This window comes from Microplitis demolitor, chromosome 5 (genome assembly GCF_026212275.2).
Source record: "Microplitis demolitor isolate Queensland-Clemson2020A chromosome 5, iyMicDemo2.1a, whole genome shotgun sequence".
Classification (NCBI taxonomy): Eukaryota; Metazoa; Arthropoda; class Insecta; order Hymenoptera; family Braconidae; genus Microplitis; species Microplitis demolitor.
In genome coordinates, this window is record NC_068549.1 from 16,221,793 (window position 1) to 16,365,971 (window position 144,179).

The 144,179-nt window shown below is 29.7% G+C and overlaps 9 protein-coding genes and 5 long non-coding RNA genes across 33 annotated transcripts in view; 7 read left to right on the forward strand and 7 right to left on the reverse strand.

Annotated features, from left to right (window-relative positions):
- The first annotated feature begins 10,613 nt into the window (after positions 1 to 10,613).
- Positions 10,614 to 18,618, forward strand: LOC106693942 (uncharacterized). The gene is made up of 3 exons (XR_008403751.1): positions 10,614 to 10,842; positions 16,911 to 16,993; positions 18,479 to 18,618. It is a non-coding gene; the product is annotated as an uncharacterized LOC106693942 (long non-coding RNA).
- Positions 18,619 to 26,838: 8,220 nt separating this feature from the next.
- Positions 26,839 to 30,339, forward strand: LOC128667831 (uncharacterized). Its single transcript, XM_053739535.1, has one exon. The coding sequence runs from the start codon at positions 26,839 to 26,841 to the stop codon at positions 30,337 to 30,339; it is 3,501 nt and encodes a 1,166-aa protein (XP_053595510.1).
- A 5,620-nt stretch (positions 30,340 to 35,959) lies between these two features.
- On the reverse strand, positions 35,960 to 46,655 carry LOC103578565 (choline transporter-like 1). 6 transcript variants are annotated; one of them, XR_001345363.2, is made up of 12 exons: positions 46,281 to 46,548; positions 44,662 to 44,807; positions 44,177 to 44,565; positions 42,023 to 42,112; positions 41,601 to 41,927; positions 41,396 to 41,524; positions 41,179 to 41,323; positions 40,961 to 41,101; positions 40,721 to 40,880; positions 40,004 to 40,158; positions 39,390 to 39,494; positions 38,271 to 38,360 (listed from the first exon to the last, which is right to left on the reverse strand). XR_001345363.2 is itself a non-coding variant. In XM_014444128.2 (11 exons), exons 1-10 carry the CDS (start codon positions 46,392 to 46,394, stop codon positions 40,018 to 40,020), a joined length of 1,782 nt encoding a protein of 593 aa, XP_014299614.1. In that variant the 5' UTR covers positions 46,395 to 46,548; the 3' UTR covers positions 38,272 to 38,360; positions 40,004 to 40,017. The 6 variants fall into 6 exon arrangements, 5 of the variants coding, with proteins under 5 accessions (XP_014299613.1, XP_008557918.1, XP_014299612.1 ...); XM_014444128.2 differs by lacking the exon at positions 39,390 to 39,494 and having other exon boundaries at positions 38,272 to 38,360; XM_014444127.2 differs by lacking the exons at positions 39,390 to 39,494; positions 40,004 to 40,158; positions 46,281 to 46,548 and adding an exon at positions 46,557 to 46,655 and having other exon boundaries at positions 35,960 to 38,360.
- A 7,304-nt stretch (positions 46,656 to 53,959) lies between these two features.
- LOC128667794 (uncharacterized) lies at positions 53,960 to 69,694 on the forward strand. 3 transcript variants are annotated; one of them, XR_008403749.1, is made up of 3 exons: positions 53,960 to 53,985; positions 67,770 to 67,976; positions 69,220 to 69,694. XR_008403749.1 is itself a non-coding variant. In XM_053739363.1 (3 exons), exons 1-3 carry the CDS (start codon positions 67,563 to 67,565, stop codon positions 69,371 to 69,373), a joined length of 450 nt encoding a protein of 149 aa, XP_053595338.1. In that variant the 5' UTR covers positions 67,484 to 67,562; the 3' UTR covers positions 69,374 to 69,694. The 3 variants fall into 3 exon arrangements, 1 of the variants encoding a protein (XP_053595338.1); XR_008403748.1 differs by lacking the exon at positions 53,960 to 53,985 and adding an exon at positions 65,539 to 66,379; XM_053739363.1 differs by lacking the exon at positions 53,960 to 53,985 and adding an exon at positions 67,484 to 67,651.
- Positions 55,602 to 57,295, reverse strand: LOC128667795 (uncharacterized). Its single transcript, XR_008403750.1, has 2 exons — positions 56,387 to 57,295; positions 55,602 to 55,989 (listed from the first exon to the last, which is right to left on the reverse strand). It is a non-coding gene; the product is annotated as an uncharacterized LOC128667795 (long non-coding RNA).
- A 758-nt stretch (positions 69,695 to 70,452) lies between the features above and the next one.
- On the forward strand, positions 70,453 to 71,603 carry LOC128667786 (uncharacterized). Its single transcript, XR_008403746.1, has 4 exons — positions 70,453 to 70,725; positions 70,948 to 71,063; positions 71,217 to 71,378; positions 71,448 to 71,603. It is a non-coding gene; the product is annotated as an uncharacterized LOC128667786 (long non-coding RNA).
- A 767-nt stretch (positions 71,604 to 72,370) lies between these two features.
- On the forward strand, positions 72,371 to 77,817 carry LOC103576314 (E3 ubiquitin-protein ligase Hakai). Of its 2 annotated transcripts, XM_053739099.1 has the most exons (5): positions 72,371 to 73,810; positions 73,875 to 73,982; positions 74,076 to 74,405; positions 74,477 to 74,665; positions 77,074 to 77,817. In XM_053739099.1, the coding sequence occupies exons 2-5, from the start codon at positions 73,881 to 73,883 to the stop codon at positions 77,731 to 77,733; spliced, it is 1,281 nt and encodes a 426-aa protein (XP_053595074.1). In that variant the 5' UTR covers positions 72,371 to 73,810; positions 73,875 to 73,880; the 3' UTR covers positions 77,734 to 77,817. The 2 variants fall into 2 exon arrangements, with proteins under 2 accessions (XP_053595074.1, XP_053595073.1); XM_053739098.1 differs by having other exon boundaries at positions 72,371 to 73,982.
- A 195-nt stretch (positions 77,818 to 78,012) lies between these two features.
- Positions 78,013 to 81,490, reverse strand: LOC103576311 (uncharacterized). 3 transcript variants are annotated; one of them, XR_001345361.2, is made up of 3 exons: positions 80,686 to 81,490; positions 79,504 to 79,670; positions 78,013 to 78,549 (listed from the first exon to the last, which is right to left on the reverse strand). It is a non-coding gene; the product is annotated as an uncharacterized LOC103576311 (long non-coding RNA). The 3 variants fall into 3 exon arrangements; XR_549367.3 differs by having other exon boundaries at positions 81,087 to 81,488; XR_549366.3 differs by having other exon boundaries at positions 81,241 to 81,482.
- Positions 81,491 to 81,629: 139 nt separating this feature from the next.
- LOC103576312 (uncharacterized) lies at positions 81,630 to 85,365 on the forward strand. Its single transcript, XM_008556466.3, has 5 exons — positions 81,630 to 81,820; positions 82,441 to 82,538; positions 82,625 to 82,829; positions 82,904 to 83,383; positions 84,761 to 85,365. Exons 1-5 carry the CDS (start codon positions 81,733 to 81,735, stop codon positions 84,883 to 84,885), a joined length of 996 nt encoding a protein of 331 aa, XP_008554688.1. The 5' UTR covers positions 81,630 to 81,732; the 3' UTR covers positions 84,886 to 85,365.
- A 3,474-nt stretch (positions 85,366 to 88,839) lies between these two features.
- LOC128667760 (uncharacterized) lies at positions 88,840 to 90,718 on the reverse strand. 6 transcript variants are annotated; one of them, XR_008403702.1, is made up of 5 exons: positions 90,378 to 90,718; positions 89,936 to 90,037; positions 89,598 to 89,713; positions 89,283 to 89,444; positions 88,840 to 89,212 (listed from the first exon to the last, which is right to left on the reverse strand). It is a non-coding gene; the product is annotated as an uncharacterized LOC128667760 (long non-coding RNA). The 6 variants fall into 6 exon arrangements; XR_008403703.1 differs by lacking the exon at positions 90,378 to 90,718 and adding an exon at positions 90,215 to 90,230; XR_008403701.1 differs by having other exon boundaries at positions 88,841 to 89,212; positions 89,936 to 90,015; positions 90,257 to 90,718.
- Positions 90,719 to 93,760: 3,042 nt separating this feature from the next.
- On the reverse strand, positions 93,761 to 100,214 carry LOC128667756 (uncharacterized). Its single transcript, XM_053739080.1, has 3 exons — positions 100,026 to 100,214; positions 95,524 to 95,730; positions 93,761 to 94,266 (listed from the first exon to the last, which is right to left on the reverse strand). Exons 1-3 carry the CDS (start codon positions 100,130 to 100,132, stop codon positions 94,113 to 94,115), a joined length of 468 nt encoding a protein of 155 aa, XP_053595055.1. The 5' UTR covers positions 100,133 to 100,214; the 3' UTR covers positions 93,761 to 94,112.
- A 17,083-nt stretch (positions 100,215 to 117,297) lies between these two features.
- LOC103575938 (E3 ubiquitin-protein ligase RNF34) lies at positions 117,298 to 120,043 on the reverse strand. 3 transcript variants are annotated; one of them, XM_008555942.3, is made up of 6 exons: positions 119,563 to 120,043; positions 119,274 to 119,466; positions 119,099 to 119,195; positions 118,685 to 119,036; positions 118,441 to 118,621; positions 117,298 to 117,788 (listed from the first exon to the last, which is right to left on the reverse strand). In XM_008555942.3, the coding sequence occupies exons 1-6, from the start codon at positions 119,674 to 119,676 to the stop codon at positions 117,607 to 117,609; spliced, it is 1,119 nt and encodes a 372-aa protein (XP_008554164.1). In that variant the 5' UTR covers positions 119,677 to 120,043; the 3' UTR covers positions 117,298 to 117,606. The 3 variants fall into 3 exon arrangements, with proteins under 3 accessions (XP_008554164.1, XP_053595352.1, XP_053595353.1); XM_053739377.1 differs by having other exon boundaries at positions 118,685 to 119,033; positions 119,563 to 120,042; XM_053739378.1 differs by having other exon boundaries at positions 117,299 to 117,788; positions 119,544 to 120,040.
- A 1,529-nt stretch (positions 120,044 to 121,572) lies between these two features.
- Positions 121,573 to 123,734, forward strand: LOC103575939 (uncharacterized). Its single transcript, XM_008555944.3, is given in 4 exon segments — positions 121,573 to 122,126; positions 122,210 to 122,443; positions 122,446 to 122,713; positions 123,099 to 123,734. Coding segments are annotated over 4 exon segments (1,368 nt in total). The 5' UTR covers positions 121,573 to 121,848; the 3' UTR covers positions 123,687 to 123,734.
- Positions 123,735 to 126,716: 2,982 nt separating this feature from the next.
- LOC103575940 (leupaxin) overlaps positions 126,717 to 144,179 on the reverse strand; it is a 62,978-nt gene continuing 45,515 nt past the window's right edge. For 2 of the 3 annotated variants that reach the window (XM_014443559.2, XM_014443558.2), the window contains exons 3-9: positions 133,319 to 133,481; positions 132,967 to 133,099; positions 132,677 to 132,878; positions 131,700 to 132,197; positions 131,404 to 131,634; positions 130,147 to 130,267; positions 126,717 to 127,019 (exon numbers count right to left, since the gene is read on the reverse strand). In XM_014443559.2, the coding sequence (XP_014299045.1) occupies positions 126,874 to 127,019; positions 130,147 to 130,267; positions 131,404 to 131,634; positions 131,700 to 132,197; positions 132,677 to 132,878; positions 132,967 to 133,099; positions 133,319 to 133,481 (1,494 nt within the window). In that variant the 3' untranslated portion in view covers positions 126,717 to 126,873. Of the gene's footprint in view, positions 127,020 to 130,146; positions 130,268 to 130,801; positions 131,287 to 131,403; positions 131,635 to 131,699; positions 132,198 to 132,676; positions 132,879 to 132,966; positions 133,100 to 133,318; positions 133,482 to 144,179 lie in introns of those variants that run through there. The other variant, XM_014443560.2, reaches the window with a different exon arrangement.

The following is a 144,179-nucleotide window of genomic DNA, read 5'->3' on the forward strand; positions in this document are numbered from 1 at the left end:
AATTATTTAAAAGTAGACTATATGCGTATATAAAAAAAAAGATTTTACGAATAGGACAAATTCATAAAATTTTCTTGTTAAATTATTAATATGTTCTTTTTCAAAAAAAAACTTTAAGATATAATGTTTGTAAGAAGTTTATGCTAAGGAGAAAAGAAATTCCAAAACCTCAAACTATTATTTGAATGTGATTTCTTTTCGGTCTTCTTGATGTAATTATTACTATGATTTTAATTTTTTTTTAACTGTTTAAAATATATTATTTTATCGTAGCTTATAAAAATTCCTTTATTTCTTTCTTCTTCTTTCTATTATTTAGTTAGTTTTTTTTTTTTTTTTTTTTTTTGAGTTTTTAGTATTGTTTTCTGAATTTGTTTATTAATGTTAATAAGTATTATTATATTATTACAATGATGTATCTATATTATATCTAAATATTTGTATATATTTATTTCTTAGTATTACTTACGACTTTTCTGCCTTCATGTGCTAATTCTGTGTATTTGCATATAATTTTTTTGTTTTCCTGCATTTTGCATATTTTCTTGTTTATTTTTTTTTTTTTTTTGCTTAAAATTCTATATACATTTGCATTAAAATTATCTATTAAATAATATATAAAGAAAAACTTAATCTACGAATTCTTAATTTTATATTAAAATTCTATTTGAGTCTATATATTGTTAAGAAAAAATTATTTTTTTTTGTCTTTTTTTTTTTATTTTTTTTTTATTTTTAATTTTTTTGATGAAAGTTTATAGACTGAAAGCTTATTTTTTTTCTTAGCATTATTACTCAATTTCAATTCATAGCAGATAATATTGGTACTATCATTCTTATTAAAATTTCTGTATAGAAAGTAAATTCATTCATTAATTATAAAAGTTATTAACATGATGTTTTTTTTTTTTTTTATATATATATATATTGTGTGAGAAGGCAAAAAAAAAAGAAAAGAGTAGAACAGGAAAGAAAGAAATATGAGAGGTACAGATTTCAATGTATCTACAAAAAGATGCATGTGTCTGGGAGGAAAAAAAAACTATTTATTTATAAGCAATTTTGGCTCTATCACAATGAATGATTTTTCTCTTTCCCGGTTTACATTCGATTTCTATATCATTTTTATCAGGAAATATTTCTGTAACTTTATACGGACCTAAATAATTATCATCAAATTTACCATCTCTCTGATTCTTTACTAAGAATATATTTTGGCCTATTTTGAAATTTACTGGATTAATTTTTTTATCATACCGTACTTTGGATCTTTGCTTTGAATTTTCTAAATTTTGTCTTGCTTCTTTCCGTGATTCTAATAATCTAGTTGCAAGTTCTTTAACAAAATCTGCGTATGTAGGAATCTCGTCTAGATAGGAAAATTCTGATGGTAATCGTGCTTCTTTACCAAAAACTAATTTATACGGCGTGAATTTCGTACCTTCATGTACACTTGTGTTGTAAGCAAAAGTGGCATGAGGCAACCATTTATCCCAATCATCGTGACTTGTAAAATGTTTAATATAATCAGTTAAAACTTGATGGCTTCTCTCGAGAGAACCATTTGATTGCGGATGAAAAGCTGTTGTCTTAATTTGTTTCATTTTAAAAATTTTGGCTACGCAACCCATTACTTTACCTATAAAAGCTTGACCTTGGTCTGTTAAAATTACTTTCGGGCAACCGTGTTTTAATATAAAATTCTCGACTAATGCTATCGCGATATCTTTAGCCGTCATGGACACTAAAGGTATTGCAAAACAATATTTTGAAAGGTCATCTTGCATCGTTAAAATATATGAATATCCGTTAGCTGAAGTTTTATTCGGTACTACTATATCTAATGCTAATTTATCCCATACTTCTGCGGATGTGTCTGTAATGACCATCGGCTGTTTTGTTTTTATTCTAACTAATTTCTTTTTCTGGCAACTAATACATTTCCTAACGAAATCTTCAACGTGCTTTTTGATATTGTCCCAAAAATATTTTTGTCTAATTCTATTATAAGTTTTAGTTACTCCTTTATGTCCTGCTATTGAAGTTTCGTGATTTTCGGCTATTATTTTTTCTCTTTCCTCTACTGGAGGTATTATTACTTCATCTTTGCAAATAATTATTTTTAAATCGCTACCTTTGAAAATTTTAGCAATAATATTTTTAATTTTCGTCCAAACTGTTTTTGATAAATTGCTTCTACCTTGAGAAATACTAACTGATTTTATTTTTGATTTTTCCATATATAACTTTAAATTTTTGAAAGCTTTACAATAATCTTTTTCAGTTGGTGTATCTCGACTATCACTTTGAGTTACCAACGCGAGTACTTTCTTTTTAGATGTTCCCATTTTGATTACTTGACCTGTTTTATAATTAGTTAAAGGGCTCAATTTTAAATATCCTGACACTAAAAACTGTTTCCCGATTTCGCTTGGTACGGTACCATCAGCGTTAATGAAACATAAATAACAATTTTTCTGCATTTCTAAGTTATCTCTTGTTTCGTGTACGTTCTCGTTACTGTAGTCGTTTGAAGTATTTGAAATTATAGATATATTACCGTCAGAGTCTATTTCCTCGTTAGATAAATTGTCGTTTGCTATTATGATCGCATTGTCGTTTGATTTGTTTTGATTTCTGTCCGAATTTAATTGTGTCGAATTTTGTCGTATGTCTATTTCATTATCAGATGAGTTTATCTGTTCGATTTGGTCAAAATTTTGGTCATTAAATGAATTTATTTGTTCTATCTGTTCGAAATTTTCGTCGTCAGCTGAATTTATCTGTTGATCGAAGTTCAGGTCGTTGAATGAATTTATTCGTTCAGGCGATTTTGAATTTCGATCAGCAGGTGAATTTAGTGTAGGGTTTTGTGATTCTCTACGTGATGTAGTTTGTTGTGAATTTTCTGGGCTTGTATTTTCGTTTATTATTGACAATCTATCATTAGTTCGTTTATTATTTAAATTTTGTTGACGTTTAATTGCTTTTAGAGTAACCATTATGTCTGGTAATTTGGGTTGTGAATTTTTATTATTTGGCTTTTTTGTTTTATTTTTAAAATTTTTCGCAAGATGTTGTATTTTATTCGGAATCTGTTTTTGTGTATGTGTATGTTCGTCGTAGTCTGTACAGCGTGAACATGTTTTGAGTTTACGTTTTCTAGTCGATCTACGTAGTTCTGGTGTAATTTTATTAGTATGTGTTTGTTCTGCATCAGTACCGTGAGGTCTGTTCTTGTCTGCGTCTGTTAAATTTGGGTTTATTTTTGTAGTGTTTGTTTTTGTCTTTTCTGTATTTTTATTGGCTATTTTTTCCTGTGTTATTGTGTTAGTTTTTATGGTTTTTGTTTCGTTGGGTGATTCTACTGTCATGGGTTCAATTACAAAAGAATTTTCTCCTATGTCGTTAGTTGACATGTTTATGTTGTTTTCTGGTTCATTATGAATTACCGCAGAGACGTCCATAATTTTTGGATAATCGCCTCCTTCGTCAGAAGACCAAGGAATTGCACCTCCCATGTCTTTTTTATTTACGGATTTGGGTGTGATAGGAGTTCTTGGAGTGATAGGGATTGTTTCGATAGGTGATTCAGTACTAATGTCGTTTGAATTTTCTGAATATATTTTTGAATAAGTCATTTCTGTCTCGTCAGTGTTTGATTCGTCATCAGAAGTTTCTGGAATAATTATTTTTTCAATTTTCTTACTTTGTTTATTTATTTTTCTACGTGAACGTATTGTAGGAGAGGGTGTAAACTCTGCCATTTTAGTTGTCCTTTTGATTTGAGAAGGATTAAATTTATTTTTATTAATTTTTACATTTTTCTTATCTGTCTGTATTTTTGGATTTGAGTGTGTAGATGTAGCTTGTGTTTGTACGTTGGGTGGTAATGACAATGGAGTTTTCGTGGTTTTACCACTTTCAACTTGCGGATTTGGGGATTGAGGTTTTGGTGTTAAATTACGTGAATTTTTATGTTTTGGAGAGTTTATAGAATTATTAGAAATATAAGACAAACCGAAATCTGTCATATCAGATTCGTCACTTAAATACGAAGGGTTGTCTTTAATGAGTTTTTTTCTCAGAGTTACAGCATCATACATGTCTCCTGATGACGACGATCCGTCAGAATAATCAGGAAGAGTTATTGATTTATCTGGTTCTGGATTTGACAAGACTTTGCATTTAGAATTTTTATTTAATTTTGCATTCTCTTTAGAATTACGTATGCGATTTGAATTTTCGTTAGAATTTAATTTATTTTTATTATTTTCATTTTGATTTTTAGAATTGAAGTTTTTATTGATTGAATTTGAATTTAGTTCTTGAGGATTATTTGTTTCCAAGTTTGTGAATATTTTATCATTTTTATTTTTACTTAAATCATCTTCGCTTAGTGATTCAGTGCTCGAAAATTTTTTATATGGATTATATCGTCTGACGTCAGATCTTTTCATTTTAAAATTTTTATTTTTACCGATATATCTGTTTTTATTATTTTTAACTAATCGCCGGTCGCTAGGGTAGCTAATCCTATTGCCGTCGCTAGCAGATTTGACGACTGGGTCCATAGTATTGTTACTGACTGGCCCAACCGCTTGAGTTTTTGGCTCAAGAATTTGACGTTTTTCGACCGAATCTTCTAGACCGACCGCTTGAGTATTTTGCTCAAGATTTTGAATTTTTAAATTTATTTTTCTAACTCCGTCGACTGAGTTAGTCGCAATTTTATTTTTATCGCGAATTATTTTCTTACTTGGAGTAATTTCCTCTGAACTTGAATTATTATTTTTGTTAAAATTTGTAGGTAATTTATTTTTATCGTTATTCGAGCTAATTGACTCTGAATTAGTTTTGTATTTAGGTTTCTTTTTAAAGACTTTACCATCGTCTGAAGGATCTGAAGTCCTCAACCTAGCGATTCCGGGTTTTCCAGGCCGCCATTTAATTTTAATTGGATAAACTTCGCGGTTTTCAATTATTGGGTTACGCGATAAAGCGTCCGCGTTTGTGTTTATTTTTCCCGCCTTATATAACACGGTATATTCGAACTCTTTAAGCCGTTCTCTCCATCTCATTACACGCGATGTTGGGTCATTCATATTATTTACCCACACCAGCGGTCTGTGATCGGTGACAAGAGTAAACTCTCTGCCATAGAGATGCGGTCTAAATGTTTTCATACCAAATAAGGCTGCGACCATTTCTTTTTCGGTGGTCGAATAATTTTTTTCGTGTTTATTGAGCACACGAGAAGCTGCTGCAACAATTGTGTCTTCGCCAATTTTGCCTTGTGAGAGAATTGCTCCAACTGCATAGCCCGAAGCATCGGTCGTTAAAATAAATGGTTTCGAAAAATCTGGATACTGCAATATCGGAGCTGTACATAGTTTATCGCGCAAGGTTTCAAAAGCTATCTGATGTTCAGACGCCCATGAAAATCTTGCGTTTTTGCTTGTAAGATCGGATAGGCACTTAGAGATTTTTGCGAAATCCTTGATAAATCGCCGATAGTAACCAGCAAGTCCAAGAAATTCTCTCACTTGTGTTGTGTTTTCAGGTGTTTTGAAACATTTGATCGCTTTAATTTTATCGGGATCAGGCTTGACACCGTCGGCAGATATAAGATGGCCTAAATAAATTACTTCTTTTTTTAGGAATTCACATTTATCGGCTTGTAGAGTTAAATTCGCACTTCGCAAACGTTCGGCTAATTTTTCGAATTTAGTGTTATGTTCTTCTAGAGAACGTGCGTAAATGACTATATCGTCTAAGTAAACAAAGAGATCTGCTCCTTGTAACCCGCGTAAAACTAAATCCATTAACCTTTGGAACGTTGCTGGAGCATTTTTAAGTCCAAATGGCATTCTATTAAATTGATAATGACCATGAGGAGTTGTAAATGCTGTTTTGTGCTTATCTTTAGGATCTACTTTTAATTGATGAAAACCCGATTTTAAATCAAATACTGAAAAATAAATCGCGCCACCTAATTGATCAAGAATATCATTTATCAACGGTAGTGGATATGCATCTTTAACAGTCTTATCATTTAATTTACGATAATCTATAACTAAACGCCATCTTTTATTGCCTTTAGAATCAGCCTTTTTGGGTACGATCCATAAAGGGGAATTATATGGTGAGGTCGAAGGTTCAATAATATCCATTAACATTAGTTCTGTTATCTGTTTTTCTATTTCGTCTTTCTGTGCTGGAGGGTGTCTGTATTGTCGAGTATTTACGGGAACGTCATCGGTAGTGGGTATAGTATGAGTCGCAGTGTCTGTAGCGCGCAGTGGTTCTCCTGGAATGTGGAATAGGTCAGCGTATTTCTCTACTAGAGAAACTATTGCTTTACGCTCTTCCTCATTCAGATGTTTTAAACGCAAGAGTTTTAACACTTTGTTGACACGATTTTCCCCGGCCGTGGTACTTTTATCGTAATTGTCTGTGTCGTCATGCGTCAAAGTAGTATCCTCGTCTTCGCTTGTCCCGAATGGGTACAGAGGAATTACGGGTACTTTTACTTTTACATCTTTGTCAAGAGTATTTATTGCGTACAAATAAGCAATTCTGTTATTATTACTCACTAAAGCTTCGCCCGCGTAAATACCGTTTTCAAATTCGATACGAGGTGTATAACCCTCTTTAAGTTTACTATCTACTCGAACAAACATTGCCGTTTTCGTTCGAGCTTTTAAAACGAAATATTCTCCTTCTGTTAATGATATTCGTAGATTATTTAAATGTTGAAATGTTACCGTATTGTCTACTAAATTTATTATTCCGCCGTGTTCTCGTAAAAATTCCATGCCAAGTATGCCCGTATAATCTAAAGGAAATTCGTCCGGTATTATATGAAAATAAGTGTCCTTATTAAAAATTTGTATTTTTATTCTACCCAAAGTGATAGCCTCGGAGACACCGTTTAATTTGTAACAATATGATTCGTCGATTAATTTTTTATATTTTACTTCCCCGTATTTTATTAAATTTAAATTACATCCGGTGTCTACTAAAATTTTCCCATAGCTAGATATTATATCTTTGGATCTGAACATAATTGACGTAGGTTTATAATCAATTGACATGGCACCCACGGAATAAGTTTCTGTCGGTATTCTTAGTTTTTGTTTAAATTTTGGCGCTGAATTGCTACGTTTCCCATCGGAGCGCCGACTCGAGGGAACGCTTGGTCGTTTCCCGTACCTGTACTCGGTTTTGCATTTAAACCGTCGCGTTTTCCTTCATTATAAATTTTCTTACGACAATTGTTTACTGAATGACCGTTCATTTTACAGTAATCACATTGAAGAATATTTTTGTTCATACTTTGATTAGATTCAATATTCTTTCTTTGAATTAAAATTCTACATTCCTCAATATTATGATTGTTTCTTTTGCAAAAATTACAAAACTTATTTGGGTTGTTTCGATTTTGATTGTTAGCCTGTTCCGATTTTTCACGACTGTTTCTGTTATAATTTTTATTAAATTGCTGATAAGGATTCAAATTTCGAATGTGGTGATTATTTGGGTTAATTGTGTTGTGTGGGTTTGGGTCTTGGATTGCGAAACAATTTTTATTTGAATTATTATCGAATGGCTTGAAAAGTTTATTTATATTTTTCATTTGCTGTAATTTTTGTTCCGCTTTAATTGCTGCGGTAGCGGCTGTAGCAAGATCCGCAAATTCGTCATTGTGTAAAAATAAAGCAAGTCTTGGTTCTAAACCCGAAATAAATGCTTGTACCGCAGTTTCTTTAGCCAAAACTATTTTTTCATCTTTACTATTACCGCCTGTATCCGCGATTTCTGAGCAAGTGTCCTGTAAATGTTTATTCACTCTATGGTAAAAGTCCATTACGCGTTCACTCGATTTTTGCTCCAAGTCATTGAATTCTTTTAACCAAACTGAAACTTGTTTGCTTAATCTAAAATTTAAATTTAAAAATGCAATAAATTCGTCTATTGTTTTTACGTTTGACCCGCTTACTCTAATTAAAGGTTCGCCTTTACATTTGGATTTTAATATTCTAACGAGCGCGTCCTCGTTTATTTCTCTTAGATATTCTTTCGCGTCTTTGCATGCCTGTATGAATGATTCTACTGGATAACTTATACCGTCAAAGTCTGGTATAGTTTTGAAAAATTCTTTGTAATCGAATTTGTTATTTGCACTTAAATTATTCGTTAAATTAAGATTGGGAGGTAATTGGTGTGAAGTACCCACGGGTGGATTTCTTTCAAAATGTGTTTTTAATTGTTGAGCAATAGCTGCTTGACAATTTTCTTCAAATTTATTTTTCATTTCAAGTTTTTCTGCTAGTAATTGTTCGATTTGAGCTTTTAACGCTAGTACTTCATTTTGGGTTTCCGTAAGGGAAACTTCCATTTGTTCAAGACTCATTATTGTTTATATAGATAACAATATAATTGACTTACTACTTAGTTGTTTACAGGTTTGAATTTCAGATGAATCGGTAATTGTAGTTGATATGGAGATCTTCGTTGCCGTCGGAAGGTTGATGGAAACACGTTGAGCAGAATGTGCGATAACTGTAGATTTCTCAGCTGTAGTTGATGTTGAGCTGCGTCCGTCGGGTGTCGTGAATGATATTGGTAGTTTTATTTTATTTTAAATTTTAATTCTTCATTATCTTCACTCACTTGAATTTTATTATGAATTTTATTGTTAATTCACAAAATTTTATTTTTTTTCTTGATGTATATGATTTTTATAAATTTATATACTTTTTTTTTGTTTATTAATTTATTTGAGAGCAGAAAAAAAAAATTTAATTTCAGATCTTGAATAATAAAAATTCAATTTTCAATTTAAATGTTCGACGAGAAAAAAAAATTTTGTTATTTTATCTTAATTATTTTTGAATTTTTTTTAATTTCAATTATTTAGATTTTTATTATCATTTATTTCACTCACTTCAATTCTCACTTAACTTTTCACTTCTGTTTCACAATTTTACTTCTTTTTTTTTTTTTTTTATTTAGGAAAAAAAAAAATTTCCGATGTCGACAAAAAAAAAATTTGTAATATATTTTTTTTTGTGTTGCTCAATTTCACTTTGAGAACTTGATGTTAATTTTTGTAAAAAAAAAATTTTCGGATTTTTGAGATTTTACCAGTGTATTCGGGGGCTGTTCGAATCCGTCGCTGCCACCAATTTTAATTATATAATAAGTTGTTACGTCCTGGTTGATGTTTTGGCGCTGGCGTGGTTGAGCGGTCGATTTGAATTGGACGTAATGAGAACTTACATATAATTATAAATAATTATTTAGTAGGGGTTGAACAGCCACCATTCGGTGGTTGAAATAAACTGGTTATTATTTTATATCTCAATCCGATTTATTCAATTGTAAAAGAATAATTTCAATAATGTGGAAATATACAATTGAATCAATTTATAAATTGTTAAAGTTCGTCTAACAATAACTTCGAAAGGGTGAGAAAGAAGTTGAGTATTTAATATTGAGCCTGACTGCTCTCTATGATTCTATATTTCAGACTGAATTCTCTTGATCGAGAAAAACTAGAGTAAGTCTCTTATCAATACGAGGCGCTTGGGCATCAGGCCCGCGCATCGTTCGATATAGAGGGGTGGATCGTGATAAGCAATATTCTCGAATGATCCATTCTTCGTTCTCACGCTTTCTCCGTTTTTATTATTAACAAATGAGTCACTTATCTATGAACAAAAGTTATCTTAGAACAGAATAGATGTTTGTGCAGCTGCACGTCTCGAGGATTTACTCGAGGCGTCAGCGTTTATTTATACATAACAAATATTAAGAGAAAAATAACTTTATCAATATGTTTCAAATATTCTAAATAATTATATTATTTTATGTTCTATTATTTTATATTATTATGTTATGTTATATTAATATATTATATTATATCCTATAATATAGAGTGACTTATTAATTATGCAACTTGCTAAATTATCAATATACATCTTAATTAATTAGTTAGGTCTCAGATCGGTCTCTTAATAATTAGTATTTAAAAATAGTCAGAGACATCTGACGAGCAGGCTGGGACGTAACAAACAGATGGCAGCACACGCTGCTCACACGTCTCTACACTCATTAATTTTATGATTATTTTGTTTATGTATAAGATTTTACTTTTATTATTGTATTGATTGTACTTTATTAATTTATTAGGTGAAAACTGCACTGAAATCAGCAAAAATTACTGATTAAGTTAAGCTTACAAGTATAATTTATGAGGCTGGGAGATAATTATTCATTTTATTTATATACTTGTATTTATTGTGGCTGGTCGGCGCATGCGCGGCGACGCAACAGTTGTCAGCCACAAATTTATTATATTATAAATGACATTTATAATTATTAGGCACATATTATTAATTGGTTTAGCAATTTAAATTACTGTTAATTAGTATTATAGGAAGTAATTGGGCATTTGACGTCGGGAATTGGCAAGGTTACACAATTGACATCGGGTACGTTATCGTTGGTAGTATTCGGAAGTAATATGCGACAGAGGTATTACTCCGATGGGTTAAACTGAGATGGAGAGATAAAATATGGCCGGTCGAGGTGCCGGCATGAAACTCACGTGCTGCCATGGTCAGACGTGGATAAACATTTGTACGGGCAAGGTGTGCTGCTGCGTAATAAATTTTGTTTAAGTGATATTGTATTGATATATATATAACCATTGCTACTTAAATCGAGTTTGAATTAATTAATATCGAAGAGCGATATTTAATCTATTGAAACCCATTGGATATTGGGAAAAACTGACGATGGAGCCTGTTCGCCGTCTATACTACAACGACGACTGTAAGTACCTTTGGTAAACTCATTGGCGTGTAACTTTGCTTTCCCGCGTTGGTGGCCATTTGCAAGCGTGCGGATAACACGTAGATGGAAATTAGTTATCGGTAGATTGGTACAAGTATATAACGAACTGAGTAATAATCGAGCCCAGTGGATGATTAAATTGTACTCGCAAATATTTATTAATATCTGAACAGCGAATATTTAGTTGAAGGTAAAATATTTTGCTATTATTATTATTTTATGTCACGTGGTGACAATCATATGCGACTGGGCCTCGATATTCTGATATATGTATATATGTATACATTACACAGCGCTGAGTATTAATATTTTGAGTTATGAATTTTTAGTATTTTGGTTATTATTTATGAATGATTATTGATAAAATTTATGAAATATTACTAATCTGAGTTAAGAACTATTAGTAATTTGCGTATCCATTACTAATAATTTGAGTTATAAATTATTAGTATCTGAGTATTATTTATAAATTATCATTGATTTGATTTGAATTATTAATCATTATTCAGCGGAATACTGCTTAAAAAATAATTATTATTTAGCGTATTGATCATTCCTAAATTGAATTATTAATTATTATTTATTTGAATATTGTTTAAGAAGTATTATTAATTTGCGTATTAATTATTATTAATTTGAGGTATTAATTATTAGTTAACTTGATCTTGATTGTGAATTATTATTAATTTTGCGTATTGAGCATTATCAAGTTGAGTTATTAATTATTATTAATTTGAATCATCAGTATAGTTGTTTTTGAGTTGATTCATTAAATAATTATTTTATTATTTGCGTTCGAAACAAAATTATTTTGGAAATACCGTAAATTCACCATTGGAATTTACTGGGAAATTGTTACCAGAAAGTATTTAATTATTTTTGTTATGTTCATGTGCGAGTGAATTATTAACTATTCACAGATATATATATTTTGTTTTGTTCAACGCATTGAGTGCTTACGCAGTATTGTTATTATCTGAAGTATAATTTATATGCGCATACTATTATTATTGTTTTCTTTTGTAAGTGATTTATTATTATTTTTTTTTGAACATTATTTATCTGAGTATGCGTTATATATTGACTGATTATTTTAATTAATTAATGGATAATTAAAGCGAATGGTCATCAACCCGGTATTTATTTAATTTTATTATTTTAATGACTGCTATCTTTCTTGCTATCCTAATTCCTAAAATCTGAAATCGCTATCCTGTTATTTATTTTATTTTTCATTTTCACTTTCTCCGTTGTGTTATTTTCGAGTTAATTTTGTTCGTGGGGCACACGAACTGGCGCCCAACTAGGTTTTCTAACCCAGCCTGAGCCGAGCAGCCAGTCCAGGGAGATTCAGGATATCTCCAGGTGGGACATTTGGTTCTGGGTTTATTTTATTTTTCAGTTTTCGACCAACGGAGAGACATAACGGCTATTGAGCGCCAACCACACTCCGACGTGGGACGCGTGAAATAGTAGAGAACGTTATATAGTTATTAATTAATGGAAAATATAAGTGAAAGTCTAATTTATCATGCTCTTCAGCGTACGTCTCTACATTCAACGTGAGTGCATATATATTGTATTTACTTGTGAAAATTTTATGTCTGCAAATTTTTGGTTGTGTATGTGAAGATTTCCTGTGCGTGCATATTTATATATGTTGAATTTTGCAGCAAATTTTCCATTCATTTGTACAAATTAGATTATTTTTAGTTTTGATATCTACTGTAAAAATTAGATATCTCAAAAAACGATTTTTTTTTTTTGTTATAATTTTTATAGCCTTATATAATTTATTCTTTGTATAATTTTATTTTTTTTCCTTAATAGGTTCATTTTTGAGTAAATAAAACGAATATTGATTTTTATGGATATTTATTTATTACTCAAGTATCACAATTCACAGTATTGTGAAATCAAAATATATTTTAATTTGACTTGAACATCGATAAGTATCATGAGACCACATAGATAAGTTTAGAATCATAAGTTTAGACGGAAGCACTGTAATAAATAAAAAAAATTGTTGTCAGTTGATCCTGCGAGTCAGCCCCAAAACTTCCCGCTGCTTTCAAGCTTCTTGAGTTCGAAATCATTGTTGAGAATACATTTTTGAGCTCTTCGAGCTCGAAAATACTTTTGTATGCCTTTGATTTCGAAAAATAACGTTTATCATTTTTTCTACAACGATATCTCTCGAACAAATTCACCGATTGAGACGGTTGAGGTGGCAATCGACGCGTTTTATTAAGTTCTAGAGCTAATCAAATTTTTAAATTGATTTATCAAGACGTTTTTGAGAAATTTCAAAATAAACTAAAAAAAAAACGATTTTTTTTTAATTCTTTCGTTAACGGTTTCTCTTGAACGAATGAACCGATTTCGATGGTTGAGGTGGCATTCGACGCGGCTTACAAAGTTTTAGAGCGGAATAGATTTTGAAGTCAATTCATCGAGCAAATTAAAAGTTATTCAAAAAAAACATTTTTGAAAAAATTTTATTTTTGAAATATCTCGAAACGTACCCTACCGATTGAACTCAAATTTTCAGTGCTTATAATATTTAACAAGCCGCGTCGAATGACACCCTGACGATTAAAATCAGTTTATCCGTTCAAAAGTTAAAGAATATTTACATACGTACATACATACATACACTCGGACATCATCTTGAATCTAGTCAGAATAGTTTCCTAGAACCTCAAAATGTCGACATCTGTTGGAATTCCAATTTTCGCGAATCGGGGCGAAAACAATAACTTCCCAAAATTTTATACGCTGCATACACGCCTGGGTGCGAATAGTCTCGTCCTAAAATAAATTGAAATAGTTAATAATGAGAGGCTAAATAAGGATTGTTAGCAAAAACCTGGTAACCATGTTTATTGCATATTAATGTCAATTTAAAGATTCATCTTGACCAAAATGCGGTTAAAATTGGGCAGCAAATTGCTAGCAAGAGTTGAAGATCAAAATTTTCAGTTAACTTTCTGTTAATTTACACCGTGTGTTATGCTCATGTGTAGTTAGAAAACTGAACAAAGTTGACGTTTATTTGCTATCAATTTCAAGGAATAGTCAGCTCGACAGCTCAAACTTGAATTCGTTTACTTCCAATTTACGACAGACATTTTACGGTAAAATAATAGCAAATTTTTGTTTGAGCACCTTGATTATTTGGATAATAATAATCTTAAGGTGTGATTAATGTAGGTTATGGTATCACTATAAATGATGTTTTTATAAAATTATATCTGATAAAGATAGTTCATGACAAATACAATCTTGTATACTCAAAAATGCTTATTCGGTAATTAAAACAATTTTTGAGTGTACAGAAGTATCTGTGTACACAGTACAGATTATTTTAAACTTCTATTCAAATGTCATTATAGACATAAAATCATTTTGAAATAATTAAAAAATGTAATAGTTGCTGTACTAATTTGTCAATGCTTATGTAAAAATAATTATGTCAATTTTTAATCCGTTTATTAATATAGCAATTACCATAATTATCATCGGATTTTCAATTTTGATTTGGTTTATCGATTATGTTGTTATCGGTTTTTGTGATTCTATAGAAAAATATTTTCGATTCGTTACTTGTATTTTAATAAAAAGATTACATTGGAACCTTATTATTAGAAATTTAACTCTTTAATCAATATATTATATTCCTATAGATTTATCAAAATGTTTTGTTGTATTGTATTTTATTTTGTCGAACTATTCATTAATTTCTCAAGGTAAAAGTTTAATATGTAGTTCTCCTGGCGAAAAAATGAATAGAATTATTTATCTTCAGAACTTTACATATATTAATGAGTTATAGTTACAAACAGACATAAGGATCAACATTAGAAATAATTCCATGTTTTGTGGGGTTGAAGGATTAAACAATTCTAACCAGTGAATATTTAATATTATTGTGTCAATCGTTCCTTTTATCGATTTTCTTGATTAACTATTTTTTAATTCGAGACTTAATATTTACATAACCTAAAAGTAAGTATTTCCATGTCAACTAAGAATATTAAATTCTTTTCGAACATGAAAAAATATTCTATCTAATATTCATAAAACCATGAATTTTTTAGGGCCAGTTTTTCAAACCACATTTATTTTTATCCGGGCTTAAATTAAGTTCTAAATACATTAATAATATATAGATATACCAGCGATGGTGTGCCGTCAACATCCCATCAATTTTATACCACACCAAGTAATCTTTACAAATTGATCCTACCGGCATCTGATCCCATCGACAGTTCATTTTAGTTGATAAATCTTTTGATTATTATTGTGAAAATAATAGAATATTCTCATTATTATTAGTTTAAGATATAAAAACAACTATAAGAATATATTATCTTGGATCGGTAGAATCAATTGTTAGGGATTAGCTGTCATGAAACCACCGGCAATATTAATTTAAACCCGGATAAAAATAAACTTGTACCGAAAAACTGCCCCTTTATTTATAACGATAGTAGGAGTTATAGTTCTTATATTTGTGTAAATCTATATATATATATATATATATATATATATATATATATATATATATATGATTGTAATTGTTCATATGACTTTATTGATACGTAAAAATGATTATGATTATCATGAACTAGAAAATTGTTTCCTCTTATTAAAAGAAACGATTTAAAGCGATTAGAACAAGAAAATTTTAATACTTTTTAATGCTTTTGAATACTTTTAATACTTTTGAATCATCCTTCTTCTGGGCATTCAACATTGCAAATCGTTTCGAACCATTTCTTTTAATCAGGGTCTTTAAGCCATGTTTTGTAGTACAACTGTATCAGAATATATTTTTAACTTCCCGCTAAGAAAATCAGTAATTATCAAAAATTTTGGGAAGTTATTGTTTTCACCCCGATTCGCGAAAAATGGAATTCCAACAGATGTCGACATTTTGAAGTTCTAGGAAACTATTCTGACTAGATTCAAGATGATGTCCGAGTGTATGTATGTATGTACGTACGTACGTATGTAAATATTCTTTAACTTTTGAACGGATAAACTGATTTTAATCGTCAGGGTGTCATTCGACGCGGCTTGTTAAATATTATAAGCACTGAAAATTTGAGTTCAATCGGTAGGGTACGTTTCGAGATATTTCAAAAATAAAATTTTTTCAAAAATGTTTTTTTTGAATAACTTTTAATTTGCTCGATGAATTGACTTCAAAATCTATTCCGCTCTAAAACTTTGTAAGCCGCGTCGAATGCCACCTCAACCATCAAAATCGGTTCATTCGTTCAAGAGAAACCGTTAACGAAAGAATTAAAAAAAAATCGTTTTTTTTTTAGTTTATTTTGAAATTTCTCAAAAACGTCTTGATAAATCAATTTAAAAATTTGATTAGCTCTAGAACTTAATAAAACGCGTCGATTGCCACCTCAACCGTCTCAATCGGTGAATTCGTTCGAGAAATATCGTTGTAGAAAAAATGGTAAACGTTATTTTTCGAAATCAAAGGCTTTTTATTGCCGATATCTCTTGAACAAATCAATTGATTATAGTGTTTAAAGAGGCAGCTGGGGCAGTTTTCCAACTTCTTACACTTAAAAAATTTGCGACTTAATCAGTGAAACGATTTCGATTGTATTAAAAGAAAAAACACACGCACACACTTCATTAAAATTTTTCCGACAATAGTTTCTTTTGAAAAAACGACCCGATTTCAATCGTTGCGGCCACCTTGACGCGGCTTATAGAGTTTCAGTGTTGATTAGATTTTTGGATCAATCTATAGAATAAATTAAAAATTATCGAAAAAAAAAAAAAAAGAAATATTACAAAAATTTTATTTTTAAGATCACTCGAACCGTACTGTACCGTTCAAGCTGCGTTCTTAAAAATAGATTGTTGGAATTAATGTCATATTAGAAAATAATAACATATTTACATACGAAAAAAAATTAATATGAACTAAAAATGAAAATATACTCTACTCTATCATATGTAAATTTTATAATTTGTGTATCTTAGAAATTAAACTAAAAATGTTTTTTATACAGGTATACGTTATAAGAATTTCTACACGCTGCAGTGAATTGGAATCTTCATGATTCAATATTTTTAATACTAAATGATAATCAACGTGAGTCAAAAACTATGTTTTTGTTAATTTACTTAAAGTAGTTCACTTGTAAAATGACTTTTCTTCGGAATGCGATGAAATTAAAACGTGAGATTAACAAAAAATGTCTAATATTTAATGAAAAAAAAAAAACGAAATTTTGTCAATGATTGTAAGACCAGATATTAACAATCAAAAAGTGCATAATTAACATGCCGGAGATCTACCAAGTATAAGAAAAACATGTAGTTTCCTGAATATCTTGGAAACGGTTCTTACCATTTTTTTTAAAAATTTATCCACTGTTAAATGAAAAAATTAGAAATTTTTTGAAAAAAACTCTGAATTTCTTGACCGATTTGTTTAAAAAATATTGATTTTTAAAATATAAATAATTTTAAAATACTTGACATGTGGTGGGGTACAGCAATCACAACTCGGCAACGTTGCAGACGTCATACTTAACCCGCGGAAATTCAAATGTCACTTAGTTAGGTTAATTTTTGGGCATAAAAGGATTGAAGGTCAAAAAATTTTTCGAACAAAGAAAAAAATTATTTTTTGATATTAACTTATATTAATGATAACTCGGCTGTCTAATTCCAAAACACAGTAAGTGACAAATTTTTCAAAATCGATTTTTTAGTATTTTTAGTTCCAATGGAGTTTTGTGAACATGATTCTATACATATTTCAAAAATTTTATTTTTGTCAGTTACTGTGTTTTGAAATTGGTCAGCCGAGCTTTTCTAATAGTTTTAGAATTTTAAAAAATGATGATATTGAAAGTAGCACACATCGAACAATTTTTGTCATTTTAACTGCGATTTTCTTGCAAGTTTAAAAAAAAATTATGAAAATATGCACAAAAATTAATTCTATCCAAATTTTGTAATTGTCAATAATAACAAACTACATATATATTAAACTCACACGATATAAAGATTGCTACCTATACGTTTAATCTATAGACTATTCAATATAAATATTTGCAGCGTTGCTACATTTATTATACTCATCAGTGTGATTGTATTAGTGTGCATCTGTATATTTAAAACTGAAATGTATTGGATACAGTCTCTCACAAAAATAAAATATTCTGGCATTGAGTATCTCTAATTTATTGTAGTTGCGATTATGTTATATACTTTTGACTACGAATGTCGCGAGTGAACTACCTTAACATTATATAAATGAAAGTTGGTACACGGAAAGAAAATTATGGAAACAGTTCCCATTATTTTCTGAATTTTTTTCCTTACCATCATAGGAATTACGACCATAAATTATAGGAGCAGTTCCTATAATTATAGAATCCATTCCCATTAATTATAGGAATGGTTTCCACAATAGTATGAGAACGATTCCTATATCATTATGGGAATCGTTCCCATACTATTATGGGAATGATTCCCATAATTTTCTTTCCGTGTAGACAGTTTTAAAATTATAAATATTTGAACCTTTTCAGATTTTTAATAGAAATTATTTTTTTTTTTTTTGCAGGTGAACAGCTACCAAATATTGGCAATATTGAACATCTAAACCTCATTTTGCAGGATCCTTAAGAATCTGTCAATTATGTGTTGTTTTGTATTCCATTTGATATTTATTTTTATTTAATAATAAATTTTAACAACCATTAATTCCTTGCAGTTTTATTTTTAGTTATTAAATTGGCTGTTAAAACAACTTACCTGTAAATTTCAAAATTTAATGTATAGAAATTTTATGTTTTTTAAACAAATTTTTTCAATTAAAGACATGAATATATACTTCAATTCATAATCATAAACTTATAATAATTTTAGAACTATTAAAACATCCGTACATTTAGTATTTTTATTGCATAAACGTTGTTTATAAATTATTTTTTATATAATATTTGAATTATATCTGATTATCTTAATTAAAAACTGAGATTATTTTAGAATCTTCACTCAGCGCCATATGATAATTACCAACCTACATACTTCTATATTACCGAGGCCTGCTTTCTTATTGGCTGAGCCATTGAGTAAAGTCGCCCTGATAGCCAAGTTGGCGAGAAACTGACGAGAAACTTGCAGCCGCAACTGGAACCAAGTTGATCGCCAACAGTTGGTACCTCCAATAGTTGATGGACATTTTCTGAGAAAGTTGGTGGCAAAAGTTGTAAATCCAAAAAGTTGACGATCACTTTCTGAGAAAGTTGGTGGCAAAAGTTGCTTGCAAAAGTTGGTGATCATAAGTTGACGGTAAGTTTACTTTCAATTTCCTCAGAAACTTGCATTCCAGTTGCGGCTCCATACTGCCGCCAACTTTCTGAGAAAGTTGGCGGTAACTTGTAGCCAAAAGTTGCAAAAGCTGAAGTTGTCGATAACTTATCGTCAAGTTGGTCGGAAACTAATGAATGACCAACTTTTTCTCGATCAACTCATGTTATCAGGGTCGTTCTTGAATAAAAAGAGAATTGAGTATACAGTTTTAAAACAAAACTGGTGGTTCAAGAACTGCTTTTGAGTACAGATGGCTCTCGAGTAAAGAAATCCTGAGTAAAGTTGTCACACTGCTCAAATAACGAACAAACGATTTGTTTATATCAAAATTAAAAAAAATCAATTTTCGGTGCCAAGTTCATGGAGGTCTACAACTTTCGATGCTACTAAGTATGTTGGCAACATACAATCGCTGACTCGAAATTATTGTAAACTTAAATAAGGCTAGACAAAAATTCAACTGGCATTATAAGCAAACTGCTCTCAATTAATTTGACTCATTTTATAAAAAGTATAAAATACTAATGCATTAAATTATCGTTGTTTTAATAGATTAGTGACTATTTTTCATGATAGCAACAAATACACATGTAATATTTTATGTCCGACTTAATCACTGTATGCAAATACATAACATCAGTTCGATGTACAACTGTTCATAATTTGACATCTTTCTACATTACTAAGTCACCATCTTGTACTGCTACTATCAGCCGTCTGTATTTAAAGGAAACAACATTAAATGCAACTGACTAAATACACATATGTCTCAAACATCCACTAGAAATCAATGCAATCGGTTATTAACATCATTTGACTCTTAACTATACCGGGAATAATATTCAATTCAAATACTTTTCGACTCGAAAGAACTTGTTGTTAGGGCAAAAAGATGGCAACCCCAGACAGTGCTCTACAAGTGTTGCAGTGAAAAATTTACGGCTAACTTAACGGAAAAGTTTCTGGTAAGCTTGGCTGGGTGATAGGGTGTCATCTTTTTGTCCTAACAACCAGTTCTTTCGAGTCGAAAAGTATTTCGATTGAATATTATTTCCGGTATAGTTAAGAGTCAAATGATGTTAATAATGACTGTATTTATTTCTAGTGGATGTTTGAGACATATGTGTATTTAGTCAGTTGCATTTAATGTTGTTTCCTTTAAATACAGACGGCTGATAGTAGCAGTACAAGATGGTGACTTAGTAATGTAGAAAGATGTCAAATTATGAACAGTTGTACATCGAACTGATGTTATGTATTTGCATACAGTGATTAAGTCGGACATAAAATGTTACATGTGTATTTGTTGCTATCATGAAAAATAGTCACTAATCTATTAAAAAAACGATAATTTAATGCATTAGCATTTTATACTTTTTTTAAAATGAGTCAAATAAATTGCGAGCAGTTTGCTTATAATGCCAGTTGAATTTTTGTCTAGCCTTATTTAAGTTTACAACAATTTCGAGTCAGCGATTGTATGTTTCCAACATACTTGGTAGCATCGAAAGTTGTAGCAAGTGGAGGTTTATGCTCGTGCGATTTAGTGGTAGCAGTATATTATACCAAATTAACTTTATACTAGAGTATACAGCGGTACCAACTTTTTTAATTTTTATATCTCTGAAGGTAAGGTAGATCTCGAAAGGTAACTCTAACATTATACGCGGGTAGGGATCGGAATAAGAAAATTTAAATTCATATAAAATTTCTATTAAAACATTTATTAACAAAAATAAAGACATTAAAATTTACGACTATCATTAAAGATTGTTATTTTGATAACTGTATTTTATAATTTCTTAAAAATAGATAATTTAATTAACATATTTTTTAATAATTTAAAATATTTTATTGTCATAATATAATTTTTACTTTATTTGAAAAATTTAATTATTTACACATAAGTTACATAACAAAAAATCTGGGCGTCGGTTGACCCTGCGGGCCGGCCCCAAAACTTTATTTTCGTGCGCTTATCTTGTTGTATAATATAAGCGCTGTTGCCACATCACACTACTGTTTTGATACGTCTTTAAAATTTTTAAAAAGTTTTGAGCTTTGATAAATTATATTTCAAAAACGGCGTGGTCAATCATTTTCATTTTTTTTATGTGGTTGATAACTTCAGTTTTGATAATATATAAAATTTTAAGAAAGTTCTTACATTTGGTTTCGATTTTAGTAAAAAAAATCACCCGTAAATTACAATATTTTGAAATCGTTTTTCATAAAATTGGGGTGGTCAATGTTACTCAGATTAGTCTCATATGATTTGTAGTCAATCATAGAACAATCAGGTGAAGTTTCATAAAAATCCTACATTAAATTAATCCACTTAAAGTAGGCCTGATCATGCCTGTTCTTGTCTGATCCAGCCTGATATATGGGATTAAATTCAAAATCTTAGTTATAATTAAATTTAAGTAACTTAGTTATAATTATATATAGCTAACGTAGTTATAATTATATGTAACTGATATATAATTTCATATAAATATAAATCAATAGTTAACAAATTAGATAAAAAATTCTGCTGACCAAGAATCTATCACATATAAGATTTTTATTACTTGAATTTCATACGAAACTTACTTTTCGAGTCAATCTCTTAGGTCAACGGGTAGCGGGTTAAACTTTCGACCGCAAGGTCTACGGTTCAAATCCTGCACACGCCCGAATTTATTTTTTCCTTATTTTTACAAGAATCTATATACATATAAGCGAAATACCACTGACTCATCACCAGATCTCCGAAACTATTTGACCGATTCATTTAAAATTTGGCATAGGTACTCCTTTTTCACTGTAGATGAGAGATAAGAAGGGATTTTGCGCAATTCCTAGCCAAAATGGATTTTTCGATAACCATCACGTATGCTACCCCCTCCCCCCAACGTTGCCATGGTAACCGTTGCCATGGTTACCGTTGCCATGGTTACCGTTGCCATAGTTACCGTTGCCATGGTTACTGTTACTATGGTTATCAAGGTGGTTACCATGGTAACCGTTGTTATAATAACTGTCAAAATGAATAAATTGTAATAACAAATTCAGTTGTCAATTAAATTCAGAGGAATCATTAGTATAAAAGTAGAAAGATATTAAATACTAATATTCTATAAATCATCTACAGTGTTATTTTATATAATGTTAGGCAAATATATTTTGATTTCAAATTTTCTACTAGGTCGATTCAGTCTAAACTATTGGCTAGTTAATCATTTTTCTTCTGAAAGTTATAGGTCAAAATTAACCCATAATTGTAAGATTCTAAAATGGTTTAAAAAAGTAATATTATAAAAAAAAAAAATATAAAAACGGTTGGCCTTAAAGGTCATCCCTGCAACTTCCCGTTAATTTTATATTTAAGCGCTCAAAACTGTACTTACTCCGAGCTCAAAAATCTGGTAAAAGTTTAATATAACATTATTTCTTAAATTCTAAAACCAAAATACTTTTGAATGAGTTAACCGATTTTTACGCGATTGGTGGCATTCGACGCAGTTTTTCAGGCCTCATAAAGAGTCTTTGAGTTTTAATCGATCGAAGTATGAATTTCGATATAATTCAGAAAAAACATTTTTTTCTGTTTTTTTTTTCGACAACGATAACTCATAAAAGAATGAATCGATTGTGACCGGGCTAGCGGCGATCGACGTGGTTTCTTGATGTTGAGAGCTGATTAGTTTTTGGAATTGATCAGTAGTCGTTTAAAAGTAATTCTATAAAAACCACATTTAAAAAATTTTTTTTTTTGTAGTATTTTTGAGATTTCTCAAAATATACCGGTTCGAATCGGTATAAATTGTATTTAAAATCTAAGTTTGGTCGAGCCCTTTCGGATGGCACCAACCGAAATCAAATCGGTCGAGCCGTTCAAAAGTTATAAGAGGTTTACATACGGCCACACACACACACACACACACACACACACACACACACACACACACATACATACATACATACATACATACATACATACATACATACATACATACATAAAGATATACGGACATCACTGCGAAAACATTCGGGGAGACTTCCTAGGACCTCAAAACGTCAACATCCGTTTAAAACTCGATTTTCTAAAAAAGGAGTAAAATTAATAACTTCCCGATTTTTCAGCGGGATGTTAAAAATGTTGTGTGAAGTACGCGATTAACATTGAATTGAAGACTTGAACATAAAACGATAATAAAACTATTAGAGATCGGAAAGAGTATATCAAATAATAATAATTATTCAATTTTATTTATTTCAAACACACTTTCTATAAGTTAATGAATCTTAGATTATTAATAATCATAAAATGGTATTTGACGCAATTTATTGTAAATAATTCATTTGTGATTACTAATAATTATTAGTAATCGAAAATGAATTATAACTATAATGATATTGAAGTTGGCTTTAGATAAATGAATTATATCATGATATGCTTGAGAGAATAAATGAATAAATGTCAAAAATAAATCGCTGTCACGATATTTACAAAGAAAAATTTTAATAATTAAAAAAATTTTGGTATTTATACGTATTCGACGCTAATTTAAATAATTAAGATATCCATTCTTTATTATGGTTACTTCAATTGAGTATATGTCAATTATATTTTATTTATTGTTTTTAATTCAAGTAAGTCTTCATGAAAATTTTTTTATCATTTTTTCTAAAGTTTCCAGTTGGTAAGTGTTTATTTAAATTTATCAAAAAATTTTTTATTACTTTACTAATTCTGATTTTATCAATTTCCATGAAAATTTAAATTTTACATTTAATGCGATAATAGTTTTTAATTACGAACTTCTGTTAATTCTCAGTTCAGTAAATTTAATTTTTTTTAAAGTATATTTTGAAATAAACATAGTATTTTATTATCGATAAATATTTAAAGTATAATTGAAAAAATTATTTAATATATATTCATCATAATGGATGTAGAATATATTTTGATAGATGGAATACTTACTCCTTTTAATGTTATAAAAATTAATGGTGATGGAGCATGTTTATTTTCTTCTTTATCTTTACTGGTTTACGGTAATGTATTAATGGCTAATAAAATGAGAAATATTATTGTTTCTCATGTCATTAACAACTGGGATAGATTTAAATCTTATACTGTTATGTCATCTGGCGAGAATTATGATTCAGTAGGTTTATACTTTACCGAAATGTCTAAACGAAACACATATGGATCTATTTGTGAAATTATGGCAGCCGCAGAGATATTTCCATATCGGTTTGAAGTGTATCAAGGTGATTGCATTATAGCGTCCGTTGGTGAAGCAATTCGAGGTGTAAAAAGGTTACGTTTTACGGGGCATGATAATAATGGTCACTACGATGTTTATCTTTCGGTGCTTGCATCAAAAATTACAGGTAATAACTATATAAGTGGGGGTAGTGTAAAACAAAATGGAGAAAATGTGTCATTTTCGGTGCCTAAAAATCAAGAAAATGTGTCAATGAGTTTTTTATCGTATAAATTAATTCCTAACGTTGCTTCATCGTGTTTAAATTTAAATAGTGATAATTATGATAAACAAAGTGATGAAAATGTATTATTTTTAGTGCCTCAAACTCAAGAAAATATATTAGCGGAAGTTTTACTACCTCAATTAATTCCTAACGTTGAATTACAAAGTTCAAGTGAATCAGTTATTAATGATGTGAATCCCCTTCAATCAAATGGGAGAAAAAAAAGGAGGAAAAGAGTCAACTATACAATTAGAAAGAGACAATTGCGACAAGCCACTTTAAATTACACTCATCGTAATCCTGATGTACATAGAAAGGCGACAAAAAAATACGCTTCTAATAACCCTCATGTTAGTCGTGCAGCTACAACTAAGTACAACGAGAAACGATTACAAATTAAATTAATGTCTTGGACTTTAAAAGCTTTATCTCGCCTTAGTTATGAACCGAGTATTGACTATCAAAATGATAAAATTGTAAATCTTGGGCATCGATTACCCTGTTTTTGGTGTCGTGCTTTGAAATGGAAGGATGAGGCTGAAGGAATGTGCTGTAGTGGTGGTAAAGTTCAGCTCCCTACTCTTCAACGCTACCCAGAGCCTTTACATAGTCTTTTAACTCATCAGCACCCAATCTCAGAACATTTTCTTTCTTCTCTTCGAAAGTATAATGGGTGCTTTCAAATGACGTCTTTTGGATCAAAAGAGGTAAAGGAGGGTAGTTTTATGCCAACATTTAAAGTGCAGGGACAAGTCTACCATAGGATAGGAAGCCTTATGGTAGAAAATAATCAACAACCATCATTTCTCCAAATATACTTTGTTGGTGATGATAATCGTGAAAGAGAAATTCGTTGTGGGATCTGTCCTGGTATTAAGCCAGAGTTAATTCACCAACTTCAAAATTTGCTTCATGAACACCATCAATACATTCCCTCGCGGTTTTGGAAATACCGAAATTGTACGGTATAAATATCGCATAAATATGGTATTACTCGAGTTATTTTGGTCAGTTTTTTTGCCGTATTATTGCCAAAAATTTACGAAATAAATTCAGAATATTTACGGTAATAAATCAGAAAAAATACGGTATTTTCACAGCATTAAAACCGTAATTATACAGCATATTTATAGTATATTTTCGGCATTTCTGCAGCATCTAACCGTTCTACCCAGAAAAAAATTGATATATAATCGTATAAAATTTTATGTAGTTATATCTAATTTTATATAATTATATATAACCTTATAAAATTATATGCAATAACTGTCATGAAAAAAAAAAAAATAAATAAAAACACCAGTTAACTCGTGGACTCGATCCCGAGACCTATTTGTTCAAAGTCTGATCTGGTAGCCATTATGCCAAATCACTTACTTGATATATGTTACTAATTGTATTCACATGGATACAAACAAACTTAAGAAAATTGAAAACATCAATTTTCACAGATAGTTATTTTCACTTACATGTTTTTGTTTGAGTAAGAATTGTGTGAACCAATAAAATAAAATAAAAAATATTACATTTTGCACATTTTCGATGATTTTAAATGCAGAAGCGAACAAAAAATAAAACCATATTTTTTACAATTTTCTATTTCATCAGCGTAAATCTGGCAAAATTGCAGGATACTGACAGTATTATTATCACAAAAACAACGATTTCATTATTGTAACATTATCGTATAATAGTTTTTATACAGCATTTTATTGGTAAAAGTTCGGCATTTTTACAGTTTTTTTATAGCATTTTTTTGGTAAAAGTTCGGTATTGTTATAGTTTTTTCGTAGCATTTTTTCAGTAAAAGTTCAGCATTTTTATAGTAATATTACTGTAGTAATCTGGTAACTCTACAGCATAAGTACAGAAAGTATATGGCATAACTACAGGAAAAAAACTGGCCAAAATAACCATATTAATACCAAATTATTACGGTAAATTTACGGCATGTGCATGAATGCCGAAAATATACGGCATTTTTACGGCATTCTCAAAACCGCGAGGGTTAAAGATTTTAAGGTTGCTATTGAATCAGTTCCTAAGAATCAGAAAGAGTTTCAGGTTATAATTAATGCTGATAAAAAGCCTCCGGGTGAACATCGAGGTCGTTTCAATGCTCAAATGGCTAAAGAAGTAGCAGTTATCATCGTTGGACAAAATTTTGAAAAGAGAGATATCATCCTGAACAGCAGAGACGATAAGTTAAAGCGAATCAGTGAAATCCATCGCGCGTATGATACTTTACAATATCCTCTGATGTTCTGTCGTGGAGAAGATGGCTATTACATTAATATTCCTAAGCGTGATGAAAAAACTAAGCGTCCTCTAAATAAGACCGTGTCAGCTTCTGAGTTTTACAGTTATAGAATAATGGCGCGTAATGGAGAAGAAAATCATTTACTTTTATTTCGCACTCTATTAAATCAATTTTTGGTTGATATGTATGCGAAAATTGAAACCGAACGACTTAATTGGATTCGTAACTTTCAAACAAACTTACAAAGTGAAGAATACGTTCACCTTAAAGACGCTTTAACGAAAACCGACGGTCAGATAACAGAAATAGGTAAAATGGTTGTGCTGCCATCATCTTTTACTGGTGGGCCACGATACATGCATGAACGAACTCAAGATGCTATGACTTATGTACGTCATTTCGGACGTCCAGACTTATTTATTACGTTCACTTGCAATCCAAAATGGAAAGAAATTGAAGAGCTTTTAGTTCAAGGCCAAAAATCTCACGATAGACATGACTTAATAGTAAGAATTTTTCACGTGAAAATTAAGCATATGATGAATCTTCTGACAAAAGGTTGCATTTTTGGCAAAACGAAGTGTCATATGTATACTGTGGAATGGCAGAAACGTGGACTTCCTCACATTCATATCCTTCTGTGGTTAGAAGAAAAGCTGAGACCAGAATCTATTGATAAAGTAATTAGTGCTGAACTGCCTAATCAAGATCAAGATCAAGAACTATATGAAATAATAAAAACAAATATGATTCACGGTCCATGTGGTTCTTTTAATAGAAATTCTCCCTCTATGGTGGATGGTTCATGCACGAAAAAATATCCAAAACATTTTATAAAGGAAACCCAAACAGGAGAAGATGGATATCCTAAATATCGTCGGCGATCTCCTGAAGATGGTGGAGTAACAACAATAATAAATGGAATTAATATAGACAATCGATGGGTGGTACCGTATAACCCTGTCCTGTGTCGTACATTCAAAGCTCATATAAATGTTGAAGTTTGCAACTCAGTGAAATCAATTAAATATATTTGTAAGTATATAAATAAGGGATCTGATCAAGCAGTATTCACTGTTGGAGATCTTGATGAAGTGACAAAGTATGAAGCAGGACGATACATTAGCACTTCTGAGGCAGTTTGGCGAATAGTGAGTTTTCCTATCCACGAGAGATTCCCTCCAGTTATGCATCTTGCTGTACATTTAGAAAATGGTCAACGAGTTTTTTTTAATGAAAATAATATACTCAATCAGATCAACAATTCCAAAACAACACTTATGGCTTTTTTTGAACTCTGTAAAGTGGACAATTTTGCGAAAAAATTATTATATTGTGAAGTTCCAGCTTATTATGTCTGGAGAAAACACCAGTTTCACAGAAGAAAACAAGGAAAAATTGTGCCAGGTTATTTAGGTATAAAAAAAGATCATGTTTTAGGCAGAGTGTATACTGTCCATCCTACCAATACTGAATGTTATTACCTCCGTCTTCTTTTGCATGAAGTTCGCGGTCCAGAGTCATTTACGGCTTTAAGAACTATAAAAGATGTAATCTATCCTCCATTTCAAGAAGCTTGCAGAGTAATGGGATTGCTCGAAGACGATGCTCATTGGGATCAAACTTTAGCAGAAGTCTCAATTTCTGATTCATCTTACAAAATACGTGAATTGTTTGCTGTTATGTTAGTTTTTTGCCAAGTTGGAGATCCAATTAAATTATGGGATAAATATCGAGATAATTTCACGGACGATATTAAAAGACGAATGAGTAGGAATCGCGAAAACTCTGAGTTAGATGTTGATATTATTTACAATCAATGTTTGATTAATCTTGAAGATATGGTCATTGCTATGTCAGGTAAGACTCTTTTACAATTTGGTCTCACTTCACCATCTCGAAAACAAGAATCTGGTATTATTAATCAACAATATTTAAATGAATTAGCTTATGACACTGATAAGTTAACCGAAGAAGTGATAAAAAGTGTTCCGATACTGAATAAAGAACAGAAAGAAGCATATGAATCTATATTGAATAGTGTCGTTTCTGATTCTGGACGATTGTTCTTCCTTGATGCTCCTGGTGGAACGGGAAAAACATTCTTGATTAATTTGTTGCTTGCGAAAATTAGAAGTGAAAAAAGTATTGCTATTGCTGTTGCTTCTTCAGGAATTGCGGCTACTTTAATTGACGGAGGCAAAACAGCTCACTCGACATTTAAATTACCTCTTGAAATGAATCATTCTGATAATATTCTATGCAATATTTCTAAGCAGAGTTATATGGCTCACGTTATCAGAGAAGCAAAACTGATAGTATGGGATGAATGCACTATGGCTCACAAAAATGCTATTGAAGCTCTCAACAGAACTCTTAAGGATATAAGAAATAGTGACCGAATAATGGGTGGAATAACTGTTGTTTTAGCTGGTGACTTCAGACAAACTTTACCTGTTGTACCACGAGGTACACGTGCAGATGAAGTCAAAGCCTGTCTCAAATCCTCAGTTTTATGGCCTCATGTTAACGTACTGTCTTTGAAAATTAATATGCGCGTTCATCTACAACATGATTTGAGAGCAGAAGAATTTTCAAAGTTACTCATTGATATAGGGAATGGACAAATTTCAGAAGTTGACGGACGAATAAGTATTCCGGATAACCTAGGTGATATTGTTGATGATTTAACTACATTAACTGATAAAATATACCCAGATATCAATAAAATTGGAGTTAATTGCTCTTCATGGCTAAAAGAAAGAGCTATTCTGACTCCAACGAATGATTCAGCGAATAGCATTAACAACTATCTTATAGAAAAGCTATCAACTAATCAAATGAAGTATAAATCTATTGATACAGTCGTAGAAGTTGATGATGCTGTCCATTATCCTGTCGAGTTCTTACATACACTCAATCCACCCGAAATACCATCTCATATTCTCAATCTTAAAATTGGAGCACCAATAATGTTACTGCGCAATTTGAATCCTCCAAAACTATGTAACGGTACCAGACTACAAGTGAAAAATTTACATAAAAATATTATTGAAGCTACAATTTTAACAGGTAAACATGAAGGAGAAGTCGTATTTATTCCAAGAATTCCTTTGGTTCCATCTGACTACCATTTCAACTTCAAACGTCTACAATTTCCTGTAAGGGTTTGCTATGCTATGACTATCAATAAAGCGCAGGGGCAGAGTTTAAAATTAGCTGGTGTAGATTTGAGAAATGATTGTTTTTCTCATGGTCAGTTTTACGTGGCATGCTCAAGAGTCAGTTCACCGGACAACTTGATTATTCTTCAGCCAGAAAAAAAGACGAAAAACATTGTTTACAAGGAAGTTTTAAGTTTGTAACTGTATAAAACTGTTAATTTTATTCATTGATAAGTATTGAGTGATTGTTATATTTTTGTTCATTATGAGAAATAAATTTTTGTAAAAAGTTAAAACTTAATTTTTTTTTTGTTGTGTATGCCTCCTGGGGATCCCGCAACGTTAAATAACGGGGACGCATTCCAATACACAGTACCTCATGGGTGATGCGGAAATCTGTGAATGACAAATGCATTGACTGGTACTATTTTTCCTGACTAAAAATTTTAAAAATTCACTTCATTTATCGATAAGAAAATATACATTTTGTATTTAATATAAGAAATAAAGATTAAAATTAATAGTGTGCCCAGCGAAGCGGGCGGGTGGCTGCTAGTAATTATATATAATTGTATATAGTTATACATTATTATATAGGACCATTTTTTATCTATCTTTTTTTTACCCGGGTGAGCATGAACATACATGAATATACCTGATCAGACCTGAACATGTTTGGTCAGGCATGGTCATTTTTCATGTCTGATCAGGTCTGACCATTTTTCCACAGGTAGTAATAATTACACAATTTTAAAAACGTTTTAATTTATTAAGTAAACTTACCTATCATTTTTCTCTGTGTACCAATCACAACTTTTTTGTCACATAAAGGTGCGGGAGAGTGAGTAAATTGACGGATATGTTTGAACGATTAATTAATGCTAGCCCGGGAAAAAATGATCAGGTTAGGGTGATTAAAAAAAATCGAATATTTTTTTTTTTTAACTCTCGACATTGAAAAGTTGGTTCTCAGGCACCTTTAGAAAATACTCACAAAATTTGAGCTCTTACTATTAATAGGAAGATCCTCCTCATTACAGTTTTCCATTTTTTATTTAGTCCCTTATATAAAAGACCATATCTCATTATTCATTGATGGTTTAGCCAAATCATGATACATTCTTTTATAGGAAATTGAATGCTCTACAAAAAAGGATAAGTGTATTTAACCGATAAATTTCACCATTTAAAAGATATTTGAGATCAAAGTTTGAAGAATTTGTTAAGAAAAATTTTTTTAAAAATAATTTTCTACATCATTGAAAAATGATTATTGATAAATAAGCGTGACATGTTTTTGTAGGAAATTTAACGCTCTACAAGAAAGGTCTGATGTGTTTATTTGATTTCTCTAACCGTTTAGAAGATATTCCTTGCCGAATCCCAATCCGTTTGAATTTCAAAAGTTTTTTATGAACTTTTTCACATTCATGAATTTTACAAGTATTCATAAGAATTTCAGCTCATGTTAATAGAATAAAAGTATTTACTTTAGATTTAATGTTTATGTCAAGAATGTGATATTTACTAATCAATTTCTTATCCATATTTTTTAACTGATTTATTAAAAATGTAACTGTAAGTTTTTCCCACAAAATTGATAACTAAGTATATTTTTCTGGGAAACCTAGCAAAATATCCCAATTGCAATAAAAGCCAATTTTTTTAATAAGACTAACAGCTATATTTTTTAATATAATTAATATTTCCGTAAGTACTACTTTAAAATAAATCGATTATGTACCCTGATTAAACAACTGAATTCGATCAAATTAAACAGACTTAAATTTTTTATTCTATATAATTCAGAAAAATTCTGTTAATTCGGTACCTGATTCAAGAATGAATCCTGTTTCATTCGGCAGGAAAACCAGAATTTGTCCAAATTAAAACGAATTTAAATAATTTTATTCGGTTTAATTCTGATTAATTCAAAAATGATTCTCCAATTTCTGGTTCTGAATCAAAATTAAACTCCCGGGAAAAAATGATCAGACCTGATCAGACATGAACAGGAATGAGTCTTCAGGCCTGATCAGGCATGTTCAGGTCTGATCAGGTACGTTCATATCTGTTTATGCCCACCCGGGGAAAGAAATTATATATAAAAAATGACCCTATATAATTATATATAATTATGTATAACTATATTATATTATATATAATTATTGCTATAAAAATAAAAAAATAAAATAAAAAATTTGGGCGTGAGCAGGATTTGAACCGTGGACCTTGCGCTCGAAAGTTTAACACGCTACCCACTGACCTAAGAAATTTAGTTGAAAAGTAAGTTTCGCATGAACTTTAAGTAATAAAAATCTTATATGTGATAGATTCTTGGTCAACTAAATTTTATATCTATGAAGAGGCATGAACAGGCATGAACAGGCATAAACAGGTATGATCAGGCCTGAGTGTATTTAACGCTTCAGGCATGACCAGGCATGAACAGGTATGATCAGGCCTGGGCGTATTTAACGCTTCAGACATGAACAGGCATGGGCAGGTATGATCAGGCCTGATCATGTCTGATTTCAGGCCTGATCATACATGAACAAGCATGATCAGGTCTGATCATTTTTTCCCGGGCTGAATTTAAACGAATTTGAAGTTTTTAAATCAGTTTTATTCTGTTTAATTCAAATTCAAATTTTCAATCCAGTTGAATTCTGTTTTGTAGAATTCTACAGAGTATAGCAAAATTAAAATTTTGAATTCGGTTGAATTCAGTTGCTTAATCAAGGTATAATTAATTCGAAATTTTTTTCTTTTATATAGATATAAATGGTGACACTTCTGAAATAAGAACGTTTATTTCTCAGAAATGGATCTTAATTTATCTCTAAATAATAAATTGATGTATTATTCTCTTCTTCCAAAAGTGAAGCTTACCTACATTTATGAAAAGGTTTACAAAAGAGTTGAAAATGTTTATTCTATTGACATGAGCTGAAATTCTTATGAATATTTATAAAATTCATGAATAGAGTTAATGAATGTAAAAAAGTTCATAAAAAACTTTTGAATTCAAACGGATTAGGATTCGGCAAGGAATATCTTCTAAACGGTTAGAGACATCGAATAAACACATCAGATCTTTCTTGTAGAGCGTTAAATTTCCTACAAAATCATACCACGCTTGTTTATCAATAATCTTTTTTCAATAATGTAGAAAATTATTTAAAAAAAATTTTTTTTTAACAAAGTCTTCAAACTTTGATCTTAAATATCTTTTAAGTGGTGAAAGTTATTGCTTAAACATACTGATCCTTTTTTGTAGAGCATTTCATTTCCTATAAAAACATGTATGATGATTTGGTTAAACCATCAATGAATAATGAGATATAGTCTTTTATATAAGGGTGTTCAGTCACGAGCTTATGCAATTTGAAAAGCTTCGTGCATTTCCGCTACAGCCGTGAGTTGCCGAACTCGCTACTGACCTCAAGGTCAAAATAGTGCCGGGTCACTCGTTATTTGGGCCCGGTACATACAATTTCTAGCTCATGGCCGGGTCAAGTTGGCATGAGAGCCCCGCTACTAACCGACTAATCAGGAAAATTGGCGGTTAACTATTTCCTGTTGGCGCGCTTTTGAGCCAATGAGAAAATTCGTTTTGTGCATCAAGGCTGCCACGTCATCACCAAGCGGCCACGTTGCTTTCAGCTACATTTTCTCCGTGTCTTTTCGTTCCTGAATTCAAGAGTACAACCTCGTACTCTAAAACCGCTCTGCTTTAATATAATTATTCTTGGTTGCATTCGCTATCGCGTATACATCTTGTTGCATTCGCTGTTTCATATTATCTTCTCAGAGTTTTAAGTGTAAACAGTGTCAATAAATATCTAATTTATTTATTATAATAATTTGTGTAATTTTTTAGTTGTTAAAATTACATCACACCTACACCAGATCCTTTTTGCGCATTCGCTCACTTTACAAAGGGACTAAAAAAAAAAAATGGAAAACTGTGATGAGGAGGATCTTCCTATTAATATTAAGAGCTCAAATTTGGTGAGCATTTTCTAGAGGTGGCTGAGAATCAACTTTTCAATGTCGGAAGTTAAAAAAAAAAATATTCGATTTTTTTTAATCACCCTAGTGTGGATGTGTATGTGTGTGTGTAAACTCTTTGTAACTTTTTCACTAATGGATCGATTTGGATTGTTAAGACAGCAATCGAAAGAACTTGTTGGTCATCAACTTTCCTGAGAATTTTAGATCATTTGATCATGTAGACTTGAAAATATTGGCGAATTACGAAAAAAACAAATTTTTTTTTTAGTTTTTTAGTGATTACTTAGAAACGACTTGAATGATCGACTTTAAAATTTGATAAGCTCTAGAATTTGATAAAACGCCTCGATTGCTGCCTTAGCCATCTTAATCGCTTAATTTGTTCTATACATACCGCGGGAGAAAGAAATGGTAAAAAACAATTATTTGAGAATATCTTTGAGAAAACTCAACTAAACAATTCCAAAATCTAACCAGCTCTAGAACTTAGAGAAACGCATCAATTTTCCGCCTTAACCATCTCAATCGGTTCATGCGTTCGAGAGATATCGTTGGAGAAAGAAGTGGTGAAAAACGGTTTTTTTTCTAAATATCTTCGAAACGACTGACCCGATCGATTTTAAATTTCAATCAGCTCCAGAATTCAATGAAACGTACCAATTGCTACCTCAAACATCGAAATCGGTTACTTCGTTCAAAAGAACTCAGCGTTGAAAAGTGAAAAAAATATCATTTTATGTTATTTTTTCCGCATAAATCGAAATATAATGTACTAACATGTGTCTGAAATCATACCAACTCTTCCTCTTTATGGTTTCTTTCGATCATCATATAATGTCATTTAACTTGTTCTTTAGATTAATTCATATTGTCAACAAAAAAATTGAAAAATTACAGTTTTTAATATTTCTCTCGGATAATGTACATATATTTTTGCTCTGACATGAGTCAAATCTTATTTAAACCTTGATTTTGATCACTGAAATTGATTTCTGCCTCAATACACTTATTTTATTAAACATAATCAGGAATTAAATTTTAAAAACCGCTTCTCCATTAATGATTTCCGATTTTTAAATTTACAAACATTAGCATAAAACGTAATTTGTTAGAGCTTGTAAAGATCATAAAAAACAACTGCATGTAATAGCATTTTCGAGCTCAAAAATATATTCACTCTGATGTTTTCGAGCTCCTTGAGCTCGAAAACAGCGGGAAGTTTTGGGGCTGGCCCGCACGGCTAACCGATGCCCAGATTTTTTTTTTGTAACTGTTATCAATACGCATGTTTCGTCGATTAAAAAACTGAAAGTTTCTCAATATTTAAGAATACTAAATTAAGGTACGGATGAAATTTGATACCATTTGAATACTTAACGTTAATTAATTTTCCTACTTTTAACGATTAAATTTTTTCGAGTGTCAACATAATATTGCTTATATTCTGTAAAAAAACAACTATAAATTGCTGCTGTTCTGGATTCTTACTTAGTATACAATTGTAATCTTCAATTAGTCGAACTGCACGCTTAGCTATGTCATTAACAGCTTTCAAACTTCTCACCAATAGTAAACCCTTCTCGAAATCTCCATTTCTACACCATTCAGACTGATTTAGGCTTAAAACACCTGTACTCATTCCAAACCAATTCAAACACTGGAGTGACCTTAACGATATGAATTAGACTATGCTCAAATTATATATAAGCCATCTGTATTTTTTATTTCTTTTAAATGGTGATTACGTTGAGAAGTTCTGACAAAGGTTTGGAAAATTGGAACGCTTAGAAATTAAAAATATAAGTGAATTTCGTAACACAGGTTTATTTTATAAATATGCTTAATATTAACATTTATATAAAAATCAAATTTTGAGCTCGAATAACTTTTGAACCAATCAACATAGCGAGAAACCATAAGATACCGTTTTTGTAGAGCATTAAGTTCGCTATGAAAATATGTATGTCTCATGATGTTAGAATTAGTTGTCCCCGAGTTAGAAAATTCTAAAGAACGAAAGAAATTTTTCCCATGTCATTTCCATAAGATACTTTGGTTGGTATGCGGACTATTTTAAAGTTAATATTAAGAGGTCAAATTTTGAGGGATTTTTTTTTATCCATTTGAAAGCATTTGAGCCCCTGGGTCTGTTCATGTCTGAAGCGTTAAATACGCTCAGGCCTGATCATACCTGCCCATGCCTGTTCATATCTGTTCATGTTTGAAGCGTTAATTACGTTCAGGACTGATCGTACCTGACCATGCCTGTTCATGTCTGAAGCGTTAAATACGCTCAGGTCTAATCATATCTGTTCATGTCTGATCCAGCCTAATATATGGGATTAAATTTGAAATCTTAGTTATAATTAAATATAACTAACTTAGTTATAATTATATATAGCTAACGTAGTTATAATTATATATAATTTCATATAATTATAAATCAATAATTAATAAATTAGATATAAAATTTTGTTGACCAAGAATCTATCACGTATAAGATTTTTATTACTTGAATTCCATACGAAACTTACTTTTTAAGTCAATTTCTTAGGTCAACGGGGAGCGAGTTAAACATTCGAACGCAAGGTCCACGGTTTCAATCCTGCATGAGCCCGAATTTTTTTTTTTTTATTGAAATAATTATATATAATTGTATATAGCTATAAATAATTACATATGATTATATAGGGCCATTTTTTTCCTATAATTTTTTTACCCGGGTGGGCTTGAAGAGACATGAACATACGTGATCAGACCTGAACATGCCTGGCCAGGCCTAGTCAGACCTGGTCATTTTTCATATCTGATTAGACCTGAAGACTCATGCCTGTTCATATCTGATCAGATCTGATCATTTTTTCCCGGGAGGACTTTAAGATCAATAATCAAAACAAAATATATGGCCATCTCACATTAGAAAATGGCCAGCGAAGCGGGCAGGTAACGGCTAGTATATATATAATAGGGTGGGCCAAAAAAAAACTAATTTTTCTTTCTTTAGTTACCGGGAAAATATTGTTGAAGATGATAAAAAAAAAGTTCTGGTAAAGTTTGAGCCTTTAATATTAATATTAAGAGGTGCTTCTTCGTAATTTTTGATTTTCCATTTAAATAACATGAGAAAAAAAATTTTTAAGCTTGGAATTTTATGCTTCGGCAATGGCTTATTGTACAGATAAGTTCAGGACATATTTTCGTAAGGTATCAAACGCTCTACAAAAAAAAGTTCTTGTGATGTTTTGATAAATTCATTTGTTCAAAAATTATTGGAGCTTGAAGTCAAATTTATGATAACTTTCGAGATCTTTTTACTTTTCTAGCAAAACTACTAAACTTATCACAAAATGTTATAAGATCTTTTTTGTAGATAATTTTATTCCCTAAAAATTATTTCTCATAAAGTTTTTTCAAACTCCAAATAACTTTCTAGTTATTTCCTTTTTACTGTCCAGACCTTAAAAAAAGTGGTGTTCTGATCAATTTCAAGAGCTTGACATATATATTTATACTTTGACAACTATTAAAAAATTAATTCGTTTAATAAAGAAATATTTATTAGAGAAATATAATACTTTCTTAGTGTGCCTTGCCTACACTTGGAAATTTTTTACTGATACACTGATTTGATTTGATTCTTTCACCGTTTCATTAAAAATTCTTATTGTGTAATGAAATAATAAAAAAAATATAGTAGAAATTTTCAATATGATTAAATGTAATTTGTATAAAAAAATATAATTAATGATTATTATCTATACTTGTGTTACAAATTTTCTAGCTTAAAGTTTATGAAATAGCTAAAGTAGTTTTAGAAATGTGAAAAATGAATGTTATTGATTCATAGGAGCTAATTCATGTTGTCCATTTGAACTTGTGTTAGCAGATCCTATCTGGGCTAGACTTGATTGTCGCCATTTACCATTCTCACCATTAAGATTCTTATCCTCACAGACACATAAAAATAATGTATCTATTATCGTCTCATATAGAGATATTACACAATGTGCGATAAAGAAAGAGAAAACGAAAATTAACAAAATAGGTGCTGCATAAAAATGTAATCTAGGATCTCGTTTCATAATCAACAGTCCAATACTTCCTGTAGCTGCTGTTACAAAAATCTTCCCCAAGAATAAAATAAAATCTCCAATGCCATTAATAACGGCAAGTTGTAAAGCATTACTAACTGTAGTTGAAAATGCCTGAAATATAGTAAACACAATAAATAGAATAGTTTTTAATTTAGGTAAGTAGTTATAAAAATAATAACTTAAGTTAAATTAGTACTATGAGAATAAAGTAAATTTGAATTATGTATGTTTTTAATATTAGATTTTCATAAATTTATTCAAGAATAAACTTATTGAAGAATTCTTTCTACTTATTGCCAGACTTTAAAAAAAATGTATGGGAATTAATTTACTAAATATTCGAAAGTAGATTAAATAAATTTTTTGCATCTCAAACATTGTTTAAAATTTTTAACTTCCCATTCAGTTGCCAAAAGACATAATTCGAAATTTAAAACAAATATTTTCTACGATACGAAAAAAGGGAATGGCGAAAATTTTTTAGAAGAAACTGACTCTTATGGGACTAGCAGGTGCTGTAATAATGGATTTTCACGCTACATTATTACTAGTTACAATCTTTTTTCTACAGAAAGTGACGGGAGAGTGAAAATATTATCGAATATAACCGAAAGATTTATGCAAGGACTTCGATTTCAGTAATCAAAATGAAATATTTAGCCATCTACCATTACAAATGACCAGCGAAGCGGTCGGGTAATATTAGGTGTATGTATATTAGGGTGGTCCTTGTAAAGGTTACTTAAGAATTTTAATTGTTACGCCCCTTCAAACTCTTCCAAATAATTAAAAAAAATTCCTGTAAATTTCTAGCTCTTCATTCTAATATTAACCTGGCCCCCAAGACAGTGAAAGTTTTAGACGGGAAAACACATGTATTTTTTAAAATTCAACTTTGAATATTTATATCTTTGGTAACAATGAAAAAAATTTGAAACTCGGCAACAACTTAGTTATTTGTATAAACGTTTGAAAGAACATAATCGAAAAATTTTTAGACTGTTTTGAAGCGTTAGGAAGTTATTATAATAATTTTTGATCATAGAAAAAAATTCATTAACGCTTCAAAATAGCTTAAAATTTTGTAATGAATAGATAAAATTATATGTTCTAATCTATTCTACTAAATATACTATTAACCTTAGACTGGTCAACAAACGTGACCTAACCACTTTGGTCAAGTGATGAGGGAATGGCCGTAATGCTTTTGAGAGTGCGACGTTGCCTGATCGCTCTGGCTGTTTACTATTGATGTATTATTTCCAGCGGGAATATTGTAAAAAATTCGAACATGAAAAGAAATTTTCAACTTTGTTTAAAACAATTAGTTATTTAAACGAATTTAACAAACTTATTTTTTTATTAAATTTTTCTAGTATTTCATTTTATTTTTATCATTCATGCGATATAAGTGCTATCTTAGCGCACGCTCTTTTGTTCGCCAAATAGCTGTTTGCCCATTCAACTGTTTCCAGTAAACTTGCAAGTAAACTTGTCACACGCAGATCATCGTATAACCCACAAAAATGTCGCGGCAACAGTTGAATCAGCAAAAAGTTACTTGGTGAATAAAACAGCGAGCACGAAAATAGTACTCATATCGCATTGATAATAAAAAAAAGTATGTTCAATTCGTATAATATACTATTAACTTGAAAAAACTCAACTATTTTTTTAATTCAAAAAACAAATTAAAAAATTATTTTCTTAATCGCATTTTTTAAAAATGTTTATTAATATAAATAAATATTTACCTTCACATAACCTTTCAAACACAATAACAGCCGGTAACAGTCTGCGCAAGTCTGCGCATGAACATGAGAAGTCGGAAAGAGGGGACATACACCAAAGATGGCAATGCCGCAAGTGAAAATCTACTAACGACTCTGGTCAAGTGATGAAAACAGTCCTGCAATCCATAGGTCTTTAAAACTGATTCCTCAAGCTTTTCAAAACCTTATGATGAGCCATAATTATTATTATTAAAACGCCAATTAAAGCTATCTGAAAAGTATCGATTTTTTTATTTTAAAAAGACATTAATTTAAATTAAAATTTATTTTGCAACTCGATTAAATTAATGTATTTGTCTCGGGATGCGTATCAATAGTTATTGCATGCAATTAATTTAATTAAGTTGCAAAAAAAAAAAATTAATAATGTCTTTTCAAAATAAAACAATCCATATTATTCAGATAGCTTCAATTGGCGTTTTAATAATGATAATTATGGGTCGTTATAGGATTTTGGAAAGCTTGAGGAATCAGTTTTTAAGACCTCTTAGAATTGAGCTAGAGAGCCCATCCTGTGGAAAAATTTTTTTCTCGGCAACTACTAACGTTTCAGGGGGAAAAAGCAAAAAAAAATAATTTTTTTGAAACATCCTAGTGTACATCCATATACTTGTAACTATTTCATATCCTAACACCATTAATAATATTTATAATTAAATAATAGGAACTGATACTAACAATTTTAGCAGCACGACAAAAGCTTGCACCTTCAATAGCGACGACCGTATAAGCATTGTGATTCAGGTATCGTATAAATTTTTCCAAGCAGTAAAAACAACAAATACAACTCTTCAAACCACATTGTGAACATACTGAAGTTTCCTTAGTTTTTTCAAACCTACATAATAAATTGTAAAGTTTTATAATTCCACAAAAATTACTTTGTTCGTTTTTATTTTACTCTATTTCTAAACTTACTTCTGATGTAAAAACATTAAAATTAAACGAGGAAGCTTAAAAATTGTTATTAAAAAGGAACCACAAGCTACAGAACCTAAATGGTAGCTAACCAATTTTCCAATTGAAGAACAGGTTGGTGATCGACTAGATTCTTTACCCCTATAAATATAAGCATTTAATATTATTGAATTATTTATTTAAATTACTATATTATTATAATAGAAAAGAAAGTGTACCTAAAGTACCAATGAGCGACTGCACCAGCAACTACAAGATTTTGACACCCAGTGATAAATTCTGATACCCATATCAAGGCTATTATGTATACCCACCACATGTACTTGACCCAAACCGCATCAACGTATTCAACAAGAGTGAGTTCTGAAAATTTACCTTATTCAAGAACAATACTTTGTTTTTTAAATATATATACTAAAAACTGTTGTTCATTACTGGAGAATTCACTAATAGTTAAATTGGATTTTTGCGTTTCTCTCACAGCAGTATGGTCAAAATGAGGATTTAATAATTGAATATCTCCAGAAGTATTTAATAAAAAAATGGATTTATTACCAGGATGATCTAAAACAATATTTTATATTTTATATAACATAATTTATGTATAAAATTTAATATTAAATAGTGAGAAATGACTTACTTGCTGTAGCTAGACATATAACAATTGTGACCCAAAAACTATAAAATATTAAAAGAGTGCAAAATGTCAGTAAAGGTTGAAAAAATAATCCGGGTAATTCTGCAAGACATTTAGCACTTTCTTTAAAAAGAACAGTCATAAAACTTATTTTTCTCCGAAGTATACACACAAGTAAGATTAAAATTATTGTTATAACCGTAGCAATAATTGAAAATACTAGAAAAGCAGTTTCATTTCTTACGGATTCTTCAAGTAATTCAGTTGGATTCGTATTGTCTATAGTTCTTCTAATATCTGCGTAAGTCCACCATAATAAACTAGTACCGCCTGTACAATATCGAAATAGACGTTCTTAGTAAATGATCATTTGAAGCTTGTAAATATAAATAAAAATTAAGTAGTTAAATGACTTGGATACGTACATATACACGATATACTAACTAATACCATTACGATCCATGTAACAAGACTAGCGAGTAAGTGAAAGATTGCAATCATAAGTAATGATAAGACTAAAAATAAAAAGTTAAACTTTATGACGTATTTTTTACAAATATGAACAGTTCATGATAAATAATAAAATTACAAGTGTAAAACTTAAATATTACACACCTAGGAAGGAAACTAGGACATTTCAACCTCCGTGTGTAATTGCCTACACAAGCGGAAGGTCAAGGTAGCAAACACGCGGATTGGGACGACCTACCTCAGTGGTGTGTATAGTATTTTCAACCACACTTGTGGAGAAAGTTTGACTTCTGGCCCTGTTTAGCGGGAAGCAGTGCTGCCAGAACGTGCGATATTTTTACCCCCTCCTGCCATTACACTCAATGCTATTTCATCTCAGGAGGGGGTAAAAATATCGCACGTTCTGGCAGCACTGGCGGGAAGGCAGGCGTATTTTTCTTTTATGTGAAAACAAATGATGACAATTAATGCATGCGCCATTCTTCTCACAAACAGGGTAAAAAATGTTAACTTTCAGGTGCAGGTCTGGTTAAAAATAGTATATGTACTATAGAGGAACGTAGAGCGTCTTAATCAGCATGCCTGCCACCCTCGTCTTTGGCTTGGGTAAACAATTACACGCGCGGGTCAGAATATCCTATTTTCTTATAATACTGAAATTAGCCGATATCTAATAATTTTTGGATTTTTTTAAAAACGATAAATTAAAAAAAAATATTTAAAAAAATCGCACCTATAGTTTTATTAATTTTCTACACATGCATATTATTAATTTTTCTTTTTAAATTTAATTATTGAAAGAAAAATTTGAAAATTGTTAATTGTCTGTTAACTTCAGGGTCATATTTTCTTCCCTTGATGTATAACATGCTTCTACTTTCTGGTTAAAGCATTAAACATTCTCAGAAAAAAAAAAAAGAAAAAAAAGTAACCGGAAAGCTAATAAATTTTTTTCAATTTTTTATTATATTAATATATATTTAATAATGTATGGCCATTATATCCAAATAAAGTAAGCCTGTTAAATCTATTTCAAAGGTAAGCCTAAAAAAATCTGAAAAACGGTTGACCCTGCAGGCTAGCTCCCAAACTTTCCACAATTTTTGAGGTGAAGGAGCTTTTTTACAAAAAAGCTTTGTTTAATTCTGAGAATAATGCCACCTAGCGCGGAGTGGGCCGACTTTTTCTTCTATTTTTTTTTATTGATTGAACAAAAATATTTTTTTCCAGCTGGGCTTATTACACGAAACACTACTCTGAAAATTTGTGAGGATTTATAAAGGGCCTCGGAGTTCGAAAAACTGAGAATAAAAGAAGGATATTCAACGCATATCACTTTTTCAAAAGCTTGTGTCCTCTATTTCTTTGCTTACTTTTTTAAATTTGAATTACCAAGGTGGTATTTAGTGGAATAAGTCCAACTGACAAGAAATTTTTTCTTAATCTTTTTAAATTGCTAATTTTTCTTCTTATTTGTAAATTGCAGAAATGCGTCAAATAAATAAATAATCGATGAAACAAAAATAGAATAAGAAGTCGGTCCATTCCGCACTTGGCGGCATTCTTTTCAGAATTGTACAGCTTTTTCTGAGAATAAAAAAAAAATCAAATGTGAGATTTCGAGAAAAATGCGATTTTTCACGAAAAAGTGAAAGATTTCATAGATTTCGATATTGAAAAAATTTTTTGTATTTTTTGAAAAGTACATTTCAAAACAAAAATTAAAAAAAAAGGTCCCGATTAGTGAATTTTTGAAAAAGCTATGGCTAATAAAAAATAAAAAAAGCCATGTTTTTGAAAAATTTATTATTTTTTGGGTTGAGCACAAAAATTCGAAAATTTTCTGAAAACTGTTTTAAATGGGGTAAAAAAAGAAAAAAAATTCCAGCCAAATCGAATAGGATCGATTTGACATGGAATGCCTCAAATACAACTTGTAAGTCTTTTGACTTTTTGCGTAAAACTTCGCTTTTTTAAGGTTGTGGACATTTTTAAATGAATTACGTAAGTTTGCAATTTTCAAATATAAAATCTAAGCATGATATTGTGAAGCTTCAAGTAGCAAATAACAATGATCAGATTATTGTCGCATTCTTTTCAATACATACCAAAAGCCAGAAAAGATAAGCCTAAAATTTCTCTCCATGTCTTGTACAAATCTCCTAAAATTTGTTCGATAACATCCCAAGAATTAAGTAAACCATATAAATTGTAAACGAGACCAGATGTAACATCTTTAATAATTTTTGGTACGCATCGATTTAAAATTGGAGTGCTATCGTAAATTGGAAGTTTCGGGCACGCTGTAGAATTGCTTTTATCGCCGTAGCCACATGCATTATATCCAAATTTAGGATTATCATAACACAATTTTGAGCCGGTATCTTTATGAAATTGACAAATATCGTTTAATGAAGTCATGATACGATTTGGACACTTTTTCACACAGATTTTTAATGACTGCTTAATATCGTTCATATCAAAGAAAAATAAAAATCTGAAAAAAAAATTTAACATGATTTCTTATATTTTCTTTTAACTCAACGATCAGTATTGATAAATCAGTTCAATAGAAATTTTATCGAGTTCTTACGGTTTATCGCTGTTATCTAAGCTATACAAATCAACTCGTTTCGATACAGGGTTATTTTTCATTCCACAAGTGTTTCCAAAACTATCGTAACCATGGACAAGTCTCATTGGATTACCATAGACCAACGCAAACGCAGCAATCATAATCTACCCAGCAAATAATGTCAGATTAAAGATAAATTTCATTCATCTCAATACAATTTAACTTATTCAGGGTGGCCACGAAAAAATAATTTCAAAATTTCCTGATATTTCCCGGGTTTTCAGTAAATATTGTTCACGTTTTTTCCCCGATTCAGAAATTTTATTCGTATCATTAAAATATTTAAAGTTTTTATTATATTTTCATTGTAAATAATTCCCTAGTAGCTATATTGATCAATTCTGTAGCAAATCTTGAGCAAGTTAAAGAGAACACAGCGAAATAGTATATCTATATTAAGGTACGTCATTTTGGAGCAACATTTTGTTTTTTTAAGTGCATGTTGAAAAAATCATAGTTCAACACAAAAAAAAAATTTCACGCAAGGAAAAAAATTCTATGTCGATTATAGACCTAGCTCATTGAAAAATTCGATTTTCTCATTTAAATAACACGGAAAAATTTTTTTTTTAACTTTGAGTATTTTTTAACTCGTTAACAAATCAGTAGATCGAACAGACTAATACATATTCATATTATTTAAATTAATGTGGCCTACTTTTGATTATATGATGTTAAAAATATGTAAGTTAACATATTTAATAAGAACTCTTATGATTAAAATAAATTCAAAATTCACTAGTTACAAAAATTAACGAATATTGAAAAAATTGCAATTTTTTAAGTGATTTTAAACGAGATGTAACTCGGAGGAAATAGTCATACAACAAAAACAAAAAAGGAAAAATTTTGAAATGTTTTTATTAAGCACGGTTCCGGAGTAATAAAAAATGAATCCTAATTATCGAAAAAAATTTATTAAGGCCGTAAACAGTTTCTAAGACGCGCACAAATTTGGAAAATTTGTTTTTTGATGGTTTTCTAAGCAATACTCCGGGACCATGCATAATAATAAAGTTTCACGACCAGATAAGAAAGCAAGACACTTGGAGCTACAATTGGTCTTTTTTGTTTTTACTATAAGACCATTTTCCATCGAGCTACATTCTATTAAAAGTGACTTAAAGGTTTGCAATTTTTTCATTATTCCTTAATTTTTGTGGCTTGTGTAATTCGAAAAATTAAAAAATTTCCAATTGTCGCAATTAAATTCCCTAACATATCCTGATTGTATCTAATTCCCTGATAATTCCCGGTATGTGGCCTCCCTGTTGTTATCTTATTTAACAAATTGAATAAGTATATATTCGAAACAGCGTAGTAATTAAAATTAAACAAGACCGTGTGAAGAAAAATTAAATTAAATCAATGACAAAACTAAAACAGGTAAATAAGTATTAATTATCGTAACTTTAAGCTGACATGCATTTCTGCAATTTCCAATATAGGTAAAATTATCGGTCAAAGCAGATTCGACATCGTTTATCAGGTAGCCGAGGTTAATTGTATGTATCATAATTATACTAAAAGACTAAAATCATACAAAATAACAATTAATAATAATAATGATTAAATACCATAAGAAACCAAAAACTTATAAATAAACACAACCAAAAAATATCAGTACATCCTCGAACTCTAGTTGGTTCAGGTTGTTGTTCTTCTTCATCCTCTCCATCGCAACACGACATTTTATTAATTTTTAGTCAGTTAAAATACTTCAGTGCTTTAATTCTAGTAAATGATCAGTAATATTGTGAGATAGCTACTTAATAATTATGGATTATACTGACAAAATAGCATTAAGTAAATTTTGAAAACAATCATCATCAACAGCAACACAATATACATACATATACAATTCTGGAGATTAATTCCTTTATTCCTGTCGAGTGGCGTTAAGGTCGGTAAAATAAATAATGCATAAACAACCAGTGATAATGGCCGCGCGGCCTAAGTTGTAAGACCTAGGCCTCTCGAACTTGATCACTGGCCAGGCGTGGGTTCGAATCCCAGCGGTTGCCGAAAGAATTTTTGGCACATTAATAGGTGTACCAGAAAAATCTCTACCTTACGACAACTGAACCATAACCAGGCCTACCACAAGTAACTGCGCCACACACGAACTATACCAGTTTTGAACACTACCCGCGAAAATCTAAACCAATCCACAATTCTACCACTGAAGAACTCTCTCACATTACAACTCTACCAGATTACAACCCTCCCAGAAACGAACTCAACCATAACAATCTCTACCATAAGCATCTCTACCACAATACAGGTCACCCATAAAAATGCCTACCATTAGCATCTCTACCATTTATATGACTACCATAAATAACTCAACCATATTACACATATACCATAATAAATTACTACCAATAAAATATACTACTAAAAACGTCTTTACCATTTTTTAAGCCTACCCAATAAAAACACTACCGCATAGAAACACTACCAAAAAATAAACTTCTTTATCATATGCTTATGTACCATGCAATATAAAATACAGAAAAAATTGATTAACGTATGTCGATAATGGAGATACCGCGCCGTATTATTATTATCTGAATAATACCTAGATAATATATTTGAATTATGACGACGAGTAAAAAGCAGTGCAAGCTTCGTATTTTTATTTTATTAATATTTAACTTTTTTATTTTATTAGAATGATACTTAACTAAGCAATTAAATTTTTTCTTGATTCACATAAAATTCACGAAATTAAAAGTAATTTAGCTGCCATCATTAACAAGTTTAACTTTATTATTATTATTAGTAGTACGATTATTAAAAATCCTAACGTTAATATTTAATTACTTATTGTTATCATTGTTTGTCACAAGCGAACAGATGAACGATAGAAACGATAAAATCCACCAGACCAGAGTATGCAGCTTCTACTTCAACGAATAAATTATTAATTATTACATAAGAAATGGAAAGAATAAAATTCATCTATTGTTTTTTTGAATTTTTTATTTTATTATTAAAAAATATAATCGACATTTATTAAATATTATTGTTATATTTTAACTTATTTATGATTATTATAGATTTAATTAATATAATAATTGATTGAAACTTATGGAATACTTAACATTTAGTACAAATATTCAAATATTTATAAATTGAAACTATTGGAAATGATGGTGAGTAAGTCAAATGTTCAGTATTTTATAAGATCCAGATAATTATTATATTTACTTATTAAGTATTATTAATAAAGTCAAAAAAAATATTATTATAGTACTTTCAAAATTTTTAAAATGAAAGTAAGTGAGTCTTATGGTAAGTATTTTATGAGATTCAGATAATTGTTGCATTGAATTTATAACAACTATAAATAATTTGAAAAATATCATTTCCTTGCTCTCATTCTTATAATATTTTTAATATATTAAAATCATATTTGTTTACTAAATATTAAGGATATTGCCTATTCCATATAATTATCATGTTTAATTCATAACAATTATAAATAAGTTTCACGTCACTCATAATAATATTTTTAAATTTTAAAAGTGAGAGCGAATGAGTTACATAAGAAGGATTTTGTCAATGCAAAATAATTACTGTACTAAAATTATAATTATAATAAGTAATTTCGGAGGTAACTCGTTATTCTCTCACTCTCAGTCCTAAGATTTTAAATATATTAAATTTTTTTATTTCTACTAAATATAAAAGTTCTTATAAATTATCAATAACTGTTACATTACATTTTCAATTGTTAGCAATAAAAGTTAAAAAAAACTCATTTTCCAGTCGCTCCTATTAGAAATATTCTAGTTATATATAATTTTAATATTTCCATAAAATAGAAAGGTTTTTATAAGTTTAAAATTATTATTATACTAAATCAATAATAATTATCAATAAGTTTTAGAATTACTTATCATAATATTTTCAAAATTTAAGTTTGGAAAATGCGAGGTAGTGAGTAATAAGTTATTTTTTGAGTAATTATTTTTTTTTAACTTATTTATAGTTATTTTAAATCTTATATTAAAATCACTCAATATTTTTTTGCTTCCTTTTGTGAGAAATTATGATATATACACTTCTGTTGTAGAGTTAACAAGTCCACGGGATACAGGACACGTTGATCGATGGTTTCTATTTACAGCTAAGTGATCCGCATCCACTAACTGTCGGCCGAAGTTACACCGTAAACATAAGCATAAGTGGAAACAAGGAAACACTATAACTTTTGGCCTATTCAAAAGGCAAACAGCACATACTCCAGCATTTTCTTCTGCCACCTCATCATCGTCAAAGCTGTTGACTTCTATTCTTTCGTAGACACCGCCATCACCCTTTACTGGTATATATACCATTGCACCGTCATCTGCAATTATACGTATAATAGAAAATAATCTTAACGAATATAATAATACAGTAAAACCTCGATTTAGTGCGGTAATTCTGTTTCAGTTTTCCTTTAACATGAACAAAAACGACAACCTGCAAAACTGATTCGAGGTTTTACGGTAATATATATAGTTATAATTTTTATCGCATGATACTAAGCAACCTGCAGTCATGCGACAACCGAAAAATCACTACTGAATTTATAAAATAGAATAGAAAAAAAGAATTTCTTGGCGTGAAAAATTTTTACTTGTACCACAAAGTTTTATGCATTATGAATTCAATACATACATTTTCTTGGGGTGAGAAATGATTTTTTGAGTAAGAAATAATTTCTTGTGCTAAATAGTTACTTCCCGTTTTAAATTAATGCTTGTTTTCAATCCTCAACGCAAAATTTCGTGTCAAAAAAATTTGAAAATCAAAAAATACTTTACATTTCACTCACTCAGTCGCATTTTTAAAATTTAAAAAGTACTATCATAAGTTTCTTTTTGGCATAATTAATAATAATAAGAAGTTTAATATAGTAATCATCGAAAACTTATAAAATACTAAACATTTTACGCACTCATACGCATTTTCAAAATTTAAAAAATATTGTTATGAGTTACGTTGAAGATATTCACAATAGTCATAAATTTAACATAATTATTATTAGAATTTTGCTGTATCCTTTATATTTAGTTCGAAAAAATTATATTTAAGGTATCTTAAATGTTATTAAAATTGAGAGCGTGTAAATAATTAGTTTTTTATCATTTATTCATGCTTATTATAAATTTAATATAATAATTTTTAGAATTTTATAAAATACTTCAGTTTTGTAGGTGTTATTTTTGCTCATATTAGTGACGTACAGGTAAACTGAAACATAATTACCGCAATTAATTCGAGGTTTTACTTTATTATTGTATTCGTTAAGATCATTTTCTATTATATGTATAATTGCAGATGACGGTTTGATGGTACCAGCAAATAAGGATGGCGGTGTCTACGAAAGAATAGAAGCTGGAGTATGTGCTATTTGCCTATCGAACTAGTCAAAAATTAGAGTGATTCCTTGCTTCTACTTATGTTTATGTTTACGGTGTGAGTTCGGCCGACAGTTAATAGATACGGATCGGTTAGCTGTAACTAGGAACCATCGACTAACGTGTCCTGTATGCCGTGGACGTTGACTCTACAAGAGAAGTGTACATATCATAATTCCCCCCAAAAGCAAGCAGAAAATTTTAAGTGATATTACTATTAGATTTAAGATAATTATCAATAAGATAAAAAAAAATGATTACTTCAAAAACAACTTACTACTTACTCCCTCGCATTTCCCATATTTTGAAAATATTATAATGAGTAATTTTATAACTTATTTATAGTTTTTATAAATTCAATAGAACAATTAGTTTAATCATATAAAATTTTTTACATTCAACTTACTCTCATTTTTTAAATTCTTAATCTAAAAATATTTTAATATTTGTATTAAATGTCATGTATTCTATAAGTCTGTAACGATTGCTATATTGATTCTAAAATAATCATAAATAAGTTAAAATATAACAATAATATTTAATAAATGTCGATTATATTTTTTAATAATAAAATAAAAAATTCAAAAAAACAATAGATGAATTTTATTCTTTCCATTTCTTATGTAATAATTAATAATTTATTCGTTGAAGTAGAAGCTGCATACTCTGGTCTGGTGGATTTTATCGTTTCTATCGTTCATCTGTTCGCTTGTGACAAACAATGATAACAATAAGTAATTAAATATTAACGTTAGGATTTTTAATAATCGTACTACTAATAATAATAATAAAGTTAAACTTGTTAATGATGGCAGCTAAATTACTTATAATTTCGTGAATTTTATGTGAATCAAGAAAAAATTTAATTGCTTAGTTAAGTATCATTCTAATAAAATAAAAAAGTTAAATATTAATAAAATAATAATACGAAGCTTGCACTGCTTTTTACTCGTCGTCATAATTCAAATATATTATCTAGGTATTATTTAGATAATAATAATACGGCGCGGTGTCTCCATTATCGACATAAGTTAATCAATTTTTTCTGTATTTCATATCGCATGGTACATAAGCATATGACAAAGAAATCACTTTTCTGGCATTGTTCACTACGTGATAGTGTTTTCATTGGGTAGGCTTAAAAATGGTAGAGATTATTTTTGGTAGTGTATATTATTGGTAGTGATTTATTCTGGTATATGTGTAATATGGTTGAGTTATTAATGGTAGGCATATTAATGGTAAAGATGCTAATGGTAGGCATTTTTGTGGGTGACCTGTATTGTGGTAGACATTTTTATGGTGGAGATTGTTATGATCGAGTTTGTTACTGGGAGGGTTGTAATCTGGTAGAGTCGCAATGTGAGAGAGTTCTTAAGTGTTAGAATTGTTGATTGATTGAGATTTTTGCGGGTAATGTTCAAAACTGATATAGTTCGTGTGTGGCGCAGTTACTTGTGGTAGGCCTGGTTATGGTTCAGTTGTCGTAAGGTAGAGATTTTTCTGGTACACCTATTAATGTGCCGAATTTTTCACACAAAAAGTGTGAGGTCTTTCGGCCCTGAGATTCGTCCCGTCGCCGATCCATGAATTTGATCGGTTTAAAAATGAATTTGATTTGGTATTAAAGATTGAATTTGACTAAGTTGGCCGGATATGGGGTTACCCGAGGCCTTAGAACATATATGTATATTTACTACTCATATATTCCGATTAAAAGCAGAAGACGAACTTCCTCGCAAGATTTTTATTATCCGGGTCCCATAGGGATGGGGACACTTTGCCAACAAAATGGCTGCCTAGTCTGAAATTTACAAGGTTGGCGGCAGTGATAGTAAAGGGGAAAGGGGGGATATTACCAAAAATTCATAAAGGAGTTTACACATAGAGTCATGAGTAATAATTGGTGCCATTGGCGTAGCGTTTAGGACCCTGATAACACAAGTTGATCGAGAAAAAGTTGGTCATTCATTAGTTTTCGACCAACTTGACGACAAGTTATCGACAACTTCAGCTTTTGCAACTTTTGGCTACAAGTTACCGCCAACTTTCTCAGAAAGTTGGTGCCAGTATGGAGCCGCAACTGGAATGCAAGTTTCTGAGGAAATTGAAAAGAAATTTACCGTCAACTTATGATTGCCAACTTTTGCAAGCAACTTTTGCCACCAACTTTCTCAGAAAGTGATCGTCAACTTTTTGGATTTACAACTTTTGCCACCAACTTTCTCAGAAAATGTCCATCAACTATTGGAGGTACCAACTGTTGGCGATCAACTTGGTTCCAGTTGCGGCTGCAAGTTTCTCGTCAGTTTCTCGCCAACTTGGCTATCAGGGGAATAGTATAAATATCAAATACAAGTACTATATTTAGATAAAGCAGATTTTACAAAATAGTCTGCAAGTTTATTAATAGATGGCATATTCATACTGAAAATTGGTTAGATAATAAATTTCTTAGAGAACTTGTATGAAAATAGTAAGCATGCCGATTGGTTTATATATTGAAGGGAAGTGAATCTTTTAATATTATAATTTATAATAGTAATAAACAATTACAACCGATGTAAACTCTAATGATATAATTTTTATAATTCTAAATATAGTACAATAATATATTTAATCAGCATCTGAGTGAGAAATTGTACGATAGTGCTATTATTATAAAAAAATTATCTTGTAACCAATTATAATAACCCTGATTAAACAAAACGATTTGTGACGATTAAAAACGATTAAAAATTAAATCATCATTAATCGTCTTTAATCGTCATAATCGTCATGGATTTTCAGCTTTAATCGTCCTAAATAGTCAAAAGACGATTTATTATTTTACGATTAAAAACGATTCATGACGATTAAAATTTTTAATCGTCATGAATCGTTTTTAATCTTCAATCGGAACCAGAAATTACAATATTATTTTACGATTAAAAACGATTCATGACGATTTGAAATTTTTAATCGTCATGAATCGTCTCTAATCGTAAAATAATATTATAATTTCTGGTTCTGATTGAAGATTAAAAACGATTCCTGACGATTTGAAATTGTAAATCGTCATGAATCGTCTTTAATCGTAAAATAATATTATAATTTCTGGTTCTGAATGAAGATTAAAAACGATTCATGACGATTTGAAATTTTGAATCGTCATGAATCGTCTTTAATCGTAAAATAATATTGTAATTTCTGGTTCTGATTGAAGATTAAAAACGATTTATGACGATTTGAAATTTTAAATCGTCATGAATCGTCTTTAATCGTAAAATAATATTATAATTTCTGGTCCTGAATGAAGGTTAAAAACGATTCATGACGATTAGAAATTTTAAATCGTCATGAATCGTCTTTAATCGTAAAATAATATTGTAATTTTTGGTTCTGATTGAAGATTAAAAACGATTCATGACGACTTGAAATTTTTAATCGTCATGAATCGTCTTTAATCGTAAAATAATATTGTAGTTTCTGGTTCCGAATGAAGATTAAAAACGATTCATGACGACTTGAAATTTTAAATCGTCACGAATCGTCTATTAATTATTAAAGAAGATAAAAAACGATTAAATTTTTAATCTTTTTTAATCCTGTCGAATCGTCGATTGACGATTCACGACGATTTAAAACGATTAAAAACTTAATCGTTTTAGATTCTCTCGAATCGTCAGTTGACGATTCACGACGATTAAAAACAATTAAAAATTTAATCGTTTTTAATCTTCTTTAATAATCAATCGACTATTCACGACGATTTAAAACGATTAAAAATTTAATCGTTTTTAATCATCAATTGACGATTTGTGACGATTAAAACAGTTTTAATCGTCACAAATCGTTTTGTTTAATCAGGGAAAAAAGTTTAGTACAGGTAAATAATATTATAATTATTTATAGAATTTTAAATGCATTTTATCAAAAATATTCCAAACACAGATTAATTAAATTTATATACAATATAATGATTGATAAGTTTACTTTTGGTTTTCGATTTAAATATTTTTTGATTTTATTATTTTCTTGACATTAAAAAAGAATCGATTTGATTTCCCTAAAGGTTTTGTTAGGCTTAAAAAATTAATCAATTTTTATAATTTCTGTATTCTGCTTCTTATTGTTATAATTTAATTAGCCGGTGAAATGTAAGAACAAAACTTTCATATAGGAACCTTTTAGGTTACTTTATACTATTAACGTTCTTTAATTCGTTCTCTGATTAATCAGGGTTAGTAATTGATACCTAACTTGGAATTTTATTCGATATAAACATTTGTGATGGACATCGATAAATATGACATTTTCCGCATGAAAAAGAAAAAAATCCTTCAATTTCGTTAAATATCAATATTTGTAATGAAAATTATGCACTTCTATATGATTTCTATTACGAACAAACAGTGCGAACTTGAAATTCTACTGTATGCCATTTTTGACCGCCGATTGAAGAGATAGATTCTAGCAGTCAATTCTGATGATTAATGATAGGATTCGTATGGATCTGATTCAAATGCGATTTTTTTTAGTATTTAACTGTTGTTTATTATGATGCTGCGGTTATTTTTCAATTGACATCGATAGGGCTTGCTGAAGCTGGCACTCATCAATTTTGATTTTCACACTTTTTTTATTTTTCAATGCTCCAATCGTTTGTTCGTTATTGTCCGTCGATTGTTGTTGTTTGTTCGTTTATTGTTTATTTATAATTAAATAATTAAATCTTCAACCTCAATTTAGCCTCCCTTAACATGTCGTCATTTCATTTCTTCCTGTTATCAATCAATTAATATTCATTTTCGTTTGTTCTTTCATAATCTTCGTTTGTTCGATCATAATTAACGTCTTATCGCCTTTTATTATCAATTTTAATTAATTAACATCTCATTACCAGTGTAGCTATGTTGCGCATGCGCATTAATACTTGTGACGCAGTGGGATCTCCTTCCAAATGCCCAGGAACATTTAAATTTAAGATTTATTACAAAAAAAAAGTGAATATCCAATCAAACAAAATATGAACTTTTAATTGTACTTGTTGTTATGAAATTTATATAAAATAATCTATATTGATATTGTGAATAATCTTAATATACAGCATCAATCTGAATAGTTAGTAAATTAGTTATTAATTGATGGAAAATATAAGTGAAAATCTAATTTATCATGCTTTTCAGCGTACGTCTCTACATTCAACGTGAGTGCGTATATATTGTATTTAATTGTGAAAATTTTATGTCTGCAAATTTTTGGTTGTGTATGTGAAGATTTCCTGTGCGTGCATATTTATATATGTTGAATTTTGCAGCAAATTTTCCATTCATTTGTATACATTAGATTATTTTCAGTTTTGATATCTACTGTAAAAATTAGATATCTCAAAAAACGATTTTTTTTTTTTGTTATAATTTTTATAGCCTTATATAATTTATTCTTTGCATAATTTTATTTTTTTTCCTCAAAAGGTTCATTTTTGAGTAAATAAAACGAATATTGATTTTTATGGATATTTATTTATTACTCAAGTATCACAATTCACAGTATTGTGAAATCAAAATATATTCTAATTTGACTTGAACATCGATAAATATCATGAGACCACATAGATAAGTTTAGACGGAAGCACTGTAATAAATAACAAAAATTGTTGTCAGTTGATCCTGCGAGTCAGCCCCAAAACTTCCCGCTGCTTTCGAGCTCCTTGAGTTCGAAATCATTGTTGAGAATACATTTTTGAGCTCTTCGAGCTCGAAAATACTTTTGTATGCCTTTGATTTCGAAAAATAACGTTTACCATTTTTTCTACAACGATATCTCTCGAACGAATTCACCGGTTGAGACGGTTGAGGTGGCAATCGACGCGTTTTATTGAGTTCTAGAGCTAATCAAATTTTTAAATTGATTTATCAAGACGTTTTTGAGAAATTTCAAAAAAACTAAAAAAAACAATTTTTTTTTAATTCTTTCGTTAACGGTTTCTCTTGAACGAATGAACCGATTTTGATGGTTGAGGTGGCATTCGACGCGGCTTACAAAGTTTTAGAGCTGATTAGATTTTGGAATCAATTCATCGAGAAATTAAAAGTTATTCAAAAAAAAACATTTTTGAAAAAATTTTATTTTTGAAATATCTCCAAACATACCCTACCGATTGAACTCAAATTTTCAGTGCTTATAATATTTAACAAGCCGTGTCGAATGATACCCTGACGATTAAAATCAGTTTATCCGTTCAAAAGTTACAGAATATTTACATACGTACGTACGTACATACATACATACACTCGGACATCATCTTGAATCTAGTTAGAATAGTTTCCTAGAACCTCAAAATGTCGACATCTGTTGGAATTCCAATTTTCGCGAATCGGGGTGAAAACAATAACTTCCCAAAATTTTATACGCTGCATACACGCCTGGGTGCGAATAGTCTCGTCCTAAAATAAATTGAAATAGTTAATAATGAGAGGCTAAATAAGGATTGTTAGCAAAAACCTGGTAACCATGTTTATTGCATATTAATGTCAATTTAAAGATTTAACTTGACCAAAATGCGGTTAAAATTGGGCAGCAAATTGCTAGCAAGAGTTGAAGATCAAAATTTTCAGTTAACTTTCTGTTAATTTACACCGTGTGTTATGCTCATGTTGTAGTTAGAAAACTGAACAAAGTTGACGTTTATTTGCTATCAAATTCAAGGATAGTCAGCTCGACAGCTCAAACTTGAATTCGTTTACCTCCAATTTACGACAGACATTTTACGGTAAAATAATAGCAAATTTTTGTTTGAGCACCTTGATTATTTGGATAATAATAATCTTAAGGTGTGATTAATGTAGGTTATGGCATCACTATAAATGATGTTTTTATAAAATTATATCTGATAAAGATAGTTCATGACAAATACAATCTTGTATACTCAAAAATGCTTATTCGGTAATTAAAACAATTTTTGAGTGTACAGAAGTATCTGTGTACACAGTACAGATTATTTTAAACTTCTATTCAAATGTCATTATAGACATAAAATCATTTTGAAATAATTAAAAAATGTAATAGTTGCTGTACTAATTTGTCAATGCTTATGTAAAAATAATTATGTCAATTTTTAATCCGTTTATTAATATAGCAATTATCATAATTACCATCGGATTTTCAATTTTGATTTGGTTTATCGATTATGTTGTTATCGGTTTTTGTGATTCTAAAAAAAAATATTTTCGATTCGTTACTTGTATTTTAATAAAAAAATTAAATTGAACCTTATTATTAGAAATTTAACTCTTTAATCGATATATTATATTCCTATGGTTTTATCAAAATGTTTTGTTGTATTGTATTTTATTTGGTCGAACTATTCATTAATTTCTCAAGGTAAAAGTTTGAAATGCAGTTCTCCTGGCGAAAAAATGAATAGAATTATTTATCTTCAGAACTTTACATATATTAATGAGTTATAGTTACATACAGACATAAGGATCAACATTAGAAATAATTCCATGTTTTGTGGGGTTGAAGGATTAAACAATTCTAACCAGTGAATATTTGATATTATTGTGTCAATTGTTCCTTTTATCGATTTTCTTGATTAACTATTTTTTAATTCGAGACTTAATATTTACATAACCTAAAAGAAAGTATTTCCATGTCAACTAAGAATATTAAATTCTTTTCGAACATGAAAAAATATTCTATCTAATATTCATAAAACCATGAATTTTTTAGGGCCAGTTTTTCAAACCACATTTATTTTTATCCGGGCTTAAATTAAGTTCTAAATACATTAATAATATATAGATATACCAGCTATGGTGTGCCGTCAACATCCCATCAATTTTATACCACACCAAGTAATCTTTACAAATTGATCCTACCGGCATCTGATCCCATCGACAGTTCACTTTAGTTGATAAAAACTTTTGATTATTATTGTGAAAATAATAGAATATTCTCATTATTATTAGTTTAAGATATAAAAACAACTATAAGAATATATTATCTTGGATCGGTAGAATCAATTGTTAGGGATTAGCTGTCATGAAACCACCAGCAATATTAATTTAAACCCGGATAAAAATAAACTTGTACCGAAAAACTGCCCCTTTATTTATAACGATAGTAGGAGTTATAGTTCTTATATTTGTGTAAATCTATATATACATATATATATATGATTGTAATTGTTCATATGACTTTATTGATACGTAAAAATGATTATGATTATCATTAACTAGAAAATTGTTTCCTCTTATTAAAAGAAACGATTTAAAGCGATTAGAACAAAAAAAATTTTAATACTTTTTAATGCTTTTGAATACTTTTAATACTTTTGAATCATCCTTCTTCTGGGCATTCAACATTGCAAATCGTTTCGAACCATTTCTTTTAATCAGGGTCTTTAAGCCATGTTTTGTAGTACAACTGTATCAGAATATATTTTTAACTTCCCGCTAAGAAAATCGATGATTATCAAAAATTTTGGGAAGTTATTGTTTTCACCCCGATTCGCGAAAAATGGAATTCCAACAGATGTCGACATTTTGAAGTTCTAGGAAACTATTCTGACTAGATTCAAGATGATGTCCGAGTGTATGTATGTATGTACGTACGTACGTATGTAAATATTCTGTAACTTTTGAACGGATAAACTGATTTTAATCGTCAGGGTATCATTCGACACGGCTTGTTAAATATTATAAGCACTGAAAATTTGAGTTCAATCGGTAGGGTATGTTTGGAGATATTTCAAAAATAAAATTTTTTCAAAAATGTTTTTTTTTGAATAACTTTTAATTTCTCGATGAATTGATTCCAAAATCTAATCAGCTCTAAAACTTTGTAAGCCGCGTCGAATGCCACCTCAACCATCAAAATCGGTTCATTCGTTCAAGAGAAACCGTTAACGAAAGAATTAAAAAAAAATTGTTTTTTTTAGTTTTTTTGAAATTTCTCAAAAACGTCTTGATAAATCAATTTAAAAATTTGATTAGCTCTAGAACTCAATAAAACGCGTCGATTGCCACCTCAACCGTCTCAACCGGTGAATTCGTTCGAGAGATATCGTTGTAGAAAAAATGGTAAACGTTATTTTTCGAAATCAAAGGCATACAAAAGTATTTTCGAGCTCGAAGAGCTCAAAAATGTATTCTCAACAATGATTTCGAACTCAAGGAGCTCGAAAGCAGCGGGAAGTTTTGGGGCTGACTCGCAGGATCAACTGACAACAATTTTTGTTATTTATTACAGTGCTTCCGTCTAAACTTATCTATGTGGTCTCATGATATTTATCGATGTTCAAGTCAAATTAGAATATATTTTGATTTCACAATACTGTGAATTGTGATACTTGAGTAATAAATAAATATCCATAAAAATCAATATTCGTTTTATTTACTCAAAAATGAACCTTTTGAGGAAAAAAAATAAAATTATGCAAAGAATAAATTATATAAGGCTATAAAAATTATAACAAAAAAAAAAAATCGTTTTTTGAGATATCTAATTTTTACAGTAGATATCAAAACTGAAAATAATCTAATGTATACAAATGAATGGAAAATTTGCTGCAAAATTCAACATATATAGATATGCACGCACAGGAAATCGTCACATACACAACCAAAAATTTGCAGACATAAAATTTTCACAATTAAATACAATATATACGCACTCACGTTGAATGTAGAGACGTACGCTGAAAAGCATGATAAATTAGATTTTCACTTATATTTTCCATCAATTAATAACTAATTTACTAACTATTCAGATTGATGCTGTATATTAAGATTGTTCACAATATCAATATAGATTATTTTATATAAATTTCATAACGACAAGTACAATTAAAAGTTCATATTTTGTTTGATTGGATATTCACTTTTTTTTTGTAATAAATCTTAAATTTAAATGTTCCTGGGCATTTGGAAGGAGATCCCACTGCGTCACAAGTATTAATGCGCATGCGCAACATAGCTACACTGGTAATGAGATGTTAATTAATTAAAATTGATAATAAAAGGCGATAAGACGTTAATTATGATCGAACAAACGAAGATTATGAAAGAACAAACGAAAATGAATATTAATTGATTGATAACAGGAAGAAATGAAATGACGACATGTTAAGGGAGGCTAAATTGAGGTTGAAGATTTAATTATTTAATTATAAATAAACAATAAACGAACAAACAACAACAATCGACGGACAATAACGAACAAACGATTGGAGCATTGAAAAATAAAAAAAGTGTGAAAATCCAAATTGATGGGGGCCAGCTTCAGCAACCCATTTTAAAGTGCGAGGGCGCTGGGGATAACCCAGCCGGGGTGCCATCGAATTGTCCTAAAAGCTAGTTATCTACAGTGCTACTGAACGTCAGTTGCTGTTTGTTCCCTATAGAGCTACGAAGCGGTTGATATTTATGGCGCATGTATTTGATTCCAATGATTGTTTGAGATAGAGGTTTTTTTAGTCTTTCAAATTTAGACACTGCCATATTTCAATGCATTTGACTTGAGAACCATTATAATTTCAGCACCAATGTATTAAATCTCTTATAGATTTAAGAACTATGATTTTTATCATCTCTTATACTATACACCTACATTATGATGAGTCTTGTATTATTCATGGCCGTGTAACTTAGAGAGCTTATAAAAAAATCATCTCTCACTTATAAATACATAGATATTTTAACGCAACATATTTATGTGATTTGCGTATTGAGTGTCAAGCTTATTGGGTACTTGTTATAAGTAATATCAATGTAACCGGCAGCTAATTTGATTTAACTACACAGTAACTTTAAGCCTTCAACTAAATGCTGCCAATATATTACGTCCCCGCAGTTTTTGTAGACCTTGTATGTTTGTGTCCGTAATGCTTAACAACCCTATATTTTCAGCCCAGGTATACTTTGTTGCTATTTTCAAAAATTTTACCGACCGCTACGATTGTCGGTTGTTGCCGATAAAGTAAATTTGGAATGGTAACTTGATAATACATTTAACACTGTTTTTTAAAATTCATACGAGGATACGTCGGTCGGTGCTGCTCTCTTGTGAATATTTCACAGATCTTTTTGTTTCAAATATTTATTATAACCAAATGTTTCTCAAAATTCTGAGAGGTATATTTTCAATGGTTCAAATACAAAAAAATAATTTTTAGAACTTATTAATTAACAATAAGAATGTCAGGACGTTCTAATATAGGAGAAATCCGTCTGTTCAGTAAAAATAAAGTTTGAATTATATTCGTAGCTCAAGATTATTTTTAAAATTTTTGCGTAGAGGTGGGCGGTGCAGAGCGGCCCCCCTAAAATTTTGATCATAAAAAAATTTTTTTTTTTTTGTCTAATTACTATAAATCCGATATATTTCCGCATTTTTAGCTCTACCTATTACACCTAGGGCAAAATGGACCAGCCGAAGATTCTGAAAAAATAATTCTTTCAAATTTTTATCGTCAAGTTAAAAAAAATTTAATATGTTAATCCATTTTTCGGATGATTCTCTATAACTGGGGCAAATTTGGCCTCTAAAAATATTCGAAAATAATAATTTATATTTTAATTGATAAAATTTTTTAAATAATACGAAATGATCTGTAATTTAAAAAATCAAAAAACACGTTTCTATAGGGTTCAAAATAATTACAAATAAGAAATATAGAATTGTTCTTTTTTTTTTTTTTTATTAAATAATAATTAATAATTAAGCTAATCGAGGGGGAACGATTTATCACAACTTAAATAATTTTTTTTGAGTTATATGAAACCAAACATAGTTGTTAAGAGAAAGAAATACATCCTTAATGATGAAAACAATTTAAAAAAAAAAAAAAAAAAAAAAAACTTTTTATCATTTTTTGGAGGGGGCAGCTCTGTCCCACAAAAAAAAAATTTTTTTCCAGAATTTCGGCAAAATGTCCATAAATTTGTTCGAAATAAGACAAAAGTGATCTGATAGTTAAAAACCACAAAAAGTAATAATTGGCTTAGGAGGGCCGCTCTGCCCCACCCTCCCCTATTCATATCTGGTGATCTCTTTTATAGTTTTGGATTTATTTTGGGAACGAAGTTCCTTATGGGGCGTTGCGGAGGGGTATCCTAACTGGCAAAAAACGTTCATAAGGCGAGAAAAAAAATCTGTCTATCGGTTGACCCTGCGGGCCAGCCCCAAAACTTCCCGGTGTTTTCGAGCTCCTTGAGCTCGAAATCATTATTGTAAACACATTTTTGAGCTCTTCGAGCTCGAAAATACTTTCGTATGCCATTGTTTTTGAAAAAAAAAAACCGTTTTTTAGCATTTCTTTTTCCCGCGATATCTCGCGAACGAATTAACCGATTTTGATGGTTAAGGTGGCAATCGACGCATTTTATCGAATTCTAGAGCTGAGTAGATTTTGAAGTCGATCGTTACAGTCGTTTCTGAGAAATCACTAAAAAACTAAAATAAATTTTTTTTTTTTCGTAATTCGCCAATATTTTCGAGTCTACTTGATCAAATGATCTGAAATTTTTAGGAAAGTTGACGGCCAACAAACTCTTTCGATTGCCACCTTAACCATCTAATTCGGTTCATTACTTTAAAAGTTACAAAGAGTTTACACACACACGCACACACACACACACACACACACACACACACACACACACACACACACACACGCGCGCGCGCGCACACACATACACGCACTCGGACATTATTCTGAAAATAGTCAGAATATCTTCCTAGGACCTCAGTACTTCGACATCTGATGAAAACTCGATTTTCGAAAATCGAGGTAAAAATAATTACTTCCCGAATTTTTCGAAAATCGTCGTAAGATTTGTATGTATAGTCTATGTATGATGGCTATACAGTGTCTAATGTATAGTCTACGGTATGACTGTTAGTATAGTCGAGAAGATGAAAACCTACGGTAAATAGTCACAGGTCTCCTAAAAATATGGTTGATGGCTTAAACGATCCGAAATGGCTTCTAGAGAAAACATTGTTTGGATTTTTTCTGGACAAGAAAATTACAATTGTTAAAAACAAAAAACCGTTAAGCAAATTAACCGTCCATCTTTTTGGCCAGAAAAAATTCTGGTGTCATCTAGACACTTCAAAGAATATGATTTTTTGGTAATGAAAGTTGTATCACCATTTTTCAAAAAGTTATTCAATTGTTAATTAACATTTTTTTACGGGTTTGTGTTATAATAAAAGGCGGTATAAAATTTTAAATAATTAATCTATAAATTTTTTGCTTCTTAAAGCCCTTTTTATAAACATACTCAACAAGATAACGTCATGAAAGTTTATAAATTACTTTTTTTTCATTCATTATTAATTTTTGAAGTAACGAAAAAATTAAAATTCTAAATAATGTATGTTAAATAATTTTTTTTGAAACTTTAAGCTATTACTGATTTCATATACTTGTTAGGCATTATATGATTACTTTTCAAATTTTTTCATGCCATTTGTTTATAAATTTTTTTATTAATTAAATATTTTAGAAAAATTTTTTTTCACCATATTGTTAGCGTAAGAAAATAATGATTTTTAAAAAATAATTTTTTCTTAAAAACAATATCTTATTGTTTATATTCGTTTCTTTCATATTTGGATTATTTTAATAAATAATTCAGAAATCGTTTTTTTTTTAAATCATAATTAGCATTTCTAAACACACTACTGGAAAAAATTCAAGGATAAAAAAAAATCTGAAATTTTTGGGCGATTTTCAACAGCCCATGTAGGAACTTACAAGCTCTGACAACGGGGCTAAGCACGGACCAGGACTGGGTAACCCAGCTCTGGCTCCCCAGTGTCGGCCCTAGCTGAGGCCCAGGACTGGGCAACCTAGCTCTGGCTTCCCAATGTCGGCCCTAGCTTAGGTCCAGTCGTGGGCAACCTAGCGCTGGCTTTCCATCCTTGGCCCGAGATTAAACCAGAACTAGTAAGCCCAGCTCTGGCTTCCCAATGTCGGCCCTAGCTTAGGTCCAGTCGTGGGCAACCTAGCGCTGGCTTTCTATCCTTGGCCCGAAATTAAACCAGAACTAGTAAGCCCAGCTCTGGCTTCCTAGTGTCGGCCCTAGCTAAGGCCCAGTCGTGGGCAACCTAGCGCTGGCTTTCCGCTGTTGGCCCCAAACGAGACCCAGTCATGGGTAACCCTGCTCTAGCTCTTCAATATTGGCCCAAGCTTGAACCAGAACTAGTTCACCGAGCTTTGGGTTTCCACGGTAGACCCTAGCTAGGACCCAGCTATGAATAACTTTTACCCATACAGGAAGCCCCCGAGTTGAACGACGGGGCCATGCCTGGGACATTATTGGGAAGCCCGTCTTGGCAAACCTATACTGTCCCATGCCTGGGCCATAACTGGTTAATTAGTATTGGCCATTCCAATGATTACCCAGGCTTGAGCCAAGACTGAATACCCTAGCTTTGGCCAACCCTAGAGTCACCCTAACATGGGCCAAGATTGAATAACCTAGCCTCGGCCGTTGGATGGTTACCCTAACATCGGCCAACACTAGATAACCTAGCCTTGGCCAAGCCGAGAGTCACCCTAACTTGGGAATTATGGTGGTAGAGTAAGATAATTAAGCTGGGTTCTTGATAAATAATCAATTAAATTTAATAAATTTTATTTTAAAAAATTATGTAATTATAATATAAATAATACGAAATTATTTTTTTCTTTCTTAATCGAAAATATAGATTAAATTGCTCTTTATATTTCATAAAACCGAGTAGTTGTAGTAAAATGAACAAGTAGAACACATAAAAGTTTCAATTGAACGTTAGTAGGTTCGTCCAGTAGCCAGCGTTCAAACCCAGCAATCAGAAGGACGGCAGTTCGCGCCCAGAGCCCAGCAGAATTTTCACCGAGTTTTTTTCACGTTATTTACTTCACTTAAATAGTTTAAACGTTAATGATCACAAACTCTAGTACTTTAATAATAATAAATTTTTTTTTTGAATTGAATTTATGTGTTTTTTCGATGCATGGGCCAAGTCTGGCAACCAAGCATGGGCCAGGCCTGGCAACCAAACATGGGTCAGGTCTGACAACCAAGGTTGGGCCAGGTCTGGCATGCAAGCATGGGTCAGGGCTGGCAACCAGGCTTGGCACCCAGTTATCATTCCAGACTTCTACCAAGGCTGGAACAAGGCTGGCTTACAAGCTTGGCCCAGAGTTCAACATAGTTGAACCAAGCCTGAGCCAAGCCTGGGCCCGTCGTACTTTCCTGTCTGGGTCGGGACAACAGATTTTTAGCGTCTCCCAAAAAAATTGTTACAATGCAGTGATTTTTTTTAAGCGAAAAAGTTTGTCTTTTCTTTTCAAAATTTTCATTTTTAATTTGTAATTAAACAGTGTCTTGCATCATTAATTCAAACTATTTTTGAAAAATTGAGCATAATCAGTACGATATGTTCGAAGATATTGCAAAAATCAAAATTTTCAAATATGTTTTTTTTCGGATAACTTGTAAAGTACTTCATGGATTCATTCCAAAATATATCCAGCTCTAAAATTTACAAGGTACGTCGAGTGCCACCTCAACCATCAAAATCGGTTAATTTATTTCAAAATAAACCGTTATCGAAAGAATTGCGAAAAATTGTTTCTAATTAAATTCAAATTGTTTAACTAATCAATTAAAGTTGTTTTTGAACGTTAATGATTAAGAAACTGGATTGAATGCCACCTTGAACGTCAAAATCGGTTCATTATTATAACCGGGCAGCGTTGGTATACGACATGAGAGTGCGGCTCTCTCGCTGTCTCTGTCTGAATTTGGTCTTTCTCTGTCTCTCATATTACAGCCTGATTGCTAAGTTTGGCTGGGTTAAGCGCTAGACCACAGGGGATGATTTCGCGCAGCAGGTGACCGTAAGTCGGTCATGTGCGCATAATTAGGTAGGGGTCATCGGAGGTTGGGACCTGAGACGTCTCGATCAGGATCGACATTCAAGTCCAAGCTATCGACTCGACATTCAAGTGCAGGCAATCGATTCAAGTGCAGGCGATCGATTCAAACGACACTCAAGTCAAAGTGCTGATACATACAGCCTCGTTACTCGTTGCTCGATTGTGAAAACTGTAAAAATTCTAAATTATTTTGCTCTCTCTATAAACTGGTTTATAAAACCAAATTTTGTTAAGTTGATTATCTAAGTGATTTGTGTGAGAGTATCCAGCACCAAGTCCAACATCAACAGCCAGGATCCGGAAGAGAAGGTCCAACATGCAGCGGCGTCCAATACCATCAGTACGTCGAACACAATAAAATCCAGATAAGATTTATGATAAAATTATTATATTTTTATATCTCTCTCTTCAACGTCAATCTAGTGTGAATAATTATTATTTATTTCCCATGTCCATTAAATCGTTACATGTAAATAAATTTATTTTGTTGTCACTAGACACTTATTTATTCATAGAAGAAATTTAATTTATATAAAGGGGAAATTTGTAAATATTTGGGGATTTGGTTAAATAAAATTAATTATATATAATAATTAAATTAAGTCTCAAAGAAATTACTTTTCATCACCAGTGTCTTAGAGAATAAGTTTAATTTCAGCCGCGTGTCCGGTCAAAACGAGTCGACCTACTCTCTGAGATCTATTTCCCGCATTTCAGAACCAGCGATATAATAATTATAATTTATATTTATAATTAATAATTAATTATTGAATCGGGAAATTTTGTAACTGTGGTTCGTGGCTACTGGACACGAAGTAGCCAAGGTCACCGTTATATTATTTCTAAAGATATTGATGACGATAAGTTAAAAAAATAATATTTTATACCATTTCTTTCGGATAAATAATAATAAAATGTACTAAAATATGTTCAAAATCATTCCAACTGTTAGTCTTATTGGTCTCTCTTGATCACCTCATAATTAAATGCAACTTCATCTTTAATTTAAATATAAATAAAAGAGCTGATTCCATTTTGAAATTGATCTATATATCAAGAGGTTGAAAGTTATATTTGTATAACTATTTTTTATACAAAATTTTATTTTAAAACATTCTCAAAATCTACCTGACCAATCGAATTTAAATTCATAGGGCTTCTGTTAAATGTAGAATCCTTTTATATTCCTTTGTATCATTTCAATAGGACGGTTTGCTTAAAAGTTTTAAGATATTGAAACACATACATACACGCGCAGAAATCCATCTGGAAATCATCAGGATAGCTTCTTAGGACTTAAAAACGTCAAAATTTGATAAAAACTCAATTTTCGAAAATCGGACTGAAATCATTAACTTCCCGAATTTTCATTGCGGGAAGTTAAAAATTGTCCTAGGATTTAAATATTATCCAACCATTGACAAAATTGGTTGTATCTATTTAATACCGGTCTCTTTGCGTAACGTCTTCAGAACATAGAAAAAAAAATTATGGTTCTTCTATCCATGATATTATAGTAAAACATGTGTAGTAGCGAGTACTCGATATGTGCTAAAGGGCACTACATAAATAGTACTGATTTTACTATACGTGTGGTTCAGGTTATTCCAAGGTTATTCCTTTACTCCAATTTGTAGTAACCTAAACTACAGCTGCTGTTGTAGCAGCTATAATTTCTTGTCCGTGAAAGTTTACTTTTTATAAAAAAATTTATTATGTGTGTATTTCAGATATATAAGATGCTATGAACGTCGAGCTCACGGTTGTCCTGCTCGGGGAAAAATAACAAATGATGAACTTGATTTATCGATCGTTCATAACCATGTAAGAAATCCTCAGTTGCAGAAATATTGCATCTTTCAAGATGCATTGTTTATTGCGGCAACGGCACGCCCTTATAGATCCCTGAAAGTTATATTTGACCATTTGAGTGTGCAGTAAGTTTTTTCAGTAGCTACGATTTTTTTTTCGACACATGCATGCACTTATATAAATATATATATATATATATTTACATATATTGTGTCATTTTAAGGCTATATTTTTTTTTTACTGCTATACCTGAAAATCTGGAAGTATAAAGAAAATAAAAAATTATGCCGCTGGTCTAAAGGGTTTAAGTCTAATAGCGGCTTAGCTCATCAAAAAATTCGATTTATCATTTAAATAACACGAGAAATTTTTTGTTTTTAACTTTGAGTATTTTTAACTCGTGAACAAATCAATAGATTGAATTGACTAATACACATTTTTATAAGAAATTGAACACTCGACAAAAAAGGTCCTATCATTTTTCGATCGATCCATCTGTTCTAAAGGTTATTAGAGCTCGAAGTCAAGTTATAGTAAATTTCGAGATCTTTTTACTTTTCCGGCAAAACTATCAGACTTATCATAAAATGTTGTAAGGTCTTTTTTGTTGACGATTTTATTTTCTAAAAATTATTATCAGTACAGTTTTTTCAAATTCCGCATTGTTTTCTAGTTATTTTAATTTCAATATCAAGCTCTTGTAATCGATCAGAACACTACTTTTTTAAGAGCTTGATATTAAAATTAAAATAACTAGAAAACAATGTGGAATTTGAAAAAATTTAACTGATAATAATTTGTAGGAAATAAAATTTTGTACAAAAAAAATCCTATAATATTTTGTGATAATTCTGATAGATTTGCCGAAAAAGTAAAAAGATCTCGTAAAAATACTCTAAGTTAAAAAAAAAATTTCCCGTATTATTTAAATGAGAAATCGAATTTTTTGATGAGCTAAGCCGCTATTGGACTTCAAACCTTTAGCCCAGCGGCACAATTTTTAATTTTCTTTATACTACCAGATTTTCTGATATACTAGTAAAAAAAAAATTTAGCCTTAAAATGACACACTCTAATATTTATTTATATATATATATATATATATATATATATATATATATATATATATATATATATATGTTTGTATGCATGTATGTATATCTACAATTATAATTCCCATGCTGTATCATCAAGTTTAACTATTTTGTTTTTTTTTCGAGTATGGTCTTCTATTATTAAAAATTTGATTTATTTTTTTATCTTTTCATTAAACTTATTCTTTATTCTGTCTACCAAATGCGAATTTTCTCATTATCTACTTGAATTCACGTTAATATCGGATGAATAAACATATATTCTTATATATAGAAATCATGAAGCAGCGTCACAATTCACATGGCGGAAAATGCAGCCGCTTATGGAAAGTTGGCGCCGCAGTGACCGACCACCTCGTCCACCGATTCCAAGCAATCTACAACAGTTTGCCGATTTTTTAAACATGCCACAGTGGGCCTATAATTAACTTTACTATGAATAATTTTTAGTTTTAAATAATTCACCAGAAATAATAAATATAGTCATAAATTTTAACGATTTGAGAAAAATCTCTGCTCCAATTTTTTAAATGTACATCAATAATAAATTATGAAGCAGAAAAATTAATTATTTAATTAATAAAATTTTACTGAAGTAATCATTACAGAAAAAAAAATTAATCAGTTGATAATAAAATAATTGCACATTAAATTTTTGTCAATAAACAATTAAATTATTGCACTTCAGTTTAATGGTACGGTGTTACAAATTTTTTTTAATTAGTTGGATTTATTTTTTAATTAATGAACACGGGGTTATCGATATTCACAATCGATATAATTGCGGTCTTAGTTTTTACTTTTCATCATTTTTTTTCTATTTTTTTTATAGTAAAAAAAAAAAAGTAATAAATTTAAAAAAAAAAAAACAAGTATTTTTTCCTCCTTCAATTAACAATTAATTTATAAAAATAATTAATATTTATAATAATAATTATTCGACAATATTTTATTTACTTATAAATGTTTTACATACTTGCGAGACTTTTTAGTTTATTTTTATCAAATTCGAAATTTAATTAATTTATCAACTAATTAATTAATCAATTAATTATTTTAACGTTGCACACTAATAGATTTTACGAATTTAAATAAGCAATAAATAATGCATACTTTTGCAACTAATTGAAAAAAAAATAATTCAGTAAATTATTTACACAGACCACCCGTTTATTTAATAATTTTTGTATTTTCTCTCGTATTGAATTTATTACAGTTTTTATTATTATTTTAATCATATTATTTATTTACGAATTAATTTATCAAATTTACACAAATATGGACACTGTTAAAAATAAAAAAAAAGTACGGAACGTATCGGAAATGAAGTCGTAAAATCAAAGTGTATTTTTTTATATTTGTAAATATTTTTACCTATCAAAAAAAGTAATAATAATCAACGAAATAATTAAAATTTATCATCATTACAAACTAATAATAATTTTATTTAAAAATTATTTAATTTTTTTTTTTCACACATATAAAATTATAAATAAATAGAGTAAATAATTAATAAAATATAATTCATAAAAAATGCACGTATTAATTTTTTCATATTCGTCCTTTTTTTAAATTTGATTTTACCAATTATTGACTCTAATATTCTATTTATTAATAATTTTAAATTTATCTGATATCTGCTACATTCACACTTATCTTGTAATTTACAATAAAATAGATTTGATTTATTGCAATAATAGAAGTGACAAAAACTGGGTTAATAATTAAGAAAAATGGTCGGCACATGTTTTTCAATGTGTTCAGGAAAAGAATGACGTCTGTAAGTTTAAAAAAAAATAATCACAATAATACAATTTCCCTAATCAAAAACTGCGATTGAAAAATTCTAATTGGGTTTTAATTGGAACTTTCCGATTGGCTCAATCGGTTTGAATCGAGTTTAAGCGAAAAATAATAAATTTATTTTCCGATTTAATCTGATAAAAAAATTTAAATCGGATTTAATGAACGTTGTGATAAAATTATTTAATAATATTTTCAGAAGAGAACGAGAAGGTTTATTACGCATTTCAGAGATCGATGGAAAACCTAAAAATCAAAGGCACAAAAAAGCTGATTCCACTAAAATAATGAAATGTTTTCAAAGATCCAGTGTAGGTAAGTCATTTGCGGATGATCCTAGTGAGTTGAGACCAGATCCAGTACTTATGCTCACTGTCAGATATTTATTTAACAAGTACATTTATTAACTAAAATAATTTATCTGTCAAAAAATAACCCATATTAATTAAATATGATATGTTTTTCCAGAGTTTCACTCCAAAAAGGCATACGCTGGAGCTTAATTTATGAATTAACATTCAACAGGATCCGGGCAATAAAACAAGACATGATCATATAGAGATTAGATTCAACCAAAAGCATTAAAATTTTAGAACCAGTTTTTAAATTTCATATTTATGCTGCTGAAAGGTAAAAAAAAAAATTCAATCATCATTTATTTATTGAACTTATCTATTACAACAAATATTCTGTTTTAAGAATACGGAAGAGACCTTTAAGGAATTTTGTTCACAAATTAAATGATCAGCATTTACTGGAATTAAACGATTAGTCGTCCTGTACGACGATATCAATTATGCCAGCGCTGACGTTCACGAGGAAAAGAAACCAACGAATTAATTGGAAAAAAAAAAAAAAAAACAATTTACCAACTACCATTGAAACTGTATACCTCTTGCTTTATGAATTTGTAATAAATTTATACCATAATTTAAAATGTTACATAAGTATTTTTAGCAATAATATTACCATTCAAGTAATTGAATCAAAATAAAAAAGAAGAGAAACGAATTTAAAAAATATATATATACATAATGAAAACAAAAAATGTAAAACAGGTCTAATAAAAGTTATTGTTGATGATAAATCTTTGAGTTAATTAATAAAATACTGTGTACTAAAATTAAAAACTTACATTTAACATGTATCTTATTATAACAATATAACAATATAAAATATCAATAATTGTAATTAATGAACTGGAACAAAATATCCAATTTAAGGACATTAATATGTAAACATATACATATGAGCCAATTTTTTAAAGAATAATAATAATGAGCTACGGATAATTATAATAAAATTTTGGAAATATTAGTTTTTAAACTTGAAAAAATAAGACTTTTACTTTTACTTGAAATTTAGGTTTGAAAATGTCAAAGAATTTAAATTAAAAAATTAAACTTAAATCATATTTAAAATCCTTCTTTGCAATTAAGTTTTTCAATAATTTATTTCAAAGAATTGAAATTATTTGTTTTAAACGTGAGAATCTGACTATAACTTGCTCGTATTCTAAATTTTAACCACTCCCTTTCTTTCTGCAGTAAACTGTTTTGAAATTACCATTAAATTACCTACTTTGCCAACCGAAATGATAAAATTACAACAGTCAATACTGTATTTATAAATAGCAACAAAGTATACCTGGGCTGAAAATATAGAGTTGCTAAGCATTACGGACACAAACATACAAGGTCTACAAAAACTGCGGGGACGTAATATATTGGCAGCATTTAGTTGAAGGCTTAAAGTTACTGTGTAGTTAAATCAAATTAGCTGCCGGTTACATTGATATTACTTATAGCAAGTACACAATAAGCTTGACACTCAATACGCAAATCACATAAATATGTTGCGTTAAAATATCTATGTATTTATAAGTGAGAGATGATTTTTTTATAAGCTCTCTAAGTTACACGGCCATGAATAATACAAGACTCATCATAATGTAGGTGTATAGTACAAGAGATGATAAAAATCATAGTTCTTAAATCTATAAGAGATTTAATACATTGGTGCTGAAATTATAATGGTTCTCAAGTCAAATGCAGTAAAATATGCCAGTGTCCAAATTTAAAAGACTAAAAAAACCTCTATCTCAAATAGTCATTGAATTCTAAATACATCTGAAATAAATATCAAAGAAATTTAACGTTATAGGGAATATGTAACTACTGACATTTATTGACACAGCACTTAACTACCATTGTTGATAATTTAATGGTAACCGTAATTATAAAGCTGCTAAGCATTACGGACACAAACATACAAGGTCTACAAAAACTGCGGGGACGTAATATATTGGCAGCATTTAGTTGAAGGCTTAAAGCTACTGTGGAGTTAAATCGAACTAGCTGCCAATTGCATTGATATTACTTATGACAAGTACATAATTAGCTTGACACTTAATACATAAGTCACTTAAATATGTTGCGTTATAATATCTATGTATTTATAAGTGAGAGATGATTTTATATAAGCTTTCTAAGTTACACGGTCATGAATAATACAAGACTCATCATAATGTAGGTGTATAGTATAAGAGATGATAAAAATCATAGGTCTTAAATCTATAAGAGATTTAATACGTTGGTGCTGAAATTATAGTGGTTCTAAAGTCAAATGCATTGAAATATGGCAGTGTCTAAATTTGAAAGACTAAAAAAACCTCTATCTCAAACAATCATTGGAATCAAATACATGCGCCATAAATATCAACCGCTTCGTAGCTCTATAGGGAACAAACAGCAACTGACGTTCAGTAGCACTGTAGATAACTAGCTTTTAGGACAATTCGATGGCACCCCCCAGCCGTCAGAAAGGTGGTCTCGAATACTTGACAATAGCAACCCTGTAATCAATTTTAGTGTTTAGCAATAAACTTAAAGTCATCAGTAAATTATTTTTTTTTTGCAAATAATATTATTATAAACATAGATATATTAATACTTTCTGACTAAATTTAAAGTTAATACCTTCGTAAATGTACTTCCAGTTTGTTTACTTTAAGTCAATCAAATTTTTCATAATGATTTCTAATATAACCTAAAAAAAATTGAGTACGTTTGACTATTAATAAAAATAAACTGCTTATTAATCTCAAAAACAATTAAATTTTGTTAGTGATTAATGGATGAAGACAGTGGTAAAAGAATGAGAGGTAGAGCACGTGGTAGAGCTCGTGGGCGTGCTCGAGGGCGAATACGAGGTCGTACAAAAAAAGCTGTTAAGGTGTTTCAACTATTTTTATTAGTGTTTTAAATTTAACTTTTTTTTCTCATTGACTAATAATTATCATATTTTATTTTCATTATTTGCTAAAAGATAATTGAAAGCGATGAAGAAGATACTCCTCAAGTAACGGAACAAATTCAAAAAGAACCCGAAGAAATAGAAACCGAACAGTCTAATCTAGAAGGTTTTCACGATCAACAGCAATCACAACCACCTTCGACAGAACATCAGTTCGATTTAGAGGCAGATATATCACAGTTGGAAGCGCCAACTTTCACTACAATAAATCGTGGTCCTCCAGAGCCTATGCTGCGCTTGCGATGGGATCACCGTGTTAATCTTATTGGAGAAAAAGTTCTTAACCCGATGATTCATTGTTGCGACAAATGTCTTAAACCAATTCTTATTTATGGGCGTATGGCAAGTATTTTTTAATCTTTCGACTTGATAACATTAAATTTTTGAATATTATCATTTTAATCTGACAATAGATACCATGCAAACACGTATTTTGTTTATTTTGTGGTAAACGAGAAGATAAAATGTGTCCTCGATGCATGGAAAAAGTCTCTCGAGTTGAACAAACAGGACTTGGTACAGTATTTATGTGCACTCATGGAGGTACTAGATATGGTAACGCTGGTTGTCGTAGAACTTATCTTAGTCAACGTGATTTACAAGTAATATAAATATTTTTCGCTGCATACTAATAAAATCAATAGGGTGGTCCGTTTGGAACGACTATTTTTTTCTTTCACTTCTATTTCAAAATATTGTTGTAGACAATGAAAAAAAATTTCTCAAAAAATTCAGCTTTCAATTTTAATTTTAAGTGCTTTACATTAGATTTTCAAATTTTCCCATTTAAAATACATAAGAAAGTTAAGATTTTTTTTTTTAATTCTCTATAGCTCAGCCGCATTTCAAGTTATCAGGCCATCATTTACAGCATTTTGTAGGTAATTTAATACTCTCCAAAAGTCTCCTGAGTAAATTTACTGATATTTTAATTGTTTTTTTTTTTTTTTTGTATTGGTTCTTGAAATCGTTTTTTTAATAATAATGTGGGTTTTTAGTTGATATTGACTAAATAGCGAAGTACACAATAAAAATGTAGATAATGATTCTTTAGGAAATTTAATTCTCTACAGAAAAGGTCCTTTTAGTTAAGTGGCTCAAATTCTTCGATCATGTGATGTAGCGATTTTATTAATTTTACAAATTTATCAAATTTCACCTTTCTAATTTTTATGAATGGCTTGAATTAATAAAAAGAAAATTATTATTGATTTAAAATTAAAATTAAAAGGCATTTGATCAAATTAAAAAAAAATATATTTTATTTACAAAATTAATAAAATCGCTATATCACATCAACGAAGAACTTGAACCACTTAACTGAGAGGACCTTTTTTTGTAGAGAATCAAATTTTCTAAAAAATCGTCATCTACATTTTTACAGTAAATTTAGTTATTTAGTCAATATCAATTAAAAACCCAAATTATTATTGAAAACATGATTTTCCGAACCATTACAGAAAAAACAATCAGAATCTCAGTAAAATTACTTTGGAGACTTTTGCAGAGTATTAATTTACCTACAAAATGCCGCAAACGGCGGCCCGATAACTTAAAATGCAGCTGAACTATAGAGAATTTAGAAAGAAATTTTAACTTTCTTATTTTTTTTAAATGGGAAAACTTGAAAACCAAATGTAAAATACTTAAAATTAAAATTAAGAGCTGAAATTTTCAGGAAATTTTTAACTTCCCGCTAAGAAAATCGACGGTTTTCAAAAATTTCGGGAAGTTATTGTTTTCACCCCGATTTTCGAAAATCGAGTTTTCATCAGATGTCGACGTTTTGAGGTCCTAGGAAGCTCTTCTGACTATTTTCAGAATGATGTCCGAGTGTCCGAGTGTGTGTGTGCGTGCGTGTGTGTGTGTGTGTGTGTGTGTGTGTGTAAACTCTTTGTAACTTTTGAACTAATGAATCGATTTGGATGGTTGAGGTGGCAATTGAAAGAGCTTGTTGGCCATCAACTTTCCTGAAAATTTCAGATTATTTGATCGAATAGACTTGAAAATACTTGCGAATTACGAAAAAAAAAAAAATTTTTTTTTCAGTTTTTTATTGATTTCTCAAAAACGACTTATACGATCAACTTCAAAATCTAATCAGCTCTAGTACTCAATAGAACGCGTCGATTGCCACCTCAAACATCAAAATCGGATAATTCGTTCGAGAGTTATCGCGGGAGAAAGAAATGGTGAAAAACGGTTTTTTCTAAATATTTTCGAAACGACTGACGCGATCGATTTCAAATTTTAATCAGCTCTAGAATTCAATAAAACGCGCCGATTGCCACGTCAACTATCAAAATCGATTGATTAGTTCAAAAGATATCGGCGTTGAAAAGTTAAAAAAATAACATTTTATGTTATTTTTTCCGGATAAATCATAATATAACGTACTAAAGTGTGCCTTATATCATACCAACTCATCTTTTTTATGGTTTCTTTTGATCATATAATGTCATCGAACTCGGTTTTTAGTTTAAATCATATTATCAACAAAAAAATCGATAAAACGTAGTTTTTAATATTTTTATCGGATATTTCATATTTTATTGTTTCTTACATGAGTCAAAACTTATTTAAATCTTGATTTTGATCCCTGACATTGATTTCTGCCTCAATACACTTAATTTACTGAACATAATCAGGAACTAAATTTTAAAAACCGCTTCATTGATGATTTTCGTTTCTTAAATTTTCAAACTTCAGCATAACAGGTAACTTGTTAGAGCTTGAAAAGATCGTAAAAAAACAATTGCATGTGATAGCATTCTGAGCTCGAAGAGCTCGAAAATATATCTACACTAATGTTTTCGAGCTCTTCAAGGCCGAAAACAGCGGGAAGTTTTGGGGCTGGCCCGCAGGGTCAACCGACGCCCAGATTTTTTTTCATTGTTTATAACGATATTTTGAAATGAGAGTGAAAGAAAAAAATAGTCGTTCCAAACGGACCACCCTAATAATTAATACAATTATTATTATATTATCAATTATTTATTACAATTTTCAGGCTCATATAAATCATCGACATGTATCAGGTCCAACGCAGCCTATTCAAGGAATCCAAGTTGATCCACCACAATATCTTCATCAAAAACCAGATATTGATTCACAAGTAGGAAAAGTCTTATCTTCATCAGTTTCTTCGGTTCGAATTAAACAAGTACCCTCTCATATGGTACAGCCTGTAATGGGCAATGATCCTCGCGTTAATTCCATAGTAAATCAATCGTCTCTTGAACATCGCCAGCAACATCGATCACAACAGATTATGTCAATGCAAAGCTATTCTCAAAATTCAGTATCTTTGCCAACTAATCCTCCAATGAGAACAAATCTCATAACTGTACCTATTCAAGATACTGCAATAACTGCTCATGATATGCATTCTCAGCCAACCCATTATTATCCTCCACAACCATCACAAGTAAGTTATGGAGGATATAATGTACCACCACCAGTTTCACAGGCGCAAAACTATTACCCCGCACAACACTCTGGACAAGTGTCTTATGCGGTGGCACAGTCGCAACAGCAGTACGTAGTTTCGGGTCCAGCATCCATCCGTCCTTCACCTAATGGTTACATGCAAGATGCTCAGTATGCACCACCACAACAAATTCCTGTGCCACAATCTCAATGGTCTCAGCATCGTCAATTTTATAGATAAATACGATGCTGTTTTTTTTTTTTTGTTTTTTAAGTAATTTTCAATTAGATGTTTAGTTTAATCGATAATTTATTTTTTAATGAAAAAAAAAAAAAAAAACGAGGAAAGTCTTGTTAACACTTATGACATTGAATTGTTCGTTGAATTAAGTTAAAGTTTTAATTATTATAATTTGTCACCTGTCAGAAGTTTAAAAGTCAGTTTTCATGATTATACAATAATAAATATCTTTTTTAAACATGTTATTAAGTCTCTTTATTGAATGTTTAAATTCATCCTTTACGTGATTGAAACATGTTACAAGGAGAAAAAAACAGGTAATTTTCCTGTGTTATACAGTAATATTTCTTTTGTTCGCATAGGAATTTTTAATATGCTAACATAGAAATAATTCCGATGTATATAAAAAAAACATTGGACTTATAATTGTACGTTTGCTACGTAAAAGTAATGTGTTCATTCTATTTATGAGCAATTATAACAAACATTTTTATTTACTTTCGTGTTCTTTTAAAAATTTTACATATTTTACAAACAGTTTGTTTTGTGAACTAGAGTACTCTTTATTTAATATAGCTCCGTCGCTTTTTGGAATAATTGTATGAAATTTTTGAGTTCCTGTAATGGTTTTAGCTGTATTGTATCGCAAATCTAATCTTTCTTTTACAACTCTTGTACTGTTATTATTTGGTCGCCAATTGGCCGTTGAAGGCTTGCTCTCGCTGCTTTTCTGTGAACCGTTCCTCAGCTACCATCACATAGCCCCTTACCATGTACTGGTGCGAAATAATGCCACTCAGTTTTTAAGTTGAAGTCCTTATAATAATAAATGATTATAGTTACAAAAAAATTTTTTAATTTTTAAAAATCGAGAAAAAATAATAATTATAATTTTAACCAAAGTCTTTGTTAAAATTACGATATTAAATAGTAAAAAATATAACCTACATAGTAATGAGACATTTTAAAATTGACGCCAATGAAAGTCTAGTCCACGATTACGATATTAACATCGTAAATTTTAGTGGAATTTTCTTTCCGTGTAACGTCATAGTTAAAGAAGAGCACAAACACCAGATATATCAAGATCTCTTGTTCGAAATTTAATATTGTTATTAAATTATTTAAAATTTCATTAGTAATGAATCATTACTATTATTATTTTTTTTTTAATTTTATTATTACTATTATAATTTTCAGGGATGGAATTATTTATTAACTCTACAATTAAAAAAAAACCCCGCGTGAACGCTGTAGGTCACTTGATCTTACGAGAGCCAATCACGTCGTAGTGGTCTTGAGCGAGAGGCACAGCCGATATACGCTCTCTCTCGCACCTTAAGTGTCACATAGTGCTGTTCACACGCACTTACGCGATACTTTCACGACGATCTTGCAGATCGAAAGTTCCATCAAAATGATCTGGCTTTTTGGGATTATTTATCTTTAATTACCTATATTACCCTCCCAAAATTTCAGAGTGCCTCAAAAACATTTTTTGAATTTGTTTTCAAACCATTTTTCACTAGGCTGGCTAGCATCAAATGCCGACTCTGGCTTTTTCATTTATCGATTCTTTATATACCTAACTTAAATATATATAAAAATCATAATGCCTCAAAAACATTTTTTTTAATAAGGAAATCACCCTTTTTCAAAAATTCAAAGGTTGGTGGGGGCCGCTACCCTCCAACCGGACCTCGACTATCTTTTTTAGAGGTCTTTCAAGGGCCCCCTCACAAAATTTTGCCAAGTGCCTCAAGAACCTACCCAAAATTGTTCAGCAGCTCTCGGACTATCTCGTAAGAGTTTTCTCGGGACATTTTGATAATATTTCTGTTGTAACCATTTAATATTTTCGCCATGATTAATTTCGGTTCATTTACGATTATTGATGCAAGTCATATTGAATGTTGTTACTTCTGGTAAACATGATACTGAAAGTAGCAGACATCAGACAGTTTTATAATTTTTATAAACAAGTAACTTGTAAGTAAAATAAAATTTTTTGAATATGCACAAAAGATTTTTGAACGCCTCATAACGCGAAGCGTTTGAGGTTGTGCTCTACTCTCAACACGTCAAGGCCAAGCAATTTAAAGTTTTTGCTATGCAATTTTTAAAAGTTTTTTTTATGGCCGGTATTCATAATCAGGTTCTACAGCTTAAAAGGTAGTTGTTGCGTGAATTAATTTTATGTAGGATTCTTATGAAACTTCCCTCGTGGTTTTGAATCAGCCTGGAAACACCCTGGGAGTGGAAACACGGTGGAATCTTGGTGGATCCAGGGTGGGTTTGTGCCATTTTATCACCGTGTATACACAGTGTTTTCACGATGGTTACACGGTGTACTCACCGTGATTCCACGGTGTATTCACCGAGATTCCGCGGTGTGTCCACGGTGATTACGTGGTGTACGTGGAAGCACGGTGGGTACACCGTGTAGCCACCGTGGAAACATGGTGATAACATGATAAAAGCCCACCGTGTAACCGCCGTAGATCCACCGTAATTCCACCGTGTTTCCAGGGTGATTCAAAACCGCGAGGGTTCACCTGATTGTTCTTTGATTGACTACAAATCATATGAGACTAATCTGAGTAACATTGACCACCCCAATTTTATGAAAAACGATTTCAAAATATTGTAATTTTAACACGGGCTCTTAAAGGAAAAAGAGATTTACGGGTGATTTTTTTTACTAAAATCGAAACAAAATGTAAGAACTTTCTTAAAATTTTATATATTATCAAAACTGAAATTATCAACCACATAAAAAAAATGAAAATGATTGACCACGCCGTTTTTGAAATATAATTTATCAAAGCTCAAAACTTTTTAAAAATTTTAAAGACGTATCAAAACAGTAGTGTGATGTGGCAACAACGCTTATATTATACAACAAGATAAGCGCACGAAAATAAAAATAGGCACTTAATATAAAAATATTACCAATAAATAAAATTAATTAATTATTCTATTATTAATAAAAAGAATTTAATTAATGTATTAATTCAATTAAATATTTGTAAATATTGAAGACAAGATGTTGAGGAAAGCTGGAAAAAATCAACGTTCAATTCTTCCTCGAGTTATATTAGCCGCTTGCTTTAGTTTATTTATTAACACTTGTTTTTATAAATTGATTTTAATAACATAAACGTTTTGACACTTCTATTAATTTGATAATTAACAACTCTGTTTATTTTGATGGTTATTTTGGTTATGTCTTATGACTATAATAATAAATATCACAAAACGCAAAAAACGTGCGCAAGAACAATGAACGTCGTTGCTACGATCACTTCTCGAATATTATGGATGTATGTGTATATAAACGTATTGATACATACTTGAATGTATGTGGGAGCAATATGACTGTTCTTTTACAAAATTTTTCAATGAGCGGCGTTCAACTAACAGCTTTAGTTATGTTATTTTTTTAATCCAGTAAGCTAGACTTTTGAACATTACTATCTCGAAACAACTACCTTAAGATTACCTTACCCATGTTATTTAGCATCTAAGGTGACTATGAATAACGGCCTATAAGTATTTTCTTTAGTTATTTAAAAGAAATAAATTTTTTTAATGTCTGATACTTTCAGTATCATTTGATACACTAATTATTTAAGTTAACTTTCTAGAATCTCCGTTAATTAGATTAAGCAATTCATTAAAATTGTGGTCTAATATATCCAGTACTTGTCCGGAAATGTTTTTAGGATGAAAGTGTGACACCGGTGGACCCTACAGCTACAGTGGGTGGACTATAAACCTTAGGTGGCGCTTAAAATCATTCCGTTGGAGCTAAATTACCATTGGAGAGAGCTGAGTATGGTGTGTATGTATAATACGCCAGCATTCGTCAGAAATGTCTATACATACGATACATACGTACGTATGATTATCGTGGATTGCCAAAAAATGGTATTATATTATACAGGGACATAAATTTACGGAGATTGACGGGCAAGAACCGAGACGTGACGACAAACTATGACGAGCATCATGGCCGATATTGATACTGAACCAATGTCACGGCTGCTTAAAATTGCCAACAAGTTTAACTGCTTTTATTTATCAGGTATTTTATTATAAGTTTATCATGCAATAATAATTTTCATCTGTTATTGATTACTCGTGAACGTATACTAGTTTTCATTAAATTACGAGTTTTTTTTGTGTTATCTTTGTTAAAATATTGATTTCGAGTTCTTGTTGCTTTTATTTAACCACAATAATCATATTATTTTTTATTTTTTATGCAATGTTTGTATAATTATTATTATTATTTTTATTATTTATAATTGAATGATTGAATTTTTTAAATTTGCTTCCACATTTATATTTTATAATACAATATCTCTGAGTTTGTTTGTTTCGTGTAATATTTTTCATACTAATCCTCTTTTATCACAGAACTTTATTCTATTTTTAATTTATTTCAATCGCCTTAGGGTTGATATTAATTTACATGAATACTTACTTATAAACTGTATCGTTTTGTGGTTTGGAAGGACGAAAAAGTTTTCATGTTCTGATGATACATGATTTTACGCATCAACAGTTTTGTCAAGGTTGAAATCAATATATGATTGAGAATTTGTAATGAGTGATCTCTTAATTAGTTCCAATCTATAGTATGTAGTTGCATTAAAATTATATAAAAAAACACATTGAAAATTTTTTATTTAAATATTTAAGGCTTTCGTGCTGGTGAATGCAGAGCATTCATTGTCGATGGTCAACAAGTGGGTCTTGTCAGACCTGACGTAATGAAAGAACTTTTAAATTACCCTCAAGTATATCTTTAAATCATTCAGTTATATTCGAAATTATATTATTCAATAAAAAAAAAAATAATATGAGAAATTTAATAAATTTAAAGGTATTTCAAGTTCAACCTGATTGTGTACAACTTAATCCTGCGTTCAGAGGATATGCAGAGAGAAGTGCAAGAGTAAATGAAGTATTACAAGAATGGAGAGCTGGTGAAAAATTTATCACTTTAAGAGGCTGGAGAGAAGAATATTATGACGTTCGAGCTCAATTCAATACTCCTCCTCTCTTCAAGATGGATCGCTCTGCGACTTGTAAATATTAGCTTAGAAAATTATTTTAAAACAATTAAGTCATAGTTATAAATTTATATAACCATTCAATTTAGGTTTATTTGGAATTCGAAAATATGGTGTAGATATCAATGGATATGTGATGGATCCCGTAAAAGGTCTGTCTATTTGGCTACAAAAACGTAGTCCTAGTAAACAAACATGGCCTGGTTATTGGGACAATATGATTAGTGGTGGACTAAGTGTTGGTTTTGGGATTAATGAGACTGCAATAAAAGAAGCAGGTGAAGAGGGAAGTATTCCATCGAATTTATTGACGAAACTTAAAAGCGCTGGTTGTGTTTCACTTTTCTTCGAAAGCGAAAGGGGATTATTTCCAAATACGGAATTCGTTTACGATCTCGAATTACCAGTAGATTTTGTACCAAGTAACAGTGACGGTGAAGTTGAAACATTTGAATTATTACCGGTTAATGAATGCCTAGAGAGGATACTTTCACCTCATTTTAAAACAACTTCCATTCCTGTTGCCCTTGATTTTCTAATTAGACATGGATATATAACGCCGGAAAATGGTAAGGAAAATGTTAATTTAATTAAAAATTATTGCGTAACAAATGCCAAAAGGGCGTACTACAGCAATTAGATAGTTTTGTGCCAAAAGGACGTATAAAAAAAATGTTTTTTTGCCATTTAACTCAAAATCGTTTAAAACGTCAAGATCAATGAAAAGAAAATCGGTCTATCAGTTGACCCTGCGGACCAGCCCCAAAACTTTCCGCTGTTTTCAAGCTCCTTGAGCTCGAAAAAATCGTTGTGAATACATTTTCGTGCTCTTCGAGCGTTAAAACGTTTTTTACCATTTTTTTCTCCAACGATATCTCTCAAACGAATCAATCGATTGAGACAGTTAAGGTGGCAATCAACACGTTTTATTAAGTTCTACAGCTGATCCGATTATAAAATCGATTTATCTAGTCGTTTTTGAGAAATTTCGAAAATACTAAAAAAAAAAAAATTTTTTTTAATTCTTCCGATCAAACCCGCCATGTGTCGAATGCTACCTTGGAAACCAAAATCGGTTGATACGTTCAAAAGTTACTGAATATTTACAGACGTACGTACGTACATGCATGCATTTGGACATCATCTTGAAATTAGTCAGAATAGCTTCCTAGAACCTCAAAACGTCAAGATCTCTTAGAAATTCGATTTTCTAAAATCGGACCAAAACCAATAACTTTCCGAATTTGTGAAAAATTCCAATTTTCTTAGCGGGAAGTTAAAAATTTTTTGAATTACTAACACTATTAGGACGTATAAAAAAAATTTACGTTTTTTATTACGAAACATGAAAGTAATGCTATATCAATGAAACAATATCAGAATAAATATGAAAGGTCAAAAATTGAACGAAATTCAGTACTGAAAAATTTGACAAAAATTTTTTTATTCTCAGAATTTTTATCAAGTAGTAAAATTTTTTTTTTTTTTTTTTTCAGTTTATTTGACTCCATGTAGAATTTTTGAGAATCATCTAATTTTTTCTATACTCTTTTTAAAGTGATTTTGTGTGATTCAAATGAATAAAAAAATAACTCTTTTAAATATGCTTCTAAAATAAAAAAACTCAAAACGTTTGAGTGATTCGAAAAATGATTGCAATGATAATATATATATTCAAACCTTTCGAAATTTCGCGCCTTAGTAGCGAGTAGTATTTCTTTAGATTACAAAATTTTTAAGTTCCTAAAGCTCAAAGAGCGTGTAATTTGAGACATACGTCCTTTTCACTTCAGAAATTTTTTTTCATTTTTTAGCTTGAAATATATTTCCAAAGTAATTGGCAAAAAAAAAATTTTTTTATCCTCCCTTTTGGCTTTTGTTACGCGATATATAACTTTTTTTACATTCATATTCAAGAACATTTTAAATCATTCAATATTTTTTAGAGCCAAATTTTATAAAAATTGTGGAATTACTTCATGTACCCCTTCAGACTATGTATAGCTTTGTACAGCAACAAACAAAGTACAAGATAGCAACCAACGGCGAGTCAAATGAAATTTTACAATGAGTTTCGGCTTATAAATTAAATAATTATCCATTGATTTCGTATATTAACACGCTATTAACTGCATGGAAATAAGCTGCTCTTTTCTTTAATTCATGTGCAACATTTAATCAGCACGAACAACAAGTGAAATTTATAAAAATAATTTAATTTTTTATTTTTATTGCGTTACCGATTTACAAGAATTATTCAATTTAATATTTATTCATTGTCTTCTAACTTACAAACAAAATTAGTTGTTATTTCTTTTTAAACATTAACTTATTTTTTTGATTTTGTTTTGAAGGTTAAAATATTTTTTAATTTTTCATCTGAAATACGATATACTGTAATTGTAATTATTTTATTAATTAAGTGAAAATAAATTTTTTTAAATAGAAACTTTCAAAATATTAAAAAAATTAATGATAATAATAAATAAATGATTGAATAAAAATAAAAAAAAACGAAGATTACATTTAAGCACAATATTATTACACATTCCAATTATTGAAAAAGAGCACAAAAATAATCGTTTATAAAACTATCGATGATTTAATATCGTACTCCAACAAAAGTTTAAATCGGTTTTATTTTATTAATAGTAAACAAATTTTTGTATAAATGAAATTTTATTTTATTCTATTTACAAATAAACCTCAATAGTATCATTATTTTCAGTCTTACATAAAAAAAAATATCAAATTATAATATTAAAAAAAAAAGAAGTATTATTATTTTGTGATTACAAACAAATATGATTAACATTAATTATTTATTTTTCATGTAATTACCCGAGAAAAAATGTTTATATATAATCGTACATAATTATATATAACTATATATGATCATATATATTTATACATAATCTTGTATATATATCCATATAGAATTATATATAATTATATATGATTATATATAATACTATTCCGAGAAATTTTTTTTATATATAATCATATATAATTTTATATAATCTTATACATATACCCATATATAATTGTATACAATCATTAGGGTGTTTAAAAAAAAAAAAAAAAGAATTTTTTTTTTCATGGTATTCAAAAATTCAAAGTACCCAGTTTTTCAATCGGTTGAATTTCATAAAATTTTGTGGAATTACTTAATGTTTCCTAAAATTTTATATAAGTTTTTTTAAATTTCACATCACAACAGAAAATTAAAAAATTTAAAGAAACTTAATAAAATTTGGTATCATTATCAACGAGGCCGACAAATATTGTTTTTATAAAATTTCATATAAGTTCATGGAGTTTTTTTAAATTTTGTAAAAATCCATCACGAAAACTTATGAACTCTGTCTTTACCGGCATTTCACTCTAAATACATAAATTAAGCATATGATTTGAACTCTCGTGATGTGGACCAGTGATCAACATTCAGGACTACCAGCCAAGAGGAGCCGTGTTCGAACCCAAGCAGACATCCAGGATTTTTTCATCATTTACTGCTACCACTTCTTGTTTCTGCATTTGTAATGAGTTCGCGCGGTAATAACCAAATCAAAAATTCGGTATTTAATTTTTTTTTTTCAAAAATATTTTTTAATTATATATAACTCGATTATATATAATCATATATGAAAAATGGCCAAATATAATTATATATAGTTACATATAATTATATATGATTATATTTGGCCAATTTTCATATATGATTATATATAATCGAGTTACATATAACTATATATAATTTTATATGATTATATTTACAAATTTTTTCTCGGGTAGTCTTTAATTAATAGTAACTTTTAATATTAGATACTGATGCAATATTATAGTAGGAGAGCTGATGAGCGATTTTGGGTAGGTTCTTAAGGCAAAATTTTGTGAGGGCCCCTGAAAGGCTCTTAAAAACGATAGTGGAGGTCTAGTTGGAGGGTAGCGGCTCCCCGGCAACCCTTCAATTTATGAGAAAGGGAAATTTCCTTATTTAAAAAAGGTTCTTGAAGCATTTTGATTTTAGGTAGATTTTTTTAAAAATCTAGGTATTGTATTTGTCCTTATGGTTGAATTTTCAAGGAATTTTATCATAACCTATCATAATTAGTTGAATAAAGTTCGAAAATACCCTGCTTAAAAAATCCGATATATTCTTATAGCTAAGGTATAAGGCCCTATACTTAAGGCCATTCTCCAAGGGTGCCCCCCACTTTTTTTCCAAAAAATGTGGCGCCGCCTGGTGGCCGGCAGCCGCACTAAAAAAAGTACTAGAGCTGAAAAACTTGGGTGCCATCGAATTGTCCTAAAAGCTAGTTATCTACAGTGCTACTGAACGTCAGTTGTTGTTTGTTCCCTATAGAGCTACGAAGCGGTTGATATTTATGGCGTATGTATTTGATTCCAATGATTGTTTGAGATAGAGGTTTTTTTAGTCTTTCAAATTTAGACACTGCCATATTTCAATGCATTTGACTTTAGAACCACTATAATTTCAGCACCAACGTATTAAATCTCTTATAGATTTAAGACCTATGATTTTTATCATCTCTTATACTATACACCTACATTATGATGAGTCTTGTATTATTCATGACCGTGTAACTTAGAAAGCTTATATAAAATCATCTCTCACTTATAAATACATAGATATTATAACGCAACATATTTAAGTGACTTATGTATTAAGTGTCAAGCTAATTATGTACTTGTCATAAGTAATATCAATGCAATTGGCAGCTAGTTCGATTTAACTCCACAGTAGCTTTAAGCCTCCAACTAAATGCTGCCAATATATTACGTCCCCGCAGTTTTTGTAGACCTTGTATGTTTGTGTCCGTAATGCTTAGCAGCTTTATAATTACGGTTACCATTAAATTATCAACAATGGTAGTTAAGTGCTGTGTCAATAAATGTCAGTAGTTACATATTCCCTATAACGTTAAATTTCTTTGATATTTATTTCAGATGTATTTAGAATTCAATGACTATTTGAGATAGAGGTTTTTTTAGTCTTTTAAATTTGGACACTGGCATATTTTACTGCATTTGACTTGAGAACCATTATAATTTCAGCACCAATGTATTAAATCTCTTATAGATTTAAGAACTATGATTTTTATCATCTCTTGTACTATACACCTACATTATGATGAGTCTTGTATTATTCATGGCCGTGTAACTTAGAGAGCTTATAAAAAAATCATCTCTCACTTATAAATACATAGATATTTTAACGCAACATATTTATGTGATTTGCGTATTGAGTGTCAAGCTTATTGTGTACTTGCTATAAGTAATATCAATGTAACCGGCAGCTAATTTGATTTAACTACACAGTAACTTTAAGCCTTCAACTAAATGCTGCCAATATATTACGTCCCCGCAGTTTTTGTAGACCTTGTATGTTTGTGTCCGTAATGCTTAGCAACTCTATATTTTCAGCCCAGGTATACTTTGTTGCTATTTATAAATACAGTATTGACTGTTGTAATTTTATCATTTCGGTTGGCAAAGTAGGTAATTTAATGGTAATTTCAAAACAGTTTACTGCAGAAAGAAAGGGAGTGGTTAAAATTTAGAATACGAGCAAGTTATAGTCAGATTCTCACGTTTAAAACAAATAATTTCAATTCTTTGAAATAAATTATTGAAAAACTTAATTGCAAAGAAGGATTTTAAATATGATTTAAGTTTAATTTTTTAATTTAAATTCTTTGACATTTTCAAACCTAAATTTCAAGTAAAAGTAAAAGTCTTATTTTTTCAAGTTTAAAAACTAATATTTCCAAAATTTTATTATAATTATCCGTAGCTCATTATTATTATTCTTTAAAAAATTGGCTCATATGTATATGTTTACATATTAATGTCCTTAAATTGGATATTTTGTTCCAGTTCATTAATTACAATTATTGATATTTTATATTGTTATATTGTTATAATAAGATACATGTTAAATGTAAGTTTTTAATTTTAGTACACAGTATTTTATTAATTAACTCAAAGATTTATCATCAACAATAACTTTTATTAGACCTGTTTTACATTTTTTGTTTTCATTATGTATATATATATTTTTTAAATTCGTTTCTCTTCTTTTTTATTTTGATTCAATTACTTGAATGGTAATATTATTGCTAAAAATACTTATGTAACATTTTAAATTATGGTATAAATTTATTACAAATTCATAAAGCAAGAGGTATACAGTTTCAATGGTTGTTGGTAAATTGTTTTTTTTTTTTTTCCAATTAATTCGTTGGTTTCTTTTCCTCGTGAACGTCAGCGCTGGCATAATTGATATCGTCGTACAGGACGACTAATCGTTTAATTCTAGTAAATGCTGATCATTCAATTTGTGAACAAAATTCCTTAAAGGTCTCTTCCGTATTCTTAAAACAGAATATTTGTTGTAATAGATAAGTTCAATAAATAAATGATGATTGAATTTTTTTTTTTTACCTTTCAGCAGCATAAATATGAAATTTAAAAACTGGTTCTAAAATTTTAATGCTTTTGGTTGAATCTAATCTCTATATGATCATGTCTTGTTTTATTGCCCGGATCCTGTTGAATGTTAATTCATAAATTAAGCTCCAGCGTATGCCTTTTTGGAGTGAAACTCTGGAAAAACATATCATATTTAATTAATATGGGTTATTTTTTGACAGATAAATTATTTCAGTTAATAAATGTACTTGTTAAATAAATATCTGACAGTGAGCATGAGTACTGGATCTGGTCTCAACTCACTAGGATCATCCGCAAATGACTTACCTACACTGGATCTTTGAAAACATTTCATTATTTTAGTGAAATCAGCTTTTTTATGCCTTTGATTTTTAGGTTTTCCATCGATCTCTGAAATGCGTAATAAACCTTCTCGTTTTCTTCTGAAAATATTATTAAATAATTTTATCACAACTTTCATTAAATCCGATTGAAATTTTTCCATCAGATTAAATCGGAAAATAAATTTATTATTTTTCGCTTAAACTCGATTCAAACCGATTGAGCCAATCGGAAAGTTCCAATTAAAACCCAATTAGAATGTTTCAATCGCAGTTTTTGATTAGGAAAATTGTATTATTGGGATTATTTTTTTTTAAACTTACAGACGTCATTCTTTTCCTGAACACATTGAAAAACATGTGCCGACCATTTTTCTTAATTATTAACCCAGTTTTTGTCACTTCTATTATTGCAATAAATCAAATCTATTTTATTGTAAATTACAAGATAAGTGTGAATGTAGCAGATATCAGATAAATTTAAAATTATTAATAAATAGAATATTAGAGTCAATAATTGGTAAAATCAAATTTAAAAAAAGTACGAATATGAAAAAATTAATACGTGCATTTTTTATGAATTATATTTTATTAATTATTTACTCTATTTATTTATAATTTTATATGTGTGACGTTAAATGTTACATGTAGATTGAGGTTATGAAAATGTTATATACTTATTGGAGATATGTTTTTATATATAAAATATATGACACTTAAGTACTATGTTTAAAAATACGTTTTACTTTAATATTAACATAATTACTACAAGATAAAATACAATAACTGTTATGAGTGTAAATGTAACTGACAATGAGGAAAATGAAAAATTTGAAATAAATAATAAAATGTAAATAATAAAAAACAAAAACAAAAAAAAATATGCGTAATCAGGTCATTGAAAAATAAGCGCGCGTATTTTTTTAAATTTCATTATTCGAATTAATTTTTTCATTTTTCTACAACTTAGAAATTGTCTGATGTCCGTCACATTCACGCTCATTAACTATTTTATTATGTCATTTAAAAAGTAAACATCTGACAGCTGTCACATGACACAGAATTAGCAATTGGCGGCAAATTTCAATTAAAAAAATTATCAAGTAAACCAGAAATAACTAAAATTCTTAATAATGAGAGAATGGAATTGTTCAAAATTTTTAATACGATCAAGTAATAGTCAGATTCTCACATTTTACGAAAGTAATTGGAATTCATTGAAGTAAATTATTAGAAAACTTAATTGTAAAGAAGAATTTTAATAATCTAATTTTAAATATGTATTAAGTTTAATTTTTGTTATTAAAATTCCTTGATATTTTTAATAATTTATTTATTTTTAATAATTACAAATTGTTTATTACTTGTGTAAATCGCTTAAGCAAAGTAAGTTACAACAAAATAATTTTCTATTATTTTCAACAAATACTTATTGTAAATAATTAATACCCATTTATTTTCACTCTTGCTCAAGTGATATTTAATTTTTTACATATTTTTTTAATATTCATTATACTTAAATTTATCTCGAAAAATTTCACGGCACCCCCGTGATATTTGAAACTCAACCAGTGACTGCTTAAATAAACGGGGAAAACAAAATTATTTAAAATCAAGTCTTATACGTGAAATATATATATAAATGTATGTACATATATAAAAATACTAATCACTGTGTCAATTAAAGTACCGTAGCTGCCAAAAATCTAAAGCAAGACCACGGGTCCTATTATACAGTGATGTCAGAACCCTCATCCTTATTGTCAACCGTCTTCGTCACCGTCCACGTCATTGTCATCGTCAAAAGTTATTGAAGGCGACAAATCAAGTGGGAGTAGTTCAAGTCCTGATAAAGGTATTCGTGGTGCTAGTAATGTTAAAATTCCAAGCTGTCTATTATCAAAAGCTGATTCGGAAGAATTTTATGAGGTTGAGGAGGCTGGGACGATGAGAGCCGAGAAAAGAATGAAATCAGCGATAATGAATTGTTTTATGATGCGGATTGTAAAGATGAGGTACCAGTAGATGAGGATGAATTAGAGACAAATACTGATCCAGACGTACAGAAAGATCGGCCGTTACTTGCCTTCAGTTTAATAGTCATTTTATTATAACGTCTTCGGACGATGGTACTGTGAAATTGTGGGATGTTAAGACTGGTGATTTTATAAGGAATCTCGTGGCTTCAGAAAGTGGTGAAAGTGGAGGAGTCGTATGGAGAATTCGTGTGAGTGATACAAAGCTTGTTTACGCTGTTGGAAGTCGTACGGAATAGTACTGAAGAAACAAAGCTTCTTGTCCTCGATTTCGATGTTGAGGCTGAATATTTATTACCTCATTGTCCGTCGAACCACCTCGTGTCTCGACTCGTCACGGTATTTAAAAAAAAAATAATTAAAATATAATTAAAATACATTATTAAATATGGTCTGATTGTGATAAGACTGCATGTTAATTAAAAAAAAATGAAATACGGAACAATCATAATTACTATATTGATTACAATAAGATCATTTTTTTCGGAAAATAATAAATAAGAATTGTGTAAAGACTTTAAAAGAATGAGTGTATTAACATGAGTTCTCTAGCGGACATCAGACAAATTTTAAATTGATCATAAGTGGAGTAAATAACAGATAAAATGAAATTATAAAAAAATGCGCACTTAAAAAATTTTAAAATTTATAAATGCCTTTTTTATAAATATTTTTTTCTTTGTTATTTGCTCTATTTGTTTATAATTTTGGATTTGTCTGATGTCTGCTACATTCTCATTCATTTAAAAGATGGTAAAAAAAAGTAATAAGATACTTCATTATTATTATTATTATTATTATTATTATTATTATTATTATTATTATTATTATTATTATTATTATTATTATTATTATTATTATTATTATTATTATTATTATTATTATTATTATTATTATTATTATTATTATTATTATTATTATTATTATTATTATTATTATTATTATTATTATTATTATTATTATAATTATAACTATTAAATAGTACTATAAAGATCAATTAACACAGCTGTACCTCTTTAATGAAGCGCGATTACTCTTTTATTATTAATCATCATTATGAAATTTAATACGAATTAAATAACGCACTCCAATTATTTATCTTCTATTTTATCTCAAACTTAAACAGTGATAACTCTGCGTGGTTGTAACAAAAAGTTTAAATAAATAAAATATTTGGATTACTCATGATTTAAATTATAATTAGCATATGGAAATTATTACAACTCAATAATATTTTAAATAAATGTAGTGAGTAATGACAATGAGTTAATTAAAGTCACGTAAGCCATTTAATTTGAATACGTAATTGTGTTATTTTTATAATAAGACAATTTAATTTATTATATTCAGTATATATAACATATTCATTTTTTTTTTTTTTTTTTTCATTTTAATGTGTCACGCATGCGAAGGCGGTGAAAAAAAAAAAATTAAATAATTTTTAAATAAAATTATTATTAGTTTGTAATGATGATAAATTTTAATTATTTCGTTGATTATTATTACTTTTTTTGATAGGTAAAAATATTTACAAATATAAAAAAATACACTTTGATTTTACGACTTCATTTCCGATACGTTCCGTACTTTTTTTTTATTTTTAACAGTGTCCATATTTGTGTAAATTTGATAAATTAATTCGTAAATAAATAATATGATTAAAATAATAATAAAAACTGTAATAAATTCAATACGAGAGAAAATACAAAAATTATTAAATAAACGGGTGGTCTGTGTAAATAATTTACTGAATTATTTTTTTTTTCAATTAGTTGCAAAAGTATGCATTATTTATTGCTTATTTAAATTCGTAAAATCTATTAGTGTGCAACGTTAAAATAATTAATTGATTAATTAATTAGTTGATAAATTAATTAAATTTCGAATTTGATAAAAATAAACTAAAAAGTCTCGGAAGTATGTAAAACATTTATAAGTAAATAAAATATTGTCGAATAATTATTATTATAAATATTAATTATTTTTATAAATTAATTGTTAATTGAAGGAGGAAAAAATACTTGTTTTTTTTTTTTTTAATTTATTACTTTTTTTTTTTTACTATAAAAAAAATAGAAAAAAAATGATGAAAAGTAAAAACTAAGACCGCAATTATATCGATTGTGAATATCGATTACCCCGTGTTCATTAATTAAAAAATAAATCCAACTAATTAAAAAAAATTTGTAACACCGTACCATTAAACTGAAGTGCAATAATTTAATTGTTTATTGACAAAAATTTAATGTGCAATTATTTTATTATCAACTGATTAATTTTTTTTTCTGTAATGATTACTTCAGTAAAATTTTATTAATTAAATAATTAATTTTTCTGCTTCATAATTTATTATTGATGTACATTTAAAAAATTGGAGCAGAGATTTTTCTCAAATCGTTAAAATTTATGACTATATTTATTATTTCTGGTGAATTATTTAAAACTAAAAATTATTCATAGTAAAGTTAATTATAGGCCCACTGTGGCATGTTTAAAAAATCGGCAAACTGTTGTAGATTGCTTGGAATCGGTGGACGAGGTGGTCGGTCACTGCGGCGCCAACTTTCCATAAGCGGCTGCATTTTCCGCCATGTGAATTGTGACGCTGCTTCATGATTTCTATATATAAGAATATATGTTTATTCATCCGATATTAACGTGAATTCAAGTAGATAATGAGAAAATTCGCATTTGGTAGACAGAATAAAGAATAAGTTTAATGAAAAGATAAAAAAATAAATCAAATTTTTAATAATAGAAGACCATACTCGAAAAAAAAACAAAATAGTTAAACTTGATGATACAGCATGGGAATTATAATTGTAGATATACATACATGCATACAAACATATATATATATATATATATATATATATATATATATATATATATATATATATATATATATATATATAAATAAATATTAGAGTGTGTCATTTTAAGGCTAAATTTTTTTTTTACTAGTATATCAGAAAATCTGGTAGTATAAAGAAAATTAAAAATTGTGCCGCTGGGCTAAAGGTTTGAAGTCCAATAGCGGCTTAGCTCATCAAAAAATTCGATTTCTCATTTAAATAATACGGGAAATTTTTTTTTTAACTTAGAGTATTTTTACGAGATCTTTTTACTTTTTCGGCAAATCTATCAGAATTATCACAAAATATTATAGGATTTTTTTTGTACAAAATTTTATTTCCTACAAATTATTATCAGTTAAATTTTTTCAAATTCCACATTGTTTTCTAGTTATTTTAATTTTAATATCAAGCTCTTAAAAAAGTAGTGTTCTGATCGATTACAAGAGCTTGATATTGAAATTAAAATAACTAGAAAACAATGCGGAATTTGAAAAAACTGTACTGATAATAATTTTTAGAAAATAAAATCGTCAACAAAAAAGACCTTACAACATTTTATGATAAGTCTGATAGTTTTGCCGGAAAAGTAAAAAGATCTCGAAATTTACTATAACTTGACTTCGAGCTCTAATAACCTTTAGAACAGATGGATCGATCGAAAAATGATAGGACCTTTTTTGTCGAGTGTTCAATTTCTTATAAAAATGTGTATTAGTCAATTCAATCTATTGATTTGTTCACGAGTTAAAAATACTCAAAGTTAAAAACAAAAAATTTCTCGTGTTATTTAAATGATAAATCGAATTTTTTGATGAGCTAAGCCGCTATTAGACTTAAACCCTTTAGACCAGCGGCATAATTTTTTATTTTCTTTATACTTCCAGATTTTCAGGTATAGCAGTAAAAAAAAAATATAGCCTTAAAATGACACAATATATGTAAATATATATATATATATATATTTATATAAGTGCATGCATGTGTCGAAAAAAAAATCGTAGCTACTGAAAAAACTTACTGCACACTCAAATGGTCAAATATAACTTTCAGGGATCTATAAGGGCGTGCCGTTGCCGCAATAAACAATGCATCTTGAAAGATGCAATATTTCTGCAACTGAGGATTTCTTACATGGTTATGAACGATCGATAAATCAAGTTCATCATTTGTTATTTTTCCCCGAGCAGGACAACCGTGAGCTCGACGTTCATAGCATCTTATATATCTGAAATACACACATAATAAATTTTTTTATAAAAAGTAAACTTTCACGGACAAGAAATTATAGCTGCTACAACAGCAGCTGTAGTTTAGGTTACTACAAATTGGAGTAAAGGAATAACCTTGGAATAACCTGAACCACACGTATAGTAAAATCAGTACTATTTATGTAGTGCCCTTTAGCACATATCGAGTACTCGCTACTACACATGTTTTACTATAATATCATGGATAGAAGAACCATAATTTTTTTTTCTATGTTCTGAAGACGTTACGCAAAGAGACCGGTATTAAATAGAAACAACCAATTTTGTCAATGGTTGGATAATATTTAAATCCTAAGACAATTTTTAACTTCCCGCAATGAAAATTCGGGAAGTTAATGATTTCAGTCCGATTTTCGAAAATTGAGTTTTTATCAAATTTTGACGTTTTTAAGTCCTAAGAAGCTATCCTGATGATTTCCAGATGGATTTCTGCGCGTGTATGTATGTGTTTCAATATCTTAAAACTTTTAAGCAAACCGTCCTATTGAAATGATACAAAGGAATATAAAAGGATTCTACATTTAACAGAAGCCCTATGAATTTAAATTCGATTGGTCAGGTAGATTTTGAGAATGTTTTAAAATAAAATTTTGTATAAAAAATAGTTATACAAATATAACTTTCAACCTCTTGATATATAGATCAATTTCAAAATGGAATCAGCTCTTTTATTTATATTTAAATTAAAGATGAAGTTGCATTTAATTATGAGGTGATCAAGAGAGACCAATAAGACTAACAGTTGGAATGATTTTGAACATATTTTAGTACATTTTATTATTATTTATCCGAAAGAAATGGTATAAAATATTATTTTTTTAACTTATCGTCATCAATATCTTTAGAAATAATATAACGGTGACCTTGGCTACTTCGTGTCCAGTAGCCACGAACCACAGTTACAAAATTTCCCGATTCAATAATTAATTATTAATTATAAATATAAATTATAATTATTATATCGCTGGTTCTGAAATGCGGGAAATAGATCTCAGAGAGTAGGTCGACTCGTTTTGACCGGACACGCGGCTGAAATTAAACTTATTCTCTAAGACACTGGTGATGAAAAGTAATTTCTTTGAGACTTAATTTAATTATTATATATAATTAATTTTATTTAACCAAATCCCCAAATATTTACAAATTTCCCCTTTATATAAATTAAATTTCTTCTATGAATAAATAAGTGTCTAGTGACAACAAAATAAATTTATTTACATGTAACGATTTAATGGACATGGGAAATAAATAATAATTATTCACACTAGATTGACGTTGAAGAGAGAGATATAAAAATATAATAATTTTATCATAAATCTTATCTGGATTTTATTGTGTTCGACGTACTGATGGTATTGGACGCCGCTGCATGTTGGACCTTCTCTTCCGGATCCTGGCTGTTGATGTTGGACTTGGTGCTGGATACTCTCACACAAATCACTTAGATAATCAACTTAACAAAATTTGGTTTTATAAACCAGTTTATAGAGAGAGCAAAATAATTTAGAATTTTTACAGTTTTCACAATCGAGCAACGAGTAACGAGGCTGTATGTATCAGCACTTTGACTTGAGTGTCGTTTGAATCGATCGCCTGCACTTGAATCGATTGCCTGCACTTGAATGTCGAGTCGATATCTTGGACTTGAATGTCGATCCTGATCGAGACGTCTCAGGTCCCAACCTCCGATGACCCCTACCTAATTATGCGCACATGACCGACTTACGGTCACCTGCTGCGCGAAATCATCCCCTGTGGTCTAGCGCTTAACCCAGCCAAACTTAGCAATCAGGCTGTAATATGAGAGACAGAGAAAGACCAAATTCAGACAGAGACAGCGAGAGAGCCGCACTCTCATGTCGTATACCAACGCTGCCCGGTTATAATAATGAACCGATTTTGACGTTCAAGGTGGCATTCAATCCAGTTTCTTAATCATTAACGTTCAAAAACAACTTTAATTGATTAGTTAAACAATTTGAATTTAATTAGAAACAATTTTTCGCAATTCTTTCGATAACGGTTTATTTTGAAATAAATTAACCGATTTTGATGGTTGAGGTGGCACTCGACGTACCTTGTAAATTTTAGAGCTGGATATATTTTGGAATGAATCCATGAAGTACTTTACAAGTTATCCGAAAAAAAACATATTTGAAAATTTTGATTTTTGCAATATCTTCGAACATATCGTACTGATTATGCTCAATTTTTCAAAAATAGTTTGAATTAATGATGCAAGACACTGTTTAATTACAAATTAAAAATGAAAATTTTGAAAAGAAAAGACAAACTTTTTCGCTTAAAAAAAATCACTGCATTGTAACAATTTTTTTGGGAGACGCTAAAAATCTGTTGTCCCGACCCAGACAGGAAAGTACGACGGGCCCAGGCTTGGCTCAGGCTTGGTTCAACTATGTTGAACTCTGGGCCAAGCTTGTAAGCCAGCCTTGTTCCAGCCTTGGTAGAAGTCTGGAATGATAACTGGGTGCCAAGCCTGGTTGCCAGCCCTGACCCATGCTTGCATGCCAGACCTGGCCCAACCTTGGTTGTCAGACCTGACCCATGTTTGGTTGCCAGGCCTGGCCCATGCTTGGTTGCCAGACTTGGCCCATGCATCGAAAAAACACATAAATTCAATTCAAAAAAAAAATTTATTATTATTAAAGTACTAGAGTTTGTGATCATTAACGTTTAAACTATTTAAGTGAAGTAAATAACGTGAAAAAAACTCGATGAAAATTCTGCTGGGCTCTGGGCGCGAACTGCCGTCCTTCTGATTGCTGGGTTTGAACGCTGGCTACTGGACGAACCTACTAACGTTCAATTGAAACTTTTATATGTTCTACTTGTTCATTTTACTACAACTACTCGGTTTTATGAAATATAAAGAGCAATTTAATCTATATTTTCGATTAAGAAAGAAAAAAATAATTTCGTATTATTTATATTATAATTACATAATTTTTTAAAATAAAATTTATTAAATTTAATTGATTATTTATCAAGAACCCAGCTTAATTATCTTACTCTACCACCATAATTCCCAAGTTAGGGTGACTCTCGGCTTGGCCAAGGCTAGGTTATCTAGTGTTGGCCGATGTTAGGGTAACCATCCAACGGCCGAGGCTAGGTTATTCAATCTTGGCCCATGTTAGGGTGACTCTAGGGTTGGCCAAAGCTAGGGTATTCAGTCTTGGCCCAAGCCTGGGTAATCATTGGAATGGCCAATACTAATTACCCAGTTATGGCCCAGGCATGGGACAGTATAGGTTTGCCAAGACGGGCTTCCCAATAATGTCCCAGGCATGGCCCCGTCGTTCAACTCGGGGGCTTCCTGTATGGGTAGAAGTTATTCATAGCTGGGTCCTAGCTAGGGTCTACCGTGGAAACCCAGAGCTCGGTGAACTAGTTCTGGTTCAAGCTTGGGCCAATATTGAAGAGCTAGAGCAGGGTTACCCATGACTGGGTCTCGTTTGGGGTCAACAGCGGAAAGCCAGCGCTAGGTTGCCCACGAATGGGCCTTAGCTAGGGCCGATACTAGGAAGCCAGAGCTAGGTTGCCCACGACTGGGCCTTAGCTAGGTCCGACACTAGGAAGCCAGAGCTGGGCTTACTAGTTCTGGTTTAATCTCGGGCCAAGGATGGAAAGCCAGCGCTAGGTTGCCCACGACTGGACCTAAGCTAGGGCCGACATTGGGAAGCCAGAGCTAGGTTGCCCAGTCCTGGGCCTTAGCTAGGGCCGACACTGGGGAGCCAGAGCTGGGTTACCCAGTCCTGGTCCGTGCTTAGCCCCGTTGTCAGAGCTTGTAAGTTCCTACATGGGGAATAACTTTAAGTTCACTTTGGAAAACGAAATATTTTTAGAAACTTCCGTATTTTGAACATTAATCCAAATAAATTTTTGAGTATAAAAAATAATCATCTGTATTAAATAAAAATAAAAGCGAGGATTAATAAATTTGAAAAATTGATACTTTATTAAAGATTTGAAAATATTTTAATGAGTGAGGCTACGTGTACTTAATCGTGTCGGCACAGGTCTCTATTATTGGGTATAATAAACTCGTGCTAGAATTCGAATGTGCAAACAATTACACCTTAAGGTAAAAGACCTCGTACCCGATCACTCCATGTATTTGTATATCAATATTTAGTAAAATGTAGTCAATATAGATACAGAAAATACATGAGTGATCGGGTGCTGGGCCACTTGCCTTATATTTATACTTAATAAGTCATGTGTCAATTACCTGGTATCGTGGATAGTATTATAACAGTGATATGAGAAGCCATCATCAATTTTATCAGAAAACTTCAAACGAGGGTTTTTACGTCGATAAATAACTTTACAGTTCATCTTTTTTTTTTATTTATGAAAATATAACGTTGAAAAAAATAGAACGCTGACACTCACTATACAACGCCAGGTTTGGCAGGACACTAAAGTTCTTGGCAGTGCAGACGCAGCCAGATCGTGCGGTTTTTTATCCCCTCCTGCCATTACACTCGCTGCTATATCTGCATGGGAAGGGGTAGAAGCCCCAATACCCGACCAATGAACTAGTACCCGACCACTCATGTATTTTTATATCTGTATCTACGAAATTTAACAAAAAATAGATTTACATACATTTGTGCGTAAAAGTTAATTAAAAATTTCATTTAGAATATAAAATAAACGTTTTTAAATTTTCAAATATACACTTTCGATTTTTAAATACTTTTTTTTTTATTTTCAAATACATTTTTAAAAATTTTCAAATACGCCTAATTTTATTTTTAAAATCATGTATTTGAAAATTCAAAACACGTATTTTAAATTCCATACGATATTTGCTATAAAATTTCAAGCACAAATGTATGAGGTTGGATTAATCTGGCTCTTCGTAGGGTTTTTCCGGACATGTTGAACTGTAAAATGCACACTCAACATTATCAATTTCCACAATATTTTCGTTGCAGCGCTTGATTTTCCGAAAAAAACAATGAAAAGCCCTTAGTTTGTTGTATTTTTAAATTCATGAGACGATAGGAAAAAATTTTTTTTTCGAAAAAGCAATGGCTAATCGTTAAAGAGAATTTATTCAAGTTTTTGAAACCCACCATTAACTTTCTGTGCGATCATTGGTTTCTGAGATATCGATAATCGAAGACGAAAGAATCCTTTTCCATTTGAAGACCGATATCTCGGCGAGAAGTGGACGTATCAAGGTCCATAAAAAACGAAATTAAAGCTGAATAATAGAGGTATCCGATTTTATAGTGGTTAAGCAAAAGAAAATTTTTCCACGCCCGTGGACCAAAAAAAAGAAATAAAAAAAATTTGAAAATTTTTTTTGTCGCTGGTTTTTCTAAGATTACTCAAAAACCGCTGATGCTAAAAAATTTTTAAGTTCTAATCCAAAAAGTAGACACTTGGAGTTACAATTCCCCTTTTTTTTATTTCTTGTACGACCATTTCTCTCGAAGTTACGGCCTGTTGAAAATCGCCCAAAAATTTCAGATTTTTTTTTATCCTTTAATTTTTTCCAGTAGTGTGTTTAGAAATGCTAATTATGATTTAAAAAAAAAACGATTTCTGAATTATTTATTAAAATAATCCAAATATGAAAGAAACGAATATAAACAATAAGATATTGTTTTTAAGAAAAAATTATTTTTTAAAAATCATTATTTTCTTACGCTAACAATATGGTGAAAAAAAATTTTTCTAAAATATTTAATTAATAAAAAAATTTATAAACAAATGGCATGAAAAAATTTGAAAAGTAATCATATAATGCCTAACAAGTATATGAAATCAGTAATAGCTTAAAGTTTCAAAAAAAATTATTTAACATACATTATTTAGAATTTTAATTTTTTCGTTACTTCAAAAATTAATAATGAATGAAAAAAAAGTAATTTATAAACTTTCATGACGTTATCTTGTTGAGTATGTTTATAAAAAGGGCTTTAAGAAGCAAAAAATTTATAGATTAATTATTTAAAATTTTATACCGCCTTTTATTATAACACAAACCCGTAAAAAAATGTTAATTAACAATTGAATAACTTTTTGAAAAATGGTGATACAACTTTCATTACCAAAAAATCATATTCTTTGAAGTGTCTAGATGACACCAGAATTTTTTCTGGCCAAAAAGATGGACGGTTAATTTGCTTAACGGTTTTTTGTTTTTAACAATTGTAATTTTCTTGTCCAGAAAAAATCCAAACAATGTTTTCTCTAGAAGCCATTTCGGATCGTTTAAGCCATCAACCATATTTTTAGGAGACCTGTGACTATTTACCGTAGGTTTTCATCTTCTCGACTATACTAACAGTCATACCGTAGACTATACATTAGACACTGTATAGCCATCATACATAGACTATACATACAAATCTTACGACGATTTTCGAAAAATTCGGGAAGTAATTATTTTTACCTCGATTTTCGAAAATCGAGTTTTCATCAGATGTCGAAGTACTGAGGTCCTAGGAAGCTATTCGGACTATTTTCAGAATAATGTCCGAGTGCGTGTATGTGTGCGCGCGCGTGTGTGTGTGTGTGTGTGTGTGTGTGTGTGTGTGTGTGTGTGTGTGTGCGTGTGTGTAAACTCTTTGTAACTTTTAAAGTAATGAACCGAATTAGATGGTTAAGGTGGCAATCGAAAGAGTTTGTTGGCCGTCAACTTTCCTAAAAATTTCAGATCATTTGATTAAGTAGACTCGAAAATATTGGCGAATTACGAAAAAAAAAAAAATTTATTTTAGTTTTTTAGTGATTTCTCAGAAACGACTGATAACTCAAAAAAAATTATTTAAGTTGTGATAAATCGTTCCCCCTCGATTAGCTTAATTATTAATTATTATTTAATAAAAAAAAAAAAAAGAACAATTCTATATTTCTTATTTGTAATTATTTTGAACCCTATAGAAACGTGTTTTTTGATTTTTTAAATTACAGATCATTTCGTATTATTTAAAAAATTTTATCAATTAAAATATAAATTATTATTTTCGAATATTTTTAGAGGCCAAATTTGCCCCAGTTATAGAGAATCATCCGAAAAATGGATTAACATATTAAATTTTTTTTAACTTGACGATAAAAATTTGAAAGAATTATTTTTTCAGAATCTTCGGCTGGTCCATTTTGCCCTAGGTGTAACAGGTAGAGCTAAAAATGCGGAAATATATCGGATTTATAGTAATTAGACAAAAAAAAAAAATTTTTTTATGATCAAAATTTTAGGGGGGCCGCTCTGCACCACCCACCTCTACACAAAAATTTTAAAAATAATCTTGAGCTACGAATATAATTCAAACTTTATTTTTACTAAACAGACGGATTTCTTCTACATTGGAACGTCCTGGCATTCTTATTGTTAATTAATAAGTTCTAAAAATTATTTTTTTGTATTTGAACCATTGAAAATATACCTCTCAGAATTTTGAGAAACATTTGGTTATAATAAATATTTGAAACAAAAAGATCTGTGAAATACTCACAAGAGAGCAGCACCGACCGACGTATTCTCGTATGAATTTTAAAAAACAGTGTTAAATGTATTTTCAAGTTACCATTCCAAATTTACTTTATCGGCAACAACCGACAATCGTAGCGGTCGGTAAAATTTTTGAAAATAGCAACAAAGTATACCTGGGCTGAAAATATAGAGTTGCTAAGCATTACGGACACAAACATACAAGGTCTACAAAAACTGCGGGGACGTAATATATTGGCAGCATTTAGTTGAAGGCTTAAAGTTACTGTGTAGTTAAATCAAATTAGCTGCCGGTTACATTGATATTACTTATAGCAAGTACACAATAAGCTTGACACTCAATACGCAAATCACATAAATATGTTGCGTTAAAATATCTATGTATTTATAAGTGAGAGATGATTTTTTTATAAGCTCTCTAAGTTACACGGCCATGAATAATACAAGACTCATCATAATGTAGGTGTATAGTATAAGAGATGATAAAAATCATAGGTCTTAAATCTATAAGAGATTTAATACGTTGGTGCTGAAATTATAGTGGTTCTAAAGTCAAATGCATTGAAATATGGCAGTGTCTAAATTTGAAAGACTAAAAAAACCTCTATCTCAAACAATCATTGGAATCAAATACATGCGCCATAAATATCAACCGCTTCGTAGCTCTATAGGGAACAAACAACAACTGACGTTCAGTAGCACTGTAGATAACTAGCTTTTAGGACAATTCGATGGCACCCAAAAACTTTATAATTAAATTAAAATTATTTAGAATAAGCAGATGCAAAAAATATAAATTTTATAATGAATAAAAAAATTAAGATTATTTTTTTAAATCATTAGTTAGTTTAAGAAAAATTTAAAACCTGAGATTGGAAAATAATATTTTCATTGACCTTGAACTGTCAATATCATATTTATTTTATATGAGTAATTAAAAAATAATTTTAATATTTATCCAAAAAAGGCTAACGTACAAGTAATTTTAAAGACACGTAGAATATTCAAAAAATTACTTACAGTAATTATAAATACCCAGTTGAGCGTAGTTTCTTTAATAAATTTCAGCATTATATTTGCCATTTAGTAACTTTTTATTTTGACAGATGTAAACATCAGGTCTGTACTATTTTGTGGGCGCGTGCAGGGCGCTCAAATATAGTAGCGGGAAAAATTAAATTTTTTAAAAATTCATTTCTTTCAGAAATAGTAATAATAAAATTTTATTTTGCACGCCTCGAACGCGAAGCGGAGAGGTTGTGCTTTACAACGGACTTGTCAAGGTCACGCGATTTTTTATTTATTGGTATCAATTAATTGAATTTCGTATCATTAAAAAAGTATTAAAAGAAGATATGTACCGTAGTTGTTTAATAATTTATTATTAATTTGATGAATCATAATTGATTTTAATATTAAATTTCGTTCGAAAGGAAGTATCTCATTGTGCCCGCAAAAATGGAATTTTTTTTTTAACGGTAGCTGAAATTTTCTTTAGTTGCTTTGAAAATCATTAAAAAAAAAAAGATTTAGCGTATGTGAGACCTCGAAAACTTACACTCAGTAAATAAATAATAGGAGTTACTATCTAGCTATGGTAAAAATTTCTACCATCAATCAGATAGTAGTAAATATTATCTACATGATTGTATATAAATCATGTAGATTGTAATATTCACCATATATTTATGATAATTGTTACAATCCTGTATAGTAACTAGAGTTCATTATTATATTATTTTAAATAGTTATATTTATAATCCACATGGTAACAGTTACCATCAGAAATTATAATTGTTACCATCCTGATAGTAACTGTTACGAAATTTATTGCAGAAGTAAATATTATCACCCTGATAGTAAATATTACCATCCTGATAGTAACTGTTACTACAATTTGTAGAAAATAAAATTATCTACAAAAAAGATTCTATGACATTTTATGGTAAGTCCGATAGTTTCGCCGAAAAAGTAAAAAGATTTCGAAAATTACTCTAACTTGTCTTCGAGAAAGTAATTTAAGCTTGAAGACAAATTCATAGTAAATTTTGAGGTCTTATTACTTTTCCGGCGAAACTAGCTGACTTATCACAAAAAGTCATAGCTCTTTTTTAATCAGTAAATTTATTCCTGACAATGTATGACGCATAAAATTTTTCGAAACTCCGCATTGTTTTCTAGTTATTTTTATTTCAGTGTCAAGCCCTTAGAATCGATCAGAAAATTATTTTTTCAAGAGTTATAACTTATGAGCAAATCGATAGGTCGAACAGATTTATATACATTTTTTATAGAAATTCGACGTGCTATAAAAAAAGGCCCTTATAATTTTTTGATAAATCGACCAGTTCATAAGTATTATCAAGTTAAAGTTTAAAGTACGAAGAATTGAAATATTTTTGACTATTTTGGCGAAACTATGAGACTTGTTACAAAATACCGTATGACTTTTTTTTTTAGGCTATTTCATCTCCTATAAACTGTCTTGTGAAAATTTTTCAAAATTCCGATGTTTTTCAGTTATGTTCTTATCTATGATTACTAAATCATTGTAAAAAAATCATGTACTTATTCAAGAGACAATCACAAATGTAAATTATTTACTTTCGCCAAATAATATTTGTTGAATAACGGAAATATCTTTATACAAGTTCAGTCAAATAAGTCTCAACGAAAGTGAATAAGATCAATATTTGATCGTTTCTTGAATATAAGTACATGCATTTTTTTCAATGATTTCATAATCATAGATTAAAGAGTTTAAGTAAAAAAAAAATCTACAATTTTGATTTTAACATTGTATATATAAATGTTGATATGATAATGTTATACACATACATAATTATAAATGATTATATGTACCTCATATGTAATCATATGTTATTGTATATATATATATATATATATAAGTTAGGCGAATTCATTCTCTCCAGGGTTACTAATTCTGGAAGAAATGAATTTTTAAAAAATTTAATTTTTCCCGCTACTATATTTGAGCGCCCTGCACGCGCCCACAAAATAGTACAGACCTGATGTTTACATCTGTCAAAATAAAAAGTTACTAAATGGCAAATATAATGCTGAAATTTATTAAAGAAACTACGCTCAACTGGGTATTTATAATTACTGTAAGTAATTTTTTGAATATTCTACGTGTCTTTAAAATTACTTGTATGTTAGCCTTTTTTGGATAAATATTAAAATTATTTTTTAATTACTCATATAAAATAAATATGATATTGACAGTTCAAGGTCAATGAAAATATTATTTTCCAATCTCAGGTTTTAAATTTTTCTTAAACTAACTAATGATTTAAAAAAATAATCTTAATTTTTTTATTCATTATAAAATTTATATTTTTTGCATCTGCTTATTCTAAATAATTTTAATTTAATTATGAAGTTTTTCAGCTCTAGTACTTTTTTTAGTGCGGCTGCCGGCCACCAGGCAGCGCCACATTTTTTGGAAAAAAAGTAGGGGGCACCCTTGGAGAATGGCCTTAACTATAGCACTTCTCATAGAACTTTTTCATTCTTATATAATGTCTATGGGAATTTATAAGAAACTATTGGATTCTATAAGATTTTCTAAACAAGGTACCATTCGTTGAAAAATTTATATATGTATGTATATATAATATATGTGAAAAACGGCTCCAAATTTCGAAACCAAGTCTAAATCAAGTTTTATTTTTGACCCGGGTAGCATATGGTTTTCGATCTTCGCGCTTACCTGAAGTATTAATATATTCTTCAGTCAATTTAACAGCTCTTTCTGCAGTATCAATCACTATTTGCAGGTTTTTAACAATTTTCAACTGAAAATTTCCAAATTCCACCAAAAAATATTTAATAAAATAGAGTGTTGATCAATATGTAAAAACATTTATTTAATCTATCATAATTTTTCCGTTGAATTGAAAAATTTTGTAATCAACTCAACACGTCACTCACATTATTCTTCAGTTATTTGAATTTTTAACTGCCGAATGGCCTTTTTTAAATTAAAAATGATTTATTTTTTAATTAAAATAAATTTCAATTAATAATTATTTTAATATAACTATTAAAATTATTTACAACTAATAATTAAAACATTTTTTAGTTCGTTATTATTTGCAATCAACAACCATACTTTTATAATTTTACTTATAAAAATTAATTTAATTAAGAAATAACTCATGAACTTTCATATTAAATGTTATTTTTAATAATGGTGGTAGAGCAAAATAATTTAGCTGGGTTCTTGATAAATAATCGATTAAACTAAATAAATTTTATTTTTTTTTCAAACTGAATTTTTTTTCAAATTTTGAAATATTATTAGATGGACAAAAAAAATTGGTGCATGAAACTAGCTTCTTATCCTGTTGATTCCACAGGAAAAATTCTGTTGCTGCAACATCAGGATTTTGTCCTGTTGCAGCCCTTATTTTTTTCCGTGTAATAATTAATTCCGCGTCGAATGGTCATGGTCCTATGCCGATATGTTCAGTGATTTTATCGTGTTTAGCAAACAAAAAAAAACTTTCATTATATATATATATATATATTAGGGTGGCCCAAAAAAATCGACTACTTTTCTTTTTTTCGAGTCTCTTATAAAAATTTACTGGTTTACGATATTTTAAAAAGCCTCTCTGTAAAAATCAGCTCGATAGAAAATTTTCAAGAGGTCGCTCACGAATTTTGAAGATATATCGAAAATGATCGAAATTTGAATTTTTTATTTCAAATTTTTTCCTTTCTCGTGGCAGCAATCGTTTATATTTGTAAAATCATGACTACGCTGCGAATTTAAGCCCAAAATTTTAATATCTAAACGGCGCTCAAGAATTTTGAATGTTTCCGAGTACTGTCCTTTGAACGTTTTCAAACGACCCTTGAGTATTAATAATGAAGCTTCTCGATTTTTTCACCATCAATTTGCATCACAGTGAATGAAAATATAACCCGAGAAACAAAAATAATAAGTTCTTTACATACTTTTTTATTTTTTAATTCAATTTTTAGGTTTTTTCGCGTCAAAACTTACGAAATATTATTGTTTAAGACTGTCCTGTATATTTTTGGTAATGCAAAAGTTATATTTTAGTGAAATGACAATAATTGAGTTATAAAAAAATACAAAAACTAATTCAAAGTATTAGTTACATATTATCAGTTAATATTCAAAATTCTTGAGCGCCGTTTAGATATTAAAATTTTGGGCTGAAATTTTCAGCATAGACATGATTTTACAAATATAAACTATTGCTGCCACAAAGAAAAAATTTGAAGTAAACAATCCGAATTTCAATCATTTTTGATATTTTAAAAATTCATGAGCGACTTCTTGAAAATTTTTTATCGAACTGATTTTTGGAGAAGCTTCTTAAAACAACGTATAAGCGTGACGCCGAACTTGATTCAATTATTTTTATTACAATTACATTTTTTACTATAAAGGTTTGAAAAAATTTGAATTTGTTCTTCAAACATTTTAGAATATTTTAACAATTTTGTTGAGCATCTTTGAAAACATAAAGTTGCTGTAAAAAAAATTCTGAAAAAAAAAGTGACGGATTTGCGGGACTGTTGTCATCACTTGACCAGAGTAGTTAGTAGATTTTCACTTGCGGCGTTGCCGTCTTTGGTGTATGTCCCCTCTTTCCTACTTCTCATGTTCATGCGCAGACTGTTACCGGCTGTTATTGTGTTTGAAAAGTTATATGAAAGTAAATATTTACTTTTATTAATAAACATTTTTAAAAACTCTGCGATTAAGAAGATAATTTTTTAATTTGTTTCTTGATTTAATTTATAATAAACTTATTAAAATATTCTTTTCTGCCCACTATTCAAATATTTTTGTGACAGATACTTGAAATCTACGACATTTATCGCCTATAGCCGGCAGCTAAAAATACTAGATAAGATACAGCTGGTAAAAAAGATACCTAATCGTTCTAATAGTGACGTCATCATCGGATCAAAAAATATTTTTTGGTTACATGTGCGATAGCAAACGACCAAAAAATATCGAAGTACCTTAACGAGCCATCTTGTGACAAAATTTATCACCATTTTGATTCGTCCACTTACTGACTTCTCTCTAATTTTTAACAAATACTGAAAACAATCTTACCAAATAAATAAACGCGGATTTATAACCTGCCATTTATAGGCACTAAATGTAGTAAATTTCAATTATCTGTCACAAAAACTAATGTATTTATCTAGTACAATCGAGTCTAAGACGCTCGTGTGTTGGTACCCTCGCCTTCGGCTCGGGCACCAATCTTCACACTCGCGTCTTAAACACGATCGCACTCGATAGATAAACTACTATTTTATTATCTACTGCCGAAGGCATGAACCTATGTTTACGTGATATTGTTATTTATAAAAAAAATAGTTGAGTTGTTTTAAGTTGAATAAAATTAAATACTAGCAAAATTTAATTAAAAAATAATTTTGTTTAAATAACTAATTGTTTTAAACAAAGTTTGAAATTAATAAAAAAAAAGTTGAAAATTTCTTTTCATGTTCGAATTTTTCACAATATTCCCGCCGAAAATGATACACCAATAGTAAACAGCCAGAGCGATCAGGCAACGTCGCACTCTCAAAAGCATTGCGACGATTCCCTCATCACTTGACCAAAGTGGTTAGGTCGCGTTTGTTGAGCAATCTAGAGTTAATTTTCGTAATTTTTTGATAATTTTTAGTACTCATCAAAAAACTAATCCTTCTCAATTTTGAGATTTTTTTGATCATTGATTCAAAAGAAATATTCCACTGTAAAATCATTGTGAAATCAGCATTAATTTACTGTGAAATCATGATGAAATCACCATAAATTTACGACAAACTCGCAGTAAAACCACGGTGATATCACTACTAAATCACAATGACAAAATGGCACAAAATCACTATGAAATCACCGTAAATACACCGTCAAATTACGGTGAAAGTGAATTCACTGTGATTTCACTGTGATTTCACAATGATTCCAAGTCCGCGAGGGATGGAATTTCTAAAAAAACCACTCTTTTCATGGTTTTTTGTCTATAACTTTTTGAAAAATGGTGTAAATATAAAAACTCAAAAAATAAAAAAGTTTCGTTATTCATGTTCTTTTAGAAAAAAATACAAATAATTTTTTGGAAAAATTTTTCCGCGTTATTTTCGAGTTTTAAAACTCTCAAGTCGTTTTCTAAAAATAATGCATATTTTGATTTCCCTGAAAATTTGTGACAACAAACTACTATCTATTCCGCAATTTTTCAGGTGGTTCCGGTCGTGGGACCTCCGTGGCTACTATTTTTTTTTTTATTTTTGAAAATTGAAAAAATTTTTTTTTCATATTAAAAATCATTAATTGCTACTTTTGTCATTATGTATTATTTTTTTACATTGCTTTGCAGTATTTTTTTAGAATTCTACGCAATCAAAGGATTTTTTAAATTGCTCGTTAAATTTGTTTATTTTTTTTACTAAATTTTGTTTGCTAAAAAATACATTTTTAACAATAAACAAATTTAGCGAGCTATTTGAGAAATCCCTGGTCTTTTTTATTTTTTGAGTTTTTATATTTACACCATTTTTCAAAAAGTTATAGACAAAAAACCATGAAAAGAGTGGTTTTTTTAGAAATCCCATATCTTTTGAATCAATGATTAAAAAAATCTCAAAATTGAGGCGGATTAGTTTTTTTGATGAGTACTAAAAATTATCAAAAAATGACGGAAATTAAAAATTAAAATTTTTAAAACCGTCCGATTTGGCGTAAAATGCCCCATATATAGATTATTACGAGATGAAAAAGATAAGTATTCATATAATAATTAAGGGGAAGGGCAAAAATTGGAATTCCGCGATATGTATAGAATAAGCGTAGAATCTGCATGCGCGAATTTTATATTAATTATAATATAATAAATAACAAAATATTTAAAACAAGTGATACGATAATGAAAATGATAGACCAATACTGACCTAACGATTAAGAAAAAGAATATGATAAAAAATGTAACAGGGTAATTTTAATGAATATAAAATAATAAATAAATTTGAATTTGAATTCCGTTCCCGCCAATGACCGGCCGATGACTTCGTAAGTTACGAGTAGTGTCGCGACTAGTCACCGAGTGTCGCATGGATCACTAAGGCCCGTCCGTTCGTCATTTCCTTAGTCTAAGAAAGTGAGAATAGGTTTCCGGAATAGTGAACGGGAGTGAAATGATATAATGGACTGCGGAACGAAAAATAGTCAGAGAGAGAGTTGTCGAGACGACGAGAACACCAGGCGGAAAACCATCATCCAGGTTATAAATTGGAAAAATTTAATTTGGTAGACGAGAGAGAAGGCGGAAGAATAATTCGAGAGGCAACCCAGCCATCACGAGAAGAAATAAGACAGCAGCAACAAAACCTTCCTCAGCGTGTCGGAATTTCTCAAGGTAAAATTTATAATTGATTAAGGCCTCTAATTTAATTATTAGAGGGCCGAATTAATTATAAATAAATTACATAACATCTTTCTGCTGGTTACGTAAATTAGATTGGCAACTCAAGGCCCGTCGGCTAGTGTAACCACGCGTCTCGAAATTTCCGTAAAATCTTTGCCGTGTGCTCGTCGTTATGTCGTAACTCTAAATTTATTTCATTCGAGGCCTCTCGGCTGGAATAAAATAAATTTTTCCGTAAATTATTCCATAATTAAATTCAATAATTTAATAAAAGTATTCAGGCCTGTCGGCCGCTCTAGACAAAAGTTGTCCGCGTGTAAGATCGTAAATTAAGTCCTTGCGACGCGAATTCTCCGGCCGAATGTTCTAGTCAATTCTAGTCGTAAAATTAGTCATAAAATATTTATAAAATAATGTTAAAATAATTCTAATTAAAATTATAAAATCAAAAGTAAGACGCTAGAAAATTACGATAAAATTGTTTCGAGTAAAGCTTAAGAATGGATTATTTTGTCAGTTAATTAAGTTGAGTGTTAAAATACATAATTAAAATAATTATTAGTAAATTGAGAAAATAAAATATATAAATTTTGTAATTGGATATTGAAGGAAAATTGTCAGTGAAAATTCATTAATTAATAATTAAATCCAAACCAAAATTAATTAATTAATAAATATAAATGAATTAAATAAATCGTTGAAAAGAAATAAGAATTAAATAATTGTGAAAATTTTATACTAGAAATTTTATTAGTGAAATTTTTGTATTGAAAAGTCAAGTTTAATAATTGAGTAAAAGAAAGTGATGTCACAAAGTTAAATAAAGTAAAGTAGAGTCAGAAAATTTTAAGTAAAGAAATACTGTATCTGTGATTTAGGTCCGGTGGACATGTTAAGTTTATTTTAAATAATTATACATCCAGAGGATGGTTTTCAAACTAGTGTTAAGGCTTACCGTCCAGGGGACGAGGTATTAAATAATAAGGTTTACCGTCCAGGGGACGAGGTATATTTTAACGTAGGTGTGTGGGTGTGGAAATACGTCCAGGGGACGAGGAAAATTTAGTTTGTCATAAGAAATCCGTCCAGGGGACGAGAAAAATTAGTTTGCCATAAGTAACCGTCCAGGGGACGAGGAAATTTAGTTTGTCATAAGGAAATTAGTTTGTCATAAGAAAATTAGTTTGTCATAAGTATATTAGTTTGCCATAAGAAATAAATATTGTCACAGGTTAAGGAAATAAAGCAAAGTGCTTAAATTTATTAAAATTTGGATTAACATTATTTCAGCCTACTCTACGATTCCTCTTTTCACTCACAAAATATCACGAACGACCCTGAGTAACAAATTAATTAAAATTAATTAAAATAAAATCCTCCAACATCCGGTTCTGGAAGGCCGAGTCCATCTTCCAGTGGCGCCCTAATATTCGACTATAATACTAGGTGCGACCAGACTTGGCAAGATTAGTCTGTCTGTCATAAAAAAAAACAGTTTAATCGTGAATGAGGTGCTAATTAGTAAAATATTTTTACGGAAAATTAAAAAAATTATTTGAAAAAAAAAAAAAAAAAAAAAAAAAAATAGACCTAACGAAAAGATTAGTGGACCTCAACGGAGCCAACGGAGACTTATCGATTCAGGTCATTTTCGTTGCGAAATTCTTCAAATGAGGTGATAAAATTGTGTAGGTTCATTTTATAACTTTTGAAATAGATTCGTTATTTTCTCACATGATAGTTCTGCTTGCTATTTCATTATTCCGGGAATACCGACAGCTGTATTGATTATTTATCCATCTACACTAACTTAAATTGCATGTGTTGTACTGTCTATTGTTGGAAATTCACTTTGACCTATTTTATGTCTGTTAATTCGTTGTTGTTTGATATTATTGAATTATGGAGTCTAAACTTCGATTCGACAGATGTTGTAACCCACTGAAAATTGATAACCATAAATAAAGTCAAGGATTAAGACGAGCTTCTAAAAACTTACAAAAATTATTGAATTTGAGTAGTTTTGATTATCAGGTACAAATTTTGAAATTGCTGCCAAGTAATTGGAGTATCAATAAGATTTGCGAAGTTATGGGCACTACGAAACACATGGCAGTTGTTAAATTATATTTAATTTATTTGATAAATCTTAACTCTCTAGAACGACCGTTATCCGACGAAATTAAATGCAAAATTATTGACTTTTATAAAAACGATGATATAAGTATCAATTTGCCTGGTAAAAAAGATTTTCTTTCAACCCGAAACGATGATGACCAAAGACAATACGTCTAAAAAAAAAATCATTTTATGTAGTTTGAAAGAATTGTATGAAACTTTCAAAGAACAACATCCAGACATCCAAATAAGATTTTCTAGCTTCGCATCATTGAGACCTTTGCATTGTGTATTGGCAGGATCTGGTGGTACTCATACTGTCTGTGTGTGTGCTGTTCATCAAAACATCAAACTCATGCTAGGTAAACACTATAAAAATTGGATTTTAATTGTAAAAGCTAACGATTTTAACTTCTGGTAGGTTCTCATTTAGCGTCGCTTTCTCGTCATTCGACGATTCCTTTGGTGCAGTATAAGGATTGTCTTAAGCTATAATACTATGTTCCAATCCATCATTCAGTTGCTACTTTCTGGAATGTGCGAATTGTCCAGGAATTAAAGTACTTGAAGAGTTATTACAAGCCGTGTTCGATGATGACGCAGTTGATGATATTACTTATAAATATTGGATACCTAATCCTTGTTGCAGCCTTGAAACACTCATCAAGGACTCTTCGGAATTCATTGAGATATTTTCTAATCATATCGTTAATCTGTTACCGCATGATTTTATTGCTGAAGAACCATCTGGTTTTATGAAAAACAAAAAAAAATCGTTAAAAAATAACGAGTTCTTGGTGATTTGTGATTTTGCTGAAAACTATGCTTTTGCGATTCAAGATGCAGTGCCAGGATTCCACTGAAATAATAATCAAGCTATCATTTTTCCCGTAGTGATCTATTACAAACAAAATAGTGAATTAACTTATCGAAGCTTAGTTATTATTTCAGATAATAATAATCATGATGCGGTTGCAGTGTATGTGTATCTTAAAATTGTCACTGATTTTATCAAAGATCTGAATCCCGATGTTGAAAAAGTTTTTTATTTTTCTGATGATACTCCATAGCAGTTCAAAAATTTTTTTAATTTCGTGAATCTTTGCTATCACAAAGAAGATTTTTATTTAAACACTGAATGGCATTATTGAGCTACAGCGAACGGTAAAGGACCTTGTGATGGAGTTAGAAGAACTATAAAAAGAAAGACATCGAGAGCTAGTCTTCAACGGCCAATTGATAATCAAATAACACCTCAAGAATTCCATGAGTGGGCATCTGAGCTGAGTTCTTTACCTAGCATTGCTGTAAGACTTTCGCCTGCAAATGACTATACTATTGCAAAAGAAAAATTAGATCTGCGATACAAAACAGCTAAATCAATTGCAGGCACACAAAAATTTCACTGTATCATCCCAACAGCTAATGGAAATATAAGAGCGAAGGAATATTCTAATTCAAATAACGAGCGTATATGTAAACTTTTTAAGAAATTGTGTAAATAAACTAATATTTTGTTTTGATTAGTTATAAACAGATTTAACAAATTATTTGAAAAATCATTTGATTGCGTAGAATTCTAAAAAAATACTGAAAAACGATATAAAAGATAATATATAATGACAAAAATAGCAATTAATGATTTTTAATAGAAAAAAAAGAATTTTAATATTCAAAAATCAAAAAAATAAATAGTAGCTACGGAGGTCCCACGACCGGAACTAACTGAAAAGTTGTGGAATAGATAGTAGTTTGTTGTCACAAATTTCCAGGAAAATCAAAATGTGCATGATTTTCAGAAAACGACTTTAAAGTTTTAAAACTCGAAAATAACGCGGAAAAATTTTTCCAACAAATTATTCGTATTTTTTTTCTAAAAGTACATAAAACAACAAAACTTTTTTATTCTCTGAGTTTTTTTATTTAAACCATTTTTCAAAAAGTTATAGACAAAAAACCATGAAAAGAGTGGTTTTTTTTAGAAATCCCATATCTTTTGAACCAATGATCAAAAAAATCTCAAAATTTAGGAGGATGAGTTTTTTGATGAGGACTAAAAAATATCAAGAAACGACGGAAATTAAAAATTAAAATTTTTAAAACCGTTTGATTTGGCGTAGAATGCCCCATATACATTAAGGTGTCCGTTATTTACCAAATTAGATTTTTTTACTTGGACATGATATAAATCATTTGTTTGTGATCCAAAAATAATAAAAAAAAAAATAAAAAAGTTTATTCTAATGCCGTTTAACCCTGCCTAAGTAATGATACATTCCCATTTTAGTACAATGAGTATAATTTTATTATTCGCTTTAAAATAAGTGTACAGCAATTACTAATACATGTTTTTGAACAAAATTTACCGCTCTTCAAAAAAAGTCTCTTATGTTTTTTTCGTGAATTCAATCATTTGAGAGATATTTAAGTGCGAAGTAAAAGAAATTTTTTATATCATCAGAGCGAAATTTAGAGTTGGTTTGTGAAAGTTGTCTTTCAACTTAGAGCTTAAATATCTCTTAAACGGTTGAGTTTACTAAAAAAATCTAAGAAACTTTTTTTGAAGAGAGATAAATTTCCTACAAAGAAATTCATAGCGCTTTGTTTTATGTCAATGTGTTATAAAGAGTAATAAAATTTCAAACAAAAACGCCCATATTTTTAAACAAATTATTAAATTTTGACCTTCAATATCTTTCAAATGGTTAAATTCACGAAAAAAACATGAGAGACTTTTTTTGAAGAGCGGTAAATTTTGTTCAAAAACATGTATTAGTCATTGCCGTACACTTATTTTTAAGCGAGTAATAAAATTATACTCGTACTAAAATGGGAATGTATCGTTACTTAGGCAGGGTTAAACGGCATTAGAATAAACTTTATTTTTTTTTTTATTATTTTTGGATCACAAATAAATGATTTATATCATGGCCAAGTAAAAAAATCTAATTTGGTAAATAACGGACACCCTAATATACATATATACATACATATATAAACTTTTGAGTGGATGGTATTTTTTGACTTTACTAGGTAAAATATGATATATAGTGGCGAAATTCCTTGATAATTTTATCATGAGACCCATTGCAATGGTCCAATTTCTAAAGAAATCTACCTAAAAATAATTTTAATCATACTTTTGTCAGCTGAAAAAGTGAAAAAGCTTAGTTGCTATTTGGAGTCATTTAGTAACGTTTGAACCTCCTTAGTAGGGATTAATAAAGCACACAACGATCATTTTAATGACAACGCCAGTAATAGTGCAATATTTTTTTTATTAACTTTTAAACTAAAAAGTTTTTAAAATAATTATTTGAGTTATCAAGAAATTGTTTACTTTAAAATTATTTATTACAATAATAATTCTTAATAAGTTGTAATAAGGAAAATTAAAAAATATTATTAAATGTTATATACAATATTTTCAATAGACATTATCCGTTACTGTAAATTCGATGTTTGGAAATAAAAAAAAATATGTATAATAAATTACTTACCAAAAAAATAATAAATAAATAAATTTGGTTTGTTATTTTTAAGCTCTTTGATAACAAACTTTTTTCGTAGTGTTACGAAAATTTGAGTAATAGTATTAATATTCGTGATAATAATAATAATAATAGTATTAATAATAATAATAATTTATCAAGATATGTAACTGGTATCTTTAAAATTATCAGTGAACACAAAATTACATAGATTTTTTATATCCAGTCTAGAGTTATACATTCTTGAACGTAATCTATTTTTAAATCATTTTAAATTTAAGCTTTGAAAAATCTTACAACTCTTACAACATATTGACGACAAATAGGACATTCATTCATTTGCTTGCCACAATTTATACAACAAGCCATATGCCCGCATTCTAATATTACACATTCAATCGGTGAATCCCAACATATTTTACACAAACTTTCATCGTAAAGACCTTCCGCATTTAAATCTAAAAAAAAAGTGATCAATTTAACATTGTAAATATTTGTCTACTTAATAAAAAAAAATTAGTGTTACTACTACAACATCAAATAAGTCCTGTTTTGTATAGTCAATTGATCTATCAATTTTAAAGAAATCAAATTTCGAATTATAAATTTAGTTTAATTCAGAGTAACGTAATTAATTAACCTTTGAAATAGTATATAAGAAAAAAAATTAATCAAAATTATTGAAGTCTAGAATCATTTATTTTAATTTTTTTTCCCGGAAAAATAAATTTGATCCGCTTTAAGTGATTTATACTAAATATATTAAAAAACACTAAAAGACATAAATTAGTTTTCAATAAAAAAAAATTCTATTTTTTGCTAATAAGTAAAAAATTTTATCTACAAAAATATAGATAAGGCTGGATTTATCAATTGAGTTATTGTTTTTTATAAATATAAATTAAGAACCTCAATATTTTTATTTTTATCGTTATTATAAAAATTATTATATGATAGCAGTAGTAATAGTAATAATAATAATAACAACAATGAAATGGTTATTACGCAATTCTGTATGTTTACAAAAAAACTTCAACTCTTTATTTTTAAAATTTAAATGAATTTCAATTGACGTACCAATTTCGAATAGTTTAATGTAATTATACTTGCCTTCTCTTGATCGTTTATGAGCATCCCAAAGTCTTGAAGCTCTGTCAAGTAGTTCAGATCTTTCAAGGCAACCTTTAAAATCTACTCGATTTGATCTAAGAAGATCTTTTAATTGTTTAACATTAAGATATTCTAAATCTGACCTTCCCATTATATCAGATAGCTTTACATTACCAGCCCACTACAATAAAAACTAATGTAAGAACTATCGTACAAAATATTTATTATTAAAAAAATTGCTTACCGAAGAAAGCTCATTAAATACCGACTGATTACTATTATCAGAATTTTCTTGAGAACGATTTTGTTCTTCTTGAATTTCAATTTCTTGGTCCCGTTCTTCATCCTGCTCTAGTTCTGTCTGTATTTGCTCAAATTCTTGTTCTTGCTCTGTTATCAATGGTTCGGGACCTTGCATTGGACTGATATCCTCTTCAGATGAAACTTCTTCTATATCCACATTATGATTTCTTGAAGAAAAATCTGGCTGATGTTCTGATTGTGGACTTTCAACTGTTTGTCTTAAGTTTACTGGAGGACTTCTTGATCGCCTTGCTGGAGAACCAGGTGGTGTATTATATCTTTCCTGAGGTCTGCTAAAATATAAAAAAATGCTCATTAAAATGTTCACAGGAATTAACATTTTTTATACAATTACCTCAAAGGTTGAGAAACATTATTTCTTAATAATTCGGTGTCTATTTGACTTTCTCCATTTGCATATCTCATCAAAATATTGACTAAATCTTCTTTCTCTATTTATTGGTAATAAATTGAATTGAAAATGAATAATAAAAAACCTTGGAAAAAAAAATTAAGAAATCAATTCTTACCTACGCATCCCCTAAGAGATACTTTCTTTGCTATAAGATACTGCTTGAGATCTTTTGATTTCATTACCAATACTTGAGATTTTATAAGTGGTCTCCTGGATAACATACTACAATTATCACAGCTTAGAACTCTGTCTCCTCTTCTGATTACACAATCTGTGCAAAAAAATCTCAAACAATCTTTACATTGCTTCTGTAACAATAATTATTTTATTCTTTCATAAACAAGAAAATATGTAAATAAAAATAGATTAAGAAAAAAAAATATACAAGCTGAAAAATTATTAACTTTTCTTTTGAATAATGTAAATTTAGTTGCACAGGCTTCACAAGCCATGTCGTCAAATATTTTATTTGGAATAATACTATTTAGTATAGTTTTATAGGTTATGTCATTATCCATGGATACATCCAATTGGCGTGACGTTTTTCACTGTTTTATCAGTTTATCAATACTGAATAGTGAATATATAACCCTTATAATATTTTTTTTATATTAGAAATAAAACTTCTAAACACTATTAATAATTTATACAAATAGTTATAGAAACTGTCAAGACAGAGTTTGAAACGTACAACGATAATTCATTTAAATTTTAAATTCATTACGATGCTTAAATTTTTACATGATTATCGTAAATTAAATTAAATTATTGCATATTTATTTAATATTTTCATCCAATTCTAAAAGGCATCAACACTTTCAATTTTTATTCACACACTTATATTTTTTATATTTATTAACATAAGATAACGAATATCTTTGTTAATTTATCAGATAATAATTTAGCTATTAGATATACTCATATGACATTAAACGGTCTTGCGTGATCTTTCTACTCAACAATTAATTTAAATCGATATGAAAATAAACTATTGTTTAAAATTTAATTTATCATTTTTTATTGATTTAAATAATTAAATTAAATTTCAAGTTATCTTCATTATCTTTTTTATTTTTTCAATATTTTAGATTTGTATACCTTAAATTTTGTAGATAATTTAAAAAAGATTTTATTTGTTGATTATGAGAATTTTATTTATAAAAATATTCCTACAATATTATATAATAATAGAATTATTAGTTACTTTCTATCAATGGCAAAAAATTTACACATTTAAAGTGGCTATTAAAAACTAAAGTTATAAATCAAATTAAACTAGATAAGTATTTACGGAACATCCCATGCCAAATCACTAAGGTCATGACCCCGACCATTTTCAATTTTCCTAATTTTTGGTTTTTTCATTAACTTCTTGAATTCTAGTTTTATAATAAAAAAAAAAAAAAAATTTGAAAAATGGCTGACTCTATGAGATGACCCCAAAACTTCCCACTGTTGTTTAGCTCAGAGATCTCAATAACGTTGTTGTTTAAACATTTTTGAGCTCTTCGAAAAAAAATATATTTAGTTTAAAAAAAGTAATTTTTGTCGTACTACATTTCATAACTGCTTTGCAGCAATCAAAAGAGATTTTTCATACTTCGATCTCATTAAATTTTTATACAAATTGGTCAAGTGATTTGAGAATTATGCAATAAAAATAAAAAAAATTGTTTTTGAAATTTTATTCTTCGAATAGCTTAAAAACTATGTGGCCCCTTTCGGTTGCTGCAAAGTACATTTAAATCGATTAATTCACTCCATAGATATCGTACGACAAAGTTAGAACCCGTACGAATGTTCACCTGAAAATGGTCAAAAACGATTCCTTGGGCCTCAAAACATGTGGACATCTGTCAAAAATTCAAGCTTTGAAAATCATCCCAAAACTAATAACTCTTTTTTTTTTTTAATTTTTAATTTTCATAGCGGGAAGTTGAAAATCATAAAATACGTGTGTCTAAATCCAAAATATATATTGCTTATTCAAAAGTAAAAATTGAATTTTCATAAAAATTCGAGGTCCTATCATAATGTAAAGCTAGCATCTCATATAAATTAAAAATTTTGTTTCTAATCCGCCGTAAAGTTGAGCAATTAAAAAAAAAAAATATAAAAAATTGTTAATTGTTCGATTTTTTAAAATCAAAAATATGTAGAACCAAGATTCTGTAAGGATTACCAATATTTTCATGACTGGATAAAGAAAAATAATAATATAAGTGGAATATACTGTTGTACACACATGCAATGAAAACACGAAAAGTCGATCAACGTCATTAATAAATCATGAATCATATTTGTATGGAAAATTCGTAGTTATGACGACGACACAAATGCATACTGCCAATGAAAATCGGCCACATAAAGTTAGCTGAATTTTCAACCAATCATATACCTCAATAGCTACTAGAATGTTCTCTACATCCCTCTCCAAAACACGATATTCCGCAGTATGAAGGAGTTATTTCATCAGGTATGGTGTAGAAAAAAAAATTGATGACGAGTGAAATAATACGAAGTAATCGAATATTGTACTCCAATGTGTTTGGTTATAATATGATATCAATTAATTTGGATTAAAACAAAATTAAAATTACGATTAAAGTTTAAATTATACTATCACATTGTACTAAAAGTAACAGTTAATATATTTACAAGGTCGTGTAAATAAAAATCTATGGCATATTATGATTTCGCCAAAGAGTGTGATCATTACATTACCTCAGGGGCTCCAAAAATCACCAATGATTAGCCCAGTACGTAGTCTTATTAAACCAACTGGAAATTTAAATTTTACTACATCTATCTTAGCCACAAAAGCAAAAGTTGACTCTAAAAAAATGCAAAAAATTCAACAAGATTATTATGGAGATGTACATGGTGAACCTATCAAATCAGATGTATGGATGAGAGGTAAAAAACGAAGACTTGACCATCTTACGTGGGAAGAAAAACTTCAAAGAAAGTAAGTATTTCTTAAAGATCACCATATGGTACAAAAAAATTGAAATTGAACAAATAAAACTGTTTGTTTTTTTTTTTCATTAGGAAATTAAAAAATAGAGTTGCTGCACAAACATCTCGAGATCGTAAAAAAGCAAAGCTTGATGAATTAGAAGAAACAGTTAGAACTTTAATGGAAAAAAATGAATTTATCACAGAAGAATGTACAAGCCTAAGAGCTCAAAATAAAGCATTAATTGCGGAAAATCAAAGATTGAAAGAAGGAAATAAAAACATCAATAAAACAGACGACCGTTATTGCTCAATGTGTTTAGGTCGTGTTGGTTGTGTTGCACCCGCGCTGGGATCAGCCGTATCCCCCATTAACCCTCTGCCGCAGGGTGGGGCAACTCAACTGGCACCGTCCCTAACACCATCAGCAAGTGCGGAGATACTGTTGAAGATATTGACGCTTTACCTCCTCTGGAGGAACTCTTTGCAGACATCCAAAGTGATGATTACATCGAGCGACTCGAAGAGCTTGCAGAAAGTCTTTTGCGAGAAGTTACCGCTGAAGTGGAAGCTCATTCTCAAAGACCAAATCAACAGGTAAAATAGTATATTTGTTATTAATATTTAATAATAAATAAATCTTACTATTAACTTTTTTAATATTCATTTTTGAATGTTGATAAAATTAAAAATGTCTTTCAACTTTTTCCTACATTAGCTATAACATGTTTTAAGAAAAAAAAATGAATGTTATTTTTATTTTTAAATCTGTTATTTTAAACAAAAATTTTGTTATGAGCAAAAACTGTTTCAGTGATTTGAAATCATAATTAATAAATTAATTACTTAATTAATTATTGATTTAATATAAACTTTTTTTAATAATAAAAATGTCTTCTAAATTTTATTAAACATTATTTAAAATAAAAGAACTGAGAACTATAAAAAAAATGCTAAATTTTTATTTATATTTTTTACTCAGGTCACCATCAAGAAAGATACCTTTGAAGAATCTGATGATACAAAAAAAATGGTGGGGCAGACATCAAAAAATGTGGAAGCCAGTCCAATCTGTTCTAGCTTAAATCTTTATCCAAAAGAGTCAAGCTCCGCTCAATACTTAAAAAAATCATCAACACCATCAGAATTATTCAAACGTGAAGTTAAAGTTAAACAAGAACCAGTTGTTAACGATATGGACACAGTTTATGGAACGTACGATGAGGCTACAAACTGTATTACTATTATTTATCCAGGAGAGGATGATAGTATTAGGATAGATGAATGTGTCCAGGAAATTAGCAGTGATGAATCAACTAATTTGACACCGACCTATTCGTATAACGATCATGTTTCACCTGCTTATTCAATGGCAGATTCTATGTCACCATCTAGCATTCATTCTGATGACTCTGAGATCAAATCAGCATATTATAAATTTAAATCTAATATCTCAAATAGTGGATATGAGTCTCACGATTCACCACAAATTGAGAGAAATACTGGCACTACAGCACTTACAGATTTATGGCACGAAAGTTTTTCGGAATTATTTCCAAGTCTTGTTTAATATTAATAATTTTAAATTGACAAATAAAAATAATGTATAAATTCTTTATGATATTTGTTCACTGGATATTTAATTTTTTTATTTTTTAGATGTAAATATAATACAATACTTTATGTATATTTTTATACTTACTCGAATTTATTTAAAACTAAGTTTTAACTGGTCACAATTTTTGTTTGTAATTTCATTTAAAATGCGAAATAAAACGTCTTATAAGCTAACAAATAAATCAATGAAGTTTTATTCGAATTTTTTAATGCCTAACTCGGTAAAAATTGAATTTTGAACAGGCTAAGTTCAGATACTTGAATAATATTTCAAACATTAATGAACAAAATTTTTTTTCTTACAAAGTAATATCAAAAATTTATATTACGGTTAACATTAATAGTAAAACCATAATCACCAGTTACCAGTTACAGTGTATACTTTTACTTTATTTTGGTTTGATTTTTTTATTATATAGGTCTTCTAATTAGTCTGAACCAATGAAGTGTAAAGTATTAAAAGTTTGAATTTACAGTTGTAACAAAAAATTATTATGTATATTGAGTTGGTTAATTTGACTTATTGCTCTTCTGAGCACATCCATGTTGCCATTACATTTACATCTGTTTTTCCGTTCTAAACTCTGCTCTACTTGGATCAAGAATTAAAATAATTTTAACTTGAAACATTTTAAATAGTTTCAAATGTTTAAATCATTTTTTTAATCAGGGTAAAACAGTTTAATACATGGAAATCTAGATACTTCAAGTAAGAAACCGAATTGGCCAAATAATTTTGAAACAATGGAAAATCAATGAATTAATTCAACCATTTTTAAATGTTTTGTAAATTTATATATCTCATTCATAAATACTTAAGTTTTAATGATTTGATTTTTCCTATTATAATTTAACTATTTATTTTGTTAGATCAAATATTTATTTAGAGAGTACAAGTTTTTAATTGATTTTTTTATTTTTTTTTCATTCTTAATTATATATATTATATATATACTTTTATTTTTTAGGTATATGATCTATATTGATTAGTTATTGATAGTAATATTAATACTGTATTAATAGTAACATTAATTATTAGTATTTAAAAGTAATTAAATTATTTGAATTAAAAATAAAAGATTGATGAAAAATATTAAAAAAATTCCATAATATAATAGTCGAACAAAATGAGTCATTAGTTTTTATAATTTTCTATACACATTATATAAATACAACTATTGCTAGTGAATCAAAAATTATTCTTAAAGCACTTCTGTTTTATAAATTTCAATCATATTAAAAATTATAGTTTCAATCATAATAAAAGTGAATGATTATAATGTCTTGTCAACAAAGTTAAAACTGACAAAATAACTTAAATCGATTAATAGAAGACACTAGTATTGCATTGGTAATTATGCAATATGTTTTCACTTGTAAAGTTACTTTTTTATTTTTTAAAAAAAAAAAAAGGTTTTAATTTGCTAAGAAATTAATGTTATGCGATTACTTTATTTTGTTCATCATTCCACTATCTTAAATAAATGATTAGGGGCCTTTCAGTGTTAAAGAAAATGGAAATTAGCCGAAAATTTTTGCTTAGCAAATTCTTAGAAAATAGATTTATATGGATCCAAATTTACAATGAAAATTTCTTAGTGTTTTTACTAGCAGATCAAATTTTCTGAACTTGAATATTCCTACGGAAAGTATTTTAATTAACTTCAACGTTTCGAGGTATTAACCCGTGAATTGTCAAAACAAACGACTTTAAATAAAGAAAAAGGAAAAAAAAAGATGGTTTTATCTTGGTTCCCACATTGTGCACGTACACATTTTTCTTTAGTAAGAAAAAATACCTAATTGATTTCTGAAAACATTTTATCATTAAATGAAATTAAATAAAACCATAAAATTTGACAAATTGTACAAAACTATTCTAATTTTTTACAATTTTAGTTTTATTCCAGCCCAAATTCGTTTATTTCTTTCTAAATATTATTATTTGTTACCCATCCCTGTATCATAAATTTACAGGGTTTTAACTATAATAATCGTAATTATTTTTTATTATTATTATTTTTTTTTTTTTTTGTCAATTTCGTCTGTTTTTAACAGTTCGTGGTTCTCATAATATCTCTATCACTGATAGAAGGATTTATTTGAGAGTATTAAACCAAATTTATTAAAATTCTTGTAAGAAGCTTTTTTGAGACAAATAAATATTTATTACAATTAAATCAATCGTTATTTTAATTCAAATAAATGTTTGTAATATTAATAAAGCCTTCTTTGACTTGAATAAATATTTATTTCCACCAAATAATATTTATTAATAGTTAATAAATAATTCTTTGGCGAATATTGTCGATAGATGGTTGCATACAATTATGTGTACTTGTATATATTAGCAAGAGACTAACAAAGTAAAAGTAAGTGTTGTCGCACGGCCATATTTTATATAAAATAAATTAAAATTATTTAGATAATTATTTTTCTTTACTATTCATTATAATGAATAGAAAGATATCTTTCCATTTAAAATAATTTTTTTTTAAATATTTTTATTATTCATATTTTAAGAAAATCAGGTTATATCTTCAAATTGCGTCAAATAGATGATTTATTAAATATTAATAAATAATTTATTATACACTAATAAATATTTTTTTGGTGCAAGAAAATGCTCTCTAATTAATATTTTGTTAACCGTTAATAAATATTGATTTGAGCATGTTCATTAATAAACCATTTGTTAAATATTAACAAATCTTATTAAATCCAAAGAAATCCATATATCAGTATACATTCCGTACGGATACTCAAGCTCAGATGACTTCATTCACTAGTAAAATCACAAACAATTTTTTTATGTAAGTTTTATTCCGTATAAATCTATTAATTCTAAGAATTCGCTAAGCGGAAATTCTCCGATTTTTTTTTTGCATTTTGTTATCGCTCGGGGGTCTTCAATTAGCTAGAACTTAAAAACTTCTAAAATAACAAAAATATTTTTTACAGTCTAAAAGAATTAACGTCGCAATTCTGCACAATTACCTTGTTTATTTGTTTGCCTTTTTTTTATTTATTTAACACAAAATAAAACTTAAAATTTATAAAAATTAACTGATATTATTTCATTTAGTATTTAGAAAACATTTTTTTATCCTTGTATTATTAAATAATTAGATTAGTAATAATTAACCAAAGAGCTTCTCAAAGCAACCATGGCAATAAGGCTTATCATTTTGTTCTTTGAATGTCCCTTTATTGAGCTGTTTAAGGCAAAAGGCGCAGACAAAATGCTCTGGATGAAACTTGCGAAACATAGCAGTGATACAACGGCCTAGAACATTAAAAAAAATATATATGTATGCATATATAATATATATTAGGGAGGTCCTTATTTCGGACATTTCCAAATTTTTATGCTCCCATAGGCTCATGTGGTTCGAAAAAAATAAAAACAAAAATACCCTCCAATTTTCAAGTATCTCGATGTTAACCTGTGCCGCACAGCGATGTAAGTTTCCCATTTAAATACCATAGGGTTTTAGGCAATTCACGATTAATTTTTTATTCTGGCCAAAATAATTGTTTAAAAAATTTGAACACTATAGGCTGTATCCTTATAATTGTAGCTATTCCTCAGAACTTTTACAGATTTTAGGCTACCATCATGTTGAAGGTACAGCGAGATGAAAAAAAAAAAAAAGAAAAAAAATAGCTCTGCACCCTTATAGTATAATTAAATCGCTAAAATTATTCGGTGTGTAAGCAAACAAAACTATATCCAACGATGTCTCCCACAAAAGTCCGACAATTGATAGAAGAATATAGTAATATTCTTGCTAAAAAAGAAAACCAAAAACAGTTTATTATTTAGTTTATATCAGAATTGAAAATATTCCGGAAATGTACGATGGTGAATAGTTATGAAAATTAATTATTAATCTGTATAATCAAATAAATAAAATTTTGTTATTTTTTAATTAACTGCATTTATTTTTAATCGAAAATGCTTAATTCCAGAAGTTTAATCATACTATAAGGATGCGCAGTGATTCATTGTTATTTGAAAAAAAATTTCGGATTCAAATAATTTTTTTTTTTTTTTTTTTTTTGTTATCTTGCTATACTTCCGAAATTACAGTAGCTAAAAATCTGTGAAAATTCAGAGAAATAACTACTGTTATAAGAATAAAGCCTACAGAGTTTCAAATGTTTTGAAGGCAATTACTTTGGCTAGAATAAAAAATTAATCGTTAAATGCCAAAAACCCCATGTTATCTAAATGAGAAACTTACATCGCTGTGCGGCACAGGTTAAAATGGAGAATATTTTTGTGTTTATTTTTTTCGAACCACATGAGCCTATGGGAGCATAAAAATTTGAAAATTTCGACACAAAATAACCGACGATAAAACAATCATGACAAAATGATCAGCGACAAAATGATCGGCGACAAAATGACCCCGACAAAATGACCTGAAAGGAATAAATTTGCACAAACTAATCTATCATATAAAAATCATATGATAGACTCAATTTATATACAATTCATAGTAAATTTATAAATTGAAATGATTTTATAAATAAAAATGTTATGCTTTTTTCAAGTGAAATAGATTTTAATTTATTATTTTTTTTATTTTTTTGTACTACTTGTTATTCAAATTCTTATTCTAATTCAAATTACAAGAATGTTTTTTTTTTTTTTTATTTGTATAAATTAAAGAATAAAATAAATTTGATGAAGATCGTAAGTTAGAACTAAATATCTATATATACAAACAAAAGAATTGAAATTATTGAAAAGAATTCGAATTTCATCATTTTTAATTCTATTCAATCAATATTTTTAAACAGGGAAAGTATGCTTGTTGCAAGTTAATTAGATTTAAAATTTTTTTTTTGTTTTTTACTTATGGAACTAATTTGTGTGTGCGTGCAATTATAAAAATGAACGAACATATATAACTTTGTCATCGTAATTTGCCCTTTATTCACACATTATGGGTGTGTGTTATAGAAGATAGATCAACACATACACGCCTGGAATCGTACTGTGCTCTTTTTTCATGGATATTGGGTGTGTATCATTATGGAAATAGGCCAACATATATGCTTGAAATGGTACGGTACCCTTTTTTCACGGATTTTATATGTGTGTTATTATGAAAATAGGCCAACACATATGCTTGGAATGGTACGGTACCCGCTTATCAAAAGTTATTAATATTTTTTCACATGACATATATTTATCTGAATAAAATTTGGGTATTTCGTCGCAGTTACTTTATCGTTGATCATTTTGCCAAAATGTTATTTTGTCCTCGGTTATTTGGTCGTGTCACCAATATATATATATATATAAATTAGGCTAATTCAAAAAAATGGACTATTTTTTTTCGATATCCCCCGTGAAATATATTCAGAGAGACAAGAAAAAACGCCTGTAAAAATCAGAGCTCTTAATATTAATATTTAGAGGTCGTGCATCGCAAATTTCTATTTCTCGTTTAAATAACATGGGAAAATTTATTTTTTAACCTTTGGAATTTTGTAGCTCACGGTGGGACCAATACTTTTAAATATTCAAGACATATTCTTATGGAAAATTTGACGCTCTATAAGAAAGGTCTTTTGTAATTTTTTGATATTTTTATTTCTTCAAAAGTTATTCGAAGTTAAAGTTAGATTGACGATAAATTTTTACAATTTTTAAATTTTTTGACGCAACCATCAACTTATCGGAAAATTTTATAGGACATTTTTTGTAGAGCATTTTATTTCCTACGACTTATCTCTAAGAAAATTTTCGATATTTCTCACAAATCGTAAGTTATTTGCAATTAACTGAAAATTATAATATAATTAATTTTAAGCGACAAAATTTGGATTTTTTAAGAAGATTTCCAGTTAATTGCAAATAACTTACGACTTGTGAGAAATATCGAAAATTTTCTCAGAGATAAGTTGTAGGAAATAAAATGCTTTACAAAAAATGTCCTATAAAATTTTCCGATAAAGTTGATGGTTGCGTCAAAAAATTTAAAAATTGTAAAAATTTATCGTCAATCTAACTTTAACTTCAAATAACTTTTGAAGAAATAAAGATATCGGAAAATTACAAAAGACCTTTTTTATAGAGCGCCAAATTTCCCATAAGAATATGTCTTGAATATTTAAAAGTATTGGTCCCACCGTGAGCTACAAAATTCCAAAGGTTACAAAATAAAATTTCCCATGTTATTTAAACGGGAAATAGAAATTTGCGATGCGCGACCTCTAAATATTAATATTAAGAGCTCTGATTTTTACAGGCATTTTTTCTTGTCTCTCTGAATATATTTCACGGGGGATATCGAAAAAAAAAAATAGTCCATTTTTTTGAATCAGCCTAATATATATATAGAGAATTATTTAATAACTAAATAATAGAAATTATGTAAGATAGTCATATTATATACCAGTAATTGGTTTATGACAGCCAGCGCAAAGGGACCCACGTTTTGCATGATAATGTGTTTCACAATATGGCAAACCTTCATGATCAAAGAAAGAACCGCCTTGAAATTTTTGTCGACAGTCCTGTAATCAATCATTTAAAGTTCAAATAATATAAGGATAACTTTGTAAACAATTAAAAAATGAATTTTCAGAATTAATAATAATTTTAAGTAATTTTTTTTTTTTTGAATGTATGTAAAAGGCGAAAGATCATGAGTCTGCCAAAGATTTCGCTAAGGCGCTGGCGAGACACAAAGCATCATTTATACAAAACTGAGTAAATCTCGTCATACGACAGCTGAACTGCTGTTTAATACCTCAAATTTACGTCTAACGAAAAATGATTAATGTTCATAAAATGCATATTCTATGAGTAATTATGTAAAAATACTTATAATAAATATTGTCAATTATTTACATGCATTATACAATACATCCACGAATCTTCAAATTTTTTCAAGGTCGGTGTCTAGGCCATTATACCTTTAAAGTAATTAGACCTTGACCCAAAAAATAAGAATAGGCAGTTAAAAAAAAATTTTAAAACAGCGGGTACATAAACCACGCTTGTTTGTGTGTATGTATGTGTTTTTTTTTTTTTTTTTTTTTTTTTTTAAATTAATTTATTTTTTCATCTATTTATTACGTGACAAAGTTTATTATGGTAACGTACAATCTACATAGAAAAAATATAAGAGAAAAATGCAAAAAGAGAACTAAAATTATTTTTTTCTCTTATTGCAATATTTTCTTTAACAACCTCTATAAATTTTGATTCGTGTATGTTTTCAGTGTAATGCAATATGTAAATAATTTATTTTTTTAAGCAATAAACTTTACAGTTATTTATCATCATAATCTTGCTAATCTGAAACATTTGAGGGGTGGTGGGCTCCACATGGTTGGAGGCCGAGGGCATGTGGGGTTAAAAAGCAAATCAGATGATAAATACATAAAAGTCGAGAGAGGATTGAAGAAAAGTTCATTCATTAAGCATCTTCGTCTTCTTCTTCATCATCATCAATTCCAACGCATTTGGGACATACTGGTTTTCCTTCCATCGCATAGAATGATTTACCTGAGACAGGCTTTTTGCAATCCTATAATTTAATTAACAATTAAGATATCATTTTAATAATGAACCAATCGAAATCCTGGCTGCCTAATTCTTGAAAATTAAAAAGAAAAAAAAAATTAAGAAATAGGAAAAAATATACCCTGCAAACAAAGCAATCTGGATGCCACTGGCTATTAAGCGCTGAGATATAATTTTCCATAATTGCGCGATTGCATCCGCCACATTTAGGAGCAAACATATCGAAGTAATCTTCACGACAGTAAGGTTTGCCATCACGTTCATGAAAACCATCTTCACCAAATTGCTTGCCACACTGAGCACAAAAGAAATGCTCTGTGTGCCAAGTTTTTTCCAAAGCAGTCACACATTTCTAAAATAAATAATTAGATTAAAAATTGAGACTTTTAAAAATCTAAAAAAATATTAGTATCTCACATCCAAAATAGGCCCATTGCAGTAGGCACACCGAGGCGAGAATAAATTGTGGTAATCATTCTCACAGTATGGATGACCTTCTCGTTCAAAGAAATTACGAGTTCCAAGCTCCTCACGACAGTGAGTGCAGGTAAAATGTTCCGGATGCCACGTTTTACCCAAAGCAGTGATAACCTGGCCGACAATAGGCTTCTCGCAAGCATTACAGCATCCTTTCTGGGTTGTATTGATACCTTGACGACTCATGTCTGCTTGGAGATTACCAAGCATAGAATCTAACTGGTTTTGCTTGACGTGGGTTGTTGTCACTGTATGACTACTCTCGCCTTGCTGGGGCTGGTACTGGTGTGATGTGTGGGTTTCAGAAAAGTGAATGCGAGTTTGTGCTGATCCACCAGATTCCGTGGGTAACGGACTTGAAGCACTCTTCGTTGCCTTGTTCGGCTTTGCGTAGGGTGAATCTGTCACTGTCTGATGTTGATGAGTACTACTATTTATCTAAAAGCCAAAATATACTCAATAATATTATAATAATCGTAATACATAAATAATTTAAATTATGTGAAATGAATTAATTTCAAACATTGCAGAAACAAAAAATATCCGATTAATTCTGTAGATTAGTCGAGTGTTAAAATATGAGAGAAAAGTTCTAAACACCTTAGACTTCTAGTAAGCTTGCGAGACTGACTGAAAAGCTCATGAAATCCAGTCTCTTGAGGTTCTCAACCCCACTCCAAAGCAAAAGAGACTGTAAAGACGAAGGCGGTAAGAAAAGAGATGGAAACAGAATGACAGTGGATGATTTTCATTTGCCAACGAAATGGAGGAATACAGACGCTATTTCGGTAACTTAGCCATCCAAGAATGGGCAGGCAAGCTTTTAACGTTACTGTTTTTCGTCGATACATACGATAGAAGTAATCCCTTCAGCAAAACAATATTTTAAAAGCTTTTGATGATAAAAAAAAACTTACCTTGAATTCAGAAAGAGAGGCCATTAGATCATCTAGCTCTTTCGTTGCACTGCTAGCAGTATGACCATTCGCGTAGCTCCGATGTGATTCAATCGACCGTTCTAACGAATTTTGCTGCCCTAGATGACTTTCATAAACTGGTTGAACTTCCGTTGATGTTTCTTGAATTGTAACTTTTACCCTCCCCTCATGACCATACTCTCTAATTTAATTTCAACATAACGTTAGATTTGAAATAAGGATAATTTTTTTTCATTATAGGTTGTAATCAAATTTTAAAAACAAATTACCCATTTGGTACTGCAGTATTCAACTCTTCTAATAGAGCATCTACAGTTGGACGTGATGCTGATAAACTACTTGGAGATCTCATCATTGGACTTATTGCACCATTACTTAAAGCTCCAGTAGATGATCTTGTATCTGAAATACATGCACAAAACATTAGAACTCGAATTTCATCAATGACGATGTTACTTAAATAGATTTTTAAAAAATATGTCAATTTAAATAGTCTACAAGTATTTATATTAATAGATGTAGATATTCAAAGCAACTTAGTGGCAACATGCCAAAATTTATTAAAATTTAAACAAGAAATTGAAATATACTTAAGGAAATTTGAAATAAATCGATACTAACCACGTTCTATGGAATGAGAATTGTAACGTGCATTACTTAGATCTTGAAGTAATGTATCTAATTCTGAAAGATTATTATTCAAAGATGGCATTTTTCCTGGCGGTTGGTAGGGTACTGAAGTTTTTACAGTCTCTTCTATGATTTCACGATTTTGATAGGTTGGCTGGAATACATAAAAAAAATATATGTATGTATATAAAGTAATTCTTTTTAACAAGCATGAAAACATACATTAATAATAAATTTGATAAGCGTACATTTATTTTGGCTTTTCGAAACATTTGTGCGGGACGTGTGCCAAATATAACGTTATTATTCGTAATGATGATGTAAAGTTGTTGAAAAAGTTTCATTACTAGTTACATCTTACAAATCGTATGTACTTATAAAGAATTAATATACACTCACAAACTGTAATTATTCTATGAGTATAATTATTAAACTTATAGTATCCATCAAAATTTTAAATTAAATTTTATTATTTAAAGCAAAAAAAAAATATTTCTAAAGCGGTCTTAATTCTTTTATTTCGTAATTTAATTCTATACTAGTTTATATCATGGAAGCACGCCACTTCTCTTATTATATTTATGCATTTTAATGTATCTCTTCTAATGATCTCTACGAATTAAGTATTCAGAAAAGCCTTATTTATTTCCCGTGTTTTTTTTTTTTTTTAATAGTGAAGTGAGATTTTAACTTGTAACTCTTTTCTTTCAAATCATCTTACTAATCGTCAGGTATACAAAAAAACTCGTGAAATTTCATATACACAGAAAAATATATGTTGTTTAATGAAATTCTATGGACTTATGGTGACTCCGAACAATGTTGGCCACTATAGTTATAACACAAATTAAAATAAAAATGTTCAAAAATTATAATTAAAAAAAATTAATATTTATGATGATTATATAAAAAATTACTATCGGTCATTTTTGAAACATTAAAAAAAGTTCAGCGTTAATAATATCTAAGTATGAGAATTAAAAAAATTGTTTGATTTAAAGCCAAACGTATTTCCTGCCTCAATTTAAGTTCTGAACATAAAAAAAAAAGAAACTGAAAAAAAAAAGATGATTCATATAAATACTGAATAATTTTAATTTATTGGAAATTATAAAGAAAATTTAATTGATTGAAATATTAATTTCTGAAAATAGTTAAAGACTAATAAACATCACAAATATTCACTAAACAAATTTAAAAAAATTTGGGCATCGGTTGGCCCTGCGGGCCAGCCTTAAAGCCTCTCGCTGTTTTCAAACTCAAGGAGCTCGAAAACACTATTATAACTCTTCGAGCTCGAAAAAACCCTTGCTCCTCTGTTTTTTATGAGCTTTTCAACCCTGTTACGTTTTATGTTGAAATTTGGAATTTTAGAATCGAAAAAAATTAATGAATGAGCGTTTTTTAAATATTTATCCACGATTATATTCAATACAGAAGAAAAAAAAAGTATATTCAGGCAGAAATCAACACAAGCGATCAAAGTAAGGATTTAAATGCGTTCTGATTCATTAAAGCGTTAATACATAAAACATCTAAGAAAAATATTGAAAACGGTGTTTTTTCAATTTTTTCGTTGATAATATTATTTAAACTTAAAAATAAGTTACATGACATTATGTAACGATCGAAAGAGACCATAAAGACGAAGAGTTGGTATGATTTTGAATACATTTTAGTGAATTTTATTATGATTTACTTGGGACAAAATTACATAAAATGTTATTTTTTTCAACTTTTTGACGACGATATCTTTCGAAATAATGAACTGATTTTAATGTTCGAGGTGGCAATCAGTGTGTTTTATTGAATTCTACAGCTTATTAAATTTTAGAAGCGTTTGGTTCAGTAGTTTTAAGGATTTTCGTAAAAAACCGTTTTTTAGCATTTTTTTTTCGAAGATATCTTTTGAACTAATGAACTGATTTTGATGTTCGGGGTGGCAATTGGCGCAATTTATCGAATCCTAGGGCTGAAAAAAAACTCAAAATAACATTTTTTTTTTTTCATAATTCTCAATTATCTTTGAGTTTACTTGATAAAATTAGTTCAACAGTTATAAAAAGTTTACACACAACACGCACACATACACGCACATCATTCTGAAAATGGTCAGAATAACTTCCTAGGACCTCAAAATGTTGACATCTGATGAAAACTCGATTTTCGAAAATCGGGGTCAAAACAATAACTTCCAGAATTTTTGAAAATTTACAATTTTCTTAGCGGAAAGTTAAAAAAAAGCTTTAAAATTATGAGTAATCCAGATATTTTAACTTATTTAACTGCAAAGATAATGGCTGTAACAAAAAATTGGGTTAAAATAAGAGTATCTAAAAGTAAACTATACATAAAAATATAATGTTGATATAGATATAGTTTTGAAAGTAAATTTATGTTTGCTAGTTATATTAGTATATAGAAGACATTTAGTACTAGTTGCAAATATTTATTAATGGATCATTTTTTATGTAACTAGAAGATTACGTCACCTAATAATAAAACTGACTATATTTTTGTTTCGCTTCCAATGACAGAGTTATAAAAAACGTTATAAATAAATATAAACAAAAATATACAATAAATAACTCTCAAAATTATATAAAATTTAGTTTTTTAATTAAATCAAAGCGCATATTTCAATTAAGATTTTCATTTTTGTTTTAATTTAAAGATGTTTTCGTGTTTGTAAACAAGCATAATGGTAGTCAAGAAAGAAGTCATAAATACACTCAACGAAAAAATTGTCCCACCAACTATTTTAAGAACATCTAGTTAATTTGGTGTTTGGAACATATTCAAGTAAATCGTTCGAAATATTTACAATTTATTATTATCACAAATATTTATACAATGAAATATCTAACTCTTTCTTTCCATACGAAAAATTCACTGAGGAAATAATTTTTAGGTTTCAATGAAAATTATTCATTATTTTACATCGGATGTTAAAAGCTTTGAAAATTCTATATATAATATTATTATTGTACAGTTGCGAGAAACCAGTTCAAATACCAAACTACACTAACGCCAAAAATTAAAAGAACAGAGAAATTCTATAAATTTTTTAGTGATTTTTTGAAGGCTGTAACTTTGTGAAAAATAATCGTATCGAGATTTGAAAAAAGCATTTTATAGCTTGAGATCTCTAGTTTCGGTGCATTTTTATCGAATTTTTTTAAGAGCTCCAATTCTTCCGCATACATGAGAAATACCGCGAGACAAAAAATTTATTAATTTTGTTAACTTCCCGCTAAGAAAATCGACGATTTTCAAAAAATTCGTGACGTTGTTGGTTTTACCCCGATTTTCAAAAATCGGGTTTTCATCATATGTCGACATTTGAAGGTGCGAGGATGCTATTCAGGCATTTTCTGAGCGATGTCTGTCTGTGTGTGCGCGCGCGTGTGTGTGTGTGTGTGGGTGGGTGTAAACCTGTCATATCTTTTTAATGAATGAATCGATTTAGATGGTTCTTGCGGCATTCGAAAGATTCCTTCTGAACTTAGATTTTCAGAAAATTTAAGATCATTTAGTTGAATAGACTCTGAGATATTTAAGAAATACGAAAAAAAAAATTTTTCTTTTCGTTTTTTTTTTTGGATATTTTGAAAACTGTCGGATCAATCATTTCCAAAATCTTATCAGCTCTAGAACTCGATAAAAGCTTTCGATTGCCGCCAAGAACGTCTCAATCGGACAATCTGTTTGAGAGATATCGTTTACGGAATAATAAACGTAAAATCTGTATCTGCTTTTTTCATTGAACAATATCATAATTACTGAACAACATAACTCAAAACTAATATGTTTATCTTTATGTAAGTCATTGGAAGTGACTGCTTAAAAATCATCATGTTCGCTCGTATCACGATATACTTACACGATATAGATACAACGTATTACGTAAATTTATTTTTGAGTTACTTATTGAATAGAATTATGAATAAATATGTAAAAAATGCTTATTTATTAATTATTTTGGATTCAAAATATTTCAATTTTAATATGAAACGTAACCCTTTCGAGCTTGAAAAGCTCGTAAAAAAAGGGAACCAAAGGTATTTTCGAGCTCGAAGAGCTCGAAAGTGTATTTACTCTAATGTGAGAGCTCGAAAACAGCGGGAAGTTTTAGGGCAGGCCCGCAGGATCAACCGATAGACAGATTTTTTTTTCCGAAGAGCCCACGGACCGTCGAAAATTTTTTCAATTAAACCAATGCATAGTTCGTTCAGCAAATTTATTCAGCCTCAATTTGGCTTTTTATTTAACCTCGTAAGACGATTTGTCGCAGAGATATCAGCCTTCAAACAAAAAATGATCCTTTTGGCTTTGATCATCGATATTTCGGGTACTGATGATCGCACAGTCAATCGGAGGGCTCTCATCATTTTTTGAAAAAAAGAACTTTTTTTATTTTTAACATCCATTAGAAGTACAAAAAATGGCTTTTTTTGGTTTTTTAGTAAATCAACCGCTACTCTGTAAATATCGATGAAAAGATTAATGTTGTGAAGGACTTTATTAGCTTAATGTATCCCTAATAACCCTGTAAATTTTCAAATTGATCTATCGAATTGTTTTTGGGGGTCGGTCGATAAAAGTTTTTCTCGCCTCCAGGCGGAAAGCGTGAACTTTCGTCCCGCTGTGTAAAACGAAGTTGCCGCTTTCCCACTCCATCGACGCGAAAAATTGTTTTTGACCTCGGCTTCGTCGCGGCCAACAATTACATGTGATCTGAGACATTTCTTACTTTACTTCCCTAGATGTGTAATATACTATATTGTTTATCATTGCTATTGATTGGAAAGAAGCAAAAGGAAACACTTTTTTTTTTTGTTTTTTTTCCAGAAAATCCAACGCTACTTAGGATATTGCTGGAAGTATAGATGTTTTTATTTAAATGATTTCTTAGCTAAATGTATCCCCGATACTCTGTAAAATTTTCAGATCGATTCATCCATGCAGTCATCTTTCTTGTCCGATTGATGAAAGCTTAAAGAAAATTAAAGTAGCAAGTTTATTGCTCTTCAAACATCATTAATCGTTATAGAGGTGGAAAAACGTTTCGACTTCCCGCCAAGAAAATCAAGGATTTTCGAAAAATTCAATAAGTTATTGTTTTCATCCCGATTTTCGAAAATCGAGTTTTCATCAGATGTCGACGTTTTGAGGTCCTAGGAAGCTCTTCTGACTATTTTCAGAATGATGTCCGAGTGTGTGTGTGTGTGTGTGTGTGTGTGTGTGTGTGTGTGTGTGTGTGTGTGTGTGTGTGTGTGTGTGTGTGTAACTTTTTACTAATGAACCGATTTTGATGTTTGAGGCGGCAATCGAAAGAGCTTGTTGGCCATCAACTTTCCTGGAAATGTCAGATTATTTGATCAAGTAGACTCGAAAATATTGGCGAATTACGAAAAAAATTTTTTTTTTTTAGTTTTTTATTGAATTATTTGTGAAACGGTTAATTTGTTCGAGAGATATTGCAGGAGAAGGAAATGGTAAAAAATAACTATTTGCGAATATCTATGAAACAACTAAACCAAACAATTCCAAAATCTGATTAGCTTTAGAACTCAATAAAATGCGTCGATTGCCGCCTCAACCATCAAAATCGGTTTATTCGTTCGCGAGATATCGTGGGAGAAAGAAATGCTAAAAACGGTTTTTTTCGAAAACAATGGCACACAAAAGTATTTTCGAGCTCGAAAATGTATGCACGCCAATGTTTCGAGCTCAGGAAGCTCGAAAACAAAGGGAAGTTTTGGGGCTGGCTCCTAGGGTCAACCGATAGATTTTTTTTCTTTATATTGTTTCTAATTTAACATTAGATACTCATAAAGATTTGAAAAAAAAAAAGATAAAAAATTTTTATTTTATATGTTTTTCACGATTTGACACTAAGTCATCACTTTGACATAAACTTACAGCTGAAACTTGACAGGAACATTCTTGCAACTCGGGGTGAACAACAGTCGATGGCAACTTTTAGCTTTAATGCAACAAGTTGGGCGAGTAAAAAGTTGCCAATATAATAACGTGACATAAACTTTCTCTGTCAAGTTGCTTTCATATTAAAACCTCAGATTGTCGCTAACTTTTTGAGAAAGTTGAAGCCAACTTGTAGCCAATAGGTGGATCGTCAAATGTTACCGTCAACTTGACGGTACGATGACCTAAACTGTTTCTTTATAACTTACTCGCGGAGAAATTGTTGTTATCTGGAATAATTTTCAAGTATATTTACAAAAACTAATTTATGCTTCGAGTACAATTCTATATAAGACCTCATGGTGTTGACAGTTTCGTCTCCGGGTCGGTAGTCAGTCATCACGACTCACGTCTTTCATACAATTTCTATGTATAAACTACTAATATATTTTTAGTATGAATAAATATAAGCAAAACATCTACAACTCAGTACAGTACGTGAAAATTGGTGATGAGAGCATGTGGACAACAAATAGTCGAAGTATGTACACATACATGGCGCTGTTTACGTTCAGTTAATTTATCATATCACAAGAACTTAAATTTAAAATTAAATACTATATATTAACTTTATTTAAAACTGCACGATGGACAGCGGTGTTTACGTCAAACCCATTTATAATTTTATGGTAACTTTAATGAGGTGTGATGGAGGTGCCTCACTAACGACTCCACCAACACGTCCTGGATAAAACTGAATATTGTTCGGTGCCTAATGAATTGTTATTCGTTAAAGACTGTTAGTTAGTGGATTAACAGTATAATTATACATTTTAAACTACGCAAACATCCATTAATTAACCGACTGATTAATTAATTAATTTTTATTCATTACTGAACACGTTTCGGTTGTAACATCACAATTGCCACCTCCATCACAAGGAATTTTTCTCATGAAAACTGTTATTTATACAATAATACATCTTGTAGGCAGTTATGGAGTAAAAATAGGAGGTGCCGTATTGGGAAGTATATTAGGGTGTACCAAAAAAACCGACAATGTTTTTTTTTTAATGTTCATGAAATTTTATCAGACAATGTCAAAATAGAGGTCCTGTCAAAATTTGAGGCGTTCATATAAGGATCGTGCCCGAACTGTAGAGGCAGCACTTTTATTAAAAGTAGAGCGCCCTAGTGTTATATAAAAATAGTGTAATGGTGTAAACATTGTAGTAAACCGTATTGGTTTTTTATAAAAAAATGTAAAAAATAATAAAATTTGGGTTTTTATCGATTAAAAATAATCGGGTTAGAGGACAAAACGATAAAGAAGGACAAATATTTGAATCTGGTCATGTTCTAAATGTAATAGAAACCGAAGATTCAAATAAGCAATCGGTTATAACCTGCATAATTGTCACCCAAACCAGTGTTTCCAATATTTACAGTGTTACAATTATCGTATGTATTTTTGACGTTTGAAAGTTATCCACGCGGTATTCAGTAAACTTTCGGAACAACGATAAAATTTCACCTGTGTGTTATTTTTATACGGCATATTTGAACAGCCGCGAATACAACTCTATACTTTTGATGATGACATCTCGAAATAGTATATTACATACCTAGGCCAGTAAAATAAGGAAAGTCTCAGATCACATGTAATTATTGGCCAAGGCAAAGCCGAGCCTAGGTGTGTGATACACTATTTCTTTTTCAACTTAGGGGGGGGGGGAAGGCAAGAAAGCCTACTGGGGCATAAAGGCCCCCCTGAAAATTTGATTAAAAAAGTTTTTTTTCAACTTAGGGGAGGATGAGGCAAGGGTTACTCTGATTGACTGGAAATTTTACGACAATATTCTTGATATGTTAATTATAAGGAAAGACAAAAAACAATCGATTTTTCAAAAGTGCAAAACCATACAACTTCCTTAATGAATACAATACTAATAATTTATACACTGAATAAAGATTATCTCAGATACAGTAAACAAAAAATCACAATGTTTCTCGCATTCCTCATGCTACTTTTTCTCAAAAAATCTGGAAACCGCCTGACCCTGCGGCCAGCCCCAAAACTTCCCGCCGTTTTCGAGCTCAGGGAACTCAAAAACATTATTACTTGTAAATTTTTGAGCTTTTCGAATTCAAAAATCAGTTAGGCCGGTAAAACATACCTTCACTGAAAAAAACTAATTTTTGTCCGAGGATATCTTTGGAATGAATGAACTGATTTGAACGCTCTTGGTGGCAATCGAAAGAGCTCACCAAGACTTACAACTGACTATATTTTGAGATGAATCGGGTAAGTGGTTTATAAGTTATACGCAACAAACGTAAAAAAAATCGATCTATTGGTTGACCCTGCGGGCCAGCCCGCAACGATATCTCTTGAATGAATTAACCGATTGAGACGGTTGAGGTAGCAAATACATCGTTCTTTAAAATATCCGCTACACTTGCTTTTCGGTGGACTGATAATTGTTCAGTTGCCGAAAATAAAAGATTCCAAGCTTTGAAAAATCTCAGAAGAAATCCATCTCTACTTACAATCATTATGTACAAGATGAAAAAGAAGCTAAACAATTTTTTAATAACGCCATGAGATGTAAAACAAAAAAAATTTTAGATAAGTTTGAAAAATTTTAACTTCTAATTTATATAATTTACCAAAAAAAGTACTTATTATCCCATTGTTAGTGGGTAAACGGTAGGGTGCGTCATTTTGGAGTAACATTTTTTTTTAAAGTGCATGTGGAAAAAATCATAGTTCAATAGAAAAAAAAATTTTTCGTGCAAGAAAAAAATTGTATGTCGATTAAAGACCTAGCTTAAGATAATATATAAAAAGGTATTCCAATTCTGCAATGCATGATGGGAAATAGGTCAAGACATCGCGCCGCCATAAGTGTGTCTGGCGCACTAACCCGTCTCTATAGTATTTTCATGCTAACTCCCGTAATAATTAAAAAAATTTTAAATAATGAATGAGCATTTAAAAAAATTATTTCCATCACCCAATACACGGAGAGAAAATTATGGTAACTGTTCCTAGTATGTTTATGAAATATCATCCCATACCGTTATGGTAATGATTACTTGGGATTATGGGATATAGACTCATACTTTCTGGGAAAAGTTTCCATAAGTATGGGAACAATTCATATCATTATGGTAACAGTTTCCATATTGCATGTGAAAGAATTATGGTAATGATTAACTTACTCATAGGAATAGTTCCTACAAGCAAATAGTAACCGATCCTATAACCACATTGTAATGGTTCCTAAGTGTATATGGGAATAAGCCCTATATATTATGGTAACTATTCCTATAATATTATTGTAAACATAACCATCATATTATGGTAATGGTTACCATAATATTATGGTAATCATTCCCATAATGTATGGAAATTATTACCATGATATTATGGTAACCGTTACCATAATATTATGGTAACGATTACTATAATATTATGGTAATAATTCCCATAATATTTAGAAATTATAATAATTTTTTTTTTTTTTTGTAAGAAGTGTTTTTTTTTTTGTATATTACAAAATTTTAAGTATACAAAAAAAAATGCTTATTACAAAAAAAAAATTTATTATAATTTCTAAATATTATGGTAATGGTTACCATAATATTATGGTAATGATTACCATAATGTATGGGAATTATTACCATAATATTATGGTAACCATTACCATAATATTATGGTAACCATTACCATAATATTATGGTAACCATTATCATAGTTACATGGTAACGATTACCATGATTCCATAGGAATTATTCCGATACCATATAGGAATTATACCCATAATTATAGAAATGATTACCATAATATATATGGGTGCCGTTCCTATAATCAACATTTGAAAAAAAAAACGGTTACTATGCAGTATGGGAACCATTCCCATAATATATAGTAACTGTTACCATAATTTTCTCTCTGTGTAGTAAGTTGTATCTAATAACTGGGAAACCTTATTCAATTTAATTAATATTATTTAATTATTTTTCCAGTTAAACCTGTTTTTCTCAAATGCGATTTATCATTTACCTCGAGTATTGCATCTGCAGTGGTCTGTATAACACGTGCATTTTTTGCAAGCTTGCTCATTGACTCAACTGGGTTCGAATCCCCGAATGATGATTTTTTTTTTTAATTTAATCCTTGTTACTTTGTTGTCTTACCACTAGTTTTAATTTCTTATTACATCAATAAATTTTTGATAAGTATGATTTTGATCAATATCATTAGTAATAATAATTTGAACAGCGTTAATCTAATGGTAAGTGAGCAATTAGGATATAAATTCATTTAAATCTTTTCCTTTGGAAGAAAATCGTTGTTTTTAAATTCATTCAAGCAATTTTCCTTATTAATAAACAATAATTATTTGTACGTGGAATAAATTTCTTACAGTGATACGAATTTTAATTGCGGGAAATGTCGAATACAACGTTACTCATTTGTATTCAGTAAAAATTCTTTCAATTATATATTGCTCATCATAATAATTAAAGAAAACCATTATAATCAATAATGGTTTTTATAGAATTGCGATTCGTTTTTAATGACGTTTTTTTTTTTTGTTAATTGTGCAATTTATTGAAGTGCAAAATAAAGTAAGTATATAAATTTATATTTTAATTCATTGTTTTATTAATAATGATAGATTGTTCATTACATTATTTAAGCTAATATTAATTGTAGATAATGGCCGGATGCAGCTTCCCAAATTGTCACAACAGCAGTGAAAAAGGTTTCAAAATGCTGCGGTTTTCTCGATCAGTTGATGTGATAAACAAATGGGTAACTGCTTGCAGAATTTTGAAACTAGTAACTGATAATTTTCGCCTGAGTGAGGTATATTCCCACAGTTACAAAAGTCGGATATTTAATTAAATAAAA

Excerpts from the sequence above, each read along its gene's own strand:
- LOC128667794 (XM_053739363.1), top strand. The coding sequence starts at position 67,563 with ATGTGTAGTAGCGAGTACTCGATATGTGCTAAAGGGCACTACATAAAT. Across the intron at positions 67,652-67,769 it reads GTGGTTCAGGTTATTCCAAG|ATATATAAGATGCTATGAAC; the intron begins GTTATTCCTTTA and ends TGTGTATTTCAG. Across the intron at positions 67,977-69,219 it reads TTTGACCATTTGAGTGTGCA|AAATCATGAAGCAGCGTCAC; the intron begins GTAAGTTTTTTC and ends TCTTATATATAG.
- LOC103576312 (XM_008556466.3), top strand. The coding sequence starts at position 81,733 with ATGACGAGCATCATGGCCGATATTGATACTGAACCAATGTCACGGCTG. Across the intron at positions 81,821-82,440 it reads TAACTGCTTTTATTTATCAG|GCTTTCGTGCTGGTGAATGC; the intron begins GTATTTTATTAT and ends TAAATATTTAAG. Across the intron at positions 83,384-84,760 it reads ATATATAACGCCGGAAAATG|AGCCAAATTTTATAAAAATT; the intron begins GTAAGGAAAATG and ends AATATTTTTTAG.
- LOC128667756 (XM_053739080.1), bottom strand. The coding sequence starts at position 100,132 with ATGAACTGTAAAGTTATTTATCGACGTAAAAACCCTCGTTTGAAGTTT. Across the intron at positions 95,731-100,025 it reads AATACTATCCACGATACCAG|ATATATAAGATGCTATGAAC; the intron begins GTAATTGACACA and ends TGTGTATTTCAG. Across the intron at positions 94,267-95,523 it reads TTTGACCATTTGAGTGTGCA|AAATCATGAAGCAGCGTCAC; the intron begins GTAAGTTTTTTC and ends TCTTATATATAG.
- LOC103576314 (XM_053739098.1), top strand. The coding sequence starts at position 73,881 with ATGGATGAAGACAGTGGTAAAAGAATGAGAGGTAGAGCACGTGGTAGA. Across the intron at positions 74,406-74,476 it reads TTCTTATTTATGGGCGTATG|ATACCATGCAAACACGTATT; the intron begins GCAAGTATTTTT and ends ATCTGACAATAG. Across the intron at positions 74,666-77,073 it reads TTAGTCAACGTGATTTACAA|GCTCATATAAATCATCGACA; the intron begins GTAATATAAATA and ends TACAATTTTCAG.
- LOC128667831 (XM_053739535.1), top strand. The coding sequence starts at position 26,839 with ATGGCTAAAGAAGTAGCAGTTATCATCGTTGGACAAAATTTTGAAAAG.
- LOC103575938 (XM_008555942.3), bottom strand. The coding sequence starts at position 119,676 with ATGGATAATGACATAACCTATAAAACTATACTAAATAGTATTATTCCA. Across the intron at positions 118,622-118,684 it reads TATTTAATGAGCTTTCTTCG|TGGGCTGGTAATGTAAAGCT; the intron begins GTAAGCAATTTT and ends TTTTTATTGTAG. Across the intron at positions 117,789-118,440 it reads TCATAAACGATCAAGAGAAG|ATTTAAATGCGGAAGGTCTT; the intron begins GCAAGTATAATT and ends CTTTTTTTTTAG.
- LOC103578565 (XM_008559696.3), bottom strand. The coding sequence starts at position 46,394 with ATGTCGTGTTGCGATGGAGAGGATGAAGAAGAACAACAACCTGAACCA. Across the intron at positions 44,808-46,280 it reads TAAGTTTTTGGTTTCTTATG|ATTATGATTGCTGCGTTTGC; the intron begins GTATTTAATCAT and ends TTTGCTGGGTAG. Across the intron at positions 41,102-41,178 it reads GTCGCTCATTGGTACTTTAG|GGGTAAAGAATCTAGTCGAT; the intron begins GTACACTTTCTT and ends TTATATTTATAG.